Below are 144,179 nucleotides of genomic sequence, written 5' to 3' on the forward strand. Positions count from 1 at the left end.
AATGGGTACATGCCTATGTAAGTATGCTGGGTCTGTACATAGATGGATGTGTTTATTACAATATGTGCAAGTGTATGAGGAAGTGTGTGTGTTTATTCCAGTGTGTGGGTGTGTGTATGAGAAAGTGTGTGTGTGCGCGTGTGTGTGCACGTGCATGTGTGTATACCCACTTATATGTCTCTATAGAACCATCCTCATCCCCCTCGTCCTCCTCCTCTCTGAAAAGCTCTGAAAGCGAACGAGTGTGACGGGGGAGAAACACTCAGTCCATTGTTTTATTTTCTTCCTTGGACAAAAAGAGAGGGGGGACCAAACAGGTGAAAATAACTAGCTCTATTATGCCCAGGCATGACTTGGGCCACTGAACCTGACGTTCTGACGCCTGCCTGTCTGTCGTATTCAACAGAGGTGGTCTATTCAGAGCATGGGGACGCGGGGACACACTGCAGGGGGGGGGTGAGTGTGTGTGTGTAAGGGAGGAGAAGGGGGGGCACTGAGCTGAACACAGGGGCTAGGGGCTGGAGAATGCCTGGTGACGGGTCACCAAAAACAGAGCGGGACGGCACACAATAGGGCCAGGACATTCCTGACATAACCCCGGCACACCGGAGAGGAAGTGGCAGGGATTTATTGGTGTCAACGGCCCCGCTGAGAAAGGGCCCCCGCGCCCCCTTTTGTCCCCCCCTTACCCCACCTGACAGAGCTGAATCGAGACGTCCACACACACACACACACACACACACACATACACACACGTCCCTCTCTCCCTGGGAAGAAAGCACCAATTAGGAGATGGGCATATAGGGCCACAGGGGTTTGGAGTGGAAGGAAGGGGGAGGACGTGTGTGTGTGTGTTTGTGTGAATAGAATGAATGTGTCAAGGGAGACCCGAAGGGGAGTCTTTTCAATTCAATGTGCACAAGTTTGACCCCATGGGAACATTGCTATGAACCTGTGTGTCTGTGAGCATTACAACTCATCGGCTGCATTTACACAGGCAGCACAATTCTGATATTTTTTCCACTAATTGGTCTTTTGACCAATCACATCAGATCTTTTCACATCAGTTCCTTTTCAGCAGACCAGTTAACTAGGCTTAGGACCCCTAGACTTAGCGAGCACATCAATTTAGCAAGCTAGTTAATCAGTTTCAAAACACTATGTGCTATAGATGCATCTTGTTAATTGTGGTCCAAATTATCTAATATTTACAGTGCTTTCAGAAAGTATTCACACCCCTGGACTTTTAGAGCCCAACATTTTGTGTCACTGGCCTACACACAATACCCCATAATGTCAAAGTGGAATTATGTTTCTACACATTTTTACAAATTAATAAAAAATTAAAAGCTGAAATGTGTTGAATCAATAAGTATTCAACCCCTTTGTTATGGCATGCCTAAATAAGTTCAGGAGTGAAAATCTGCTTAACAAGTCACATAAGTTGCATGGACTCACTCTGTGTGCAGTAATAGTGTTTAACATGATTTTGAAATGACTACATCATCTCTGTACCCCACACATACAATTATCTGTAAGGTCCCTCAGTCGAGCAGTGAATTTCAAACACAGATTCACAGATTCTACTAAACTATATGGAATTGTTTTAAGAAGGTCATACCAAGGATCATTTGCTATTTGATTTTCAGTTTTAAGACCCCTTGAAGTATATATATATATATATATATATATATATATATATATACACAGTACCAGTCAAAAGTTTGGACACACCTAGTCATTGCAGGGTTTTTCTTTATTATTACTATTTTCTATGTTGTAGAATAATAGTGAAGACATCAAAACTATGAAATAACACATATGGAATCATGCAGTAACCAAAAAAGTGTTAAACAAATCAAAATATATTTTATATTTGAGATTCTTCAAAGTAGCCACCCTTTGCCTTGATGACAGCTTTGCACACTCCTTTGCTGGTGACACTGCCAGTGATTTATTTAGAATTCAAGGCACACTTAACCAACATGGCTACCACAGCATTCTGCAGTGATACGCCATCTCATCTGGTTTGCGCTTAGTGGGACTATCATTTATTTTTCGACAGGACAATGACACAACACACATCCAGGGTGTGTAAGCGCTATTTGACCAAGAAGGAGAGGGATGGTGTGCTGCATCAGATGACCTGGTCTCCACAATCACCTGACCTCAACCCAATTGAGATGGTTTGGGATGAGTTGGACCGCAGAGTGAAGGAAAAGCAGCCAACAAGTGCTCAGCATATGTGGGAACTCCTTCAAGACGGTTGGAAATGCATTCCAGGTGAAGCTGGTTGAGAGAATGCCAAGAGTGTGCAAAGCTGTCATCAAGGCAAAGGGTGGCTACTTTGAAGAATCTAAAATGTAAAATATATTTTGATTTGTTTTACACTTTGTGGTTACTACAGGATTCCATATGTGTTATTTCATAGTTTTGATGTCTTCACTATTATTCTACAATGTAGAAAATAGTAAAAAAATTAAGAAAAACCCTTGAATGAGTAGGTGTGTCCAAACTTTTGACTAGTACTGTATATATATATTTTTAATGATTTGATGAAATGTTTTATTTGGCCTTACTGCTATTAACCCATACAAACACATTGAATAACAGATTCACTACATGGAACAACAGATAGTCGCCGCCCAAAAAACAAAATGAAGCTTGTTCTGAAGTGTCTGTCCTATATTTGAGAGATGTAAGAAAGATCAGGAAATATATATATATATATTTTTTTAAACATGTATTTAACACCTTATTTTTGGCACAAAATGGTCTCCATATATACAGTAACTCCATTCTGTACCTCCATTTTCCAACTGATGTCGGGGGGCCTTCAGACGAGTCTTGTGAGGCCTGTGGGAACAAAACAACCGACATGTACGTGTTCGTGAGAATCTCAGGTTTCCCCAGAGGGGTCATATTAATCTTTAGACCAAACTGTTCAGACTGAAGTTGGCAGATCGGCTGTAGAGACTTCAGACGAGTGGGGGTCGTAGAGCAAAACGGAGAACATCATGTTCGTGAGAGTCTCATCTTTCCATTGTTTCCATACTGCGTCCAGTGCAGAACAAATGCATGTTAGCAGATAACCATAGACTTCCAGTCATTGTGCTAACACTAGTTACCATTGGCTTTCAAAACTACCTCTAACTCCCTTCAGACTGGACTCAGAGACATACAAATGGTATCCAGGAGTTCATCTGACTCTGGGGAAGTAGATAAAGGGCCTCATTGCCAAAATCCCGAAGTATCCCTTTAATGGCTGTGAAAGGAGAAAACTGAGGATGGATCAAAAACATTCTAGTTGCTCCACAATACAGTTGAAGTTGGAAGTTTACATACACCTTAGCCAAATACATTAAAACTCAGTTTTTCACAATTCCTGTAATTTAATCCTCGTAAAAAATTCCCTGTCTTAGGTCAGTTAGGATCACCAGTTTATTTTAAAAATGTGAAATGTCAGAATAATAGTAAGGAGAATGATTTATTTCAGCTTTTATTTCTTTCATTACATTCCCAGTGGGTCAGAAGTTTACATACACTCAATTACTATTTGGTAGCATTGCCTTTAAATTGTTTAACTTGGGTCAAATGTTTCAGGTAGCCTTCCACAAGTTTCCCACAATAAGTTGGGTGAATTTTGGCCCATTCCTCCTGACAGAGCTGGTGTAACTTAGTCAGGTTTGTAGGACACCTTGCTCGCACACACTTTTTCAGTTCTGCCCACACATTTTCTATGGGATTGAGGTCAGGGCTTTGTGATGGCCACTCCAATACCTTGACTTTGTTGTCCTTAAGCCATTTTGCCACAACTTTGGAAGTATGCTTGGGGTCATTGTCCATTTGGAAGACCCATTTGCGACCAAGCTTTAACTTCCTGACTGATGTCTTGAGATGTTGCTTGAATATATCCACATATTTTCCTCCCTCATGATGCCATCTATTTTGTGAAGTGCACCAGTCCCTCATGCAGCAAAGCACCCCCACAACATGATGCTGCCACCCCCGTGCTTCATGGTTGGGATGGTGTTCTTTGGCTTGCAAGCCTCCCCCTTTTTCCTCCAAACATAACGATGGTCATTATGGCCAAACAGTTCTATTTTTGTTTCATCAGACTAGAGGACATTTCTCCAAAAAGTATGATCTTTGTCCCCATGTGCAGTTGCAAACAGTAGTCTGGCTTTTTTATGGCGGTTTTGGAGCAGTGGCTTCTTCCTTGCTGAACTGCTTTTCAGGTTATGTCGATATAGGACTTGTTTTACTGTGGATATAGATACTTTTGTACCTGTTTCCTTCAGCATCTTCACAAAGTCCTTTGCTGTTGTTCTGGGATTGATTTGCACTTTTGGCCCCAAAGTAGGTTCATCTCTAGGAGACAAAACGCGTCTCCTTCCTGAGCAGCATGACGGCTGCGTGGTCCCATGGTGTTTATACTTGCGTACTATTGTTTGTACAGATGAACATGGTAGCTTCAGGTGTTTGGAAATTGCTTCCAATGATGAACCAGAATTGTGGAGGTCCACAATTTTTTTTCTGATGTCTTGGCTGATTTCTTTAGATTTTCCCATGATGTCAAGCAAATAGGCACTGAGTTTGAAGGTAGGCCTTGAAATACAATACATCCACAGGTACACCTCCAATTGACTCAAATTATGTCAATTAGCCTATCAGAAGCTTCTACAGCCATGACATCATTTTCTGGAATTTTCCAAGCTGTTTAAAGGCACAGTCAACTTAGTGTATGTAAACTTCTGACCCACTGGAATTGTGATACAGTGAGTTATAAGTGAAATAATCTGTCTGTAAATACATTTGGGAAAAATTACTTGTGTTATTCACAAAGTAGATGTCCTAACCGACTTTCCAAAACTATAGTTTGTTAACAAGAAATTTGCGGAGTCGTTGAAAAATGAGTTTTAATGACTCCAACTTAAGTGTATGTAAACTTCCGACTTCAACTGTATTAACCTAAATGACAGAGAAGGAAGCATGTACAGAATAAAATATTCCAGCACATGCATCCTGTTTGCAATAGGCATTAAAGTAAAACTGCAAAAAATGTGGCAAAGAAATTAACTTTAAGTCCTGAATACAATGTTTGGAGCAAATCCAACACATCACAGATTACCACTCTTCATATTTTGAAGCATGGTGGTGGCTGCATCATGTTATGGGTATGCTTGTCATTGGCAAGGACTAGGGGGTCGTTTAAAAAAATAAATAAACGGCATAGAGCTAAGCACACGCAAATTCCTATAGGAAAATCTGGCTTAATCGGCTTTTCAACAGACACTGGGAGACAAATTCACCTTTCAGCCGGACAATAACCTAAAACACAAGGCCAAAATACACTGGAGTTGCTTACCACTACGATGTTGAATGTTCCTAAGTAGATTGTTGACAAAAAATGAAAAATAAATCAATTGTAATCCCACCTTGTGACACAACAAAATGTGGAAAAAGTCAAGGGGTGTGAATACTTTCTGAAGGCACTGTACGTCATCAAAAGTAGGCAAGCAAAAGAGGAAAAATATATGAACTATATGAAGATAACTTTAGTGACCATACACTTTCGCAGAGTTCAACACATAAGGTCAGTGTTTGTGTGATTGGAAGGGTAAGCCAGATAAAAGCCACAAGGTTGACTAAGAAAACTTCTCAGATATATAAGCCTTGTAACACCCACTATCTCCTAGAAGTTTAAACCTTGAATTTAACAGAAGTAACATCCATTTGATATTTGGAGAGAGGGTATCGAATTCCACTGTAATTACACTCACCCTTAACACCCACCGCGGGCTCCACGAAGGGGCAAAAGAGGGCCTAGGCCCCTCAGTTGAAACTTGTGGCCCCTCAGTTTTAGTTTTATGTCCCTATATACAAATAGCAAAAAAGTTCTAATTGTTGAGAGACCTGTTGGTGCAAAATCTGTATCTCCGCTGCTCTGTGTCAGCACAATGGACAGAGCGTGCCGCGGTGTGCCTATGGGGGCTATGGAAAGCCACTGGGGTGGTTAGGTATGACTCCTTTGGGTTTCCATAAAAAGCCATCTTTCATAGGCTAAGTGAATAGCGTGATACCGCTCCGCCTGTAATATTTTGTTTTGATTTGTAAGGGCAGGGTGAAGTTTACGGTTGATGCTGCATCACGCAACTCTGCCTCACGCCCCACCGCTACAGAGTTTAGGTTGCTGCTTAGCTAGCTGTATAAAGCGTTAGTGTTATTAGCCTTAGCCTATTTAGCTAGATCGAGCCAGCTAATCTGCCACTGCCACGATGGATATCAGAAATGGGCTTTGCCAAAGTACACGAACAAAGCCAAAAGGAGAGCGATGAGCAGCAGCATCGAACCACAGAGGCCGCAGTCAAGCCGGGCAGCGATGATGCTGCCAAGTTCCAGCTAGCTCCCACGTGCAGAGCCTACCCACCCTTCCACATGCCCCGCCAGGATAATGGCTACACAGCCCCCTCCACCTCTGACTGTTCCTGATGATCTTGGAACAGAGGGGCTAGGTTAGCCTAGAAACCTACCCTAGCCTTGGGTTTTCTGTCCAGAAACTTTCATTTAATAGCAACTTGTTCTTTACATTAGCTACATATGTTATATGTAACATTGTATTCAGGACTTCTGTACATATGTTATATGTAGCTAATTCTTTACATTAGCTACCATCATCTTAAAAGCAATACATTTTATTATGTTTTTCTTGGTAGCCAGTTGGTTTTCGTGGTTGTAAATGCTTCTGTACGTATTGTAAACGTGTTTATGGCAGGCAGGCATTGCTTAGTTGATTACGTGGGTTGAATTGGATCCACAGGAGTGTATTGTGCCATATCACAACGTGTTGCTGTACTCATGAGAGGCATGGTTTTCTATGTTTGAAGCGGGCCTATAGGCCTATTTGTTTGGCAAGACAGCTGTGCATGGCTGCATCTCACTGTAGTAGGCTGTGCTTTGGTTATTTGGATCTTCGTTTTGCCTTTTAGTTTACTGTGTTTGTTCACTGTTAATTTATTCAGCCTAATATAGATTGTGTCATGCCTTTATTTATCTGACATTTTGTTTACTAAGCCTACTACTTGATATCGCTGTTTTATTCTGTTCACATTCACTCGCAATTATGTCAGTATTATAAGTCAAACTGATATTCATATTTTTTGTTGTTGCGTGCATGAATAACTAGGATACTACTTTCAGCATTTAGTTTGCATTATTTTGGTAAAACAGCTGTGTGTACCACTGCATTCACGTAGCTGAATAACCCCTATCTATCTTGTAGCCCATATTCATTACCAAAACGGCCTTGCTTTAGTGTGTAGGTCGCTGTCCATTGTGCTGATACAGCGCAGCGGAACTTTCGCGCCAACTTCAAAAGCACAATCAATGGTCTTGGAGTCTCTGCATTTGAACTTGATGTTTATTGTGGTATACCGTGATATAAGCAGAATTCAATGTAATTCCAATGCAAGAAACCCCCCCCAAAATGCTTCCCCCTCAACGATTTCAACTGCCCCCCTTAGTTACTTTATCCTGGCGCCGGGTCTAACCCACCACCCATTGTATAGCAAGGTTGAACTCCCCTTCTGTCAATAGAAAGCAATACTAGTTACTAGGAAACTTCCATAGGGGTCAAAACACACAGGCTTACAACTGGTTCACTGATGTGTTCAAGACTTTCATTATGACCACTTGGTTGTAGACTCCAAATTCCCACCAAATAAAGTAAACTGAACATTTTACTAAAACAGGATAAGTAATAATGTCTATTTCATGTCTTTTTCAGGTTATTCTTATTGAGATAACATCTATTTTACAAGAGATAATATATGTTTTTATTGACAGTAGAAGTTGTAGCAACAGAATGAGCAATGCTACAGGTGACAGAGATAGAAAATATACCATAAGCACAGGCCTAGGTACAGTGCTTCAATCTTTCAACCCCATAACCTTGGTTAGAATTTGGAGAGGCAACTGATCTTAGACCAGTGCTTTGAGACTCATTTTCCCACCAAGTCAGTTTGTCGTTGTACAGAAAGACCAATGAGGGGCTAAATTGCCTGGAGCAACAGTGCCCCCTGGCGTAAACGTCGACACACTTCCCCTTCCATCGTTCCCTGTGCGCCGGGTAGAAGTTTTCTGCAAGTGCAAATCCAGGATCAGTTTACCCTCCCCATATTCTAACCTTCACCAATAGGGAGGATATTGCAAAACGAACCTTAGATCAGTATCTAGATTTAAGTTTGTCCTGCTCCGTATACATGAAAGGCGAATGTTCCACTTTGATCATTCAAACGGACAGCTCAACATCCCTAAAATATCTACTAGCATTATGCATCTATGTCCAGAAATGGTTGAACTCCACTTCACTCTACTTTGAATTGACACCCATTGCAACATTAGCATAAATCCAGGGGCTTGTTCAATAAGGTGCCATCTATTGTACCCCCTCAATTCGCTACAGTTTTAGAGATGACATGATTTCCTATTCTATAGGATGTAGAATAATATATGTTCTATACAGATTATCCGAACATTCTGTAACGTTGCCCCATCCTCAACAAACTCCTGGTAATGCAGTGTGCATTTCAGGTGACAATGTGCGTGGTATTTCCAGTCATGATGAATGCTGTGGTAGCAGTATTACAAAGGACCACTCATCGTCCACTTCAAACCAGATCTTGTTCATAGTATATACACTGCCACAGACCGATTACATCCAACCGAAGCAGACACAAACATACGAGGCATTCCAACATCAGTGAGCAGCATTTCTAACTCACTGTATTCCAAAGGAATCCGTTCCGATTGTAAGCCTTGGGTGGCATTTTTCTTGCTATACATCAGACAACTAACCACATGATTGTGCCAAATTCTGAGCCAATGAATATCAAAGTGGAATTAACAGAACGTGATCATTCGTTTTTCTAGCACTCTCTCGGTGCCTTCAGAACACACATTGAGTTCAAATGGGAACTCCCAAGCACTTCCAGATGGAAACACTTTGGGATAATGATGCTGGATTCCACACAAATGAAGGGGCTAAATACCACCAGAGTGGTACCTGAGTGAGCTTGCAGGCTGCTCCCTCCACTGTGTGTGCCACACACACACACACACACAAAACCCAGTAACATTGCTGTTATTGGCACCTACTATCATACTCTGTTCAAAGGCACTTAAATATGTTGTCTTGCCCATTCAGCCTCAATGGCACACATACACAATCCATGTCTCAATTGTCTCAAGGCTTCAAAATCAATCTTTAACCTGTTTCCTCCCCTTTACACACACACACACACACAGCTAAATATTGGTCTGTGAGCTCCTGAAAAAGGCCCTAGTTTTGGCCTCACTGTAGCCTCCCCTACAAGGCCATTTGCTTTAACTTTGCAAATAGACACCGATCCAATCTTTTTACAGTGCATCCTCTCTTCTCTCCTTCCTTAGTAATCACTAATATGCCCAGATTTGATGGGTGAAGGCAACAGGGTGAAAGCCTTGCCCTCGCCGACGAGACAATTATATTTTAGATCCGTGATCTCCAGAAAGGAAGAAAGAAGACTCCTCTCTGCAAATGGCCCTCGTGGCTTAACCTCTAACCTACAAGAGCCCTTCGCTTTAGTCTTAACCTCCCTTTGGTCTACACCAGCACTAGCCACTGGGCACAGATGTCAATTCAACGTCTATTCCATGTTGGTTCAACATCATTTCCTTGAAATGACGCGGAAACGACGTTGATTCAACCAGTATGTGCCCAGTGGGTAGCAGGTAGCCTAACTCTAAACCTCTCTCACTCAGGCTTGTGAAGGCATCCGGATGAACTGTTCCGCTTGAGTGTCTGGAAACATCACTAGAGAGACAATAACACGTGTAAGAGCATGCTTGATAGTGAATGATTGTGGCACGGATTGTGTGGAAAACACAATCAGTGCCACAATCCCTCTCTCTGTCCATGGTGGCTAAAAGACACTTGTCATCACTAAGGTGTATGTTAAAGTGGTGTAGGTTGTGTGTGCGTGCGTGGGTGTACGTGCACCTTATCACCATTATCGTGATTCATAGCTTTCCCGCTCTTAACACGTCAGCAAGCCTTTGAACGGGCCCTCTTTAGCCCGTGAGTGAGTGAGTGTGTGTGAGAGGATGTATACAAAAATGCCAGTGTGATGCCTTGACATGAAATGAGTCAAGCGGAGAAAGTAAACAGGGTCGGCTCCCAGAGAGGCTTGGATATAAACAGTAGGTGTGTTGAGAAGAGAGTTTATTTTATAATGGATCTCTATCCTGTTTGAAGTGCCTTTATGTGCGCACGATTGGTTTATCTTTGTTGCCAACAGCCCCCAATTATCACCGTGTTGGAATTTATTATATCTCTTTGCTTTATAAAAGACAGACTCAGCTAAATGACGTTGTAACAAGCAGCACCGCAGATATTGAGATGAACGAGACGCAGGACTTCGCTCTCACATAGTGTCTGCCCACGTGCACTGGTTCGCTTCACACTGTTACAGCATGGTACAGTAGCCACAGGACTAAAACTGAGGAGAACTTGAGCCTCACACATCCTGTCTGTACATTATGCCCTGAATCTATCCTACCACGCCCAGAAATCTGCTCCTTTTATTCTCTGTCCCCAACGCACTAGACGACCAGTTTTGATAGCCTTTGGCCGTACCCTCATCCTACTCCTCCGCTGTTCCTCGGGTGATGTGGAGGTTAATCCAGGCCCTGCGTGTCCCCCGGCGCTCTCATTTGTTGACTTCAGTAACCGTAAAAGCATTGGTTTCAAGCATGTTAACATCAGAAGCCTCCTCCCTAAGTTTGTTTTACTCACTGCTTTAGCACACTCTGCCAACCCTGATGTCCTTGCCGTGTCTGAATCCTGGTTTAGGAAGGCCACCAAAAATTCTGAGATTTCCATCCCCAACTACAAATCAAGATAGAACTGCCAAAGGGGGAGGAGTTGCAATCTACTGCAGAGATAGCCTGCAAAGTCCTGTCATACTTTCCAGGTCTATGCCCAAACAATTCGAGCTTCTAATTTTAAAAATTAATCTCTCTAGAAATAAGTCTCTCACTGTTGCCGCCTGTTATAGACCCCCCTCAGCTCCCAGTGTCAGACGATTGCTAGGAGTGGTGGTAGGAGTCAGGCGCAGAGAGCAGAGGTACGGAACTTTGTGTTTATTTAAATTAAAAAACACAACACGAACAACGCCAACACAAACGGCGTGGAAAAAATGCCAAGTGCCCAAAACAGGTGCACAGCCAGCATACAATATCACAGTCGTAAATCGCCAGCACATCCAACGACAAAAACACAACCTGACGCTAAAATAATCCCGCACAACACTGGGCGGGCTAAACAGGCTTAAATAACCAAAATCAAAAGACAAATGAGGAACAGGTGCAAACAATAAGACAAACCAAACGAAAAGGAAAAAAGGATCAGCGGCGGCTAGTAGGTCGGTGACGACTACCGCCGAGCGCCGCCCGAGCAGGCAGGGGAGCCACCTTCGGTGGGATTCGTGACAGTACCCCCCTCCTGACGCGCGGCTCCCGCAGCGCGCCGCCACCGACCTCGAGGGCGACCCGGAGGACGAGGCGCAGGGCGATCCCCATGAAGGCGGTGGAACTCCCTCAGTAGTGGGGGGTCCAAAATGTCCCTCCTGGGTATCCAGCACCTCTCCTCCGCGCCGTACCCCTCCCAGTCGACGAGGTACTGTAGGCCCCCCCCCCCTCCCGAAGTCTGGAGTCCAGAATGGCGCGTATTTTATACGCCGGGGACCCCCCAATGTCCAGCGGGGGGGAGGAACCTCCGGCACCTCACCTTCCTGCATGGGACCAGCCACCACCGGCCTGAGGAGAGACACATGAAACGAGGGGTTAATACGGTAGTAAGATGGAAGTTGTAACCGGTAACACACCTCGTTTATCCTCCTCAGGACTTTAAACGGCCCTACACACTGCGGGCCCAGCTTCCGGCAGGGCAAGCGGAGGGGCAGGTTTCTAGCCGAGAGCCAGACTCGATCCCCTGGTGCAAACACAGGGGTCTCACTGCGGTGCTGGTCAGCGCTCTTCTTCTGCCGTCCACTCGCCTTTGTAAGTGCGTCTTGGACGGCTCTCCAGGTGTCCTTCGAGCGCTGCACCCAATCCTCCACCGCAGGAGCCTCGGTCTGGCTCTGGTGCCATGGAGCCAGGACCGGCTGGTAGCCCAACACGCACTGGAACGGTGACATGTTGGTTGATGAGTGCCGTAGAGAATTTTGGGCTATTTCTGCCCATGGCACGTATCTTGCCCATTCTCTGGGCCGGTCCTGGCAATATGTCCTTAGAAACCTACCCACCTCTTGGTTCACCCTCTCCACCTGCCCATTACTCTCGGGGTGGAAACCCGAGGTCAGGCTGACCGAGACCCCCAAACGTTCCATGAACGCCCTCCAAACTCTGGACGTGAACTGGGGACCCCGATCAGAAACGATGTCCTCGGGCACCCCATAGTGCCGGAAGACATGGGTAAACAGGGCCTCCGCAGTCTGCAGAGCCGTAGGGAGACCGGGCAACGGGATGAGACGACAGGACTTCGAGAACCGATCCACAACGACCAGGATAGTGGTGTTCCCCTGAGATATGGGAAGGTCAGTGAGGAAGTCCACTGACAAGTGTGACCACGGCCGCTGTGGAACGGGGAGGGGGTGTAATTTCCCTCTAGGCAGGTGTCGAGGAGCCTTGCTCTGAGCGCACACCGAGCAGGAGGAAACATAAAACCGCACGTCCTTACCCAAGGTGGGCCACCAGTACTTCCCCCTCAGGTTCCGCACTGTCCTCTCGATCCCAGGGTGACCCGAAGAGGGGAGATTATGGGCCCATCGAATCAATCGATCACGGAGACCAATCGGTACGTACTGAACACCTGCCGGACACTGCGATGGTGCAGGTTCCGACCGTAACGCCCGCTCGATCTCCGCGTCCAACTCCCATACCACCGGAGCTACCAAACACGACGCCGGAAGAATGGGAGCCGGATCGATGGCCCTCTCCTCGGTGTCATATAGGCGGGACAGTGCGTCGGCCTTCGTGTTCAGTGAACCTGGCCGATAAGAGATCGTGAACCGGAAACGGGTAAAGGACATGGCCCACCTGGCCTGACACGGATTCAGTCTCCTAGCTGCCCGGATGTACTCGAGATTACGGTGGTCAGTCCAGATGAGGAAAGGGTGCTTTGCCCCCTCAAGCCAATGTCTCCACACCTTCAGAGCCTTGACCACAGCTAACAACTCCCTGTCCCCCACGTCATAGTTCTGCTCCGCCGGCCCTAGCTTCCTAGAAAAGAAAGCGCACGGGCGGAGTTTGGGTGGCGTGCCCGAGCGCTGTGATAGCACGGCCCCCACCCCAGTCTCGGACGCGTCCACCTCCACTATGAATGCCAAAGAGGGATCCGGATGAGCCAGCACTGGAGCGACGGTAAACAGCTCCTTCCGGCGACTGAACGCTCTGTTCGCCTCTGCTGACCAGCGCAAGCGCGCCGGACCCCCCTTCTGCATTGAGGTAATGGGATCAGCAACTTGACCAAAGCCCCGGATAAACCTCCGGTAGTAATTGGCAAACCCTAAAAACCGCTGCACCTCCTTTACCGTGGTCGGAGTCGGCCAATTACGCACGGCTTTAACGCAGTCATCCTCCATCACCACCCCCGAGGTGGAAATGCGATACCCCAGGAAGGAAACGGCTCGTTTGAAAAACTCACATTTCTCAGTCTTGACGTACAGGTCATTCTCCAGCAGTCGCCCAAGCACCTTGCGCACCAGGGAGACATGCGCGGCGCGGGTGGCGGAATAAATCAGGATGTCGTCAATATACACCACCACCCCCTGTCCGTGCAGGTCCCTGAGAATCTCGTCAACAAAAGATTGAAAGACGGCTGGAGCATTCTTTAACCCGTACGGCATGACGAGGTACTCATAGTGGCCCGATGTGGTACTGAATGCGGTTTTCCACTCGTCTCCTCCCCGGATACGCACCAGATTGTACGCGCTCCTGAGGTCCAGTTTCGTGAAAAAAACGCGCTCCGTGAAATGATTCCACCGCCGTAGCGATGAGAGGTAGTGGGTAACTGAACCCTACTGTGATGGAATTTAGACCTCGATAATCAATGCACGGACGCAACCCTCCATCCTTTTTCTTCACGAAAAAGAAACTCAAGGAGACGGGTGACATGGAGGGCCGAATATACCCCTGTCTCAGAGATTCCGTGACATATGTCTCCATAGCCAACGTCTCCTCCTGTGACAATGGGTACACGTGACTCCTGGGAAGTGCAGCGTTTACCTGGAGATTTATCACTCAATCCCCTCGTCGATGAGGTGGTAATCGGGTCGCCCTCTTTTTACAGACGGCGATAGCCAAATCGGCATATTCTGAGGGAATGCGCACAGTGGAAACCTGGTCTGGACTCTCCACCGTCGTCGCACCGATGGAAACTCCCTTACACCTGCCTGACCACTCCTCTGACCACCCTCTGAGAGCCCCCTGTCTCCACAAAATATTGTGATTGTGATTGGCCAGCCAGGAATCCCCAGCACAACCGGAAACGCAGGAGAATCAATGAGGAAGAGACTAATCCGTTCCCCATGATCCCCCTGCGTTACCATGTCCAGTGGCACCGTGGCCTCCCTGACCAGTCCTGACCCTAATGGTCGGCTATCTAAGGAGTGCACGGGGAAAGGTTGGTCCAACGACACCAGGGGAATCCCTAGCCTTAATGCGAGCCCACGATCCATAAAGTTTCCAGCTGCGCCTGAATCGACTAGCGCCTTATGCTGGAAAGAGGGAGAAAACAAGGGGAAAGTTACTAAAACGAACATGTGACCAACAGGGAGCTCTGGGTGAGGTTGGTGCTTACTCACCTGAGATGGACGAGGAGTGCTCCGCCTGCCATCCCGATTCCCAGAGGAGCTCCCCCAGCACCGGTCGGTAGTGTGTCCTCTCCGACCACACTGGATACAAGGGGAGCCTCCTCCTCCGGTTCCCCTGGACGCGGCCCCCCCTAGCTCCATAGGTATGGGAGCTGGAGGACCTGGAGGTGGAACCAACAGGGCCCAGTCTGGACGCCCGCGCGCAGCCAGCAGATTGTCAAGACGAATGGACATGTCGATTAGTCGATTAGTTCGTCTAGTGACAGGGTAGTGTCCCGACAGGCTAGCCCGACGTCCTCCCGGAGGCTACACCAATAGTGGTCCATCAGGGCCCTGTCGTTCCACCCCGCTCCAGCAGCCAAGGTCCGGAACTCCAGAGCAAAGTCCTGTGCGCTCCTCGTCTCCTGACGCAGGTGGAACCACCGTTCACCCGCCGCCCGGCCTTCTGCTGGGTGGTCGAACACGGCCCGGAACCGGCGAGTGAACTCGGGGTAGTGATCCCTTGCCGAGTCTGGGCCATACCACACTGCGTTGGCCCACTCCAGGGCACGTCCCGTTAAGCAGGAGACGAGGACGCTTACGCTCTCCTCTCCCGAGGGAGCTGGATAAACGGTAGCCAGGTACAAATCCAACTGTAGCAGGAACCCCTGGCACCCAGCCGCCGCTCCATCGTACTCCCTGGGGAGAGCCAGGCGTAGGGCTCCGGGTCCGGACGTCGGTGGAGGGGTAGATGGTGGAGGGGGATTTGGTGCTGGGGATGCGGTAGGGAGGCCACTCCTCTCCCATCGGTCCATCCTCTCCATCATCTGCTCCATCGCTGAGCCGATTCGGTGGAGGATGGTGGTATGGTGAAGGACCCGTTCCTCCATCGATGGGAGAGGAGGAGAGGCTGCTCCTGCTGACTCCATAGTTGGTGCGGGATTCTGTCAGACGATTGCTAGGAGTGGTGGTAGGAGTCAGGCACAGAGAGCAGAGGTACGGAACTTTGTGTTTATTTAAATCAAAAAACACAACACGAACAACGCCAACACAAACGGCGTGGAAAAAATGCTCAGTGCCCAAAACAGGTGCACAGCCAGCATACAATATCACAGTTGTAAATCGCCAGCACATCCAACGACAAAAACACAACCTGACGCTAAAATAATCCCGCACAACACTGGGCGGGCTAAACAGGCTTAAATAACCAAAATCAAAAGACAAATGAGGAACAGGTGCAAACAATAAGACAAACCAAACGAAAAGGAAAAAAGGATCAGCGGCGGCTAGTAGGTCGGTGACGACGACCGCCGAGCGCCGCCCGAGCAGGCAGGGGAGCCACCTTCGGTGGGATTCGTGACACCCAGCTGTGCCCTGGACACCATATGTGAATTGATTGCCCCCCATCTATCTTCAGAGTTCGTTCTGTTAGGTGACCTAAACTGGGATATGCTTAACACCCCGGCAGTCCTACAGTCTAAGCTAGATGCCCTCAATCTTTTTAATTTTTTTATTAAACCTTTATTTAACCAGGAAGGGCTCATTCAAGAGCGTTCTGGCCAAGATAGGCAGCACCAAGTCATTACAAAATTTACAGACAAACAACATGAAAAACTACAAGTAATCTAATAAAAACCATAGAATTCACAAGAGTATAACAAAATCAAAAACAGCAAATTAAAAACATTGACAGGTCAGGGAATCAGTCTCAAGATCATTCATGAGTGATTTAAAAATACTTATCGGGACAAGTTCTTCCAGTTTAAAAGTATTTTGTAAGGCATTCCAAGACGATGGCGCAGAGTACATAAAAGCCCTTTAACCAAATTCAGTTCTGACATTTGGAACAGTTAGCAGGATAAAGTCCAGCGAACGAAGAGAGTACCCACCACATTTCTGAACAATAAAAATGCCCAAATAAAAAGGTAGTAAACCCAAAATGGCTTTGTAAATAAAAGTATACCAGTGACTGAGCCTATGAGTGACTAGTGAAGGCCAGCCAACCCTGGTATGCAAAGTGCAGTGGTGCGTAAGGGTTTTGCAGTTTAAACTAAATCTCAAAGTGCCATGGTAAAGGGTGTCAATTGATCTGAAACACTGAGCGGAAGCATTCATATATAAAATATCCCCATAGTCTAGTAAAGGCATAAATGTAGCTGATACTAGCCTCCTTCTGGCTTCAAAAGAAAAAACAAGGAACCCACCAGGTACAACCCTAAATCCGTAAACATGGGCACCCTCATAGATATTATCCTGACCACCTTGCCCTCCAAATACACCTCTGCTGTTTTCAATCAGGATCTCAGCGATCACTGCCTCATTGCCTGCATCCGCTATGGGTCCGCGGTCAAACGACCACCCCTCATCACTGTCAAACGCTCCCTAAAACACTTCTGCGAACAGGCCTTTCTAATCGACCTGGCCCGGGTATCCTGGAAGGATATTGACCTCATCCCATCAGTAGAGGATGCCTGGTCATTCTTTAAAAGTAATTTCCTCACCATCTTAAATAAGCATGCCCCTTTCAAAAAATGTAGAACTAAGAACAGATATAGCCCTTGGTTCACTCCAGACCTGACTGCCCTCGACCAACACAAAAACATCCTGTGGCGGACTGCACTAGCATCGAATAGTCCCCGCGATATGCAACTTTTCAGGGAAGTCAGGAAACAATACACGCAGTCAGTCAGGATAGCAAAGGCTAGCTTTTTCAAACAAACATTTGCATCCTGTAGCTCTAACTCCAAAAACTTTTGGGACACTGTAAAGTCCATGGAGAATAAGACCACCTCCACCCAGCTGCCCACTGCACTGAGGATAGGAAACACTGTCACCACCGATAAATCCACGATAATCGAGAATTTCAATAAGCATTTTTCTATGGCTGGCCATGCTTTCCTCCTGGCTACCACAACCCCGGCCAACAGCTCCGCACCCCCCGCAGCTACTTGCCCAAACCTCCCCAGCTTCTCCTTCACCCAAATCCTGATAGCAGATGTTCTGAAAGAGCTGCAAAACCTGGACCCGTACAAATCAGCTGGGCTAGACAATCTGGATCCTCTCTTTCTAAAAATTATCCGCCGTCATTGTTGCAACGCCTATTACCAGTCTGTTCAACCTCTCTTTCGTATCGTCCGAGATCCCTAAAGATTGGAAAGCTGTCGCGGTCATCCCCCACTTCAAGGGGGTGACACTCTAGACCCAAACTGTTACAGACCTACAATGGGGGAAAAAAGTACTTGATCCCCTGCTGATTTTGTACGTTTGCCCACTTACAAAGAAATGATCAGTCTATAATTTTAATGGTAGGTTTATTTGAACAGTGAGAGACAGAATAACAACAAAAATATCCACAAAAACGCATGTCAAAAATGTTATAAAATGATTTGCATTTCAATGAGGGAAATAAGTATTTGACCCCTCTGCAAAACATGACTTGGCAAAACCCTTGTTGGCAATCACAGAGGTCAGAAGTTTCTTGTAGTTGGCCACCAGGTTTGCACACATCTCAGGAGGGATTTTGTCCCACTCTTCTTTGCAGATCTTCTCCAAGTCATTATGGTTTCGAGGCTGACGTTTGGCAACTCAAACCTTCAGCTCCCTCCACAGATGGTCTATGGGATTAAGGTCTGGAGACTGGCTAGGCCACTCCAGGACCTTAATGTGCTTCTTCTTGAGCCACTCCTTTGTTGCCTTGGCCGTGTGTTTTGGGTCATTGTCATGCTGGAATGCCCATCCACGACCCATTTTTAATGCCCTGGCTGAGGGAAGGATGTTCTCACCCAAGATTTGATGGTACATGGCCCCGTCCATCGTCCCTTTGATGCGGTGAAGTTGTCCTGTCTCCTTAGCAGAAAAACACCCCCAAAGCATAATGTTTCCACCTCCATGTTTGACTGTGGAGATGGTGTTCTTGGGTCATAGGCAGCATTCATCCTCCTCCAAACACGGCGAGTTGAGTTGATGCCAAAGAGCTCCATTTTGGTCTCATCTGACCACAACACCAGTTGTCCTCTGAGTCATTCAGATGTTCATTGGCAAACTTCAGACGGGCATGTATATGTATTCTTGAGCAGGGGGACCTTTCGGGCGCAGCAGGATTTCAGTCCTTCACGGCGTGGTGTGTTACCAATTGTTTTCTTGGCGACTATGGTCCCAGCTGACTTGAGATCATTGACAAGATCCTCCCGTGTAGTTGATTCCTCACCGTTCTCATGATCATTGCAACTCCACGAGGGGAGATCTTGCATGGAGCCCCAGCCCGAGGGATATTGACAGTTCTTTTGTGTTTCTTCCATATGCGAATAATCGCACCAAATGTTGTCACCTTCTCACCAAGCTGCTTGGCGATGGTCTTGTAGCCCATTCCAGCCTTGTGTAGGTCTACAATCTTGTCCCTGACATCCTTGGAGAGCTCTTTGGTCTTGGCCATGGTGGAGAGTTTGGAATCTGATTGATTGATTGCTTCTGTGGACAGGTGTCTTTTATACAGGTAACAAGCTGCGGTTAGGAGCACTCCCTTTAAGAGTGTGCTCCTAATCTCAGCTCGTTACCTGTATAAAAGACACCTGGGAGCCAGAAATCTTTCTGATTGAGAGGGGGTCAAATACTTATTTCCCTCATTAAAATGCAAATCAATTTATAACATTTTTGGCATGGGTTTTTCTGGATTTTTTGTTGTTATTCTGTCTCTCACTGCTCAAATAAACCTACCATTAAAATTATAGACCGATCATTTCTTTGTCAGTGGGCAAACGTACAAAATCAGCAGGGGATCAAATATTTTTTCCCCCACTGTATATCCATCCTGCCCTGCCTATCTAAAGTCTTCGAAAGCCAAGTTAATAAACAGATCACTAACCATTTCGAATCCCACCGTACCTTCTCCGCTGTGCAATCTGGTTTCCAAGCTGGTCACGGGTGCACCTCAGCCATGCTCAAGGTACTAACGATATCGTAACCATCATCGATAAAAGACAGTACTGTGCAGCCGTCTTCATCGACCTGGCCAAGGCTTTCGACTCTGTCAATCACCGTATTCTTATCAGCAGACTCAACAGCCTTGGTTTCTCAAATGACTGCCTTGGCTGGTTCACCAACTACTTCTCAGAGTTCAGTGTGTCAAATTGGAGAGCCTGTTGTCCGGACCTCTGGCAGTCTCTATGGGGCTACCACAGTGTTCAATTCCCAGGTCGACTCTTTTCTCTGTATATATCAACGATGTCACTCTTGCTGATCCACCTCTAGGCAGACGACAGCATTCTGTATACATCTGGCCCTTCCTTGGACACTGTGTTAACAAACCTCCAAACGAGCTTCAATGCCAAACAACACTCCTTCCGTGGCCTCCAACTGCTCTTAAACGCTAGTAAAACTAAATGCATGCTTTTCAACCGATCGCTGTCCGCACCCGCCCGCCCGACTAGCATCACTACTCTGGACGGTTCTGACTTAGAATATGTGGACAACTACAAATACCTAGGTGTCTGGCTAGACTTTAAACTCTCCTTCCAGACTCATATTAAACATCTCCAATCCAAAATTAAATCTAGAATCGGCATCCTATTTCGCAACAAAGCCTCCTTCACTCACGCCACCAAACATACCCTCGTAAAACTGACTATCCTACCGATATTCGACTTTGGCGATGTCATTTACAAAATAGCCTCCAACACTCTACTCAGCAAACTGGATGCAGTCTATCACAGTGCCATCCGTTTTGTCACCAAAGCCCCATATACCACCCACCACTGCGACCTGTATGCTTTCGTCGGCTGGCCCTCACTACATATTCCTCGCCAGACCCACTGGCTCCAGGTCATCTATAAGTCTTTGCTAGGTAAAGCTCCTCCTTATCTCAGCTCACTGGTCACGATAACAACACTCACCCGTAGCACGCGCTCCAGCAGGTATATCTCACTACTCATCCCCAAAGCCAACACCTCCTTTGGCCGCCTTTCCTTCCAGTTCTCTGCTGCCAAGGACTAGAACGAATTGCAAAAATCGCTGAAGTTGGAGACATATCTCCCTCACTAACTTTAAACATCAGCTATCTGAGCAGCTAAACGATCGCTGCAGCTGTACACAGCCCATGTGTAAATAGCCCATCCAATCTACCTACCTCATCCCCATATTGTTTTTATTTACTTTTTTGCTCTTTAGTACACCAGTATTTCTACTTGCACATCATCATTCGCACATCTATCACTCCAGTGTTAATTTTCTAAAATTGTAATTACTTCGCTACTATGGCCTATTTATTGCCTTACCTCCTCACGCCATTTGCACACACTGTATATAGACTTTTTTTTCTATTGTGTTATTGACTGTACATTTGTTTATTCCATGTGTAACTCTGTGTTGTTGTTGTTGTTGTTTGTGTCGCACTGCTTTGCTTTATCTTGGCCAGGTCGCAGTTGTGAATGAGAACTTGTTCTCAACTGGCCTACCTGGTTAAATAAAGGTGAAATAAAAAACTTTAAAAAAAATTAGTTGTTGCGTAAATTGACCCACTATGCGGTTTACTTTATGCATCTACATCATACCACTGAGTCTACCTTTAATTTCACCCTCCTTTCTCCTTAGAATGCATATGTGGACAGCATATGGAAATTGCATGCTTAGCCTAAACCCATAAGCTTACATTCAAAATTGCATAACTTTTAACATTTGAAATGAAATAGCACTAGTCCAGAAATATTCGCATGGCTTTGTGAATCCTAACCAGTTACTGGTGTCACTGTTTTTTATTAACGGGACGAAGTAGGCCTACTTTGCAAAGGGCCAGCTGGCATGACGTGAGCTTGTTACAATCTTATGATCCACAGGGAGCAAAGAAGAGTAAGTAAGTGTAAGTAGGTTGACGGTATTGAAATGCAAATAACCTCATCCCCTGCTGTTCATACACACCCAGTGAGTAATGGGTACTCGCCAAGGGTACTCACCCAGCCACCCAATTCATAGACTGTTCTCTCTGCTACCGCACGGCAAATGGTACTGATGCACCATGTCTGGAACCAACAGGACCATGAACAGCTTCTACCTCCAAGCCATAAGACTGTTAAATATACACTCTTAACAAAAATATGCCTGATGCGGAGGTCCTCGGCTGGCGTGGTTACAGGTGGTCTGCGGTTGTGAAGCCGGTTGGACATACTGCCAAATGATCTAAAACGACATTGGAGGCAGCTTATGGTAGAGAAATGAATATTCAATTCTCTGGCAACAGCTCTGGTGGACATTCCTGCAGTCAGCATGCCAATTGCACACTCCCTCAAAACTTGAGACATGTGGCATTGTGTTGTGACAAAAGAGCATATTTTAAAGGGGCCTTTTACTGTCCCCACCACAAGGTGCCCCTGTGTAATAATCATGCTGTTTAAATCAGCTTCTTGATATGCCACACCCGTCAGGTGGATGGGACCAACACTTTACATGTTGCGTTTATATTTTTGTTCAGTGTAGTTACCTGATATCTGAGTTACAGTGACTAACAAAATCAATGGGGGCCCCCCTCGGGGCTTGCCCTGATTACTACAAGTTTAGATAACAGGCTAGACTAACTTACCAATCTAGCAGGTTGGGAATTGTGCTCTGTGCTGATAAACTCCAGATCTGATGATGCTCTGGCACTTTGGGCCAAACAAACATGAGCAACACGATTACAGTGGGATCACTCTCTGGGGCTGACTCTTCCTGCACAGGCCTGATGGATGACATTTATAATGCTGCATAATGATTTCCAGAGGATGGGAAAGGGCCCCTAGTTCCTTTAGAAATGGATTAGTCTCTTAGTCACACAGATTATTCACACTACACTAGGAAACGTAATCCCTTAATTTTGCACTTTAAAATATCCTTGATTTTCTCCTTAATGGTAGCATTTTAGAAGGAAGGGAAATTAAGGTGGAATGTGCATGCTTTAAGCTGTTTTTAAGGGGTGAAAACCCTTAATACCATTTCAGTACCCCTGAATGTGTGCCTTAACTTGTGATCAAATGTGCAACATCAGGTTTTTTTAACTATCGCACCTTACAATACCCCTTAAACAGAGTATTTAAGGGTTAAAATGCCACTGAAACCATAGGTGTTAATGTATGTTTTGCCCCTTAGACTCTGTAAACCCTGATTAAGCGCTGTTGTACAGGGTTTTCAGGGGTTTTACCCCTTACAAATCATGCATATTTCACCTTCATTTCCTTAATTGCAAAATTGAAACCATTAAAGAGGGAAAAAATCAAGGCTATTTTAAAATGCAATATGGGTATGTTCACATGCGTAAGTTTTCCAAGTACTGTAAGGTGTTCTGAATTCAAATACATGGAATGACCCTGGGGAAACACCAAACTCAATTCACTTTAAACATGCGTAAGTTTTCTAAGTACTGTAAGGTGTTTTGAATTCAAATACATGGAATGACCCTGGAGAAACACCAAACACAATTCACTTTAAAGAAGTTAAAAAACAGTCATACTCTTATCATTTAGATTCTAAGAAAATAAAAGACGGTCTCAAATTGAATTCATCTGAATTTATTTAGCAGGTGAAGGCCTTATTATTTATTTTTTATTTTGCGGCTTCCCTGAAATGGGCTTAAATTCTCTCTCTGACCTCACCCTCTCACTCTCTCTCAGTTTTCACCTCTATCTCTGCACTTTCTCTTCCCCACCTCTCCCTACTATCTTCCCCCCTCCCCCCTCTCTTTCCCTCTCCTCCTTCTCTCTTCCACTCCCTCTCCTCTTCTTTCAGGGCACACACAATTGCTTTTCCACCACAGATACTGGCCCTCCTGTAAAACTGACACATAACACAGATGAAGCGGTTGCATTAAAATATGTAGTCTTGTTCACATTGCTTTACAACTGTTAGATGTATAATGAAATGTAATTATTTTAATAACCCCAAAAAGTGCTGACTTGGTCTTGACATATGGCATATTGTATATTGTATAAGATAAGGGTTGGTAAAGGTCTGGGTACCAAACTTTCTTCATATTTACTCCTGAAAAATGGGGTGACATTAATTATCCTCAGCTTTGTGGTGTTGTCTTTAGCTGTGTATGAAACAAAAGGAAAATGTACTAGAAATGATTTTAACAAGTTGCTTAAAGTAAACCCAGTGTTTATTCCAAACTTATTCGGTAGCGGCGGTCTGCCAAAGCTATATATGCGCCGCCACAGCAACAAAAAAAAAATATTTTATAGGCTACATCTTGAAATGAGATTTGCTCCATTATTTTCCTATCGTTCATTTCCAAGAGAAAGGCTCATATGTATTATTAAAATGAAGAGATTGTAAGCTTTCCAAAAGTGTCTCTGTTTTCTTTCAACTTCCAACAATGAATGAAATACGACCTGTTAAAGTCACCAAGGTCTGTGCACTGGGCGCAGAGAAAAGCGTATCTCATGTTCATTGGCTGATATGCGGTTCAATGAGAGAACGCCTGCCTTTCCCTACTCTTGAATGCGTTGTTTTTCTTTCTCTCACATTTGTTTATGAAAACTGCAACAAAGAAATCCTGGAGAAAACACTGAGTAGACATGTGCAGTAGATGTTTGTTCATCTAAGCAGAAGAAACTACATCTGAAAAAGACCACTTACTTTTAATGATGATGGCCCATTCCATAATTCTCCCATATGTTTCCAAGATTTGGGCAGTTCTGTTAAGATTAACATACATTTCAGAACAATTACGAACTCGGGAGAGGCGAAGGTCAAGAGCTGTGTGTCCTCCGAAACACAACCCAACCAAGCCGCACTGCTTCTTGACACAATGCCCACTTAACCCAGCCGCACCAATATGTGTGCACCTGGCGACAGTGTCAGCGTGCACTGCGCCCGGCCCACCACAGGAGTCGCTAGTGCACGATGGGATGAGGACATCCCTGCCGGCCAAACCCTCCCCTAACCCAATTGTGCGCTGCATGGGTCTCCCGGTCACGGCTGGCTGCAACAGAGCCTGGGCTCAAAACCAGAATCTCTAGTGGCACAGCTAGTACTGCGATGCAGTGCCTTAGACCACTGAGCCACTCGGGAGGCCCTATAGCCAATGACTCTTAACCAATCAGATTGTGAGGTCGGAACTACCCCTTGTATAATCTTCCATAATTACATTAATATTATTACTCATGGTGACACTCTGTGGTGGTCCTCTCTCTCCTTGCTGTCTTCTTAGAATTGCCATAAAACAAGAGACAGGAAACAAACAAAATATATTAAAGGCAAATTGTCTTCTAAGTTAGATGTGTCTATTGAAATTACCAAATAAATACTGTTGATGATGGTATAATTTATTTTCTTTCTCCTTTCTTGGACTTCATGTAGTCCTCCGCTGATTTGTTACTCTGCAAATTGGTATACAATGCAAACAACTAAATTAAATATTTTTAAAATAAAAACTATGCAAATGCAAGCTGGGAGTCATCAAGACTGCAGACATTTTTGCTTCAATTACCTGATCAAGGAGGCGCCGCAGAGCCTTCCTGAGCCCAAAATTGTTGGGAAAAACCAGCAGGATATCACCAGTATCCATTTCCAGCAGGTCATCCCCTGTGACAGCCTGGCCTGGAAAATAATTAACAGTTATAGTAGCTCCATAGCTGGCTACCTTAGATACCAATACCAGCAACATATGTTTTACATCGTCACTTTTGCTTAATATTTGCTAGCTAGCAAACCTTTGGCCACTAGCAACTCCAGTTCTGTCTAACATTAGTCAAACTCACTGAAGAGCGTCACCAATTTGAGGATGGTTCTCTGCCAAACTCTTCCTCAATGCATCTGCTGTCAAGCCACTGCACTTCTCACAGGTCCTATAACATGGACAAGAAGACTTCAGGAAAAGCTAGCTAACTGTAGTCTAATATATTTAGTCTAGCTGGTTAAACACTCTTTTGAATCAAAGGCAGACTAGCAAGCTAACATTAGCTTGCTACTGTACAGTAGCTGTTACCTAGCTGGCTCCCTAGCTAGCTAGCTAAAATTAACAGTTAGGTTGTTAGCTACAGTAGTAGCTATTGGCACTTAAATTGGTATTTTTGGACACCGATTTGCCAATTTTTTAATTTTTTAAATAATAGATATATTATATTTATTATAATAGATATATTTTTTACACCTTTATTTAACTAGGCAAGTCAGTTAAGAACACATTCTTATTTTCAATGACGGCCTAGGAACGGTGGGTTAACTGCCTTGTTCAGGGGCAGAACGACAGATTTTTACCTTGTCAGCTCGGGGATTCAATCTTGCAACCTTATGGTTAACTAGTCCAATGCTCGAACCACCTGCTTTACATTGTTCTCCACGAGGAGCCTGCCTGTTACGTGAATGCAGTAAGAAGCCAAGGTAAGTTGCTAGCTAGCATTAAACTTATCTTATAAAAAACAATCAATCAATCAATCATAATCACTAGTTAACTACACATGGTTGATGATATTACTAGTTTATCTAGCCTGTCCAGCGTTGCATATAATCGATGCGGTGCGCATTCGCGAAAAAGGACTGTCATTGCTCCAACGTGTACCTAACCATAAACATCAATGTCTTTCTTAAAATCAATACACAAGTAAATATTTTTAAACCTGCATATTTAGCTAAAAGAAATCCAGGTTAGCAGGCAATATTAACCAGGTGAAACTGTATCACTTCTCTTGCGTTCATTGCACGCAGAGTCAGGGTATATGCAACAGTTTAGGCCGCCTGGCTCGTTGCGAACTAATTTGCCAGAATTTTACGTAATTATGACATAACATTGAAGGTTGTGCAATGTAACAGGAATATTTAGACTTAGGGATGCCACCCGTTAGATAAAATACGGAACGGTTCCGTATTTCACTGAAAGAAAAAACGTTTTGTTTTCGAGATGATAGTTTCCGGATTCAACCATATTAATGATCTAAGGCTCGTATTTCTGTGTGTTTATTATATTATAATTAAGTCTATGATTTGATAGAGCAGTCTGACTGGGCGGTGGTAGGCACCAGCAGGCTCTTAAGCATGCATTCAAACACAACTTTCGTGCGTTTTCCCAGCAGCTCTTCGCAATGCTTCAAGCATTGCGCTGTTTTTGACTTCAAGCCTATCAACCCCCGAGATTAGGCTGGTGTAACCGATGTGAAATGGCAAGCTAGTTAGCGGGTGCGCGCTAATAGCGTTTAAAACGTCACTCACTCTGAGACTTGGAGTAGTTGTTCCCCTTGCTCTGCATGAGTAACGCTGCTTCAAGGGTGGCTGTTGTCGATGTGTTCCTGGTTTGAGCCCAAGTAGGAACGAGGAGAGGGACGGAAGCTATACTGGTACACTGGCAATACTAAAGTGCCTATAAGAACATCCAATAGTCAAAGGTATATGAAATACAAATCGTATAGAGAGAAATAGTCCTATAATTCCTATAATAACTACAACCTAAAACTTCTTACCTGGGAATATTGAAGACTCATGTTAAAAGGAACTACCAGCTTTCATATGTTCTCATGTTCTGAGCAAGGCACTTAAACGGTAGCTTTCTTACATGGTGTCACGCTCTGTCCTAGGAGAGCTGTGTTTTCTCTGTTTAGTTAGGTCAGGGTGTGATAGGTGGGTGGGCATTCTATGTTTTTGTTTTCTATGTTTTGGCCAGGTATGGTTTCCAATCAGAGGCAGCTGTCTATCGTTGTCTCTGATTAGAAGCCATACTTAGGCAGCCTGTTTTTCCTGTGTTGGTGTGGGTAGTAGCTTTCTTTTTAGTTTTGTAAACCTGCCGTAAATGTTGGCTGTCATTTTGTTATTTTTGTCTAGTGTTCATTTCCATTAAAATATACTACGATAAGCACTCTACACGCTGCGCCTTGGTCTCCTCTATACGACGCCTGTGACACATGGCACATATTGCACTTTTACTTTCTTCTCCAACACTATGTTTTTGCATTATTTAAACCAAATTGAACATGTTTCAATATTTATTTGAGGCTAAATTGATTTTATTGATGTATTATATTAAGTTAAAATAAGTGTTTATTCAGTATTGTTGTGATTGTCATTATTACAAATAAATTGCAAAAAAATCGGCTGATTAATCGGTATCAGCTTTTTTTGGGCCTCCAATAATCGGTATCGGCGTTGAAAAATCATAATCGGTCGACCTCTAGTTTCAGCCTAGCTCAGTGCTTTCTGTGGTGGTGGGGCAGCCAGCAGAAAATACGTACCGTAGGGGTTGGTAATGTTCTCTAGTTGCGCCGTGATTGGCTCAGTTTTCTGTCACTCATGGGGACACTATGTCACCGACAAATCTAAGGGTAGAGCTCCTTGGGTGCTGCCATAGAGTTACATTAGATGTACCCATCCAAGAAGGCTCAAGGTCATTGGCCACAGATAAAATGACATCAAAACATGTTATATCTACACTAACTTTGATTGGACTGATCATGTAAACATCGTACTTTCAAAATATCAGCTAGTAAGCTGGCAGTCATCATCATGAATCAAGGCGACAACCTACTGGCAAATGCTTTTTTTAATCCTTGACATATGAAGAGAAATAATGAAGAGAAATTGTAGATAAAACATATCGGTGCTCATCGGCTGTTGGACATAAACATTACGTTGGAAATCGCAAATTCAACAATGAGTGGTTTGGAATGAATTAGTGGCTAACTGCAAGCATTGCAAAGCAATCACTAGCCTGCTATTCAGTAGAGTGGGTGTGTGGTTCCAAGTCTGGGTTAAAGGGTCTCTTTTCCAAGCTTAAAAGGATAAACATTCAACATTGGCCATACTGTCAATCCAGCATGACTTCTGCCGCGCTCAAAACAACTGGAAACTCAGAACTGGGAAATCTGACTTCAGTGAGTTCAAGACAACTGGGAACTCTGAAAAAACTTAGCTCTGACTGGGAAAATATGTTTTGAACGGTCATCCAACTCGGAAAATAACCAGGAAAATAACCTCACATTCAACGTCAACAAAACAAAGAGATGATTGTGGACTTCAGGAAACAGCAGAGGGAGCACCCCCCTATCCACATCGATAGGACCGCAGTGGAGAAGGTGGAAAGCTTCAAGTTCCTCGGCATACACATCACTGACAAACGGAAATGGTCCACCCACACAGACAGTGTGGTGAAGAAGGCGCAACAGCGCCTCTTCAACCTCAGGAGGCTGAAGAAGTTTGGCTTGGCACCTAAAACTCTCACAAACTTTTACAGATGCACAATTGAGAGCATCCTTTCGGGCTGTATCACCGCCTGGTACAGCATCTGCACCGCTCGCAACCGCAGAGCTTTCCAGAAGGTGGTGCCCAACACATCACTGGGGGAAAACAACTGTCCTCCAGGACACCTACAGCACCCGATGTCACAGGAAGGCCAAAAAGATCATCAAGGAAAACAACCACCTGAGCCACTGCCTGTTCACCCCATTATCATCCAGAAGGCAAGGTCTGTACAGGTGCATCAAAGCTGGGACTGAGAGACTGAAAAACAGCTTCCATCTCAAGGCCATCAGACTGTTAAATAGCCATCACTAGCACATTAGAGGCTGCTGCCTATATACATAGACTGGAAATCACTGGCCACTTTAATAAATGGAACACTAGTCACTTTAATAGTATTCACATATTTTGCAATACTCATTCATTTGTATACACTGTATTCTATTCTATTGTATCTTAGTCTATGCCGCTCTGACATTGCTCGTCCATATATTTATATATTCTTAATTCCATTCCTTTACTTAGATTTCTGTGTATTGTGTGTATTGTTGTGAAATTGTTAGATATTACTGCATTGTTGGAGCTAGAAACACAAGCATTTCGCTACACCCACACTAACATCTGATAAACATGTGTATGTGACCAATAAAATTAGATTTGGGCCTCTTTCTAGAGCTCCGACCTGAACATCACTGATGTCATCATGATTTTAACTTGTTTTTTTCAGAGTTTCCAGTTTTCTTGAAAGCCCATAAATCCAGAGAATTACAGATTTTGGTGATATTTCAAAAGTGCTGAACAAATAGTTATATTGACTACGTCTGTCCTAGTTCGCTCAATAATGTATTAATATAAATTACGGATTTCCTCTTATCATTTATAGATCTCAATTGTCAGTAGAGCAAGTCCGCCATATCAGCGATGTTTTTTTTAAGGCTGTAAATTAGACTGAATGAACTGTTTCGCTGCCAGACAAGTCTCCGCTGATGTAGGTGTAGCAGTGGTAAGGTGTTGGGACTGCTTTTGGGACTCTGCTGTTGGGAAGTCTTAATGTAGGCCCTAACAGTTTGTGGGCACCGTTTGTCACCGTTATAGTGCAATTAATGTATTGGTTAGTGTTGTGTAGTGGCTTTGCTGGCATGCATCTAAAATATGTTTTATTTTTTTGCCTCACCAAGATTAACATGCTAAAATCGCCACTGAATGTGCAGTGCCATAATTAGTCGAAAGGATGAAGTATTTTTAAGAAGCGCAATGTGTTCCTTAATCGGCACTTAATCTGAAAATGTAAGGATAAACAAAAACAATCTAAATGAATGTATAGTTAACGGCATGCTCCATATATCTCTTAAACTATCCTTAAACACCAAAAGCAAGGGAGCGATCAAACATTTTGTAGTAAGGCATTATTAAGGATACAATTCCTGATATCCTTGATATGCCCATAAATTGAAAAATAAAGGGCACTGAGGGAAATTTAAGAGGCCAATTGTTTAAGGACGACTTAATTCATTTTAAGGGGTCTTGGCATGTTTTACGGGAAAGTTAAATGATATGTAATACTAATTTAAGGCAGTCCTTTTTCCTAGTGCTACCTAAATATTTTACAGGGAGTTTGATATTTCTCTCTCACCTCCAAATGTAGACTTAAGTCTATAATAGGCCTAACGTTATCAACTGTCCAGAATATGTTTCCAGTCCTGTTTTGTGTTATTGTCAAGACAGATTGAAGAGCGGGAAAATGATCTTCCCGCTCTTTTATGAGCTCGCCCCATATCATCAGTTGTGTCCACACCTGACATCGATTCACTAATTAGACAAGATGCAGGACAGGTTTTGCAATTCTTTCAGTATTTATTGTCACCGTGAGTTAGGTGGGTATAAGGTCTCCAATTTGTCTGTGTATTTTGCCTTGTTGGTAGCCTATTTTGTTTACTTTTGAGTTTGCTTTCGAGTTTAGTTGCATTTAGAGGACTATTAGCGGTTGCGTTTTGAATGGCCTACAGTTGCATGTGCGACGCGCGGTCAGAAGAGGGCGCACTCTACCCACTTACATGTAGGTGTGGAAATTCCCTCAGAGGAAGGTACCTTCGGCTCTTGCGCTCAGCAGCGGAGATGCCAAAAATGAAGCTAGGCAAAAGCCGGAGGCTGACATTTTCTTAAATGTGTCCGCCGCAGGGAACCCAACGCTGTAGAACGGAGCTTTGGAAAAATCCCTGGAGCTTGTTTTTGAGACAAAATCAGTAATCCAAGTGCAGCAACACAAAGGACTGCAGAGCGCTCCCCGCTTGGATTCACTGTGACAGCAAGTGAGTGTGTTGCCTGCTCTTACTCTTGCTTTCATTCTTCCTTTGATGTAGCCTAATCTGTCACCACTTGTAATTAGAGTGATAATCTACCTAGATTAGTGCCTGCCTAGTTTAGTTCCTTTGTCCAGGACAAATGGGACAGTTACAGTGGGATGGAGATGTTTGACTGATGCATGTTTCATGCTGTGTGCATGCATTGGTTCATAGGCCTATTTACAGTATTAAAATGTTACTGCTTGTTAAATGGTTACTGCATGGAGACCAGGCTAAACTATATGCATGTAGGCTAAACTACATCATAGAGCACTGTTTAGTAGCCAATTTCATATTCAATGTATGACTGCTTGGTTTAAAAAAAAACATTGGCATGATCACCCATGTAATCAAATTGCTGTTCCATCATAAGGTAATGATTGAGGTTAACACATTGATGGATCAGGGTTAAATGCTTTCAAATTATTACTGCCCTCTACTGATATTATTAACAAACTAAGCAGATTTAAAATGACATCATTTTGACAATAACACCATCCAATAAGATTGTAAATCTTTCTAAGCAATCTATTCCTTCACACATACACAGCCATGAATAATATTATTATGATAGAGATGAAGTCAACTTAGTGAGTGGAAAAAGTAAATGGGCCTATTTCTTGATCAAGGTTTTGCAGATGTGTGTATTTAAAACAAAGGATGGTAATAAACTTAGAGATGAAGGGTCCTATATAACAAATATACAGCTTTAAGTTGAAAATGTATTCATAGCTGTATTAACCGTGTTCCATGTTGATGATAGGGAAAATATTCCGATTATATAACTGCCAAAAAGGTTGAAGGGAGAGATGCCATAGAAGAGAGGATAATGTGAAGGAAGGGTCGAGGGAAGCAAGGAAAGTAAAGGAGAAGAAGGGAGAGGAGGACTGAAAAGAGGAGATGAATAGCAATACTGGAGAGGAAGAGGAATGAGAAAAGGTTGAAGACAAGGGAGGAAAGGAAAATACCATTTTAAATACTTTCAGGTTATATGGCAATTGGTTATAAGACAATAGAGGGGAGTTTATTCATGTGTTCACCTATTGTTAACAACACTACATGACCAAAAGTATGTGGACACTTGCTCGTCGAACATCTCATTCCAAAATAATAGGCAATAATATGGAGTTGGTCCCCCCTTTGCTCCTATAACAGCCTCCACAATTCTGGCAAGGCTTTCCACTAGATGTTGAGGGACATGCTTCCATTCAGTCACAAGAGCATTAGTGAGGTCAGGCACTTATGTTGGGCGATTAGGCCTGTCTCGAAGTTAGCGTTCCATTTCAACCTAAAGGTATTTGATGGGGTTGAGGTCAGGGCTCTGTGCTGGCCAGTCAAGTTCTTCCACACCATCTCGACAAACCATTTCTGTATGGACCTCGCTTTGTGCACGGGAGCATTGTAATGCTGAAACAAGAAAAGGCCTCTTGGCCTCAAAGTTGGTAGCACAAAATCGTCTAGAATGTCATTGTATGCTGTAGCATTAAGATTTCCCTTCACTGGAACTAAGGGGCCTAGCCCAAACCATGAAAACAGGCCCATACCATTATTCCTCATCCATCAAACTTTACAGTTGGCACTATGCATCCGGGTAGATAGCGTTCTCCTGACACCCGCCAAACCCATATTCGTCCGTCGGACTGCCAGATGGTGAAGCGTGATTCATCACTCCAGAGAACGCATTTCCACTGCTCCAGAGTCCAATGGCAGTGAGCTTTACTCCACTCCAGCCGACGCTTGGCATTGCGCATGGTGATCTTAGGCTTGCTCAGCCATGGAAACCCATTTAATGAAGCTCCTGATGAACAGTTCTTGTGCTGACATGGCTTCCAGAGGCAGTTTGGAACTCGGTAGTGAGTGTTGCAACCATGGACAGACAATTTGTATGCAGCACTTCAGCACTTGGCGGTCCCTTTCTGTGAGCTTGTGTGGCCTACCACTTAGCGGCTGTGCTGTTGTTGCTCCTAGATGTTTCTACGTCACAATAACAGCACTTACAGTTGATTAGGGCAGCTCTAGCAGGGCAGAAATTTGACAAACTGACTTGTTGGAAAGGTGGCATTCTATGACGGTGCCATGTTGAAGGTCACAGAGGTCTTCAGTAAGGCCATTCTTCTGACAATGTTTGTCTATGGAGATTGCATGGCTGTGTGCTCGATTTTATACACCTGTCAGCAATGGGGGTGGCTGAAATAGCCGAATCCACTAATTTTAAGGGGTGTCCACATAGTTTTGTATATAGAGTATATTAGCCTCTCACACCGAGAAGAGGAGATAGGACTCAGGAAAGTAGGGGAGGAGAGGAAGATGAGACTGGGATAAACTCAGGCACAGAGCCTGGAAAAATAGGAACGAAGAGACACTTTTGCTGCCCTCTGTATTTGTTATGTACTTCTCCTCCACCAAGACAGACAGATGCGAACACACATACACACACATACACACACACACACACCGCGCGCTCTTTAAATCATGCTCAAACTTTATAATGTAAGATTTTTCAGGGCTAAGAACCATATTACAGAATATTAAAAGATCCATTGTTTTGGTTCAAAAATTCTAAAAGAACAAATGAATCAGTTGTTGTATAGCCTGGTGCTGTTACCCCCAGTGGATGGTGCAGTAAATACACTAAGAATGTTGATCAGCTTACAATGGAGTCAGGAGGCACTAAGGATTTGAAAGAACCACATGGGGTGCAGGGGCACGAAATAACGGTGTGTGTAATTATTCATTGCTACACCTGCAATAACACACCGGACCGAATATGCGTGCACTGTAAATGAAAGGTTTAGAATATAAACCAAACATGATAGTCCCGTCGAGAGTTGTTAAATTAATGGCGCAAATATTTTCCGTTTACCAACTCGGTTTTTATGCACGAACGCACAGTGACATAATGAACGTTTAGCCTACTCACGCTGACAAAGCATATGCCACATAATCTATGGCCTATTAACAAATTAACCACGAGGAATTATGAATGAGGGGGGTCTTTATTGATGCAATGCTGTTATTCTTACCCCTCGCCATAGTGGCGCATGAGGGACACTGTGGGCCTGAAGGGACCTCTCTGAAAATGAGAACGCATAGACCTGCAGAAAATGCCTCGAATCTCTAAACGTCCTCACAATAGGCCTGTTCTTGGATCCTCAACCAAAGACCGGCGCTGCAAGCAAAATATAATACCCGTTTATTTAATTAGGTGCCCCCTTGTCTGTCATAATACGCATGTCCTATATGTGGCTGTTTTGGAGCGTTGGCGTCCACTAATATGACCAAGCTGGTTCTGGCTATTATTATAATTAATACGTTATAACAATCGCATCTGCCTCTAGTTTCTGCAAGCCCTCGAGCCCCCTCAACTGAGTTTCAACAAGTTCAATGTTTTGTGTTCTCATTACGACCGCCATATGGTTGCCAGCGAAAACACCAAGCATCGGGCATTCATTTTAGCACGCTCACAGTAACACAAGCATTATAGCAACTGAGGTATAGGCCTATAATGGTTGTAAAATGATACGCGTTGGTTTGTTTAGTTATAGCTCTTCGTTTGACAACACTTACAAAGGTTGATATCGTTAGTGTATTTTTTATACTTAAGTTATTTACTCCACATTATTGTGAGGCAAAGATGCACATTGCCTTAATTCAAATATGTATCTCTCTCTCTCTCTCTGCTTTCGCGACTGTGATCCAAGACGCTCTTGCGCGCAAGGTTAAGAAAATCTGGAATTGATTTTAATGGGGAGTAGCCTATCCCTCGCTTGCTTTTCAACCTATGGATGTATGGGTCTCTTTTCACTTGGTCTGAACGGCGCGTGCGAGTGCAGCGTCTCACCTCTGTACTGTGTCCCCCTTGCCTTGCCCATGATATCTGTCGCTTTTGGAGAATACTGAACGTGCCTCTGTTTCTAAACAGCTTTGTATAATGTACCGTCCTCAAAACGCTCGAGACTGAGTAGACGGGACTTGTCCATTGCGTTTGGGAAGAAGATTTTCTTCTGACAGATGCACATTTATTTTTGATTGTTTTGGACCTGAAACGTTGGACTGTGTTGTCGTTTTAAGAATCGCCAATACACCGCTCTTGGGTAAGTTTGATGTTCATTTTACGCATTTAACACGTGAGTTTACGAAGTCAATTTCAGTCGTTTCCAGTAGCCTATGTTTGTCTGTCTTCATATGCTCCATTATTTAGCTCACATTCATGAAGTTGTATCAAATGTATTTCACTGTGGGATTTTGTATTTCTTCTGATATATTATTAGGCTGATCCACTATGCGTAAAGCACTGTTAATTACGCAGTTGTCTAATTAATATCTTCAATAACTGTTTGCTCCTTATGAATTCAATTCACATTATTTAATTATTGCAATACGGTTTATAGTTATTATTTTGTAGGAAAAAAGTTAAGGTAGCCGTTATTATGTCACGCTTGAAATGATGGGGCAATATCCAGCCTATAATTTGTTCAGATGAATACATATTAGTATTGTTTATAGTAATACAAGTATAGTGTAGTGATATTAAGGTTAGTGGTTTTTGTAGGAAACCTCTGGGCGCACTGAAATGGAGAGGCAAGGCGGACAGGTGGGCGATCAAAGAGCGCGGTGAGCGAGATCTAGCGCGCGGTGTGAACTCTCCTTAGTTTACAGCTGCCCCGTGGGTCGAAGGAAAGAACGAGAAAAACAGCCTAAACGGAGAATTTAATATAGGTTGCAAGAAGTAGGTAGAGTCCATGTGTTTTAATATCAGTCCAATCTAGGCTAAATAGAGATGCCAAACCAGGCACTCCTCGTATCCCGCATTCGAATGTAGCCTACACCGTATGCCAAGTCTCCCAATGCGTTTGTCAATTCTAATATTTTCCCTTTACTTTGACGCCACCGCATTCGTACAGAAAAACACGAGAATGGAAGATTAGGAAGTTATATTTTTCTGTCTTGAAGCGTATAGGTCCATGCTACTCGGGATCCTTGGGACGTCCATACCCCATTGTAGTTGACATTTAAAATGGTTAAGGTTAGTACGGATTATGGTTAAAGTTAGGGTAAGGGTAAATTAAGGTTAGGGTTAGGGTTTAGGGTAGGGACATCACAAGGATTCCGATTAACCAATGCTGATACCAACAAGTTTAAACCCCACCAGTAATGAAATGAATTGAAGGATAACATTGTTGCGAGATACAAGTCAGAACCAAATATTTTCTATGTGATTATATTATATGAGTCCAATTTTAAAAAAAATTCTCGACGAAAATGATTGGCAAGTTTTCTTGTCTTGGCAAGCCCGATTTGGCTGATATGGCACTGAGCATGAGTCCTATGAAACTATTCACCTCGCAATTATAATTAGGAGGCCCTTTTTCTCAACACTCACATCCTATAGCCTATAGGCTACATATTACAGACTAGCAGTAAAAAGCAGACAAGCTGCAGGGAGAAAGAGTTACACCACAACTGCAATAGATTCCTTATCTTAAATGCTTCGATTGAGCTAAGGTATGCCCCTATTAGAGATTAAAGAGTGTCAGCCACTTGACCCACTTATCCTCATTCTCCTGGCAAATTGCTGGAAGCCATCCAGAAAGATGGTGTTGTTGATACACCCTTAAGTTGTTCACTCAGATAAAGAAAATGTTGATATGGTTTTAACTGTGGAATGTGGCAACCTTATGAGCAGGATTGTCTGGTCAAATGCAACAACTGCACTGTTATTCATATAGGAATGTCTGTGCTTGTTTTTGTGAATTAATCATAGTCATTTAATTGCATCATGTTATGATCCATCAATAACACACAGTCAAAGGTTGAGCCAGGAGTCACCAGGGCTCAGGCACACGGGTGTGTAAGCTAATCCACAGGAACTCACTCCAGCAGGTTTATAAACTCCTTCTGGTGGTGTGTGTGTGTGTTGTTGTAACGTAAGCAGATCATTTTGTCTGTGCTTTTCAAGGCAGGATTCCTTGGGACTCTTGGCTCCGTCCACCTGAACGAGTAAAGTCAACACGTCCAATATATTTTTCTTCTCTGGTTTGAACAGCTTGAAGGAGGGAAAGGAATGCTGCTGGTTCTTTTCCCCCCGCTTGTTTTTTCTTCTTTCGGCGGGCCTGAGACAGCTGTTGGTTTGCAGAGATCAACATTTGTCATCCTTAACAAACGAAACAAGCTGATTGGAGTGTTAAGCTAAGTCCACACATTTGACTCAACTTTGACCCTTTATGGAAGAACAGCCAGTGAGCCCGAGTATCGCAGATTCATCTGATTTCATATCTGAAACTATTCATTATCTTTGGCTTTAGCACCAAAAGGGGAATGCCCATATAGTTCTCTTTCCCCCAAATCTACTGCATTATTTTTATGCTGTGTCTAATGGTTTGGCATAGGCCTTCAAAAGTGGCTTTTCACAAGGAATCAGAATGGGCCTACCTCTGCTCCTCCTCAGTTCTAACTGTTGGCACTCTGCACACAGAAATGTAACTCTTTACTAGGGAGATGGAGTGTGGGGATAGATAGATAGATAGATAGATAGATAGATAGATAGATAGATAGATAGATAGATAGATAGATAGATAGATAGATAGATAGATAGATAGATAGATAGATAGATAGATAGATAGATAGATAGATAGATAGATAGATGAGATAGATAGATAGATAGATAGATAGATAGATAGATAGATAGATAGATAGATAGATAGATAGATAGATAGATAGATAGATAGATAGATAGATAGATAGATAGATAGATAGATAGATAGATAGATAGATAGATAGATAGATAGATAGACAGACAGACAGACAGACTGGTGGCAGTGTGATGAGTGACCATCCTTAGCACCCAACCACACCACATCTCCCTTTCACCTTTTACATTGGAGGTGGGAGGGAAGACAAAACATTGTCTCTTCTGTATTTTATATGTGTGTGTCGGTGTCGGTGCAAGCCGGACGCCCCTGTTTAACTGCTGCTCGTCATTCGTCAGTGTGACGCCTCGCGCCCCCCTTCCCGTGGGATGATCCCGGGCCGAGATTCCGAAGCTCCATCCCACCACTCCCCGCTCCCTGCCAAGTCCGCATGTGTCAGCAGCACACATTTCCTCCAGATGCAGAAGGGTGTGTGAGGTCTGTGCGTGTGCGTTTGTGCTCAGGGTGTTTTGACCACCCTGCTATCTAAACCATTTTAAGGTTGAACTCTTGTTTTATCTCAATTATCAATAAAGAAAATGCCATTAGTGTACACATGCAGGTGTTTTAGTTCTATCTGAAGGAATCCAATACTTCCTTTGGTTTGGGGTGAGTTGTTGTCGACTCACTCGCTGTCGACAGGCACCGCATGTCTGGCCTTCCCAAAGGTACGACAACCACATGTGTTCGCCCCATAGCCCCAGCTCCAACTCATCTCAATGACAGCCAGTCAGCATGTGGGCACAGGGGGTTAGGGGGACACAGGGAAACAGGGCCAGTAAAATAGCAGGTGACTGTCATAAACAGAGCCTGGCTATCATCTCTTTTCCTCTGGCCCCCGGGGGGCTGCCATGGCAACATGAAGGAGCAGACCAGCTCGGTGGACCGGGAGGGCCTCTCTCCCTCTCTCTCTCTCTTTTCCCTCCCCTCCCGGCCATAACTCACCGCTGTGCAGTGTACCATTACCCTGCTCCAGCCTGGAAAATGGACATCACCATCGAGCTCTGTGTGGAAAGGGAGGGAGAGAATGGGAGGAGTAGATGGAGAGAGGTGGATAGCGAGGGATAAGGGGAAGGGTGGGTTGTCTGATGATTCAGCCCCTGCCTTCAAAAACCCTGGCACCCCTGATAATATATGAGTCTCCGTGTGTGTGAATGAGAGCGCATGTGTTTGTCTGAGTGTGTGTGGTGTGCATGCCCGTGCCTATGTGTGAATGAGAGCGTTTGTGTGAGTGTGTATGTATGTGGTGTGTGTGTGTGTATGTATGTGAGCGCTAAGAGCATTTTGAACACTTAATAAAATTATTTGTGGCATCCCCCGTCAGTTCAAAGTGGCCCAGCTAGCTCTGGCAGTGGGGAAGTCTCTTGTACAATGGAAAAAGCTTTTTTCCTGTTGGAGGGCTCGGGGAGAAACCACAAGCCTGCCTACCGCAGAGCCAGCCATCAAAGGGCTTTGAAGCACACACCTCAACCCCCCCTCTACAAACCACTTCCCACTCCCTCTGATCCAGGAACAGCTCACCTGGCACTTCTGACCACCACGTCCGACCGAACCATGGTTACACCCCCCCACATGGGAAATCGAAAACTCCTCGTAGCGTCAATGAAAAGCCATGTATGAAAGACATCTAAGGTGGCTCCTCAATCCTCACTTAAAGCCTGTCATCCGGACCCAGTATGTTGGAATAGGCCTGTAGGCCTTACACATGGAGTTGTCACTGATGTCTCCATATTGTGAGATCTTCATTTAGAAGATCCGGACGGGAAGTCTCCTGTCTTCTCTCTGACGTCTCACACAGCAGTGGGTGTCATCCATCCCATCTTGAGAACACATGTAGGGGGAAATATATTTCTTTTTTTAAAAGCGGATCACAGCTTGACACAGGCTATAAATGCTTTTGGCAAAGGCCAAACCGCCAGCACGTTATGAAATGAACAAGCCTCTATCTCCTCATTAGCCAAGGTATATTTCTCCCTGATTCCCGTATAAAACATGTTTCATATGAAAGGTATGTGTTCTATGAAACTCAGGGATGAGCTCAAGCCCTTATTCTTTCCCAGACTCCACAGTTAAAATCTCCATGTCCTCAAACCAAGATGGGGTGGGGGGTGGGGGATTTGTAGGCCTATTTTAGGATGGCAACAATTTATAGTTTGGAAAGGCAGTATTAAATTGTATCGCTCTTTTTCTCGGTCTCTCGGTTTCTCTCTCACTCTCTGGTTACAGATGTTCTATCATTCTCTTGTTCTCTGACCCCCCCCCCACACACACGCACTATCTCTTCTCCAATCTCAATAAGCCCAAAGTAGGAAGCCACTTTAAACCTAGTGTGTGTGAGTCTGTTAGGAGCAGGATGAAAGGTCAGGTTTGTGTCGTCTAAGTCTAACGCCCCCCCCCTTATGGTATTGGTTATGATTGGGTGGCTGCAAACTGATCCTAGATCAGTGATAATGTACTTGTACCCGGAGCAGTGAGTCATGTATGAGGTCAGGGACTCGAGGCCTAAAACTTCCTCTCGGGATCTCTCCATGGTACTGAACCACGACATCACGGAGTCAGTCAGGCCACTCTATAGGCTACCGCACATTACTTCAGAGTAAATTAGGTAGATCAGCATCCAGGGTCAACCGCATCCCCAGGTCAGGTTGATTTAAGGTCAGTGATGCCTTGTTCCCCCTAATGGTGAAAGTTAGGATTGGAAAGGGAATGCGGATCCTAGATCTTTGCATCTGGGCATCTTATGGCTTCCTCTCGTTTGGCTGGGTGTTTGTGTATGTTGTCTCTATTTACCTGATGTTTGCTAGTGTATTTGCTGGAGTTCGTTGTCCTAAGCAAGTGTTAGTACAGTACTTTGCCTGTCTGTCCGTCTTGATGTGAACAAATTCACATTTTTCTGACACTGTTTCACCCATGAGTCGACCTTGCGCCATGTTAGCAGTCTCACATCCCTCCCTTTCCAAGCCACAGACTCGTACTCACAGACCAAAAACACCAAATTCACAGAATAAACAGAAAATAACCCTAACTTGTGATATCAGCATTTTTTGCCTCCCTTTGTAGTGGAGTGTAACACAGAGAACCCCAAGCTTAGTACAGCTTCCTGTCTGGATCTGTGAGAAGTAGCCTGACCTGCCTCCTCTCCTCTACTCTTAGTAGTTCTGGATCAGGTTCTGTTTTAATAACTACTGGAGAGTAGGCTGGGCCGCAGCGGCTGCATTCCTCTCCTGGGCGTTCTCGCTGTCTTAGAATGGAGAGCGAAAGAGAGAAACTGTTCTCTGCCCCTGAAAGCCACCTTCTGTGGCACACTGTGTGTCTCTTTGTGTCAGAGATAGTCCCCCAGTGCTGGACTCTATGGGGGAGGTTCCCTCCCTTTACAGTTTTGTCATTTAGCAGATGCTCTTATCCAGAGCGACTTACAGTAGTTAGTGCATACATTTTAAAATTTGTTCGTTTTCTCTCTCTCTCTCTCTCTCTCTCTCTCTCTCTTTCTCTTCCACTTCAGAGCAGGCGTGAGACTTTTCAAAATTTGTCAGTGACCCCCTTGCTAATGACACCCTCAGCTGTGAGAGTTGACCCCCTCTTGCCCCTGTTCCTCTCCTGCTCTCTTGTTCACTTGTTCCATCATTGGATTTGGTTTGTGCCACTAATACCCTATTGCCTGTGGACTGTCAATCACGTGTATTTACCCTGTGCGTGTGTGTGTGGTGTGTGTGTGTGTGTGTGTAGGGGATTTGCACAGTCAATCAACCCCACCCATTTAAATGCATACGCTGCATCTCCCATAATTATGACTGGACTCTGATAGACAGTGTACAGTAGTGCCCTCTTGTTCACATTTAAAAAGTCCTCCACAGTTGCCACAGCTGCTAACAGGCCAATCAGGGATTACTGTACACTGGCCCAGTGACAGACAGCCATTGGGGCACCGAGCCTCCTCCCAGGGTCATCTGAGTGGAGGAGCCCCAAGGAGATCCATTCAGCCTCGTGGTGAGAGGGCCACCTCCCCAGCACACTGCCCCAGCATGGGAGTCCCTGACTGGGCTACGAGGTGGATCAGCTGTCCCTCTCCCCCTGCACCCCTCTAGTTCTCCCTCCCCCCGGTCCCCCACGCCCAAGCCAAATAAAGCCTCTCAGCACCTCCTGTTTTCCTAATCCGTGAACTCTGACAGAGGAGCCGCGCTTGAAAGAGACACAACTCAACATGGGATGATCTCCTGGTGACGGGAAAGCTGAAAAAACGCTCCCCGGAATTTCGCGGCCAGGACCACCCTATTCCTCTCTCTTCTATCCCCCCCCCCCCCTATTGTTGATTGACCCTCTTAGGCAAAACCTATTGGATCAGTTCCAATCACATAAACACCCTGATATTCCTTGTGACATTGCAGGACCTTACAGAACCAGAATCAGCAAGCGGCTGATAACTTGTCATGTATTCCATGCACATAAAGCCATATATCAACCTGGGGAAATAAATTGGTTAACCTCTCGGGACTCAGAAGCAGTAAAGCATCTTGTCGTGTGCAGTGTTAGATTGCAAGCACTGGCCATTTCAGTCCTTACTGAATGACTAGGCACTTTAGCCAAGTGGGTGGAAATACTGTAATTTTTTTAAAGCAGGTTTGTGTGAATAGGCGATTAGATTTCAATTGAACCTGTAGGCCTAGCACATGACATGCGGAGCACTCCACTTGTAAGAAGTAGCCTCTCCTTGGTAGTTAGCCGTAGTTAGAGCCAAATAGCAAAGCGTTTCTGTGTGGTATTCCCTACTCCTCACAGACATTCACACAGCTGTTGCTACTTCAACCACATTTAATGAGATACAGTGTCTGCCCCTGTCGAGAAGAACTTGTGGCTTGTGAAAAACTCTGTCAATGCTGAGAGCAGCAGATCATTTCTTGCTGAAGCTCAAACTTACCCGAGTGTTTCGGAGAAGTCAGCCTATGCCTCTCTGCTGACGTTTCGGCTGAGAAGTTTGTGGAATTGGCACACACACTTGTCAAAGTTCTACAGAGAACAAGCAAGTTGAACAATGTCGGTCAGTGACGTTTCCATACCAAGGACATAGTGTTGTTCCGAGCTAGACTAGAGTGGCTATGTAGCGGTTAGCTTGAGTTGTTAGCTGTAGTGTATGCTTTCACTGTTAGCTTATGTTTTGAAAAGCTAACACAGAGTTGCTAGGTTTTTTAAATGTATTTATTTTTATTTAACCTTTATTTAACTAGGCAAGTTAGTTAAGAACAAATTCTTATTTACAATGACGGCCTACCCCGGCCAAACCCTAACCCGGACGACGCTGGGCCAATTGTGCGCCGCCCTATGGGACTCCCAATCACGGCCGGTTGTGATAGAGCCTAACTAGCTAGTGAGTGTTCTTTTCAGGGGGAACTGTTGAGGTGGAATTAGAGTGGCAATGGCACTGTTCCTCCTCTGTTTAACCTATGCGTCTCATCTGCCAGACGTGCTTGACAGCACCAGACCGCTGGAAGAATCTCCCGGCAGGCCGAGCAGAGCTGTGTGTGGACCACACCATATTTAGTCATATTTAGTCCGCCACAGACCAACGATGTTGTCCTCCACCTTAATCTGTCTCCCCCTGTCTCTCCCTCCTTTTTTATCTCCCTCCCTCTACTCCCTCTTTCCATCTCTGTCACTTCCCCCTCTCCCTCGCTTTACTTCTCTCCATCTCTGTCCTCACTCGCTCTCCCTTTTAGATGTCTCTGCCTTATCACTGTCACTCGTTCTCTTTCCATCTCTCTCTCTCCCTTCCTCCTTCTCTCTGCCTCTTTCAGTTATTTATTTTTCTCTATCACTCTCAGACACTTTTCACCCCACTTTGTACCTCTCTGCCTTTCCAACCATGCTCCCTCTCTCTCACTGTCCGTCTCTGGAATAGTCACTGCATCCCCCCTCCCTGTCTCTCTCTCTGTCCCTCCATCTCTCACCTCTCCCTCTCTCCGACGGGCACGGCGCTGACGGAAGCTGGACCGCGATGCTAATGAGTTGCTAATTCCATCAGCGGTCTCCTCCTGTGGGCCTGCCCTGGCTGCCTGGTCTGGCTGCCAGGCTTTGATGATGGAGTGCCTCCAATGATGTACTCCCGCCTGCTCACCCACTTTAGCCTTTCCCCTCAGACATGTCCCATTGATCATAGTCTTCCACCCTGCACTCCTTGCCAAATCATTTATGAACCAGCCTCGTTCCATTCCTACTCTCCATTTTTCATTACATGGAATTTTATTTGATGTGAGGTGGACAGGTTTTTTTTAGGTGCTCGGATGGCTGTGAGAGCATTCCATTCCGTACTTCAATTTGGCCTTAAGTACAGTTTAATGTTTGGGAAGCGAAATAGTTGGTTTGTTTATTTGTGTGTCGCCTTTCTAGGTCCAAAGACTGTTCGCGAGAAAGTCAAATCAGAGTTTACTTTGTTCCCATAGAACATTGTTAGGGAAATATATGTAAACCCGTCTCCCAGAAATGCACAAGAATGCATGTTTTGCGGCCAAGTTAAAATAAATAGATAAAGAAGTTGGAATAGAAAACCATTGACATTTCTGTTCCATCTCGCTATCTCTATCTCTTTACATTTTGATGATCCTCTTTCCGTTCTTACCACACACACACACACACACACACACACACACACACACACACACACACACACACACACACACACACACACACACACACACACACACACACACACACACACACACACCTCCAGCCAGAGGAGAGGTGGAGGCTTGAGTAGAAAAGAGCACCCCTATTTACCGGACCACTGGGCTCTTTCTCCAGTGTTCTGAGAGTTGCTAGCTTTGGAACCCCTAAAAAAGAAAAGAACAGAACTTTTGTTTTTCGACTCATTTTAACTCGCTCCGTCTGCCTTCCTCCTCGACTGAAGTGCAAGGCAGATGCAGGCTTTTGTTTAGCCAAGGAGGGGAGGGATGCCGAATAAGAGGAGTGAGAGGAGGAGAAGGGGGGGGGAGAAAGGAGGGGCAACAGTTTCATTGTAGCTTAATAAATTCCTTGCAAAGACGATCGGGGCGCCTTCTCAACCTCTCGGCTGTCTGTCTCAAATGGGGTCCTTCCAGGCTTGACACCCCGGCAAATAAGGGGGGGGGATTAGGGAGGAAAAGCCCCGGGCTGTATACATCTCTTTTCTCCCTCCCTTTCTCGCTCTACCCTACATCTTTCTCTCATTCCATCTCTCTCTCGCTCCTTCTCTCCCTCTTTCCCTCTTTGGAAATGAGAGGCCCCTATCTGGTGTGGAGCCCATTTGAATGATCTCATCCAGGTACACTGACAGTCTGAGATTTATAGAGACCTTTCAGCCCAAACCAATGGCTTTGTTACAGCCAGCTCTGCCAATGGAGCTTTCCAGGAATCTGCCTCTGTAAAGAACACATTGTTGCCATCGTAGCCCACATATAGCTACAGTACCTCGGTATATGTCCAATGTTTTATGTTCAAAAGGCATATAGAGCTGCACTTGCCTAGTTGGGAAATAAATACTATATTGTGTTCAACACTGTGTACAGCTAGTTGTTCGTCTTTAGTTCCTCTTTAGGTCAGTGTTCTTTTACCGTTGAATTGGGGAGTTGGCTAAGGCACGTGCGGCTGACGGCTCTGCCCGTATATTTTGAACGGGGGATTATCTGGTGACTTCTGCCATGCGCGCCGCCGAAGCACGACCAGAATGCCTCGCCACGACCTGAATGGAGGTGCTGAAAGAGTCGTGCCATTGAAATTCAGGACTTGGTCGCGCCGGCCCCAAACATCTAACATCTCTCTTTATATGGTCACTCTCTTTCTCTCTCTTACTCACTCGTTCTCCCCCCCCATCTCTCCCACTACCTCTTTTACAGGCTTTTAGTTAATGAAAACACTCCATTACTCATTATAAGGCCCTGAGGTGTTTTGAAATGTCACAAACATGACATTTAGCTCATATGAGCAAGCTTATGGATATAGTAGGGTTGAATTGATGACAGTAAGATGACTGGAAGTGTTTTGGACGATTGGACGTGTCCACAATAGCATGAGAATATCTATATTACTGAACTGTGAATATTTTCATCAATAAGAAGAGGTAAAAAAAGTTGTTTGTTGATTTGAATCCTTTTATGGCAAGCCCTGGCACTTATCTCTCCCTCTCTCTTTTCTTTCTCTTGTTCCTCTGTTTCACAGGACAGGCTGCGGTGGTCACGGTCACCCTAAAGGAAGGGTCTCCTTCCACTCCCCCCTCACACCTACACAAACACTCCCTCGGACACACACGCACACACACGCAGGATGAGGGAAGCCTGGAGGTGCCTGCTGGGGCTTTGCCTCCTGGCATGCTCCGCCTCTCCCGCCTCCGCTAACGGTCCTGCCAATCCCTTCGCTGGGCAGCAGACACCCCCAGACCCATGCTATGACGATGCGGGCGCTGCCCGACGTTGTATCCCAGAGTTCATCAACGCCGCCTTTGGCAAGGAGGTGGCCGTGTCCAGTGTGTGCGGCCGGCCGACGCCGTCCCGCTCTTGTAGTGTGGTGGAGCGCGGTGATGAGCGGCCCTCAGTGCGCACCTGCCAGATCTGCGATGCGGCAGACCCGCGGCGTGCCCATCCGCCCTCCTACCTCACTGACCTCAACTCGGCCCACAACCTCACCTGCTGGCAATCGGAGAACCTGCACACCTCGCCGCACAACGTCACCCTCACCCTGTCGCTGGGCAAGAAGTTTGAGATCACCTACGTCAGCCTGCAGTTCTGCTCGCCCCGCCCTGAGTCACTGGCCATCTACAAGAGCATGGACTATGGCAAGAGCTGGACGCCTTACCAGTACTACTCGTCCCAGTGTCGGCGCATGTACAACCGGCCCAACAAGGCGGCCATCACCAAGCAGAACGAGCAGGAGGGCCTGTGCACCGATGGCCACACCGACCTCTACCCCCTATCCGGGGGGCTCATTGCCTTCAGCACTCTGGACGGGCGGCCCTCCGGGAAGGACTTTGACAACAGCCCTGTGCTCCAGGACTGGGTGACAGTCACTGACATCCGCGTAGTTTTCAGCCGGCCCCAGCTGCCACGTGAGCTAGGGGCAGGAGGAGGGGGGATAGGCGGGGGAGGCCGGATGGACGAAGACCCAATGGTACCGTCCACGTCTCTGCCGGCGTACTTCTACGCGGTGGGGGACTTCCAGGTGGGCGGGAGGTGTAAGTGCAACGGGCACGCCTCACGCTGCCTCAAAGACAAGGAGGGCAAGCTGGTGTGCGACTGCAAGCACAACACGGAGGGGCCCGAGTGCGACCGCTGCAAGCCCTTCCACTACGACCGGCCATGGCAAAGGGCCAGCGCCCGCGAGGCCAACGAGTGTCTACGTGAGTCACAGCTCTAATCAGCATTTTCTATCAGTTTTGATTCTGTTCTTTTCAATTTTGCGAATTTCAACCATTTTTTTACCCTCTTTGCATTTGCATTGTTGAATGTGTAGATTCATTAATTCAATCACACCTCATAACTAGAAATTGATTATTTAATATGGCAATGTTAGACAATTCATACGTACACACACACACACACACACACACACACACACACACACACACACACACACACACACACACACACACACACACACACACACACACACACACACACACACACACACACACACACAGAGATATTTGAAATGTTTGTGTCAGCATGGATTGGAATTCTTCAGTACTCATGCAGTTTTTGAACAGAGGAAGGTGCTTGATGATCTGTGTAGTGGATTTACCATGTATTTGTGTCCTGCAACTTTGTTTTTTTGAACAGTACAAATCACTCATTATAGAAATATCTGGTCCGTGAGAATACTCATCAATTCAATGGCCACCATGTTGAAAGGACCATGACATTTTTTGAACAGGGTCTACTCTGTTACTTATCTTTCTATATCCAAGCACCCCCTCTATCTCTCCAACTCTCTCTCGCTCTCTCTCTCTCACCCTCTCTCCCTCTCTCCCCGCCCTACCCTTGAGTGAAGGAGGTATTCTCTTCCAGTGACAAGCTCCTGAATGCGTCTCAGAATTCCTAATGAGGGAATGTGCGGGATAGGGATTGAGCCCTGTTGCACACCCACCCATCAGTGGGCTTGTGAGGCGAGACGGGCCCAACACAAACACGTCTGTCTGGGATTCTGTGTCTCTCTCTCTCTCTCTCTCTCGCCTCCTTCTCCACATTATCCTCCCAAAAGCCTGTGAATAATGAGCAAATTGTTGAATTACAGGTGGCAGTTCCTTTATGCGACAAGTAGCATACCATTTTCCCCCCTTTAAATATGGACAAAACATGGGTAACGTTAACTTATATTTGAAAACAGCACATGGTGGTGTTTCTGGGTGGATTCAGCTTAAAACCGAAATAGTCATTTTTGGTATTATTAATTTTAATCCCCCATTTTCTCTCTAATTTCAACAGCTCTTTCCCTGAAGCTATATTAAAGAGTTTGATTAATGCTCAATCTGTGTTCTGAGGTTGCTGTACAGGTCCCAGCATTGGAGGTAAATTTAAAATAAGAGTTTGACTATAGTAAGGCTAGATGTGTGTGCTGCCTGAATACACTGGATGACTTGCTGTTGACACAGTTGAAGATGAGGGTGGAATGTTCCGGTGGCCAATGCCAAATGCAACCCATCCCCAACCCTACATTGCCCAACAGATTTACAGTACACCGAAACGCAGCAACAGTATTTGTGATTTCTGTTTTATTAGCTCTATATACAGGACTCCTGAACACTCAACCCAACTTGATGTTTTCTGGGCTCCCCTCTGAAGTAAACACGCCCCCTCACGAACAAGTCTAAACAGCGAATGACAACAGCTCGAGTTGTTGGCACACCACGGCAACTAAGTCATCCAAGAATGTAATTTGGCAGTGATTGCCATTACTTCAAGACATGTATTCAAAAAAGAACCATCCAGACACTCTCTGAAAGCTTGGCAAGTGAAATTGCAGTAATTTTATCAGATTACCTTTTTATGGGATTACTGCGTTGTATGATAAAGTGAACACAGATTTTTTTAATATGTCAAATTCAGTTACTGCGTGTCAGTAGTGATACTTTAAAAAACGGGCGGAGGTGAAACCCAATTCAGGTCAATTCTAATTGTCATAAACATGTGTAGCCATAGGAAAATAACACAGTATTAGAAGCCACTGTCCCACTTTTAACCTTCCCCGTAACTAAATAAAATTACAGGCGAGTAAAGAAAAAAACAGGAGTAAAACATTGAAAAACAGTGTATATTTATCTAACATGTTGTAATTGCCAGCGCTGCTGGCCTGAAATCATATTTAGCATTGAGCGGTGCCAGATCTGCCAAGAGAGTGACAGGGCCAGAGGAACATAGCTGGGGCCATTGCAGTGCTGCTCCAAGGAGCGGGTCTGTTTCTATTTCCCCCCTCACTCTGTCCCCTGACAACCACCCCAGACCCTCAACCCTGTGCCCTTATAGTCACACCCGCCTCATACCCCAGCACCCTCCATTCCTACCCTTGATTATGTTCTCTAACTTCCCCCAAATCTCCACCCCTCACGCTCTCACTGTCTCGCTTTCTCTGCGCCCCGTTGTCCAGCTCCTTCTCCTACACTCTTACTCGCTTGACTTACTCTCAACCTTTACCACCGCCCCCACACCCGACTCTATCCCGTAACTCCCTCGCTCTTCCCCTCTCCCCACCCCTCTCCTGTTATGTGTCCCGTGGCTGTTTGGGAAACGTTCCACCTGCTTCCCGTAGATCCCTCCTCAGTGGGATTGATATGTCACCTCCGTCCATTACTCTTGGACTAAATGCCATGTGTGCCGCGGCCAACACTGATGACCTAATCCCAGCGCTGATACAGGGCAGTCAAAACCTAACGCATGTTGCACGCTATACCTGATCACAGATCAGAGGGGACGCCAAACCCACGGTCCCTTCCAACATGTCCCTAATTACAATGTTCCAAAAGGCCCTTTAGGGCTCATTCTAGAATGACTCCGCCACAGTGCTGGTTCCAAAATGTCCTCAAAAGTGTGCTGGACTACGTTTAAAAAAAACGTCCCCACGGCACACTGAAGCTCATTCTTAAGAGTGTCCCCTCCCTTTGTTGGTCCTCGGCTGGCTTTTTCCTTTCTGGCGCTGCAGAAAGCAGTGGGCCGCACAAACGAGCCCTGTAGGACACCACCGCGTCAGCAGCAGCAGCCGTCTGTGGCGCCGGGCCGAGGTGTGTGTATTCAGTCTGGGAGAGGGTGTGAGATTGGCACGCTGGAGAAGCCGGGGTCCCCAGGTGTCACCGGAGCCCTTCTCTGGGCCATGGGTCCCAGGGCTGACGGGGGGGGGGGGTTGACTACCATTAAATAAATATATGTTTTATTATATTCTAACAAAAAATTAAAAAATACCAAACATTAGGAACACCTTCCTGATATTGAGTTGCAGCCAACAAGTGACATCGATAAGGGATCATAGCTTTCACCTGGATTCACCTGGTCAGTCTGTCATGGAAAGAGACTGTTCTTAATGTTTTGTGTACTCAGTGTATGTTATATTGTATATTATATTCAACAACAAAAAATGTCTTCCATTGATACCATTTGAAACCAGCACAGCTGTGTTGCTGAAGAGAAAACACAACTTAGTCCACATGTTTTTGTAACACGTGCATCGTGCCCCATTAGCGTTTTGACCTTCTTGCCTTAATCGTTATCATTCATTGAGATTATTAAAAGATACTTTTAATCCCCTTCCCAGTTCTGAACTGAGTCGAGAGCTTGTATGGTGGTGTGAGCCAAGCCGAGCTGTCTCTCTAGTCCTGTTTGATTGTTCACGGGTCTCGCTAATGTTTGACATGCGCTTCGCAGAGATTACTGTCTGGGTTTTTGGCAGGCCCAGGAACCGTCTGCAGACACAAACCAGCACACACACGCTCCCCGCCCGCCCTGCCGCCCCTCCATGAATCCTGCCCACAGACACGAGTTTACAAACCCAGAGCCATAGCAGTTTGCAATCGAAGCTAAAATAGGAGAGTTTGAGATGGCCTGTTTTTCTAAAGGAGATGTCATGGAAAAATAGTCTGCTTGGTCTCATTCAGAGCCAAAAGATAAAATGCGGTCGGGAACAGGTGAATAACAAGTGTTAGATTACTTACTACGATAGGATGGTGCGTTAGTGTGATGGTGGTGATGGTGTTATGGTTATGGCATGCTGGTAGTACAGAGTTACAGAGCTATATCATTACTGAGATGATATGGTGGTATGAGAGCCTGACTGGCACGTTATAGTGTGACGCAACGGCTTATAATGAAGTTGACTGTTTAATTTGACTTTGATCACAAAGTTTTTGTCGGACAGAACAGTTAACAAGTACGGTGGTGGCTTTTGACTGTCAGACTACATAACTATATATTTTATTACTGTGTGGCCATACAGTCCTGGCTCTCTCTGCCAGTGTCAGCCCTGCTCGGCCTTACCCTGCCCAGGTTTGCTCTTTGGCCAGCCAGCCTGTTCTCTCATGCTATTCCTTCTCATTAGTGTAGACTAGAGTCTACAGACCATGCCGGGTTCTGCTAGGCTCAGCCCTCTGTAATCCAGAAGTCCACACTGGGAATCACAGTACAGGCCAGACCCCACCAGCTCTAATGGACCCGACAGGCCATGACTGGATACTTAGAGCATGAAGCACATGAACTGAGCATAAAGCACATGACTTCAGCAATGTGCCTAGCATTTGTCTGAAAGCTGCTGAGATAATGAGAGTGCATCACATACTTGAACAGTACGTACAGTATGCATCACAGGAGGTTGGTGGCACCTTAATTGGGAAGGACGGGCTTGTGGTAATGACTGGAGCGGAATCAATGGAATGGTATCCAATACATTTTAAAAATTTTTTTTAAATTTAGCCTTTATTTAACTAGGCAAGTCAGTTAAGAACAAATTCTTATTTACAATGACGGCCTACCCCGGCCAAATCCGGACGACGCTGGGCCAATTGTGCGCCGCCCTATTTGACTCCCAATCACGGCCGGATGTGATGCAGCCTGGATCAAACACGTGGTTTCTAGGTGTTTGAAGCCATTCCATTTGCTCCGTTCCGGGCCCTTATTATGAGCCATTCTCCCCTAAGCAGCCTCCACTGATACATCCATTGTTCTGGACAGACTAAATACACGTAGTCTGTCCAGAAAAATTCCTCTTTGAATTATTGAACATCTTATATCATGCTTATACAATGATCTATTCTAGATCAATATTAGATCACGTCTGCCATGCTAATGAGGCAAGCTTGATTTGGAAATAGGAGTTCTATAGAGAGAGAAGGGAGAGATGGAGGAGAGACTTTTTTGAAGTTCCATTGCCAGACTCCTTCTGCCTTTGAGGGGGCTCAGTATTTTTAGTAGACCTCTGTTTTTTTGGAAACTATTAGCAAGAATTAGGGGGGCGTTGACAGATGGGTTGCTGGAGAAAGCAGGGCGGTCCAGGAGGGTGTGTGAGTGTCTGGTTGGGCTCTACCTCTGGCAGACCCAGACCCAGCGCACACGCATCACATCGTCTGGGACAGAGCTGTAAGACCTAAGCACACAGATCTGTTTGGAACTCTGGAAACACTGAAGGACACAGGAGCCCCAAATGCCAAAAAAAATCCAACTCTCTTTTCCTTTTTTTCTCTCTCTCCCTCTCTCTATCTCTGTTTCTCATTCTCTCTCTCTGTCTGACATGGGGCAGATGGTTACGCGATGCTGATTATAATTTCAAAGCAACGCTCCATCTTTTCACAGCCATGCCCCCCCCCCCCCATCCTTCCACAGCTTCTAGCAAGGGCAGTGAGAGGTCACCTCTCCTCTCCTTCTCCACAACATATTCATCACACCACATTTAGGCACCAGATCATAAAATTACTTCATTCTCACACACGCACACATCGGTTCGGGTTGCAAGGTCATATAGAATTTGAATAACATAACGCATTAAATTGAATAACTTATGTGTGTGTGTCAGAAGCACAGACACTGTTGGCTTTCTTTGAGTGCCTCGACCTGTGTTGTTACATGTATGTTGCCATGTTCCTGCTTTCACTAATTGACTGCAAACCCCTCCTCTGCTGTCGCCCAGGGCTCGCCGGGACCCGACACTTCAATTACTTACAGCGTGACACCCAAATGAGTTGGGCTGGGGGAGGGGGGGACGGGACGAAAACGAAACCTCCTGTGCTTTCAAATAAATTACACGGGCGAGGAATGTTGTTCTAAAATCAACAGCCCTATGAAATGGTGCCTTTAAGGTGGTTAGCGTGAGCCACGATCGTGGCTAAGGCTTGTACGCATGTGCATCATGATTGGGGCATCATGTAAGGGTTTGGTTTTCCTTATCGTTAGTGATAGATTTTTTTTGCAGACGTATGTCAATATCGCAATGTCTTGGTTTGTTTAGTAGTTTTTCGTCCTGTTTCTACAGCTTTGGCTAAGCCAATAGGATTGGTTTCCATTGTTGATTGGCTGTGTCTGATTCATTTCAGTTTGCTTAGTGTTTCTTTTTCTATTTAGCCACCCATTTGGGTCTTCTGGCAGCATGAAAAGACACTAAAATACAAAAAACATTGTTTTAAGACCAAAATATCCACAACATTAGCAGAGTAATGTTGGAATCCTGGGAACCTTCTGTAAATGCCTGTGGTGTAATGCAGGGTTTCCCCTATATTCATTTAGCAGCGGTGGGCCGCCACTCCCCAAAATACATTTTTCAGGATGGTAAAATGTTTTCAGTGTGAACTTAAACAACTAAAACCAGGATTGTAGAAAAGATAATGGAGTTATATAGTTTTAAATAAGAGAACTAACAACCACCAGAATAAAAATTAGACTGTCAGGGAGAATTAGAAATTCAAAAAATGTCATGGCGTGGGCTACCGTTGATTTTGTTATAATGTTGGAGCCACTCCGATAGGATAAGAACATGGCATAAGCCATGGCAAAATGTGTAGAATTGCAGGATATTAGCTTTAGAACTGCAACATTTTGTCTCTGTGGCCAAGAGGAGGGCCTCTAACATTTACGGCAGGAGACTGGGCGTGGTAGTAGCCGTGGCCAATTGAGTCGTCTCCTGCCCCTCCACGCTAACTTTGCCACCGCTGCTGACAAAAATCCTAGGGGAAACACTGGAATGGTGTGTGTATATTTGTGCATTTGTATGTTTGTAAGTGTGATTTCGTGTGTGTGTGTGTGTGTGTGTGTGTGTGTGTGTGTGTGTGTGTGTGTGTGTGTGTGTGTGTGTGTGTGTGTGTGTGTGTGTGTGTGTGTGTGTGTGTGTGTGTGTGTGTGTGAGCCACGCATAATCTGGGTGTGTGATCTGAGATGTGGCGTTTCATCACTGTGCCAAGGCAAACTGCTGGGCTGGGGCTCCAGTTAGGTAGCGTGCCCACCCGCCCTCACTCCCATGCCCCCATCTCACTCCATCCCACATATGTTAGCAATCACAACCAGAAGTGCCCACCATTGGGGTGTTCTGAGCCATAATTGAATCTTGTCAAAGTCGGTGACCTCCCCCAGCGTAGAATTGACTCTCTGGGAGTTATGTTCTTTAAGCAAGGGGGTACTATTTTATGCTGAGGTTGGGTTTTAAAACTTTTTTTCGTCCTAATGTCATAAAATGTACCATTATTTCTAATAACAGTTTCAGTTTGGGCCATTTTTTTCTGTTTGAGGTCTCTGCGGAGTCTTCCTTTTAAAGTGTTCCTGTAAAAATATGTGGGTTTGGGCTCCTAGCCATTGTTCATCGTGGCAGGAGAATCTGTGGGTATGTGGAGAGCAGAGCATATCTGTCTATCGGTCTGAAAAACGTACATCTGTCTGCCTTTGCTGTCGAGCCTGTTTCATCCGTGTTTTGTATGGCTGTGTCTCCATAGCCTATTCCAGTTATTCCCAACCTTTTTCGGTTACTGCACCACCAACTGAATTTTGAGGGCTATACCTGAGATAGGCAGCTAACTGGCCAACATTTTCTAGAAAGACGAGCTTGAAATGGGCATAAAATCATCTAATCGACTCGACAACAACAAAAAACATATCTATCTTTAGCTGTGGGTTTTTCAAAGTTAGCTGGCTATGGCTAACTTATTGATCCCGCTTTGTAGTATACACATCTGGTCTATGTGTATGGGTGTACATACTCTGTCTATAGTAAACTCTAGAATACTTGATCTATATTTCTAACGATGTATACAGTACCTATGAGCTGTGTGTGTGTGTGTGTGTGTGTGTGTGTGTGTGTGTGTGTGTGTGTGTGTGTGTGTGTGTGTGTGTGTGTGTGTGTGTGTGTGTGTGTGTGTGTGTGTGTGTCTGTCATGTCTGACTGGACAGTTACAGATATTTGCGGAGTGGTTTTTTAAATGTGGAGCACTGGAGTTTTCAGGCTGAAGACTCATCCCTTTCCTTCTCTTTTCCCCTCCTTATGGAACAGCTCCACTGGGACACTCCAACCCAGTTCTGCTTCTTCATTCTCTCTCTCTCTCTCTCTGACTGCTGCTCAAACCTCTGCCAGACTCCTCTTTTCTCTACTACAGGGCTTTCTATGTCTCTTTCTATGTCTCTATGAAAAGGGAACGGGCAGAGACTGGTTTATTGAAGGCTCCGAATGTTACAAAGGGAGTGGGGGGGGGTACGTCTATCTTTAGCCGTTGAGGTGAGAGGAGGGATTGATGCAGACTGGCTGTGAAAAGATCAAACAAGAGTCAAGTCCAGTAGGCACAATTTTAAAACAGAAGAGATTCAACCTGAACCCATTTGAGAATTGGATTTTTTTGGTTTTCCAGTAGGGATGAGGGAAAAATGTATAGTTATTTAAATCGGGATATTATTTTGGAAGATATATAATATCGTTTTGACAATATCACAATATTATTATTTTAGTTGGCTGTGCATGCCCCAAAAAATCCAGTATTTTTCCTTCATAGCTTTTTCTCCATCTTCTTTTTAAAAAGAGAGCCAATTTCTTTTCAGCACTTTTATTTCCATGACTGATCAAAACGTGTATTCTCATGGCTCTCTCTTGTCCTGCTGCAGCGGACATATGGTGAGCAATGTGTTTGGAACGTCGAATCGCAATTAAATCCCAGTATTGAATCGCAAAACATATAGAATTGTGAGAATCGCGATACATATCGTTTCGCCACCAAAGTATCGTCATAATATCGTATCCTCTGCCATTGGGGGTTAGTATGTGTCTCTCTGTTTTGGGGGGAGATGGGGAGGCAGATGGGTAATGCTACAGAGACAGCTCTCGTGTATTTTAAATCCCTTCTCTACTTCTAGTCTTTTTTAATTGACGGGTTATATATATTTTTTGATATTTCACAATTTTTGGGGGGATTAAGCTCTTTTAAGGGCTGTATGTTAATGCAGAATATTTGACAAGTACATATCTAATGCTCTATCTGTCTCTCATTTCCCTCTGTCTCTGTTTTTCAGCCCCGTACCCCCTTTCTTCCTTGTGCCATCTGGCCAGGCGATCTGCTTGTTGGAGGTCATGGTGGTCTGGCCACCATAATGACACATGTGGCTCTCTGTGTTTGTCTCTCTCTCTCTCTCTCTCTCTCTCTCTCTCTCTCTCTCTCTCTCTCTCTCTCTTCTACTTTCTCTCTCTCTCCTCTTTCACTCTCTGTCAAATTCCATTTCAACGTACCATTCTTCTCTCTTTCTCTCTCCCCATCTCTTTCTCTCTCTCTTTCCCCTCTCGCTCTCTCTCTCAATTTCAACACACACCTCTTTTCTTTCTTCCACTTTCTCTCTCTCTCCTCATTAGAGTGAAATATCTCAGTTATTTATAGTTATTACCCACTCCACCTCCGGTTCACCTCAACACTTAACCCCAAATGTCAGTATTACCTTTTGCCTCAACTCTTTAACCATCAGTTTACCCTTCACTTCTTCACCTAACCCACAGCCTACAGTTCATCTCTCTCAATATGATCCATCTCTCCGGAACCATTTACAGCAACTGCAGTCCACCTTAAGCCTTAGAATTCAGTTTCGCCTCTCATGCCAAATACAGTGGCTTACATGCAGAGATCCTATTCCAAAACGGGTATCTTCCTCATCTCACTGTATCAGTCCTACCTGGTGCTAACATGATTGTGTAATAGGTTCCCCGCCTGGACCACTGGGTCTTTCCAGTGGAAAGAAAGAAAGCAAGAGAGAGGGGACAGAGATAACAATGTTTATACGTGGCGAGGTGAAGTGGACTAGAAAGACCAGAGCTTAGGCAGACTCCAACTGACAACAGGCCCCAATCTGGCGTCCCTCCAGCCTAATCTTGTTAAACTCTTCCCCCTGTTGATGCCATCCAGAGAGAGAGAGAGGGAGAGAGAGAGAAAAAGTGGACGAAAGGAAAGGGGTGTGTGTTGAAATAGGGAGAGAGAGAGTGGGAGAGAGAGAGGGGGAGAATTAAGGGACTCTCAGTTCAAAAGGGCTCCCGAGAGCTGGCTCTTAAGCCGACGGCGTGTGGCTAACCGCAAAATGAGGGTAGAGAGGGTCAAGGGGAAGGGAGGGAGAAACTGAGAAACGTCAGGCGTGTGTGTGTGTGTGTGTGTGTGTGTGTGTGTGTGTGTGTGTGTGTGTGTGTGTGTGTGTGTGTGTGTGTGTGTGTGTGTGTGTGTGTGTGCCCACAACCCCTCCTCGTGCTACTGGGCCAGAAGTGTCTCTCTTAGATAAATGATAGACATGGGGCTGTTGTTTCCCCAGGGCTTTAGACCCTAGTAGTGTCTGGTCTGTAGCCTTAGTCTACACTCACAGTATCTAGTCTTCCCTCATCTCTAGTCTCTGGTCATTGTGGTTCGCTGTGGTTGTCTGATATAGTCTCATGTCCCGCTGCTTTCTGGTGTTAAGTTGTGTTCGGTCCCCGGTCCCTTGTCTTCAGTGTGTGGTCATTGGTTCCTGGTCTGAGTGTGGGTGCATATGTGTGTCCCTGTGTGTGTCTGTATGTTTTGTGTTTGTTTGTGTGTGTGTGTGTGTGTGTGTGTGTGTGTGTGTGTGTGTGTGTGTGTGTGTGTGTGTGTGTGTGTGTGTGTGTGTGTGTGTGTGTGTGTGTGTGTGTGTGTGTGTGTGTGTGTGTGTGTGTGAGTATCTGTGTGTGTGGGTATGTGTGCCTGTCAGAGTGTGTACACTGGACCTGGCTCTAATGAGGAGATAATGAACCGGTGCTCCCCCGGTGCTCTGGAGCAGGTGGTTGGACCAGGCCAAGCGGCACGGAGCCCATCCACAGGCAGGCGCGTGCCTGTGGTCATACCCCAGCCAGGGAATCATGGACCTGCCTGCAGCCTGGCACACACACACACACACAGACACACACACACACACAGACGTGCGCACAAGCACACACACACATAAACATACAGGCAGACTCACTGTGGATGGCAGGGGCCCACATAGCGGGCGGTGGTAGCCAGGCCCAGGGCACCCCAGGGGGGCTCCAGGTTTGGACGGGGGCCTGGCCTGGGGAAAGGTGGTGGGGGGGGGCAAGAGGCCCTCCGATTTTCAAGGACCAATTTTAGCCATGGGATTTGGGTTCGTACAGGCATCCAAAATCAATTGGCTGGGTGCACTGGCTTGGCTTGGGCCAAAACATTAGGTTAGATCCCTAGCATATGGAGCTGGAGTTGAGACATTGCACACTCAATGCAATTTAGTTTTATTAGGATAGCACTTTTTTCGGAGCCAATTTGCCATGGGACGTTTAATAAACTTGTTCATAGGCTGAACCGGTTTGTGTGTAGACACCTTCTAGTTCGGCTTCAGCGAGCAAGCGGACCATTTGTCAATGAACGTCTGCCATTAAAAAAACAAGCCAAACTTCCTCGTCTTTTCTGATGGTTTACCTACCCTAAGACACGCAGAACTGTAGTTGATGTACTTTATGTGTACTTTGCACATAAACAAACCAAACTAACAAGGCTACTAATGAAGTGTGAGTGGAGTAAATATTGTGATATGTAGGGTTTGATATGGTAGTCAGACTGATGCCGGACTGAAATAACACGTTTGGAATGAGTGGAACCAATTAGGACCCGCTGTGAGAAAACGATGGTGGGAGCTGTTCTCCCATATCTGTCTCTCTCTCTCTCACTCTCTTTCCCGCTCCATATCTGTCTCTGTCTCTGTCTCTCAGTTCTCCATTCTCCAGCAGACGTATTATCCGATTTACTGGACACCAGAGCACTACTAGCAGGCCTGGGGAGTACAAATGCACGCTACTTTGCAGTAATTCAGAACAAGCACTGTGAGTGCGTGCGTCTGCTCATGTTCCTTTGTGTTCTATAATGGACTTGAAAGCATAATGGAGAAAGCATCTAGCACAGAATAGGCACATGAATATTTATTTTTTACAGGTTATTCAATGGCAGGTGTGTTCCAACACAACAGAGTTGTATTCATTATGACACAATGTAGGGCCCTCCCGAAAATAAGTGTTTTTTATTGGATAACTCCAGGTTGTCTCTCCTTGTTTCAGTTTGTTTTCTTCTGTTTGGTGCCTAATGACAATGACCCAGGACTTCATCATTTCATATTTCAGTAAGATTCCAATCCCAGAATGGACCTGAGTAGAAGAACTAGACACCACTAACAGTGAGAAAGTGGAGATCCACCCCAAATGTTTCAGTGTAGAGGGGCGCAATGAGACAACTCTCTCTCTCTCTCCTGCTGTGTTGTTAGTTTCCTCTCTCCCTACACCTCTCCCGTATCCTTTGTCTCAGCAGCTGTCTATTTTCTGAGGCTTTGTCTTCGTTTGTCTGTGGAATTTGACACAGCAGCAGCACCAACAGTGACTTAGTTCGGAGCGTTCGACTCTGACCTATAAAAAAACGCTCGCTCAGGCCCTTGCCTCCCAGGGTCCTCTGCTGTTTCCCCCATAAGCCTTCTTTCGAACCCCCTCCGGTTTTTCCTCCAACAGATAACAATTAGCGAGTGTTTTTGGAGAGCTCCAGTGGAGCTTTGATGTGTTAATGAATTGAAAAATGGCCCTCGCCGGTTTTCAGTTATCCCTGCTGAGCCTAATTAGAGGGAGTTTGTCTGCTGTGTGCGCGTGCGTGTATGTTTTGTGTACCTGTGTGTGTGTGTGTGTGTGTGTGTGTGTGTGTGTGTGTGTGTGTGTGTGTGTGTGTGTGTGTGTGTGTGTGAGTGTATGTTAGTGGTTGTGTGCACAGCACTTCAAAACAAACCCATAAACATTCCAAGTGCCGCAGCAAATCCTAGAGCAGGCACTGAGGTGAAGTTAACAGCCCCCCACCTCTCTCTATCTTTCTCCTCTCCTCCAACCTCTCTCTATCTTTTTCCTCTCCTCCACTCCTCTCTTGTTTTCCTCTCCTCTACTCCTCTCTCCATCTTTCTCCTCTCCTTTCTCTCATTTCTCTTTCTTCCCCACTTCCCAAGCTCTTTTTAAAGAGAGGGCGGAATAATGAGCACAAGTCCTGTTTGAAGCATCAGGTCCAGTCGGTAGTGCAAGCAACCGATTCACAACACACAAACACACTCTCTCTTTCTTAACAGGTCTAATCTGACATCTGATCTCTCCTCTTATGTTGGATAGCAACTCTAGAACGCTTGGACCGTTTTTTCTATTGTTGAATTCATTCATATACAAAATGTCAGTTTAGACCATCTGTTGATCCAGCTTTGTGTAGAAAAGTCCTAATATTGAATTGAACTTTAAATTCCTCCACTTATATCTGCTATGAAGGTGGGCCGTGTGGCAGTAAAGGATTAAGGCTGGAGAAAAGGGTGCCAGTGATCCCCCTGCTTTCATGTCCCACTACAAGGTGTTAATGGACACAAGTGCTCACAGCTGTGTGTGTGTGTGTGTGTGTGTGTGTGTGTGTGTGTGTGTGTGTGTGTGTGTGTGTGTGTGTGTGTGTGTGTGTGTGTGTGTGTGTTTGAGGCGTTTGATCACAATCTCCACCCCCTCCTCTCCTTTTTCCAACCTCTATACCACCCTCCTGCCCTTGTTCCAGCGGGTATGTTCTTTGTCACATCCTCTTAAGGAGAAATTGGACATGCTGTTTTTACACACTGACACACGCACACAGTACTCTCGCATACACATGTACGTGTGCACATACACACACACGGATTAACACACACCTTAATACCTGTATTTTAATATACTGTTTTAAAAAATATATAATTTAGTCTACTGTGGGTTTCACCCATCCCAGTTCTTCTTACAGTACCGCGATGCCATCCATCCAAGTGTCCAGACCAATAATGTCATGTCTATGGTCCAGACATTTCACCATGGTTGGAAAGTGAGGTAGCGGCAGTGCACCCTTCCCCAAACCCTTAAAATGGCTTGAGGTCAAGGGTCAAACCCAGACCCCGTGCCACCAGCCTCCTAAAACACACCAGCAGCGGCATAGCTACAGATAAAGGACAAGTCCGAGAGGGATTCAAACCTAACTAGTATTTAATTAACTGCAGAATTCCATACAAATTGTCTGCGTAATAGCCAAGAGAAGGAGTCTGTGAATGTGCTCTTTTCCTGGAGCCTGCGACTCTGTAAAACTGTAGTGAGAAAGAGCTCTGTTCCCATCTCTCTGTGCCAGAAATCCCTTTGCTGAGTAGCAGTTGAGAAACCGAATTCCAGTGCCGGCTTGTTTCAAATTCTGCCGGATTGTTTCAGCCATGTATATCCCCCCGCAAGCGGATACCAAGACGGCCATCAAGGAACGTCACTGGACACTGGAAACCATATATCCTGAGGCTGCATTTATTGTAGCTGGGGATTTCAACAAAGCTAATCTGAGAACAAGGCTACCTAAATTCTATCAGCATATCAATTGCAGTACACGAGCGAGTAACATACTCAACCACTGCTATTCTACCTTCTGCGATGCATACAAGGCCCTCCACCGCCCTCCTTTTGGGAAATCTGACCATGACTCCATCTTGTTGCTCCCCTACTATAGGCAGAAACTAAAACAGGAAGTGCCCGTGCTTAGGTCTATCCAACGCTGGTCTGGCCAATCGGATTCCACTCTTCAAGATTGCTTTGATCACGTGGACTGGGATATGTTCCAGGTAGCCTCAGAGAATAACATTGACGTATACACTGACTCGGTGAACGAGTTTATAAGGAAGTGTATAGGAGATGTTGTACCCACTGTGACTATTAAAATCTTCCCTAAACAGAAACCGTGGATTGATGGCAGCATTTGCGCAAAACTGAAAGCACGTAACATCACATTTAATCATGGCAAGGCGACTGGAAACATGGCCGAATACAAACAGTGTAGTTATTCCCTCCGTAAGGCAATCAAACAAGCAAAGCGTCAGTATAGAGACAAAGTGGAGTCGCCATTCAACGGCTCAAACACGAGACCTATGTGGCAGGGTCTACAGACAATCACGGATTACAAAAAGAAAACCAGCCCCGTCACAGACATCGACGTCTTGCTCCCAGACAAATTAAACAACTTCTTTGCGTGCTTTGAGGACAATACAGTGCCACTGACACGGCCCGCTACCAAAGACTGTGGGCTCTCCTTCTCTGTGGCCAATGTGAGTAAAACATTTAAACTTGTTAACCCCCGCAAGGCTGCCGGCCCAGACGACATCCCTAGCCACGTCCTCCAAGCATGTGCAGACCAGGTGGCTGGTGTGTTTATGGACATATTCAATCAATCCCTATCCCAGTCTGCTGTCCCCACATGCTTCAAGATGGCCACCATTGTTCCTTTTCCTAAGAAAGGTAAGGTAACTGAACTAAATGACTATTGCCCCGCCATCACACTGCACACTGCCCTATCCCATCTGGACAAGAGGAATACCTATGTAAGAATGATGTTCATTGACTACAGCTCAGCATTCAACACCATAGTACCCTCCAAACTCACCATTAAGCTTGAGACCCTGAGTCTCGACCCCGCCCTGTGCGACTGGGTCCTGGACTTCCTGACGGGCTGCCCCCAGTTGGTGAAGGTAGGAAACAACATCTCCACTCCGCTGACCCTCAACACTGGGGCCCCACAAGGGTGCATTCTCAGCCCTCTTCTGTACTCCATGTTCACCCACAACTGCGTGACCATGCACGCCTCCAACTCAATCATCAAGTTTGCAGACGACACTAGGCTTGACTACCAACAATGACGAGACAGCCTACAGGGAGGAGGTGAGGGCCCTCGGAGTGTGGTGTCAGGAAAATAACCTCTCACTCAATGTCAGCAAAACAAAAGAGATGATCGTGGACTTCAGGAAACAGCAAAGGGAGCACCCCCATCCACATCAACAGGACAGCAGTGGAGAAGGTGGAAAGTTACATATCACCGGCAAACTGAAATGGTCTACGCACACAGACAGTGTGGTGAAGAAGGCGCCGCCCACAACCGCAGGGCACGCCAGAGGGTGGTGCGGTGTGTACAACGCATCATCCGGGGGCAAACTGCCTGCCCTCCAGGACACCTACAACACCCGATGTCACAGGAAGGCATTGATGCTATGGACTGGCCCGCCCGTTCCCCAGACCTGAATCCAATTGAGCACATCTGGGACATCATGTCTCGCTCCATCCACCAACGCCACGTTGCACCACAGACTGTCCAGGAGTTGGCGGATGCTTTAGTCCAGGTCTGGGAGGAGATCCCTCAGGAGACCATCTGCCACCTCATCAGGAGCATGCCCAGGCATTGTAGGGAGGTCATACAGGCACGTGGAGGCCACACACACTACTGAGCCTCATTTTGACTTGTTTTAAGGACATTACATCAAAGTTGGATCAGCCTGTAGTGTGGTTTTCCACTTTAATTTTGAGTGTGACTCCAAATCCAGACCTCCATGGGTTGATAAATTGGATTTCCATTGATTATTTTTGTGTGATTTTGTTGTCAGCACATTCAACTATGTAAAGAAAAAAGTATTTAATAAGATAATTTCATTCATTCAGATCTAGGATGTGTTATTTTAGTGTGTTATTGATGTTTTATTTTTTGAGCAGTGTTTTTTATACTTATATATTCTCATCCCATTCCTTTACTAGATTGTGTGTATTAGGCTCTGTGGAATTTGTTAGATATTAGGTGTTGTTGTGGAATTGTTAGATATTACCTGTTAGATACTGCTGCACTGTCATATCTAGAAGCATAAGCATTTCGCTACACTCGCAATAACATCTGCCAGCCATGTGTATGTGACCAGTACAATTTGATTTGAAATTCCAGTTATTATTATTATCATTCAAGTGTCTCATGGTCCCATCAAAGGTCATTTTGTTATCAAATGAAAAGCCCTCCACCGCTTGACGCGGTGGCAATCCCTGTGCTGGATGTTGTTACAACACTGACCTTAGAGAAGTCAGTCACAGTCAGACTCTCTCTCTCACACACTGTGACTGGCAACACTTCATGGCTCCATGCTTTTATTCAGTGCAGACTGTTGTGGTCTACGCCTTACGAAACAGTCATTGATATAGAACCCTGTTTTGACTCACCGCAGTCAATACACTCACATCTGATTACATCTGATTACATTTATTTTGTTCCCCCAAGAGAAGTGTCCTCTGCTGATACTTTTTGGGATCCAAGTTCTTTGTTGTTGTTTGCTTCTCGCAAACCGTTTCCGTGGATCACTTTGAACTGGCACCAAACGCTCTGGCAATGTTCTTTGAACACTTGGCCAAGTGTTGGAGGAATCTGAGTTCATGTTTGAATTGAACCTGACTGGAGTTAAGGATTTGGACCAGGTCTCTCCCATCTCAGGGGCAGGTCTCCCACACCCTACCTGGCCTGTGAACGAAATGGCACCCTTGAAGTAGTGCACTACTGTATATAGGGAATAGGGTGGCATTTCAAACACAGCCCTCGAGATCAAAGAGTGTTCATATCCAAATGACTGGCAGAGAGCATTTTGGATCCTCTCAATGTTTCTTCCTAACGGCCCTGCTACGCTATAGCCATCGGGCGTCCGGCATTGCTGTCAGCCGTTGAGGAAATGCTTCCTTTGAAATCACTGAAAGCTGCTTCACTGCCCATGTTGCACTCTCGTTGTGTCACGTACAATGGCAGAGTCAAAGCTCAAGAATCGGAGAGGTTCAATTCCTGATGGCTGGTGTGCGGGTTCATTCTATCTTGTGACTTGAAGTAATGAGAAATAAAGTTGATTTTGGTTGCATATGGCTTCACCTATACAGCACTGGCTATTTTACTAAGATTTATGAAGTCCAAAAGCTACTATTACTAGCTAGCTAGCTACATTGACTAGCTAGGTTCACAATGTAAAAAAAGAAGCAATTTATGTAATTAGAGGATCATTTAGTACACACCTCATCTACTTGTACAACCACCAGCAATAATTCAATGAGTACTTGAGCAAAACTGGACAAAAAAACGATTGTACTTACGCACAATCGATGAATACGGTATACTACAGTAAGGGAAAATAGAATAAAGATGCTCTTCCCTGCGCTCCTCTCTACTCTCAACAACATGCTCTGTGTAGCAGGTAGAACTTCACTTTGACACGATGCTGATGGCAAAGCAACGTTTATAGTGGAGCTGAAGGGTTATTGAGTGTTTTTTCATGCCACTGCCACCTCTGCTTGCCCTTGATGTTTAGCCTTGGGTTGCTGCAAGTACTTTTTGACAAATGCATTTGTGAATAAGATTAAGATCACTTTGTTGGTCAATTGCACATGGCTTTTAACCCAACATATAGGGAGGAGGTCAGAGACCTGGCCGGGTGGTGCCAGAATAACAACCTATCCCTCAACGTAACCAAGACTAAGGAGATGATTGTGGACTACAGGAAAAGGAGGACTGAGCACGCCCCCATTCTCATCGACGGGGCTGTAGTGGAGCAGGTCGAGCGCTTCAAGTTCCTTGGTGTCCACATCACCAACAAACTAGAATGGTCCAAACACACCAAGACAGTCGTGAAGAGGGCAAAACAAAGCCTATTCCCCCTCAGGAAAGTAAAATGATTCGGCATGGGTCATCAGATCCCCAAAAGGTTCTACAGCTGCAACATCGAGAGCATCCTGACTGGTTGCATCACTGCCTGGTATGGCAACTGCTCGGCCTCCAACCACAAGGCACTACAGAGGGTAGTGCGTACGGCCCAGAACATCACTGGGGCTAAGCTGCCTAGCATCCAGGACCTCTACACCAGGCGGTGTCAGAGGAAGGCCCTAAAAGCTGTCAAAGACCCCAGCCACCCCAGTCATAGACTGTTCTCTCTACTACCGCATGGCAAGCGGTACCGGAGTGCCAAATCTAGGACAAAAAGGCTTCTCAACAGTTTTTACCCCCAAGCCATAAGACTCCTGAACAGGTAATCAAATGGCTACCCGGACTATTTGCATTGTGTGCCCCCCCCAACCCCTCTTTTACGCTGCTGCTACTCTCTGTTTATCATATATGCATAGTCACTTTAACTATACATTCATGTACATACTACCTCAATTAGCCCGACCAACCAGTGCCCCCGCACATTGGCTACCCGGGCTATCTGCATTATGTCCCGCCACCCACCACACGCCAACCCCTCTTTTACCCTACTGCTACTCTCTGTTTATCATATATACAGTGAGGGAAAAAAGTATTTGATCCCCTGCTGATTTTGTACATTTGCCCACTGACAAAGAAATGATCAGTCTATAATTTTAATGGTAGGTTTATTTGAACTGTGAGAGACAGAATAACAACAAAAAAATCCAGAAAAACGCATGTCAAAAATGTTATAAATTGATTTGCATTTTAATGAGGGAAATAAGTATTTGACCCCCTCTCAATCAGAAAGATTTCTGGCTCCCAGGTGTCTTTTATACAGGTAAAGAGCTGAGATTAGGAGCACACTCTTAAAGGGAGTGCTCCTAATCTCAGTTTGTTACCTGTATTAAAGACACCTGTCCACAGAAGCAATCAATCAATCAGATTCCAAACTCTCCACCATGGCCAAGACCAAAGAGCTCTCCAAGGATGTCAGGGACAAGATTGAAGACCTACACAAGGCTGGAATGGGCTACAAGACCATCGCCAAGCAGCTTGGTGAGAAGGTGACAACAGTTGGTGTGATTATTCGCAAATGGAAGAAACACAAAATAACTATCAATCCCCCTCATCCTGGGGCTCCATGCAAGATCTCCCCTCGTGGAGTTGCAATGATCATGAGAACGGTGAGGAATCAGCCCAGAACTACACGGGAGGATCTTGTCAATGATCTCAAAGCAGCTGGGACTATAGTCACCAAGAAAACAATTGGTAACACACTACACCGTGAAGGACTGAAATCCTGCAGCGCCCGCAAGGTCCCCCTGCTCAAGAAAGTACATATGCATGCCCGTCTGAAGTTTGCCAATGAACATCTGAATGATTCAGAGGACAACTGGGTGAAAGTGTTGTGGTCAGATGAGACCAAAATGGAGTTCTTTGGCATCAACTCAACTCGCCGTGTTTGGAGGAGTAGGAATGCTGCCTATGACCCCAAGAGCACCATCCCCACCGTCAAACATGGAGGTGGAAACATTATGCTTTAGGGGTGTTTTTCTGCATCAACTTCACCGCATCAAAGGGACGATGGACGGGGCCATGTACCGCCAAATCTTGGGTGAGAACCTCCTTCCCTCAGCCAGGGCATTGCAAATGGGTCGTGGATGGGTATTCCAGCATGACAATGACCCAAAACACACGGCCAAGACAACAAAGGAGTGGCTCAAGAAGAAGCACATTAAGGTCCTGGAGTGGCCTAGCCAGTCTCCAGACCTTAATCCCATAGAAAATCTGTGGAGGGAGCTGAAGGTTCGAGTTGCCAAACATCAGCCTCGAAACCTTAATGACTTGGAGAAGATCTGCAAAGAGGAGTGGGACAAAATCCCTCCTGAGATGTGTGCAAATCTGGTGGCCAACTACAAGAAACGTCTGACCTCTGTGATTGCCAACAAGGGTTTTGCCACCAAGTACTAAGTCATATTTTGCAGAGGGGTCAAATACTTATTTCCCTCATTAAAATGCAAATCATTTTATAACATTTTTGACATGCGTTTTTCTGGATTTTTTTGTTGTTATTCTGTCTCTCACTGTTCAAATAAAACTACCATTAAAATTATAGACTGATCATATCTTTGTCAGTGGGCAAACGTACAAAATCAGTAGGGGATCAAATACTTTTTTCCCTCACTGTACACAGTCACTTTAACCATATCTACATGTACATTCTACCTCAATCAGCCCGACTAACCAGTGCCTGTATATAGCCTCGCTACTGTTATAAACTCGCTACTGTATATATCCTCACTACTGTTATTTTTCACTGTCTTTTTCCTGTTATTTTTATTTCTTTACTTACCTATTGTTCAGCTAATACCTTTATTTATTATTACATATATTTTTTAACTTAGAAATTGCACTGTTGGTTAGAGCCTGTAAGTAAGCATTTCGCTATAAGGTCTACACCTATTGTATTCGGGGCACGTGACAAATACAATAAGATTTGATTTGAACCCCTCCGAAAGACACATATACATATACAGGTTCTGGAGAGGTGTGGGGGGCTGCCACACTGGGCGCCCATGGAGCTGTTTTTGTGGGGGATTAAGTGCCTTGCTCGAGGGCACGGCAGGGAATGGCATCTAGGATTTGATACCAGCAACCCTCTGGTTGCCAGCTCACTTCCCACCAGATGTTCTAGTCGTACCCGGGTTTTGAACAGGCAACCCTCCGGTTGCTGGCTCGCCTCTCTAACCGCTAGGCTACCTGCCGCCCGATACATGAAATACATATGACTAAATGTAAATATATATTGTGATTGATTGGCATACAGACAGTTTCCACAGTGATCAATCCTTGTGGTGCTATAAGACACATAGCTCGAGACTTTACAGTACATGGGCCCTTCCTACTCCTCTATCGGATTACAGAGGTCTTAGACTAGATGGGAGAGGTTAGTTCTGCTCATCAGTGATTCATGATATTAAAAGGGTCTGTTAATAACTAGCGTGCCAAGAGCGGGTCCAGTCATTAATTATGGAATGGGGAAAATGAGCTCTGAAAATATATGCCTCATGATTGATGACTTCTGTAACAGCCACGAAGCACACACCCTCTACTCTGATTGAATCATAAAGGTATTGACACTAAGCTACATCCTACACGGTATACTGGTAAAGTACACTGTAGGTCTTACAGTAAATGCTTCATCTACTGCTCATATGTCTGAATGAGTGTTTTCAAAATGTGCTTTGGAAATTATTTTGATGTATGAAGTATACCCACACTATACCTATAGTGTTGTGCCTTGTTTTCAAACTGTGGCTATGCCAATTTAACAAAGGTTTTTCAACTTTTCCTGTTTGAAAGTGCCTCGGACGTGTTTTGATTATGAAGAAGTGCACCTATTCTCACTGAACGCTCAAGACGTATAACCTTTCTTTCCCCTCCTCTCTTTTCCCCTTCCCTGATTCCTCCCTCGTAGCGTGCAACTGCAACCTGCACGCCCGGCGCTGCCGCTTCAACATGGAGCTGTACAAGTTGTCGGGGAGGAAGAGCGGAGGCGTGTGCATGAACTGTCGCCACAACACGGCCGGACGCCACTGCCACTACTGCAAGGAGGGCTTCTACCGGGATATGGCCAGGCCCATCACACACCGCCGTGCCTGCAAAGGTATGGAGAATAGGTTTTATTCTATAGGCGTATCTTTCACAATAGTGTTTGTAGTGTCAATAGTCCTTTTCAATTCAGTCGATTCAGTAGATTCATAAAAAAAAAAATTATAAAAAATTGCTATTTATTTTTAAAAAGTGCAATATATACTGTACTTTATATAACCCTATAGCATTGACTGAAATGGTAACGCTATTCTAAGAATTAGGCTGGCATCCTCACTTCCAAACTGATACCATGCCTCTGTAAGTAAATAATTTGTCACAGAAGCAGTTCTTGCAAAAATCCACAGAAAAAAATATTCCTCTGGACCACAAGCCACATTAAATTAGTATCTGATTGAGTTAATTCTCGTGAAAAAAGTGGTGTTTGAATTGTGGAATGTTTTGAATTTGCAGTGAATATTTTTCTGGCTCGTTCTTACGCCGAGAGCTTTTTTTTGGAGAACAACCCAATTTTCCTGCGCTTGTTGCTCGGGGAAATATGCAAATCAATAGCAGAGGGAAACTGCATTCTTTCTCTGTTCTGTAGGTTAGTGTGAGATGTTAAGGGATCGCTTATAGAGAACTGAAAACAACATGGATGATGAGAACTGCCAACACTCATAGCCGTGAAGGGCTTTTGTTGCCGATTTCATGGTGAGAATCTCCCGTATTTGACTCCTGGTCAGTTTTCCACTCCAGGGCTAACCCAAGCAGCTTTTAAACCAAAAGGAGTCAAGTACGGGACAGCACGTTACTATTGTCCATGTTAAATCATTTTTCATCACACTGTAGTACAGTACAACAGTACCCATTCTATTATTCCACTCACAGAGCAATTGACCATGGCACAACCTGCAATGTGACACAGTAATTGACTTTAGCAGAAGTCTTTTGCCCTTAACAAATTACAAGTAACACATGTATAGATAAGACTCCCACAGATGTGTTGATATTGGCAGCAGCTGTATCGAAATGTATGTCCCCGTTGCTATTGCAAGACCCATCTCACACACACACACACACACACACACACACACACACACACACACACACACACACACTCAATCCATGCCTGCGAGTGCGGCAGTGCTTGGGCCCTGGAGGCTGTGCAATCTGTTTTTATCAAAGCGGAGCAGTTCAGGGTCAGACCCGCGTGGCGGTAAAAACTTTATCGCCTTCTTCTCGGATAGCAAGATGTGACGGAAATGAATGTTCCCGTGGAAACGGCCCTCAACCTGGGCGGCTGGCACCATGATTGATCAGAGCAATCCTAGCCCCTTCTAGAACCTGTCTCTTTCCCTTTCTCTCCTCCTCTCTCACTTTCTCTCCCTCTCTGTCCGAGCATGCTCTCTTCTCATCTCTTCTCTCTAATCCTCCAATTCGTTCTACCTTTTTTTTCTGCCGCAGTGTTTTATATATTTTTCCTCTTGTGACAGGGCCAGGAGAAGGGTCAGGGATCAAAAATGGTCGGTGTCACGTCTGAAATGGAGTAACGGCAATAAAATACAGGTGTTTTTTGAATGGGACTAAGGAATGGGCGGTTAGGTCTGGAGGGTTGGGGGGGTGGGGGGTGGAATGTCTGCTTCCAATCAGACCTCCTCTGTGGACGAGTGTCCATGTCAGACCTGCTGTGTGTGTGCGCACGTGTGTGTGTGTGTGTGGGTGTGGGTGTATGTACGCGTGCATGAGTGCGTGTCCAACACACAGTCTACAAGGATTGCCAGTTTAATGGACAGGCCAGACTCTGATGGATGGGTCAAGTGGCAGCGTCACTCCCATCTGTTCCCAGTTACACCCTTGTGCTTAGGTAACACACACACACACACAAACACACCCATGTCCCAACCCCCCTCCACCCCCAGTGCCCTCGGCCTTCTGCCCCAGCCCCGAGTGCCTCTCGGGGTGTCCCAAGCTCCTGCAGGCCTGGGCAGCGGCCTCTGCCACTCTCCATCCGTGGATTTACGCTGCTACGTGCATAACAGCCGGCAAATTAAAGAAACATGCATGCCATAACCAGCGCGGGTGTAACCAGTCTTGCCTACGAGGTCTTCAATGTCAGAGCTTTATGTGTCTCCAAACATGTCCTAGTCTTGGCATCTATATCGACTAGAATTCATGTCAAAGAAAGGAATTTACATTTAGGCCGTAGAATATGTCAGCAGTCCTTGCCAACAAAAAGCCTCAAATATACTTTATACTGAATGTATTTAAGATTTGTCCTCCAAGTAGCTTCTGAAGTGGGCCATATGCGAATCATTTCTTATAGAATAACTTGGTAGAAACAAGGGAATTAGGAAATCCAAGATAAATCATTCCAAAACCGAAACGTTCATGCCAGTATCGGCCAGATGTCTACAGAGCAAACCGCCCAATTAGAAAAGGTGAAATACTTGGACCCCTTTTGAAAGGACCGTTTACTCAGTTACTCACACGCACTCACATGGTTTGTTAAAACACTCACACACACACACACACACACACACACACACACACACACACACACACACATACTGTTTGCACACACGCACACACACACACACACACACACACACACACACACACACACACACACACACACACACACACACACACACACACACACACACACACACACACTGAGCGCCATTGATCTATTCAGAGTTCAAGAGTGAGCAAACGCCTGCTGTCCAAAGACTACAAGTCCCAAGGCGGTGTCTGTCTGTCACACCTTCAGTCACACAGGCTTAAATAGTCATCAACATCTGAGGACATTTTTACAGCTTTTTAACTAGCCCAAGCCCCTGCGCGTAAAACTTCAGAAAGACGGTGTGAGGACGGAGGAGAGTGGCTGGGGGAGGGGACACCATCCTGGCACTCATCTGTTGTTTTTCTGAGCTTAACAGACTTTTAACACAATAAATAACAGTAGATGTACAGAGGACTTTCATCCCATTTTAAAGCGGTTACATGGATTGAATGAACATGTATTTGCATTATAACAACATATTTTACTTTTAATGAGGTATTATGTTCAACTCATAAACAAGCAGATAAATATGTTTTGGTTGTACCAATATAAGATGGCCATATTCTGACATCTCCTTTATTTGTTTCTGTGTTAGTAACACAACGTTTGGTATCAGTTGCCTTTGTTATTAGACAATCAGCGAAACAATGGATTGGTTCAGAAATGATTGTTTGTTGCCGTCCCACAAGTCTAGGCATGCAGGTATCATCCAGACTGGCACAGACTTTACCAGACAGATCAAATGACGGGAAGTTTACACTTCTGTCCCCCCATTTAGTACAGCAAACCAGTTTCTACATGATTTGCTATATTTCTTTTTATAAACAACCAGATTATTCTAGTCTCTCTGTTTGGAGTGAAGAGCATTGCTTTCTATATCGCTATTGTGCATAGAGTAGTGCTGTGTTATGAAATCAGAGACGTTTGTGTTGTTCTACAACCTATGTCTCTGGACTCCAACTGTGGGTTTTTAGTGGACTCATCAGCTGTGTTTTATTAACACATACTGAATAAAGGGGCGCCAATCCCAGGAATGCCAGAAATTCCAAATGGAGCCGCGGCCCCGTCCGTGCTGCACCTGGGCACAGGAACAAGAGCAGGAGAGAAGGACATTTTGGCAGGAGAGAAGTCACATGGTAGACATGGAGCGAAACAGGAACTAAGTCATACCAGAAGACCGGACACACATTTGACTTTCAACCTCCCTGTGCGCCAACCCACTCAATGCAAACGTATATTACTAATATATTACCAACACTGCCAACCAACGACCAATCAAAGCCTTCTGTGAGTTTGAAGCTGGGTCAGGTGGTGGAGATTTTACATGCAACGCGAGCCATCAGATTTACGAAGCGAGCGCAAGCTTCAAACGAGCGTGCACACTTTGACACCCCAGCCGGACACCCGGACGGAACAGCCACATGTGCATCTGAAGATCAAAGCACTAACCCCCCCCCCCCACACTCCTAATTCTCATGGTCCAGACTCCCTCCACCTCACCACACCCCTCCCAAATCAACAGGTGGTAGAGTCCTTACTCCTCAGTTGTGATGGCAAAATGATCAGCACAAATAAACATGTTCACACACACTGAGGGAACAACACAGCAAGGCCCTGAAGAAAACTCCTCATGTTAGCAGCTGCCATTCCTTGGCAAGCCCTATCAGAGACTGTTGGGTTACTGGGTTTTCCCCAAAGGCTCGTTTCGCCCTTTCTTGTTGTTTTTATAAAAGCAGGAGGACAATTACCAGCTATCACATTACACTTAAGTAATGCAGTTTGCTTTTGCAATTTTGCAACTTGGCGAGCTTGTTTTCTACCTAATTAAGCCCAAAGTAGAGGGAAGGAGGCGTCCTCCCCGTCGGCACTTTTTTTGGGGCCAGTTGTTTTTGGCCAAATGCAATTATTTATGCCAGAACTGATCGACAAGATAAAATGCTAAATGTTAGCATTGAATCGAGGGGGCAGAGTTTTTTTTGTTGTTGAATTTTTCCAAAAGCATTGTTTTTTATTCTCTGGACAGAGGAGCTGCAGTTCCAAGCCAAGACAAAGGGTTCAATCACACCCTTTAAAGTAAAATGTTACGGGGATATTAAAGTTGTGCGTTTTTATGTGTCAAGATAGTCTCAGATTGATCAGTGTAACGTGTAATAGTGATACTTGATAGCGTGCGGATGGAGAGGTTTATCTTCTACGTTTGATAAGTGTGTTTGTCTGTGTGCGGCTTCCCAAGGAAGACATGTCTGTTTTCCTTGTTGAGCCGGGTTGAGCCAAGGTGAGGTGAGGGAGATTTAGTCTTGTTTATGCTGATGAGCACACCAGAGGCAAAGTTTGGAACATGTTAGCCCTCTCTCTCTCCCTTTCACTGTTCTTCCCCTCTGCATGTCTTTCTCTCTTCTTCCTCTTCTTCTTCTCACTCCTCTCCTCTCCTCTCCTCTCCTCTCCTCTCCTCTCCTCTCCTCTCCTCTCCTCTCCTCTCCTCTCCTCTCCTCTCCTCTCCTCTCCTCTGCTCTCCTCTCCTCTCCTCTCCTCTCCTCTCCTCTCCTCTCCTCTCCTCTCCTCTCCTCTCCTCTCCTCTCTGTCACCTTGTAAAGAGCTCTTGTAAGAGAGGAGCTGACCAACAGGCCGGGTCTTGTATCCCAGCAGCTCTTTAAACAGAAGAAGACCCGTATTGCTCAAGGTGCGTTCGGACAGACGGCGCATACCATAACAGCACATAAAAGACCTGGGGAACGGGGACTCTCTCTGGGTGGCGTGTTGCCGATGGCACGCAGCGGGCGCCAGGCAGATTTTTGGGAAGTGATGAAACGGCAGAGTGGGTGTCACACACAAACAGGCACCAGCGTAGCACCTAAGAGACCGGACAAATGGAGGCTTTTCTTCCCTGTCAACACACACAAACACACACACATATGCACACACACATCTTTGCCAGGCAGTGCCAGGTCCCTAAACCTGGAGGAGACAGTAGCAGGGTAGCCCAATTGAGCAGAAGGAATCCCAGACCTGGAGTGTGAAGGATAGAGGAAATAGACTAAAGGAACACTCAGTCCTGTTGCATCTGGAATACAGTTGGATACTTCAATGGCAGATGATGATTAACAAGGATGTGTTGTGCTACAGAGCCTATTCATAAGAGGGTTCAAAATGCCATCTGATTTGAGTCGAGTCACAAATAAACCTTGAAAGTGACACTGAATATGTATGATGAACGACTTAGGCGAATTAAATGTTTCTCAAATGGCCACATCTAACCATCTCCTCGCTCTCTCTCTCTCTCTCTCTCGCTCTCTCTCTCTGTCTGTCTCGCTTTCTCTCACTCTCGCGCTCTTTCTCTGGAACTCTCTCTCTGTCTCCCGCTCCCTCTCTCTCGCTCTCTCTCTCTCTCGGTCTGTCTCGCTTTCTCTCGCTCTCTCTCTGTCTTTCTCTGAAACTCTCTCTCTCTTTCTCTCTGTCTCCCGCTCACTCTCTCTCGCGCTCTCTCTCTCTCTGTCTCTGTCTGTCTCTCTCTCTCTCTTTGTCTGTCCCTCGCTGTCACTCCCGCTCTCTCTATCGCTCTCTCTGTCTCTCTCTCTGTCTTTGTCTGTCTTTCTCTGTTTCTCTCTGTCTGTCTGTCCCTTGCTCTCGCTTTCTCTCTCGCTCTCTGTCTCGCTCTCTCTGTCTCTTTCTGTCCCTCTCTCACCTCCTCCCCCTCTCCCTCCCTCCCTCCCTCCCTCTCTCCAGCCTGTGACTGCCACCCGGTGGGTGCGGCAGGTAAGACGTGTAACCAGACGACGGGCCAGTGCCCCTGTAAGGACGGCGTGACGGGCATCACCTGCAACCGCTGTGCAAAGGGCTACCAACAGAGCCGCTCACCTGTGGCCCCCTGCATCAGTGAGTAGATCACAGATACACTCACACACACGCTCACATTCATATCTTGCTGGTCACACTTGCACACTCACACAAACAGGTCACAGACTCACAACACTCCTAGCTCACACATACAAACACACACACACCAACACACACACATGCTTGCAAACACTCACAGCCACACACCGCTCAACCGTGGACCCTTGAGAATATCACACACACACACACACACACACACACACACACACACACACACACACACACACACACACACACAACATTGACATGCATTTAACAGAAGCACATATTTACTTGTCACCAGGGGAAGGCAGTGTACTGCTTTTGCTATCAGTAGCCACATGGAGCCTGTGGGAATCGAGCCTGCACACACACACACACACACACACTGTGTGTTGCTGTGGTCCTGGCCAGTAATGTATCCACCAGCGCTGACGTGTGTGGGTGCACCAGAGCGTGACCAAGGCAAGGCCTCCCCAGTGGTGGCACACAGAGACACACACACACACACACACTCACACACACACACACACACACACACACACACACACACACACACACACACACACACACACACACACACACACACACACACACACACACACACACACACACTCAACCTCCCTGTCCATCTCAACCCCGGGCTCTGTTTGTATCTGTGTTGTCATGCCCACTCCAAGGGCAAGGGGTTGGTTTCATTTCCCCCCCATCAGGGTTTTACCAGAATGCCCACACCAGTCTCTGCCACCACATCAACTAAAGGCTTTACACTAAACCAACCATACAGGGAAACCATAACATACCCATGTAACATACTGGAATACCATTACCATGTTACGTAATGGAATACCATTACCATGTTACAAACTGGAATACCATTACCATGTTACATACTGGAATACCATTACCATGTTACGTAATGGAATACCATTACCATGTTACATACTGGAATACCATTACGATGTTACGTACTGGAATACCATTACCATGTTACGTACTGGAATACCATTACCATGTTACATACTGGAATACCATTACCATGTTACATACTGGAATACCATTACCATGTTACATACTGGAATACCATTACCATGTTACATACTGGAATACCATTACCATGTTACATAACAGAATACCATTACCATGTTACATACTGGAATACCATTGCCATGTTACATAACGGAATACCATTACCATGTTACATAATGGAATACCATTACCATGTTACATACTGGAATACCATTACCATGTTACGTAATGGAATACCATTACCATGTTACAAACTGGAATACCATTACCATGTTACATACTGGAATACCATTACCATGTTACGTACTGGAATACCATTACCATGTTACGTACTGGAATACCATTACCATGTTACGTACTGGAATACCATTACCATGTTACATACTGGAATACCATTACCATGTTACATACTGGAATACCATTACCATGTTACATACTGGAATACCATTACCATGTTACATAACAGAATACCATTACCATGTTACATACTGGAATACCATTGCCATGTTACATAATGGAATACCATTACCATGTTACATAATGGAATACCATTACCATGTTACATACTGGAATACCATTACCATGTTACATAATGGAATACCATTACCATGTTACATACTGGAATACCATTACCATGTTACATACTGGAATACCATTACCATGTTACATAATGGAATACCATTACCATGTTACATAATGGAATACCTTTACCATGTTACATACTGGAATACCATTACCATGTTACATACTGGAATACCATTACCATGTTACATACTGGAATACCATTACCATGTTACATAATGGAATACCATTACCATGTTACATACTGGAATACCATTACCATGTTACATAATGGAATACCATTACCATGTTACATAATGGAATACCATTACCATGTTACATACTGGAATACCATTACCATGTTACATACTGGAATACCATTACCATGTTACATACTGGAATACCATTACCATGTTACATAATGGAATACCATTACCATGTTACATACTGGAATACCATTACCATGTTACATACTGGAATACCATTACCATGTTACATAATGGAATACCATTACCATGTTACATAATGGAATACCTTTACCATGTTACATAATGGAATACCATTACCATGTTACATACTGGAATACCATTACCATGTTACATACTGGAATACCATTACCATGTTACATAATGGATTTATATTACCATGTTACGTAATGGAATACCATTACCATGTTACATACTGGAATACCATTACCATGTTACATACTGGAATACCATTACCATGTTACATACTGGAATACCATTACCATGTTACATAATGGAATACCTTTACCATGTTACATAATGGAATACCTTTACCATGTTACATACTGGAATACCATTACCATGTTACATAATGGAATACCATTACCATGTTACATAATGGAATACCATTACCATGTTACATAATGGAATACCATTAACATGTTACATACTGGAATACCATTACCATGTTACATACTGGAATACCATTACCATGTTACATACAGGAATAATATTACCATGTTACATACTGGAATACCATTACCATGTTACATACTGGAATACCATTACCATGTTACATCATGGAATACCATTACCATGTTACATAATGGAATACCATTACCATGTTACATAATGGAATACCATTACCATGTTACATACTGGAATACCATTACCATGTTACATACTGGAATACCATTACCATGTTACATAATGGATTTATATTACCATGTTACGTAATGGAATACCATTACCATGTTACATACTGGAATACCATTACCATGTTACGTACTGGAATACCTTTACCCTGTTACGTACTGGAATACCATTACCATGTTACATAATGGAATACCATTACCATGTTACATAATGGAATACCATTACCATGTTACATAATGGAATACCATTACCATGTTACATACTGGAATACCATTACCATGTTACATAATGGAATACCATTACCATGTTACATACTGGAATACCATTACCCTGTTACGTACTGGAATACCATTACCATGTTACATTATGGAATACCATTACCATGTTACATTATGGAATACCATTACCATGTTACATTATGGAATACCATTACCATGTTACATTATGGAATACCATTACCATGTTACATAATAGGGAAACCGTACCATACTGCAGGGGTTCCCAGACTCAGGTCTACCAGTATTTGTGAACATCCTGAGCCCAACATCTATTTCTATGGACACAAGCACTGTTCATAACACGCACTGTTCATAACACGCAGTGTTCATAACAGAAACTGTTCACACCCCTGTTGTTGGCGGAGATACAATTTTGCAATTTTAGAGCATATTTCCTGCAATTCTACACATTTAGTCATGGGGTGCAGAGAACATTTTACAGTTTTAAAGCTCCTTTCTGTGCAATTCTATACATTTTGCCATGTCTAATGTGCATTCATGTGATATTTGACTGAATCAAACATTACAACAGAATGTATGGTCTAAAAACCTAGCTGACATGGGCTAGTTGATCTGGACATTTCTGACACATTATAGCTCTCTAAGGTATGCAATGACTGGTTTGACAAGAGGAAAACTGATGATGCATTACCCAATTTCAAAATTACACCTTGTGCATTCTACTATTACAACTTTCAAGAGTAAGTTGAATGCCGGACTGAGTTCCCCTGCTGCCGACCCCTCGCCCCCACAGTTTGGGAACCACTGCATACTAGAGAAACCATGAACCATGTGCCAGCGCCAACGAGGGGTTTACAACCACACATGTAACATGGCAGGTACAGCTGCTTCATTCCCCGTCTCATTTCTATAGCCAGGTAACGGCATGGTGGAGAGTCATGTTCCCTGGGATGTCACAAGCTAGCTATCCCGTTAGTGGGTTTACATTAGTTTAAAAGCCAATTATGATAGATAACTCAGGTACACACTGCAGCACTCGGTTAGCATGAGGTAAGCTAGCCCATCCATAAATCCACCATTGCCTGTGTTCGATTAGAAAGTCAGAGTTTTCAATGTCTTCAGCTGCCATTGTTTAAAAAATAATGAATTAGACACAATAACCCCAGGAACATTTGCTCACTATTTGGGCAGGTTGTAAAAGAGAATATGTTCTCAGTTAACCTGCCCTGGTAAACCAAAGGTAGGGACAGAGAAGTTCCTAGCTGGCACCAGTCCCGCAGATGAAGGCAGGTCATGGTGGTCTGGTCTGGGGTAGATCAGTGCCACCCTGAGACCCCAGTACCTGATTACCGTTCAGGCTTTAGCACCGTCACATGCCAGTACAGTGTGTGTGTGTGTGTGTGTGTGTGTGTGTGTGTGTGTGTGTGTGTGTGTGTGTGTGTGTGTGTGTGTGTGTGTGTGTGTGTGCGTCCTCTGTGAGTGTGTGTGTGTGTATGAATTAGATCACTAGTCCACCGCCTGCGGGCAGGAGGAATAGAGGGCAGCTTGCCATCGTGCTGTGCCATGTGGTTTGGCACAATGATCCAAACTCACTCACACACACACACACACACACACACACACACACACACACACACACACACACACTAGGCTTGTGTAACCCTGAACCAACCACACCAAACTATGGTGTACCACGCCAAGCTATGCCGTACCCTACCCCGCTATGCCATGTCGTGCCACACGGTGCCATGTTGTTGGACTCACATTGGTGTTACAGAGCAGATGGCGGAGGGCAAAAAGGAGAAAACAATAGCGGTCGCGGCCGACAAAACCAATCAGACACTTTCTGAAAGACACCCAGTGAGGAGAAAGAGTGTTTCTTGGCCTCAGTGTGTGTGTGTGTCAGCGCGTGTGTGTATGCATGTGCATGCCATCTGAGGTTTCCCCTGTGAGCCAGAGAGCATCTCTTCCCAAAACGCCCTCCATTTGATTGGTACTATCATTCCTCCCCGGTCAAGCCCTTCTGCCCTCTAACACAGTACGACACAAAGACCAGGCGTGCTAACAGCCAATTAGTATGATAACACTGCCCCTCATCTGAATATCCCTTTATCATCTCAATATCCACTCTCAACCCTCCACCTTCAGAGGAGGAGCCCACAGCTTGGCGTGCCTTTCACCAGCTGCTCTCCTTTCCTCTCTGCCTTTACCAAGCAGTCCAAAGCTCAATGCCCTATTTGTTGTTCTTGGTAGGGGTGTCCATAATTTCGAAGCAAGCCAACTGTCACTTGCCTCTCAAAAACGCTCTTTCCAGGAAGCTCCTTGTCTGTTTGTTTGACTCCAACCCGGTCCTCCTCCCTCTAACTCCCCAGTCGAAAGGCAAATCCCTCTGGGTGCACGCTAATGATGCTAAGCCAGCGTCCCAATCATCCTGTTGTTGTTATCATTGAGGCAGTGGATTTGTTGTTAGCATTCGCGTTTCATCGCTTTGCATTAGCATTTGTATTGAAAAGGGGGCCTTCGTTGTGTGGGGAATTCTTTAAAGAATTGAATTATTTTGGCTTTGGTGGAGACTGGCGAGGGGTTCTGGTTGAGCTAACCAGGCGTATTGAGGGAGTTTGCATCTGTCTGAAGGTGGCTCTCCCCATGTCCCTGTTTGAATGCATAGATCTCTTGCACCATGGTGCTACTGTTTCAGAGGAAGAGAGTTCGGCTCAGACAAAGTATGCTTCTACAGTGTGTTTGTGTTTGTGTGTGTGCCAATATCAGTATCTTTATCGCTGTGTTTAGGTTGATATTTCCACCCTACACCCTCCCTCTCATTCTTCCCACGTCAAATAACTGTGATTTAATTCAGGCATACTTTATTGGCTTGACCACACATGCAAAGAGTAGGCATATGGCCAGCAATTACACCATGTCTACATAAAATGTATAAATTGTTTCCATAAAACTCTAGTTAAAACTCTGTTGTTCTCTGTGTGTGTGTGTGTGTGTGTGTGTGTGTGTGTGTGTGTGTGTGTGTGTGTGTGTGTGTGTGTGTGTGTGTGTGTGTGTGTGTGTGTTTCAGAGATCCCAGTAGTGAACCCTACAGCCATGGTCAGCAGCAGCACAGAGGAACCGGCAGGTTAGTCACTCCTCCACCCTACATCTGACACCTGGTAACATAAAAAAAACACAACCTTTTTAATATTTCTGGCCTCCATTTCTAAACTGGGTTAATAAATATTCATGGAGGGGGTGGGCCTCTCTTTTGATGTTCCGTGAAGAAACGACTGCTCTGGATCCAAGTGAGATTTTCCATTGTCTTAAAACCTGCATTCTTGGCACGACGTCTGCCTGCTAGCCTTTAGCGAGTTAGCTTTGCTCCACTGTGCTTGAAGCCCGACTCCAGCCGACCACAAAGCCAACGGAAAGGCTGCAACAGAAGTGATTAGTTGCAGTTTGCTAGCCCGGGGAAACTTCGGCGGGGAACTTTCGAGGCGTGAAAAGAGTGTTGGCGACCGTCGTTTTGGGGGAGAGCGTTTCCGCCTCTGACTCCTGGCAGTCCTCACTCCATCCAGTCTCTCTCCAGTCAATTACTCCCCTCCTGTTTTTTAACGCCTTCGCCTCCCCGGCGGAATTGTGGCCCGGTGTTGATTTGGAAACGGTGATTCATCACAGGCTTTAACTCAACGCCGTGGCGACCACAGACGTACCTCCCACAACGACAGCACCCCCTCCTCAGCTTTCACAGTTGGTTCGGCTGAGACACGACCCTCTCTGGAAGGCCCAGGCCAGAAGAGATGTTCTGTAAGGCCTGGGACTTCTCACACTGCAGGGGATGCATGCAAACTAGCCGAAGGGGGGCATATGAGTTGAGCGGGAGTGCTTGATGTAGAATTTGCTATATATCTAAAGATCTGGGATCAGATGACCCTATCCCCAATCCTAACCTTAACCATTAGGCGGATGGATTTAAAAAAAATCCTGTATCAGTACTAAGGAATAACATGTACCTACCGCAGAGGGAGAGTTTGTGGGAGGAAGGGATTTAGACTGGTGACCTTTGATATCTAGCCAAAGACCGACTGGGTCTCAACTTGAAGGAATTGCAATATGTCTAGCTCGGATGTGAACGTTGTGGTGTCACCTTATTAGTTTTGCTAGCGGCTCACACTACCATCAACTGCCAGACCACGGCTAACCTAGCCCACTGATAGGTCTAGCAGCTCCGCCTTGCCCTCTGATAGGCTAGGTGGAATTTTCCCCACATTGCTTACACCAACCCAGTCTCTGCTTGGGCTTGTAACCCTCACACACACAGTACACTCCTTTGTGTGTTTCTGCATCCCTGGGAAAGGGCTTTTCCACTGTGAGAAACAAATAAGAACAAGGTTCTTTATCGTCAATTCATCCCCACACAAGTGTACAACATACAGGGTCATTTTTTCTTCCATCTCTCCTTTAACCCACACCCCATATAACAACCAACCTCTCCTCCTCCTTAGGGGACTCAGGTACCCAAAACCTGAAAGTGTGTGTATCTGTGCGTGCGTGCGTGCGGGGGGCGGTGGACGCAATTTGTCATTGTCACGGCACTGTGAAAAGGGACGGGGGAACAAGGGTAACCGGAGCCGCCAAGTCGATTGTGTGTGTTTTCAGCCGTGGCTCTTCTGGGTCAATGGGCGATTCATGGGGTCTTTTCCAGGTGAATGCCCATCAGTAAGTGACTCTTCATGGGAAAACACACACCACTGATACCGAGGGCTGCACTGTTTGCCACTGTACCAGGATACCATGCAGGCACACACACACACACAACACACACACACACACATATGCATACACACAAATACTGTATATACACACACACATACTAATGTACAAATATATAAACATACACACACGTACACTCACACACACACACACACACACACACACACACACACACACACACACACACACACACACACACAAACACACACACACACGTATATGTACACAAAAAAAAAAAAACACTTTGGAGCCCAAGATCCTATGGGTAAAAGCTAGGGAGCAGGATTAACTGTTATTTTCTACTTGACTGGCCGGTTGAACTGCTCTAGCATATCACTCAGTCTGTTTTCTCTTCACTCCTATAGATGGACATTCAACAGATTTATTCAGCTCTCCCCATGACTGATTCAGTGTGGCCTACTTCATCAATTCATTCATTGCGCCCTCTCCCTAACCCACACACATTCACACACCCACGCACGTACACCAAATTCCCCCTCTCTCTCTCTCTCTCTCTCTCACACCACAGAGAAACATGCACAAACACACACGTTAACCCAGGTATGTTTAACTGAAGTTTATTGAAAGCTGCTGTGAGTGAGAGGTAAAGGAACTAGGCAGCTGCTCTGGCCTCTCTCTCCGCTTGTCGCTAATAAAAGCTCCATCACTCTAATATACGGGCCAAGCCTCCCTGACATTTTTACTGGTTCCTCGGCCCCCTCTCTCTCTTTCTCCTCTTCCTGCCCTCGCCTGCTCTGGCTCTCTCCAAACCCTCAGCGAAACGAGCAACACGGCTCCCTCCTCGCATGCGACCGACCCAGAAACTGTTTTTTGGGGGGCAGTATTCCTGCGAGCGATCACTTTTATTTTGTTTGTTTTGGAGGAGGAGACCGCTTCCCTGCACAACTTCTGAATGATTTTACTTAGAAGGCAACTAGAGAGGGAGACCAGGGAGACCGCATATACCAGGATTTCACTCTAGCGGCAAACGAAACCCGGTGTCTTCGGGACCTTTGCACGTGTCCCCTTCAAAATCCAGAGTAAAATTCAATCAGATACCAGGCTCTCTGGCATGTTCACTAGAAAACAAGACTGGTCAGCAACTGTCCCTCAGTGACCTTTTAAACCAGCTCTATATTGAAGTATCCAACCCAAAAAAGGTTTTATAAACCCAAATCAAGTACAGTAGAGTGGTGGTTTAATGAACATGTTTGACCCTTTGTCTCTTCCTCACAACTCCTACTGCAGTGACATTAAAGCCAATTGGCCATTTTAATAGTGAGTTCCCCGTCATAGCTTAGGGAGAGGTTCTACCACAGAAGCTTACATTGGGTTGTCCCACAACACCACTGGGTGTTACGTTGTGGTTTGGCTGGCCCACATTATTCACTCCTTTGTGTCCATTCATGTGTGTTTTCTCATGTCCTATATGGATCTGTAAGGGATCAATTCAATCAAACCTGTATTGCGGTATGTACAGTCGGTCGTTTACTGCAAATGTTTTTTTCAACCGCTCTAGTTCACACACCTATGACCCAACACCCACCAGTCAAGTCCCAGAGAAAAGCACATCGACCACAGGGCAGCTTCATCCTCCTCCATACGTACAGCGGTCAGCTGTGTGGTCTCTCTCTGGTCGTAGTCTCGCAGCTAAGAGGCTGCTGTGGGCTACTCACAGCCATCCAGCCATGACCACTTCCACCCGCGCTCTGTCTTTTCTCAGGGTCCCCCAAAAGGCAGGCAGACATGTCAAACGGAACACTTTTCCCCCTCTGTAATATTCCACCCGCCCGCGACTCCCCCAGCGGTTATTGCAGGGGCTTACGTGTGATTTGTTTAAGGTCGTATATTACTCCAGCAAACCCGACCAAACCTAACATTTCCTCTATCCAGCCGCCTGTCTCAGAGTCCAGGCACTCGTGCTGTGTGTGTGTATATATGTGTGTGTGCATGCCTGTGTGTTTGCATGTAGGTATGTGCGTGCATGCGTACATGCATGTTTGTGTCTATTTGTGTGTGTGTGTGTGCGCTATGTGCGTGTGCTACATGCGTTTTTATGTACCTCTCTGTATGTGTGTGTGTAACACAGTGTGTAAACATCTCAAGTGTGTAATTGTTCTAAGAATGTAACCATGTCATCATGTTCACTTTATCATCTCAAATGTGTAACTGCTGTGTGCGGTTATGTGTGTAATTCTCCTAAGTGTGGATCTGTCCTGTTATGTGTGTAATTGTCCCAAGTGTGTAATTCCCAGCAAGTTGGACTCCAAATGTAAGACTGGCTAGTGTGCAGGTAGCTGGTGTTTTGAAAAAGGGAAAACCCCGCACACATGTAATTGTGGTGCATAGACTAAAAATGTATCCGGTGTTTAAAATGTGTTCTTCTTTTTTCAGCAGATTGTGAATCCTATTGCAAACCAGTGAAAGGAAATCTGAAGATCAACATGAAGAAATACTGCAAGAAAGACTATGGTGAGCGATTGAACAACTGAATGCATCCGATTTATTTATCAAGCATGAAAAAAGTAGTACCCATACTAGAACAGTGAATTATAACAGTAAATTGCCAGCCCATCAATCCAAAACTTGATTGTTAGTAGCTATATGGTATTACATGTTATTATACTATATGTTACAGGCTTTTTTTGCTAAATAGTATTTTCAGTTAGTTTACAGTTGTGTTAGGACTGTACCTGCATCAGTTGTAATGGTTGGTTTGTCTGTGTGCCTCATCAGCGGTGCAAGTCAACGTGCTGGACATGGAGACGGTGGGCGACTGGGCCAAGTTCTCGGTCAACGTGGTCTCGGTCTACAAGAGCCGCGGCGAGCCGCTCAAACGGGGCGACAACGTGCTATGGATCCATATGAAGGACCTGGCCTGCAAGTGTCCCAAAATCCAGATGAGCAAGCGCTTCCTGGTGATGGGCACCAGCGAGACCGGGCCGGGGGGCCCTGGGGCCGGGGGGCCCGGGGCTGGACCAGGGGCTGCTGGGGCTGCTGCAGGAGCAGAGCGCGTAGGGCTCCTGGCCGATAAGAACAGCCTGGTCATCCAGTGGAGAGACGTTTGGACGCGGCGCCTCCGGAAGTTCCAGCGCAAAGAGAAGAAGGGCAAGTGCAGCAAAGCATGATGGGGGAGAGAGCAGCGCATCCTCAGCCAACCCCCCCATGACCCCACCCCTACTCCTACCTCCCCACGACCCCTTCCTAGCTCTCGGCTAGTTCGCAGGATAGAACATGACCCCCCTAACCCCCTAAAAACCCTGACCCCCCCCCCCCAAAACGGGGTACACTGCACATTACAGAGACTGCATGTATATTGCCTGTTTAAGGACCACTTTGTGTATATTGTATAATTATTTCCTTTTTATTTTCTGTTTTAATCATGGGACTGTGACTGTCTTTTTCTATTGGTCTGCCTTAAAAAGGGACCATTAAAAAGGGTACGAAGTGTAGACGAGTGGATATCATTCCCTTTCTCGACAACGACAGCAAAAATGTCCACACTCCCCCACACCCCTGCCCTCTCCCATTCCCCCTCCCCATTCAGACTGCTTCAGTCCCCCGTCCTGCCACCATGTTTTAGTGTTTTGAAACTATCGAAGCTCACATTTCCCATTCTATTACCAGGAGTATCCATGGAGCTCAGATAATCAGAGAGAGAAACAGATTTTTTAGTGTTGTAGCAAAGTGCCCCATGCAGGGGAGAAGACAAACTGCACAACCTCAGTTCGTCTGCCTCCTCCACCCAGTATTTCACTGTCTCTAAACCCCCATATTTCTCTACGCAACTGAGATTACTGGCCTAGAGCGGCCATTTTGTCTTGTACTCCTATTCCGTATGTAAGATATGTAGATATGAACTCTCTGCAGTAGTATCTCTGGACCAGAACCCACAACGGCTGCATCCTCGTCCTCAGAGGATCCTTCTAACCACAACAAAGGCTGTCCCCACAGGGGCCTACTCCAATGCAAAACCTCACTTCTACCACCACTGCCATTACAATATATATACAACTTCAGACTGAGGCATTTGCTACTCTAGTCTAGACTATACAGCTGTTGACAGTGACCCCACCGCTCACTCACTGGTTCTACTGCTCCAGTCATAGACAGACAGTGGCAAACACTAAACCCTAATAATGTTTCTCTTTTATTCTATATTCATGTACTTCTGCTCTCAGATTCCCATACTTCTACAGACCCCACTGTCTCACTATCTAAGTGAAGACCCCCCCCCCCCCACACACAAGCCTTCTCACCACGAGTAGGAAATGGAATCCTGCATTACTATCTGACTCATGTGAAGAAAAAGAAACTTGAGCGAGACTCCAGCAGAGTGGAAAGTAGCCAGCTTCAGAACAGAACAATGCCCTTGATACTAGGGAAACTTTTGGGGGGATATTTTGCGTCATGTCTTCCACTGTTTGTTGATAGAAAGTCCTGCGGGTGTCATTGTGTGACCGATATCGTTTGTTGGTTCAATTCTATTATTTCTCTTGTCTTTTAAATGTTTGCCACTTTCGACGAAGTGTCCAATGACGGGCTAGTGATCGCTTGCCGAAAGAAGAGCTCAAAATAAAGAGTGCCATTTCACGAAGAACAGACAAAGGTTGGATTAAGCTCTACCTTTTCAACTGTAGCTTATTGACAAACCGAAAGAGTCCGGAACGTTCTAGGCTACATACACACTGCCTGATTGTATTATGATGCGATAGTCTATTTCAATCCTCATGTCTTTGTATGTTTGCATGTTTGTGGTTTGGCTGGTCTGTCCGATGCGAAGTGAAAAATTTACAGTAAGCAGAGCATGGAATTAACAAATGTTAACATCACAAATCCAGAGGAAACCTCCTTAGTCATCTCCCCTCATTGGCCTTGCCGACATTTCCCTCTCTTCGTTGGCCAATAATGCATCAGCCTGTTTCTAAATTGAATCAAGAAAATGAGAAAATCAGGACAAAAATGAAACCACAAGGGAACGTATGTTTGCTCTCAAAAGTTGCTGTTTTGTCTTTGTCCTTAGTTCGTTTTAAAAGCGTATTACGATTGATTTCAAAAATAGAACAACGTAAACACATTGTGAAGGGGTCATGCTAGCTAGCTGTTAGCATGCTGACAGTAATTTCATGCTAGCGGTTGGTTGGCTGCAGTGCTATGTTTGGTTTGTCACATTTCCAAGCCCCTCAGAAGAGTGTGTCTCTCCCTCTCTTGTCAGGCCCCAGTTCCTTTCTGTTCTGCAACATGTGTGTTTCTGTGTCTTAGATACACTGCATGTCCAAAAGTATGTGGACTCTAATTTGAAGGGGCGTCCACATACTTTTGTATATGTAGTGTACGTGACAGTAGTGGGACAAAGGCAGCCAGCCGCAGTCCTTCAGTGGTGTAGGTCTTGTTTTCATTTGCTGAAAGAATGTATATAAATGAGAAAATGTCAAATGTAAAAACCGCTTAAAGACACATGGTATGATTGTACTTTCTTATGAGATTATGTCGTTAAAGCTGAGAATGTAGACCGAGCGTTGTCATTCTAAAAAAAAAAACGCTGAATGGATTTAGAAGTTGTTCACATGAAGGTCTGTCTGGTTAGATTGTAGGTTTTATGTGTAACAGTTGTGGGTCCTCCCTCATATGCGTCAATGTTTGCATCATACAGTATTCATTCAACATGTCGCGTAGCACAGTGCTCTGAAAACCAATCCAAAACCAATCCATGACCAAAGTTAACTAGGTTGTTTTCCATACATTTTGGTGTAATATGTAACATTATTTCTTAGAACAGCGAAGAGGTCAGACGGAACCACTAACATTTCCGAGTAAAAGTAGTGTTTCCTTAGAGGAATTCCTAGATGGAATTTCACAAAAATGCAGAACCAAATCGTCTGATTATTTATGTATTTCCGTCCATGACAAGCTGTCAAACAGGTGGTCTTACAGTAGCCACCATTTCTTGGCCTGGTATGTGGGGAAAGCATGGGCAGGTTTGATGGATGTCGAAGTTACGTGTCCAGAAACCTTTTCTCAGACTCAACCCAGAACCAACCCGCTTCCTCACAGGGTTATACTGCACTGTCTACAGTGCCTAGTAGCTCAAGTATGAACCTCGACACTTCATCATACTGTATAGCCTGGTCCCAGATCTGTTTGTGCTGTCTTGGCAACTCCTACAACTCCTATGGTAATTTTCCATAGGAGTTGGCCACAAACAGATCTGGGACCAGGCTATGAATAATATCCAGCAAGACAAAAATCACTATACTTTTTCACCCTTTACCTCAGTCTCTATTTTCTTCCTCTTTTAGCTGTGCCACCCTGAATATTGGACGACAGATAACAAGCTTTACTAAACCCTGCAGATGTTATTTAGAAATTGAAACGTACCCTCGAAAGCATTTTGTAGTCTTCCTAGGGCGAGCCACCCTGTTGTTTTACTTAACAAGCCCCACAGCTTGGCAGTGGAACCAGGGTCGTAACTTGCCCTCTTTGTTCCCCTCCCGCAGTATTTATAACGTCCACGAGAGAGAGAGAGAGAGAGAGAGAGAGAGAGAGAGAGAGAGAGAGAGAGAGAGAGAGAGAGAGAGAGAGAGAGAGAGAGAGAGAGAGAGAGAGAGAGAGAGAGAGAGAGAGAGAGAGAGAGAGAGAGAGAGAGAGAGAGAGAGATCATTAAAGTACCTTATAAAGTAAAAACATAATGAGATATACACAAATGGACGGTGAGGAATAGTGAGTTAAGGTTAAGGGAGTTGAAGGAGAGAGTCTGCCCATTGGGTATAATATGGACTGAAGTGCCAATACTTTTTCTGTCATTGTCTTTGTAAAGCCAGTAAGTAACAAGCCAGAGAGACAAGCTAAATGATTATACGTAGAACATTTAAATATATATCAAAGCCCAAAATGATTGTAACAATGACTGTAGACCTACTGCTGCCAGGTGTTATGAAATATGTGAAATCTTGCTCAAGAAAGCATTGAAAGGGCAAAATTCTATGAAATGTCTCCCCATTTGCCAGAAGCCCCCTCCTGTCCTCATGACATTCTGGTCACAGAGTTACACTATAGAGCACCACTCACACAGACGATGTCCACCTGCCTTCTGAGGGCCGATGGGGTGTTGCCTTCCGCCCCATGCACCCCCCCCCCCACCTTCCTTCATCACTCGTGTTATTATGAAGTCTTCCTTGTACATTTTCCTCTGATGCAATGACCACTGACTTTTTAATCGTAAATGACAAATAAATTATTAGTTAATGAAATATGTGTATCGTTTGTCATTTTGAGGATCATGCAGCAGATCTAGATCAACGGCTGCTATGCTGCCATCGGGGCCCAGACCCAACTGTCCGTGTGTGTGCGTTTCCATGTGTTTGGTGCATGTGCTCTTATACTGATGACTACATGGCTAGTCAAGTGGCCTGTATTGTAACCTTTCTGATTTTGGGTGCTGCACTGGGCTGGCCATGTGGGTGAGAGTCTGATCCTGCTCTGGTGTTTTTACTCAAACTGAAGACGGGCCAGACTACAGTAGGTGGGGAGACTAGGAGGGAGGTAGTGCGGGGAGGCTGGGTGGTTCCCCACCAAGGGCAGAGCAGGAGCTGAAGCTCTGAAAATAAACAGTGGGGCAGCACCCGCTCCCCGCCAACCCTCACCTCCATCTCAGTCCCCCCACCTCCACCACACCTCAGAGGAAACCCAACACCATTGCCTGGGACATGGCAGGAAACTCCTCTCTCCTCCCCCCTCCTCTCTCCTCTTCCCCCAGCCTCCTCTCCTCTCTCCACCCTCTAACCAAACAGACCACAGCCATCCTTTTAGTTAATTACAGGAAAGCAGTAATTTATCATTACTTTCTCTCACTGGACCAGAAATAGGGCCAGAGCTGAGATGAAGACAGACTGACGCTATGACGGTCCGGACGGGACAGACTATTTTTCACGCCACTTCGATACAGCTATGACTGGAAGTGATTTTTGCAGGAGGTTAGGAAACCATTTTCCTAAGCTTAACCTGAATTCTCTTAACCTGCTACGTTAATACTCCTAACCTGCTGCGTAAGTTGTAACCTGCTACGGAAAAGTGACTTCCAGTCGTAGCTGTATCGTAGCGTGGAAAGAGTGTTTCTAGGTCCGGCCACACTGCGGCACGTCTGCATCTGTGACGGATGTCCATCCCACCTTACCCTGCGGCCGCCCCATCAGTCTCCAGCTCCTGTTACTCGCAGAAGGCACGGCCCTCTGGGATAGGGCTGAGATCAGACAGTCCTCCAAGAGGTGAAGAAGGGAGTAGGGAATGCAGGAGGTATTACTTGGAGGTATATTTGGGCCGCTCTCCTCTCCTGTCCTCTTGTTTATCTTCTCCTTTCCTCCCTTGCTCTCCCCCCTCTTTTCAACTCGCTTCCCCTGTGCTTTCCCACTCCAAGAGAAGTTGGACTTGTGGTGTTCCAAAAAGGAGTTACCTGGAACTCCTTCTCTTCAAGGGTATAGGAACCCCACTCCCCTCTGTTGCTGCTTTCCCAAGGGCTGGTAGACTGGCTAGACTTGGACTCGTGCTCAGTCCTTCTCCACCTCCATAGGGGTGACAAATGACGTGCTGAAACCTCGCTTAGCCATACAGGAAGTACTTTCCTGACATGACATCTCAGACACGCGCCAGTGGGCCCTGGTTGGCCTCTCTGGCTACCGGCGGGCCAGCCGGCCAATCCCCTGACTGGAAACAGAGCCAAAGGCTGGGCTGAAGGCGTGGGCCCAGGGAGCACTGCTCTCACTCTCACAGGGAGACTGCCGGTCCATCAAAACATCCCCATAAAGTACAGTACTCCAAATATACTGAACAGAAATATAAACTCAACATGTAAAGTGTTGGTCCCATTTTTCATGAGCTGAAATAAAAGATCCCAGAAATGTTCCATAAGCACAAAAAGCTTATTTCTCTCAAATGTTTTGCACAAATTTGTTTACATCTTTGTTAGTGAGAATTTCTCCTTTGCCAAGATAATCCATCCACCTGGACAGGCGTGGCATATCAAGAAGCTGATTAAACAGCATAATCATTACACAGGTGCACCTTGTGCTGGGGACAATAAACGACCACTCTAAAATGTGCAGTTTTGTCACACAACACAATGCCACAGATGGCTCAAGTTTTGAGGGAGGGTGCAATTGGCATGCTAACTGCAGGAATGTCCACCAGAGCTTTTGCCAGATAATTTAATGTTAATTGCTCTACCATAAGCTGCCTCCAACGTCGTTTTAGAGACTCACAACCGCAGACCAAGTGTAACCATAGCAGCCCAGGACCTCCACATCCGGCTTCTTCACCTGCGGGATCGTCCAGGCCCACCCACCCCCAGTGGGTGGGTGGGCCAGTAGGTGGGCCTACTGTATGCCCTCCCAGGCCCAACTATGGCTGTGCCCCTGCCCAGTCATGTGAAATCTAAATATTAGGATCCAAGGAATTTATTTCAATTGAGTTCCTTCTATGAAGTGTAACTCAGTTAAATCTTTGAAATTGCTGCATGTTGCATTTATATTTTTGTTCAGTGTATTGATTGATTTTTTTTTTCTTCCAGAAACTGTTTTAGACATTCACCAGAAGCAACCCTTATTAATAGAAATGGTTATATATGCTTAGTCTATGGATTATTAACTGTTAAGTACTAGTGAATAAGCATTGAATAACAGGTTATCCTATATCCATCACTGATATCATTACAGACTCCAGCCATTTCAATCCTACATCATCTCTCAGGTCTGACATGGCTTCTTGAGGCCGGACCTTTGGGATACTTAATCGCAGCCCATGATTGGTCGAGGGCTAAAAACCCCAATAGCCCCCAATAGCTCCCGGAGTCCAAACCGCTGCCCTCGACAGCGATGTGTTGACAAGACCCCCATCAGGGCCGTTCACCTGGCTTACTTTGGCAAACGCTCCCGCAACATGATTAAAAATAGGGCTGTTACTCTTTTCCCCTCAATTTAATAATGTTAAGAATAGGGGAGTCATTATGATTTGGGGAGCTCAACCCTGTGTGGGGGTTGGTTAAATGGAGAGTTATGGAGGTGCTAGAAAAACATGGGATTTTTTTATTTTCCTTTCCGTTAATGATGTCATGTTGGTTGGGAGGATGTATGTGCGTTCGAACATTTCCCAGGTTTACCTTGGCTGTTTGATTCTGTTCAGAGATGTAACCCAGGGTCGTATTCAGTAGGCACGAAAAAGAAGAAAGCAGTCCAAAAGCGAGTGAAACTGGGAGGTACTATCTGAACCTGTCCAATAATAAAAGTTTGTTTTAGTTTTCCATTGCAACACATTTTGAAACAGTGAGACATTATGAACACGACCCAGGAAATGTTTGTTTTGTTTTCACTGACAACCTGACACTAACACTTGACGACTTCATTGACAGGTAGAACCTTCGCTTGATTCTTCTTAAAATGTATCTTGGGCAATCTTGGGCAGTAAAGCATTTAAAGAGACACCGAACATTGGCGTGTGTTTTTCTGTTGCTCATTAGAAAAACAAGATTTCAGTCTGGAGGTGTGTTTCCTGACCAATTCCACATTTGGTTACTGTTTGTCCCCCACAAGACACTGTAGACGCCTATTTCATTTCTTCAAAATCCCCAGAATGAATCTGAGAAATCTGTAATAAATGTTGATGTTTTGGCCGAGGATGTTTTAGTTGTGCAATTTTACATCTAACTAAGGTGTTTGGTGCAGTATTTCTCAAGTATTTTTTTTTTTTAAGTGTTGTCTTATGTTAACAGTCGGAGCTGCTGTCCACTGTCTCTGCTATTGGATAGAGAGCAATCACCGCAGTTGTTCACCCCATGTTAGTGGGCAAATGGACATTGCCAAATCAAAACCCAACCTTCATTTACCTGGTGTGACGCACAGATGTTCCAAACTCCGTTTTAGATGAGACAAAATTATTCTATTTACACTTTGCAGTCAATTTTGACACTAGAATAACTGTTTCTGACTCATATCGATGCCACATAGACCGTTTTCAAAGGGACTCATTGCTTTTTAAAGGCAGTCCCCCTTTAAGTAAGAAACAGTGAATACACTCTTACACCATGTTGGAAGACCACCTTAGTGTTCCATGTTGGAAGACCACCTTAGTGTTCCATGTTGGAAGACCACCTTAGTGTTCCATGTTGGAAGACCACCTTAGTGTTCCATGTTGGAAGACCACCTTACTGTTCGCCAGGTTAGGAGGTGGGCTGGAGGAGAGAGGGTCCCCTGGGAAAAACCCACGTTAAGTGGGTGACTGCATAGTGAGGCCAGACACTCTGGTGTGGGAGAGGGTTGCTGCTTCTTAGAGGGGGGAACGGTGCTAGGCGGATTCATGCCAAATCTCCCCCTGCTCACACACACACACACACACACACACACACACACACACACACACACACACACACACACACACACACACACACACACACACACACACACACACACACACAGACACATACACACACACACCCTCACACACTGCTTGGGGGCCATAGAGGGGGGGTTAACCGATCACGCTTTCATAACCTGCCAAACCAGCTTCATTGGGCTTAAATGGGACCTCATTACCACTCGGCTTCAAAGCCAAACAATGGTCTTTTTCAGCATGGTGCCTGTGTGTGTTTCACTTATACCTTCACTCTTTTTCATTCTATTTTTCAGTCTCCCACTTTCTCTTCCCCTTTTCCTCTACCCCCTCGCTCTCTCGACCTTTTTTCTTCTCCCTATCTTCCTTCTCTTTACTCTCCCTCTCAGTGTCCTTGGGGTGTGTGTGTGTCCAAGTGTGCGTGCGTCCTTGCACTCGTGTATTTGTGTGCGTTAGCAGCATACATACGTGCATGTATGTATTAAAGTGTATTTGTGGGTCACGTAATATTATAGACCCCTGGAAACCGCAAAAATGTGGTGAGAAGTCCGTACAGACCCAAGTCATAAATATGCAGTGTCTCCTCCCTCCCTATCACTCTCTCTTTCTCTCTCATGATCCACGTCTCTTCCTTTGTTCCCTGAGTAAAAGCAGCTGCTGTCCACTCAAGACACCCTTGTTCTCTCTGTAACTGACAAGATGCATGACGATGACCACACCTCTGTTCACACATCTGTCCTCCTTCAATTTTCCATCTTTCCATTTCAGAAACCTTGAAAAACGTTCTATGCCTTTTTTTCTCTCAGAGGCATCCCTTCAAAAACCCTGTCATTCCGCCCAGCGAACCAACGCAATCCTCACGGGCCTGCGAGCCATGCTAATAATGGCATCGCTCTTTGACAGTTTTCCCTACACAACCGAACAATGTCTGTCGCATTAAGGTGACTCTGGGTACATAACTCGAGTCTGTGTTCCTTTGTTGGGCCTCTTTTAATAGAGAAACAAATGTTATTGAGCTATTGAGTGAGTGAAAGTGAGGAGAAATGTGAGTAATTTAAAACCGGTGTGGTCCTATGAGGGTTTTGATAAGCGCATTGTATACCAGAGGCTAGCTCTGTCCTAATCCTGTCCTCAGCTTTGTGTTTGATTGGGTACTGTTGAAAATGGGGATGAGTCTGCCTCTTCAAAGCCTGTAACATTAGAGGTGTGTGTGTGTGTGTGTGTGTGTGTGTGTGTGTGTGTGTGTGTGTGTGTGTGTGTGTGTGTGTGTGTGTGTGTGTGTGTGTGTGTGTGTGTGTGTGTGTGTGTGTGTGTGTGTGTGTGTGTGTGCACTTGCATGCCTGTGGTTTTTCAGAATGGTTGACTTGTGCTGGTCATATTTCTATTACTTGACCTATTACAGCCTATTCAGAACTGTGATCCACAAATTGCTCTAGTTAGAGAATTCTCAACTTGGTTTGTTAGAAAGTCTGCAATTACTGGTCTTCCATGTTTGGTACGTGAGGGCACACTTCTACTTCTCCTGATATTAATCCCTCTAACACTTTTGGGTGTTTGCTTTGGCAGAGAGCGGTCATCCAGGGTTGAGAGCTTAAGCGGCCATCTTGTTTTGGGTAAAGATTTGGGTCCGGATCAGAGAGTGGACCTGGCTTCGTTTCTACCAGCCTCTGGATAGAGAGAGGCACAAACAAAGCCAAACAGACTGCACTCACTCACACTCTCTAAAACATAAGGTGGTTTGGACCAGAAGAGAGAAGGAGAGAGGAAAAGAGAAATAATCGATCTGTGACTTTTTCCGCTGTGAAGCTGACCGTCAGATCAGGTGCCAAGGGTTAAAAGTGACTTGGAACTTCAAAAAATGAAATACGGAGGAAACCCAAAAAGAAAGGATGGAAAAACCGTCACGTAACAGGTTTAGATAATATGTTTGCTTCAACTCCGGAAACCATGTTTTATTCAAATACTTGAAATATCATGAAAGACAAAATGGTGGACTACAAGAATAAATAATACCATTTGGAGGAGGTTCATTTTGTGTTGGATGGATTGGAAGTGTTGCTAGTTGGCCTCCACTGGGAGCCAGGACGTTTAGATACATATGTGTAATTTAACAGTGAATAACTAAACGTGGTCATCTCACAGACATTTCTAACTAAATCTGACTCACTTTAGAAGTGAAAGTAGGAGCGAACACTTTATTCTCCAGGACATCTTCTATCTGACGAACATCTTGGCAACATCTAGAGTGATGTTCAAGTGCGTGCGTGTTTCTCTGCTCTCAAGGATAGCATGGTGTTCCGTAAAGAAGAGCCAGAGATGAATTGTGTTGACAATACCTCTTTTGCATGATGACTGCACGGGAAAGGAATCCAACTCTAAAGTGGTGCCTCATCTCATCTTAGATCAGAACCATGCAGTTGAGTTAGGCTAAAAACATTTCTGTCCAATTCCCAAAATTGTGCCGAACATCTCCTTCAGTGCTCAAATGCACTATATCTCTGTCATCTAAAGTTTCTAATCAATTCGTCCTGTTTGACTTGACTCTTTGACTCTTTCAGTTCCAAGTCAAACAAAATCACTCTAAGCAACTCACTTTTCATCTCTCTCTCTCTCTCTTTCTCTCTCTCTCTCTCTCTCTGTCTCTGTCTGCCTTTCTTTCTTTCTCTCTTTCCATCTCTCTCTGTCTGTCTGGCTGTCTTTCTCTCTCTCTTTCTCTCTCTCTCTCTCGCTCTCTCTCTCTTAAACTATTCACCCCCTACTTACAATAAATACATTGACCTAAGTGCTTCCCCTTGTTTTTATCCCTCCTTGACTGTTCTATGTTATTGTAAAGAACATCAAATTGCTTGCTTAGCGAGTACCACTTTCTCCTGATTCAGTTCATATCGAGGCTCGATCCCAGGAACACTTCACGCTAAGGAGTGAGTGTCCCAGATTTCCATCTGCTACATTCACCCCACCCCAGATCTGGGTCAGGGCACCGTTGATAAGGACATCACACCACTTCCTCCTAATTCAGCTCAAACAGAGGTTCAAACCCACGACCTCTGCCTCACAAACACACATGATCGCAACTGCGGAAGCATCTTACCCAGTCGCGCCCCCGAAAAGCTAGCTATTCGGCAACGCAAGTGTAGACACTTCAGGCTGAGGAGTGAGTTTCACAGATCTCCATCTGCTACACTATGCTATGCTATGCTATGCTATGCTATGCTATGCTTTGCTATGCTTTGCTATGCTGGTCCATGCATCAGGCCCATCTGTTGGCGTTTACCGGCAGCTCTCCCGCCCCCGAACTGATCTCCGGTCCACATTAACCAGGCTAATTTGTCTGCCAAAGCCCACTCTGATTGCTACCATGTGATGTCCTGTGAAAGGTGAGGGATGCCTACATATCTGTAGAGTGAAAGAGGGCTAGAAAGAAAGGTGGAGAGAATAAGAAAAAAGACAGATGACATGAAAGAAAAAGGAGAAAGAGATAGAGAGACAGAGACAGAGACTCATAAAAGAGAGTAGAACATGACCTGTGCCGTTTCAGGTTCCTTGTTAAGGGACTGAGCTTAATCTCCCAGATATAGCTGAGACAGAGATGAGAGCAGACTGATATCTCATCTGGCGCTCCTCTGAGACCATCTCAGTCACGTGTCTGTCTGTCTGGGAGTCTAGAAGCAGGCTGGGATCATGGACGACCACACAGATGGGAACAATACGCTATCTCTGACTTCAGGCCTCTGAGATACCCAAATTCCCAGTCCCTCTATCCTTTAACGAGCCAAAGACCAGGAGACTCTCCCATACAGTGTGCACCACAGGGGAGGATCCGGATGATGAGTTTGTCCATGCGACATGCGGGCGAGACGGAGGAATGGGGGGCACTCATACGGACGGAGGCCCGCATGGATAAAGAAGCTCACGGGGGTAGTTCCTTCTTCGTGGAGGAATCCTATGGTGTGTGCTGCACTCTACTCAGTAAAGCCTCTCTTCCTGTGAAACACTGTACAGACTCGCCCCGAAAAACCAGAAAGATGCGTAAGATACCCTTAGGCACAGACCTAGGATCAGCTTACCCTCTCTAAATCCTAACCTAAACCATTAAGGTTAGAAAATGGCTAAACTGTCCTGAGATCAGTGGCTAAGGGCAACGTCCTCTCTCGTCCCTTCACCACCATAGGAAGACCACTGCATTCAGTCAGAGCTCCACGCCAAGCAGTAAGTCTCTTCTCAGCTAACCCACACCAACCCAAACCGCTTGGGGCTGAACAGCAGACATGACTTGGCTTGGGGCCTGTTGCTCCAGGCCTGTCAGTTTATCCAGCCCTATACCACTATAGTATACCCAGAGTCCCATCATTACTAATGGGAGCTGCCGCCCCATTACTCTTCCACCGAGCCAAGATCGGACATGGGACTGTGGTACACAAATATGCCGATGTAATGTTTAAAACAGCCAGTTCGCATGTCCAGGTAGTGAGAGCGTTTTTTTTTTCTTCTATGGCACGTTATGGACTTAATCGTTCAAACCCTGACTGACACTGGGAGAGTACTGTAAGTCAACCGAAAGTGAGTCAAAACAGAAGTACTAGGGAAGAGGAAGTCAAAATCGACATCAAATATATCTCGCACTGACAGTGACAACAAACACATTCAGTCCTGGATTTATAAACGCAATAATTAATCCAAATAATCAATGGTGGAGCAGATGCAGGCCTGATGAGAGTGAGAGAGGAACATTTTTAAAGGGAATGTTTCCCAGGGGGACCAGAAGCATGCCCCCTTTCAACAGAGGAAGTCCTGGACAACTGTGGGCCTTGTGTGTGCCAGGGAAAGCAGGAGTCAGGCTCTAGGTGCAACAACATGGGCACCTGTGAAAATACAGACGGCGCACCAACGTATCAAACCAAATAAACCCACCTTGGCGCGGAGCGAGGGGGCGCACTTTGATGACAGATGCCACTCGCTGGTCGCGCCCGAGGCCAATAAACCAGGATATACAGCGCTGGCAGGATGGGAGGTGGAGAGTGCTAGCGATGCTAATGCTAGTTTTTTTTTTCACACTGTAGCGTCCGAGCATTCCGTCTCTCCACACACAGATGCTACATTTAGGCTAATGCTAGCTGTAGCTTAGCTGATTCACGTGTCACACCATTAACAAAGCTCTTCTCACACCGCTAACATGACCGTTCAGTCATTCGTCATTTAACCACAACTTAGTGTGAATGATAGCATTGATTTAAGCTAACATTGACTTCATGACATAATAGCTCATTTGTTTAAGGGTTAAGGGTGGTTTGCAGACTGTTGTAACTTGTGTACAGTATGTAATTTCCAGCAGCTGGAGCATGGTGGACACACTGTCCGACACACTGCAGTGGAATAGTGGAAAGCCCGTTTCCTCCTCCTCCCCTTCCCTTTTCCTCTTTTCCTCCCTGTTTGGCTTGTGTCTCCCTCAGGCCAGGCCACATTAAGGGCCGCGGCTTTAGGTTCTACAACCCCTAGGCCCAGAGCACAGAGGAAGGAAGGCCTCAGGTTTAGCTTGGCACTCAAGCCTCCAACCGCCACACCAAGACATTGCCAGCTGTGCCAGCTGCGACCGCCAGCTGCTCGGAACCAGAGACCAAGCCAGACTGGCAGCCTGAACGTCCTTGGCGCGGCCCATGCCCTTTTCCCTCTCTCCCATTGAGTGGCCATAATGAGAAATTCCTGCAGGCTAAAAGGTTGATGAGTTTTGGACCGGTGCGCTGTGCCGGTAAATCGTTACTTTTGAGGACCTAAAGCGCAGGGAAAACAGGTACCTCATTGTGAAAACACGCGCGACTGGTCGAACGATCAATACCCAGAGACCTCGGCGCGGCCAGCACTCGTAACCAGACTTTTAAAGCTTTTCCTCTTTTTAATGCTGAGGTTTGGGCCCAGTGCTCGGGAAGTTTGATCCTACTTTATTCCACACCAGCATATTGTTTCCATAATAACTTAATGAATCTGCGAAGGTTTCTTTTGCACGTCGGAAGCGAAGCTCGACTTAGGTAAGGAATGGGGGTTGTGGGTTTTTGTTGGGAGTTTTGTTACGGCGTACTGGGGATTGATGACACTAGCTTCCCTAATCATTGCTAATTATTCTCATTACACCAAGCGATTGGCTAGTTTGGGGTGTTTTCATTCGGCTTGGGTTCTGTTGGAGTCTGCTGGGCCTGTGAACAAGAGGGCAGTACCCCCGAGTCACTTACGACCGCAATGGATTCTTCAGCCTAAACTATTTGCTTTGATGTTACTGGCCAGATGACCAGTGGACTTCACACATTGGAGGAAAAAAAGCAGAAATGATAAAAATGCAGGCACAAAAAAAAAATCCACACAATACAACACAAATAATATTCCTATCTGAGCCATGGGACTGTCAGTAAGAAGCAATCAAGTGAATCTGTGAATGGCCGCCCCAGCAGAGCACAGCACACCTGTACCGGCAATACCAGACTCAGGGATGGGGGGGGGCTTCTCTCGCCCAGGTGGCTGAGAGAGAGGGTGTGAGGAGAAGTCTTTGTATCATCAAAGAGAGAGAAAGAGAGAGAGAAGGACAGAAAGAAAGAAAGAAAGAAAGAAAGAAAGAAAGAAAGAAAGAAAGAAAGAAAGAAAGAAAGAAAGAAAGAAAGAAAGAAAGAAAGAAAGAAAGAAAGAAAGAAAGAAAGAAAGAAAGAAAGAAAGCACCATAGATTATTCTTCAGAATAAGGAGAATTTGATGGCTTGGGAGTGTTTACATGTGCTACTTCAGAATGCCAGCAGTGTTATGGGCTGGTACCTTAAGGTTCTCCGGGACACTTGCCTTGAGGTTAGAAGGATACCTACTTCATGGTAACATACTCATACCCCGTCTCAGATGTTTATGTATCCCATTGACGCAAGAAAGTCACTTGTCACAGAGATGAGGCAGTCTTATAGGTCATCAAAATCACTCCAACCTTCACCGGCATACTATACCAACATGAAGAAACACTTAACTTTGCCATTCAACCTCTATCCAGCCGCCATTTTGCCAAAAGACCTCTACAAATGATGGTTACCTTAGGAGGTCAATCTCCCAATCACCCCCAGCCCTCCTGCCTGGCTCAGGCATTAGGAATGTGTGCCATGGTGCCGTGAAGAAGTTATGTTTATTGTTTCAGGAGAGAGGTGAAGAGAGGGGAGGTGTGTGTGTGTGTGTGTGTGTGTGTGTGTGTGTGTGTGTGTGTGTGTGTGTGTGTGTGTGTGTGTGTGTGTGTGTGTGTGTGTGTGTGTGTGTGTGCGTGCGTGCGTGCGTGCGTGCGTGCGTGTGTACGTGCATGCGTGCGTGCGCGTGTGTGTGTGTGTAATAACAACCAGGTGAGAAGAGCTCCGTAAGCCCCGTGGAATGTGACCGATTCTTAAAAACAAGAGATTAGAAAGATGGAAAAGAGAGAGAAAGAGGAGAAAGAGATTGAAATGCATTATTGTTTACTCGCTTTTTTTAAAGGTCACAACTGTACTTCACCTCTTGAGAATGATCGTTGCACGCAAAAACAGATCTACTGAACCGAGGGCCGTGCTCAACTTCGCTCTTAGCCTATCAGATCTGTTAGAGTCCTCTGCCTCTGTCAACAGACTGTAGTTTCTCTGGCCAAGTAGTCTGTCTTTTCATCTAAACTAGGACCTCTTCTACCCTCCTTATCTGTCTTGCACTGGGGTCAGGTGAGTCTGCCTAACTAAAATCAGCGAAAGGATACATTTCAGACTTCCCCAAAGACCTATTAGTTTGTGGTGCGGACACAGGAGTATACTGTAGTATTACATTGAGGGTGGGGTAGAACAGGCCGATGGCAAGAGGAAGGTGTTGAGCTACAACAGAGCTAACGCCAGGGCTACAATAACCCCGGTGGTTAGCACCTTTCATCAGTTGCAAGGAAAACCTACAGCGTGTCGGATGGGAGGCGGAGGTACATGGGATTCAATTCAAGAATGATTTAGCAACAGCATTTGAATAGACTTCTGTTTCAACTGATATGATTACATAGCAGCCTTGTATTTCACATTAAAAAATTGTGTTTTTATCTCAAATTCTGCTGCTTCTTGTATAGTGAATTAGCAGTTCTCAAGGAATGAACGGAATGACAATTACATGCAAGCATTTATCATTCAGAGTAGGCCCTTTGGCTACATTATTAGTAAGCAGTCATTTATCTCTTACCTTATCTACTAGCAATGAGTGTGCATTTATTGCAAATCAAGAAAAAATCCCTTTCCTCCACCCTTATTCCTGTCTTTTAATGACCCGTTATTATTTTACTACATTACATCCCGTTGCCAATAACACAAATCAGTGTGACATCTCAGGGGCCCCAAAAAAAAACGTGGATTCCGACCATTTCCCCATCAACTGTTCCTGTTAGTGTATACTCTTGCCATTATGGATGTGTATTGCTAATGCCCCGAAAACAAGAGATTAGCCAAGTATAATCACATGCCTTTGTCGGCAGACTATTTTTACATTTCTTCTCGGCGTAATGCATGTGTTCTCTCATTTTTCTCATCGTCTTTAACTGCCGACACATGCTTTCAATTACGGGGCCATCTGGTTCTCCGCCGATGGACCCAAAAAGATGGAAAGTTACAAGAGCGTGCACACCCACAGTTTTATACCTGAGAGGTAACATCTCCCTGAGGAGGACAGACATTTGATGGAGCCTGGGACTCCAGAGAGATAGCGAGAGAGACTTGAAGGGAAGGAGAGAGAGACAGAGAGAGAGAGAGGTAGAGAGAAAGAGTGGGAGAGAAATAGAGAGAGAGAGGGATAGTGAGAGAGAGAGGGAAAGTAATTTGCTTGGAGTGATTTTGTTTGACTTGGAACGGTTAGACACCATTACAAAACTTTAGATGACAGAGACGATGAATTTCAGTACTAAAAAAGTTATATGTTCAGCACAGGAACATACTTCTCCTGTCTCATGCCAGGGAAACAGTTTCGTAAAAAAATGTTGCATCACCTCAAATGTAATATTACCATTGATTTCATTATTATTGGTCTGCGATATCTTCAATTAATTGACGTTTGAGTTGGAGACCTAACAACACCATTAGAAATCCTCAGTACCTAGCTCAACAACCTTCTCACCTCACCCTTTGTACAGTCCCTTCCCAGCTAACAACAAACATTCCCACAACTTTAGAGAACACTCCCTTAAGTCTCATTAGGTCATTGCCTAATGTCTTAATAGGAATGTACTAGTGATGTGGAAGGACTGTTTCCCAGAGACCATTCCCTTAATGTCGAACAAACTTACCCAGAACGTGGTTAACACGTTCTCAAAATATTCAATATTAATGTTCTTGACACGTTTCATTGGAACGTAGCAAGAATATTTAGGTGTCCATTTTTCTGAGGGTTAGGAATATATTCCATCGACGTCACCGACTCACACCAAACATACACAGAACATGGTTGCCATTATCTAAACATATACAGTAAGATATTAACTTTATAGACACATTTCATGGGACGTTGTAAGAACGTTCATGTGTCCAGTTTTCTGAGGGTTAGGAGAATTTCTCCATCAACGTCACGCCAAACATACACAGAACGTGGTTGCCTTGTTCTCAGAATATAAAATAGTAATGTTAACCTTTACTGCAGTGGGTTAAATCACGGTCACACAGAGTGTTTTTCAGTAGTCTTAAACAAATCTACTTTGAAACAAAAGCATCTCACACACATGGTTATGGGCTTATAAAACAGAAGACACCTATAAAAGAAGACACTATGTATTCCATTTTGAGTTTGCATCCCAATATTACACTTTATATACATCACAGAAGACTGAAAAATAACAAAGCTGTTTGACATAGAAACACAGGATTTTGTGATTTTTTTTGCATAACAAAAAGGTTTATTAATTATGAAATTAGGAAAAACATTCATAACATTCCACCAATGAGGCCACTAGGTCATGAAAAGGCTACTAGGAATAAGACTTTAAGATTGCGAAAACGTTTATCATACATGTCATTTCAATACTGGCTGATGTCAAAAGTTGTCTTCTCTCGAATGAGCCATTGATCATATTTTTGCGATATTCCTACCTCAATAATTTTTTTTATTTAACAGAGGGTCTAACACATTTCTCCTATTTGTCTGCCTCTTCAGTCCAGGGTGCATTGCATGGTGCCATTGCAAATGTCATACTCCGCTCTGCGAGGCGCATCGATCTGCAGGTTGAACATGGTGAGATTGTAGACGCCTAAATTGATTGTGTAGTTTGTTTAAGCGATTGATTAAGCTACTTCACATGCTGATATTGACTTTGGTGTTATTGTGTGTAGCTACGTTTGCTAGCTAGCTACCTAGCTACAGTTGCTAGGTAGGCAGCCAGCCCATAGAGAGAGCATTGCATTGTGGGGTTTGTAGTCAACTTGCGCTGCAAGAGACTTCCACAATTTTCACATTTTGCTACCAACCTTATTATAACGACAAAATGGAACATTTGTTCACAAAAAATATTGTTCTCACATACTAGTGTTATGTAACACTGTAAATCATAGGAATGAGTGGTTTTGGGTGGAATTTTCCTTTAACGGAATGTTCTCCTAACTCTAACAACAAAACATTCTAACATACCCTACATAACCAAAAGTATGTGGACACCTGCTCGTCGAACATCTCATTCCAAAATCACGGGAATTAATATGGAGTTGGTCCCCCTTTGCTGCTATAACAGCCTCCAATCTTCTGGGAAGGCTTTCCACTAGATGTTGGAACATTGCTGAGGGGACTTGCTTCAGTCAGCCACAAGAGCATTAGTGAGGTCGGGCAGTGATGTTGGGTGATTAGGCCTGGCTCGCAGTCGGAATTCCAATACATCCCAAAGCTGTTTGATTGGGTTGAGGTTAGGGCAGGTCATTCAAGTTCTTCACCCCTGATCTCGACAAACCATTTCTGTTTGGACCTCGCTTTGTGCACGGGGGCATTGTCATGAAAGGGCCTTCCCCAAACTGTTGCCACAAAATTGGGAGCACAGAATTGTCTAGAATGTCATTGTATACTGTAGCGTTAAGATTTTCCTTCACTGGAACTAAGGGGCCTAGCCCGAACCATGAAAAACAGCCCCAGACCATTATTCCTCCTCCACCAAACTTTACAGTTGGCACTATGCATTGGAGCAGGTAGTGTTAGCCTGGCATCCGCCAAACCCAGATTCGTCTGTTGGACTGTCAGATGGTAAAACGTGATTTATCACTCCAGAGAACGCATTTCCACTGCTCCAGAGTCCAATGGTGGCAAGCTTTACACCACTCCAGCCGACGCTTGGCAATGCGCATGGTGATCTTAGGCTTCCTATGGCTGCTTGGCCATGGAAACCTATTTCATGAAACAACTTCGCGGCTGAGCCGTTGTTGCTTCTAGATGTTTCCACTTCACAATAACAGCACCAGTTGACCGGGGCAGCTCTAGCAAGGCAGAGATTTGGCAAACTGACTTGTTGGAAATTCTACGACGGTGCCATGTTGAAAGTCACTGAGCTCTTCAGTAAGGCAATTCTACTGCACATGTTTGTCTATGGAGATTGCATGGCTGTGTGCTCAATTTTATACACCTGTCAGCAACAGGTGTGACTGCAATAGCCAAAACCACTCATTTGAATGGGTGTCCACATACTTTTGTATATATAGTGTACATACAATGTTTCCCTAACTAACAGAAAACTGGATGCTCAAACACCCGGGGAACATTATGGGTAACGTTACAAAATTGTTATCTCTCCCTATAATTGTTAGATGGGTTCCTTCTTGCCCACGTTTATTTGTCTGTAATATCATGTACCACAAGGGTTGCTGCTGTCTCTGTCTCAGAGCCTTTCTCCCACGATAGTGGGAGGGGGATATCAGCCCCACAGCCGCACACATACCTGTGGGCTACCCAGCACCGGGATCACAAATACAGAGAGAGGGAGAGATAGAGACTACATTCCTTCTTCTCCTGCTGCTGTTGCCACCACCACCTGCCTGCCTTTCCTCACCCGTCGAATGCAGGAACGCGATCGCGAACACAACACTACCACAACGTTGCACCAGCCCCCGGACAGCTGCAGCCCAGGTGGCAACTCAGAGAGGCAGTGAAAGTCACCCAGGGTCCTTCACCCACTGCTCTATACTCTATGACATTACCAGATGGTCTACACGCATGCATGAGCTCACACAACCTCCACATTCACCCCCAGACTTCCCACTAGTAACAGATGAATATGAATCAAATTGATATCTCTATTTGGACTATCTTCTCTAAGTATATATTCAGATGAAAGTCCTGGGTAAATTGGCCACAGTAACATGATAACATTATATTCATTACTTTATTAAACAGGAAGACTGAAGATTTCTCATCCATGTAGTAAGTCAATGACTTGTAGAGCTATGCTCTGTTTAGTACAGAGGCTATGACCACATCTAGTGAAGGAGACAGTTTAAGCTCTGTCATTTTCTTTCCAGTTGATCTTTAGATATTTCTGTCCCTTCTTGCAATGATACTGCTCTCTTTATCTCCCAGAACCTCTACCTCCCCACCTCCTCACCCCCAAATGGAGGGAGGGGTGTGTGGGAGGGTGGGGGGGACTCATTAAATGCATCTTCAGGCCTGTAAAGACCCTTAAGAGAGGCACACCTGAGCCGGTTCGTAAAAAAACCCGGTTGGAAAGGGCTCGTGCAGCTGCCTTTCTGTTTTCAGCCGCTTCAGTCCTTATTACAGGCTGGATTTTCTCCTTCCTCTCCTAGTTACTCTCCTGCCCCTCCACGATCACCCCCCCCCCCCCACCACCACCACCGCCTCACTCCCCCTCTTCCCAAGTCCACCTCAGTTTCTCTCACTGTCTCTCTCTCTATCTATGACCCCGTGTCTATGACCCTGTGTCTATGACCCTGTGTCTATGACCCTGTGTCTGTCATGTACATACATCCTACTATCCACCGCGCCACTCCGTTATGTGTCCCCCCTTCGTGACCTTTGACTTTGGTTGTCTGTAGGTCACCCGCCCCCTTCCCAACCCATACACACACCACTTTGTCTTTCTCTCTTCCAAACCCTTCATTATCTACTCCTTCCCCTTCCCCTGAATTTCCACTTGTTTCTGTCTAAATATTCCTCTCTGCCCACCTAAATGTATACACACACACACAGACACAGACACAGACACACACACACACACACACACACACACACACACACACACACACACACACACACACACACACACACACACACACACACACACACACACACAAACATGTTTGTTTTACTATTCTTGTGGGGACCAAACAATTTATTCCCATTCAAAATCCTATTTTACCTTACCCCTAACCCTAACCGTAACCCTAAACCACTAACCCTAACCCTAATTCTAACCCTAACCCTAAATCTAACCCTTACGCCTGTATAGTGCACTAGCCCTATGGGCCCTGGACAAATGTAGTACACTATAAAGGGACTGCCATGTGGGACATAGCCTGTGTCAGTCAGTGGTAATGAACTGTGGGTGGTTGGTGGGAGGTGAGCCTGTCCTTTGGGAACTCTCCCAGTTTTCTTTTAATTATTCCTACCTGAGACCACCAGGCCAATCTCCCACTAGCACAATTAAGCTCTCTTTTTCAGCGTATTCAGGCGGAATCGGCATTCCAGGGAATTAGAGTCGATTTCACTTGGCCTCCAGTACTTTTTGGGAATACTTGGACAGAAAATGTATTCTCCTATCTATCGGAATCTACTTTCCCCCCAACATGGAACCAGTCTAGCATTCAGTTATTTCCCCAATATTTCTAGATCCTTTTCAACTCAATTAAATACAACTTTATTGGTCCCCTCAGGGCAATTTAGATGACATGGTCAGAGCACTTAAGATTAGATACCAGGCCTGTATTCATAAAGCGTCTCAGAGGCTGTGTTTAGACAGGCAGACCAATTCAGATATTTTTTCAATAAATGGTCTTTAGACCAATCCGATCAGCTCTGAATAATGTGACTGGTCAAAAGACCAATTAGTGGAAAAAATATCAGAATTGGGCTGCCTGTCTAAACAGAGCCAGAGTAGGAGTGCTGGTCTAGAATCAGATCTCCCCTCTTATTCATCATCATTTAAAAGGCAAACATCCTAGATCACTCCTACTCTCAGACACTGTGAGTAAGGGTGTGATATAACTGTGATTTTGGGTGGCAAGAGAAATGTCCACAGATATATATAGTACCATACCCAACCACATCCCAGTACCTAAAACGTGTGTTACATTAGAATCGTGGTTTTATGAAGGATGATCCCAGTTGTTCCAACCGCAGGGACAGTCGTACACCACTGTCCTCAGTAAATCATCTAGGGTTAGGGCTGAGCCTGTAAGGTGTGAGAGCACATTCACCAGCTTGTCAACACTACACACATTCACCACACACACACTATATATATATCTCTCTTTCACACACATACACACACACATACACACAGTCTTGTATAACTAACCTTGTGGACACAAACAATTCAGTCCCATTCAAAATCCTATTTTTCCTAACCCCTAACCCTAACCCGTACACTTACCCTAATCCTAACTCTAACCTTAACCCTAAACTTAACCCAAAAACCTAACCCTATCTCCAAACCCTAACTCTAAAACTAAGCCTAAACCTAATTCTAACACTAATTCTAACCTTAACCCTAAACCCCCTAGAAATAGTATTTGACCTTGTGGGGACCAACTTTCTGTTTGTTTACTGGTCCCCACAAGAATAGTTAAACACACACACACACACACACACACACACACACACACACACACACACACACACACACACACACACACACACACACACACACACACACAAACACACAGCTGCCCTACATAAAGTCTCACAACTCATACCCCCCTGCTTGACACCTGCCACAAGTGTCACAGCCAACCCAGACCCTTACCATGTGTGACACATCCCCCTCTGCCCACACACCAACCCCCCTGTAAATGGCTTGTGCACCGGAAACCCCTCACACCAGCCTGTGTACCATAGCTACATACCTCAATACCTGTCCCCATTGTCCCAGCCCCCTCAGTCCCATACCCCTCCTCTGCACCTGTGCAAACGGTATTACAATTCACCCTCTATAGTTTCTAGAGAATGGGGGATGTGTGTGTGTGTGTGTGTGTGTGTGTGTGTGTGTGTGTGTGTGTGTGTGTGTGTGTGTGTGTGTGTGTGTGTGTGTGTGTGTGTGTGTGTCACAGGGGGCTGGTGGCACCTTAATTGAGGAGGACGGGCTCATAGCAATGGATGGAAAGGGTATAAATGGAATGGTTTCAAACACGTTTGATCCCAGTCCATTCACTCCATTCCAGCCATTATTATGAGCAGTCCTCCCCTCACCAGCCTCCTGTGGTGTGGTGTGCATGCGTTCATATGTGTGTGTGTGTGTGTGTGTGTGTGTGTGTGTGTGTGTGTGTGTGTGTGTGTGTGTGTGTGTGTGTGTGTGTGTGTGTGTGTGTGTGTGTGTGTGTGTGTGTGTGTGTGTGGAAGATGGGGGGTGTTTCCTCTCCTATTATGTTACTGTGTGGTATGGTGGGGAACTTCCCTTGCTCACCACAACTGAGAAATGCACAGTGTGTTGGTCACAAAGGAGGAGTGGGCCTGACCATATCAACATGTCTAGTCTGAAAAGTACAGGGAGAAACACTATTAATGGCAAAATGAGTGAAACCACCAACTGGAGGGACATTAGCATAAAATCAAATCATAGACTGGTGTAACATGCAGGATACAAACTCTGGTCTCCCATGGGAGCAACTAACATCTTAGGCCATTAGGAAATTCCCTATTGGGCAGATGGCTAGACACTGGTTTTGACATTTGCAGGCAGGGCTACTTCATCACGTGACCGTGACCAACTCAAATCCACTACATTCACCCCCCCCCCATTAGAGACCGCCCCACGTTGGGTGCCGTTGTAACACACGAGATACGAACCTGGGTCTCCCACGGGAGCAACCAACGTCTTAGACCATTATTCCCTATGGGGCCGATGGCAGACACTGGTTTTAAAGTTATCAGGCGGGGCTACCTCGTCACGTGACCATGACCGACTCATGTCAGCTACGCTGGGATTGAAAACATCAACCGAAAAGGCAACCTATCAACTGAAACTGCTAAATCTATCCTTTGAGGAGGTAGGCTAGATTGTAAATCAGTCAAACATGAGCATTTTAACTTTTTAACTTTAAGCTGAATGTGGGATCAGTCTCTACTTAGCTAGCGTGTTAGCTAGCTCTAGCATGCATTAGCTAGACATAATATGTGTTAGCTAGCCATAGCAAGAGTCAGCTAGCCATACCGTAGCGTGTTAGCTTATCTCTCGCCCAGCGGGGAGGGTAAATGCACGCCTTTTATGCACCTTTTTTTGGCGCAAGCACTTACCCACCTATTGCATTGAAATTAGAAGGAGCATTACTTTAATCAGCATGAATGGCTGTCAGCGTTTACCCACCTATTTTTTTACCACTACATCACTGCTCTCGCCAATTAGCATTTTACCATGCGTCCTTTGAGGAGGGGCGAGGCTGGGTTTAGGGTCCTCCCCCTCAGTCTGAGTCTCTGTACCCAGCAGCCCACCTGTAATTATCTAGGGATTACCCTTTTATATGAGCAGCCTTTATAGCATCCACAGGAACTTCCTGCTTCCCCTCAAAAACCCTCCAATAAAAAGCCAGCTCTGCAGGGTCGCAGCAGGGCACCGGCCAATCAAACCCATTCCCTTGCTCTCACGGAATCCCAAGACCAACAATGTGACCATATGGAATTGGGAGCACCATTCAATATTTATGTGGTGTCCTTTTATATCTAGAAGATGAATAGATGGATGTACTAACAGTGAGTTCCTAATGATTGTTACAGTGAAATGGTTGGTGAGGGATGAGAGGGGAATTGGCAGACTGATCCATACCCCTCTGTTCTTTAAAACATCCACACTCTCTTGCCATCTGCTGTTTACCTAAAGTTTGGGTGGCTTTCTGTTTATACGCCTTTTCGATGATATACGCTAAGTATTGGGTATGACAGGATTTCCATTAGCCCTTGTGCTAAATGTACTTCAAAGAAATGGACCGATTCTGATAGAATCACCGGTGTGCGGCATCCATATTAGGAAGTCCTGTCGGGACTGGTGCACTGCATCCACATTAGGAAGTCATGCTGGGCCAGGGTTCTTCTTGTTGTGGCTGTGCTGTCCAGATCAGTATCAGCCGATCATAACGGAGTAAGGGTGCATTCCACTTTTCAGCCCAGATCCCAAATATCCTACCACCCCTCCTTATCCAAATTCTGTTGAGGAATGCCGAGAGAAGGAAAGAACTGTAAAATCAGGCAGGAATTCTGTTTATAGGCCGTCAGGACCAAGTTGCTGCTGGAGAGGGATAGCCATATCACCAACAGCAACGTTGAAGCTGCTGGGTAAAGTGGCGCTGCCAGATGGTAAAGTGCTTTAAGCCACATTAAAGTATACACACAATCAGTCACACACACGCAAACGCACAACCACTTACATAAAATAACCCACACACACGCATGCATGCACATTCTCACACACACACACACACACACACACACACACACACTGAGCCAGCCATGTAATTGCTATTGGACTGCTTCACCATAGCCTGTAGCACCATGGTCGCACGCAATGTTTCGATCGGGAGCTCCCCAGTCACAGAGAAAGAGAGGAGGCCAACAGAGGGAGGGAGAAAGGGAATGAGGGATAGAAAGAGAGTGGTAGTGAGTGGGAAAAGCCCAACATAAAAGGTTCTGGCTCTGTCGAGCAAGGTCACACCCAACCCAATGGAGCATAGGATCAACACCTGCCATCAATGGTCCTATGATAGATTTGTTTTGAAAACAAACCAAGGAACCAACTTCAGGGCCAAGTTTAAGTCCTAATTTAACCTTTAATTATATTGCCATCATTGGTCAGTTAGAAATAATAATACGGTCATTTGGCAGATACTTCTATACTAAATAAATACATGTAATATGAACACTCATATTGATGTGGTTCGCATCATGCTCAAACTTAACGATCCATTTGGCACCACAATAATACCGTCAGCTGAATAATATACTGAACAAAGTCAGACTGGAACAAAAAGCAGCATGCACAGGTGGACAGTACCAGTACACAGTACCGAGGACCACATTTTTACAAGCCACAAAAACGCCAAGGTGTACGCTACACCCCATCCTGGCTTGTATAAAGTACCACATTCTTACACTATAAATAGGCACAGATTGAGAAATAATGACGAGGGCAGCGAGTGTTCTCAAAGAGCTCTCGACCAGGCTCTCTCCAAAAGGAGACCCCTGGAAACATGGTGGTCTCTCCTCAATGCCTCGTGAGAACCATTTTGGGCTTTCCTCTTTATTTCTGCCTTCTTTACAGAGTGGTGTGTGTGTGTGTGTGTGTGTGTGTGTGTGTGTGTGTGTGTGTGTGTGTGTGTGTGTGTGTGTGTGTGTGTGTGTGTGTGTGTGTGTCTTTGGGGGTAGTCTGAGATACATTCATCAAAAACATTTTACTATATTTTTGTCCATGAGAGTACTATGAATCAATATTACAACTGACCCATTGACAACAATATGTCAAGCAAACATTCCACTCTTCAAACACACATCAATCTTTATGAATGTTGTTATCAGTTTGAAACGTCTGGTAGTAAATCTAACACGGTTCAAGGGTTTTATGGACATTACTTGGGATTTGTCTTTGGGAGAATAAAACTTCCAGACTGTCAATAATACTCCTCGAGCTTCACAGTAAAATACCATTTATTTGCTCCATATGTTTGTTACAATGTGCAAAATCATCATGAATGGCACTGAAAGATGTTAAATGCTCTGTTTATAGTATTATATCACAACACTGGAGAATGGGAATCAAACATCTTACTCGTATGAGTAGAATATCACTATGCACACTTGAAAATGAGAGGGATGTTGATTGAAAAAGACAGTATTACTATGTACCGGGTGTGAGTTCTACGTTTTTTAAGTTTTGTTTTGTAATATATGTCCTGTCCTTTACTGTCTGTAGTGTGTTTTTGTTGTATGAACAACTCCACACAAGAAGTTACCTCTCGGGACAAAAAAAATATTTGATTTGGAAGTTAAATTTTGGGGGGATTTGAAACTTGAAATTTGAAATTTGAAGCTCGCATCCGCTACAAGACCATGGTGATTGCCTACGGAGCTGTGAAGGGAACGGCACCTCCATACCTTCAGGCTCTGATCAGGCCCTACACCCAAACAAGGGCACTGCGTTCATCCACCTCTGGCCTGCTGGCCCCCCCTACCTCTGAGGAAGCACAGTTCCCGCTCAGCCCAGTCAAAACTGTTCGCTGCTCTGGCACCCCAATGGTGGAACAAGCTCCCTCACGACGCCAGGACAGCGGAGTCAATCACCACCTTCCGGAGACACCTGAAACCCCACCTCTTTAAGGAATACCTAGGATAGGATAAAGTAATCCTTCTAACCCCCCCTTAAAAGATTTAGATGCACTATTGTAAAGTGGTTGTTCCACTGGATATCATAAGGTGAATGCACCAATTTGTAAGTCGCTCTGGATAAGAGCGTCTGCTAAATGACTTAAATGTAATGTAAATGTAATGAAACTCCATCTCTCCTTGGCCACATAACCACCATTATGACATCACCAGCATGGATCTAGTTCATCACAAGGAAATCAGCTCAGTTTGCCATGGAATCCATCTATGCCATTGTACATCCCAACATTCTACAGACATATTCAAGAGTCTCCTCATAAACAACCGGCGCCATCTGGGAAGACACATTGTTTTGAGACACTGAATAACTTTGGATTGCTAAAATGTCACGTCACTATGACTTAGGCTACGAGTCTGACTCTCAGTCTGACAAGGAAGAGTCTGACTCTATCTCTGACTTGGTCGACTATGGATATGTGTCTGAAGGTGACTCTGAGTCAGATGAGCAGTCAGAAGTTTCCGGAGAGGTGAGCTACAATGACTTTGATAAGGAGTCTGACTCCAACTATCAGTCTGAAAAGGAAGACAATGATTCTAACTTTGACTCGGACTGTGAGTGTGGCTTCGTCTCTGACTGTAACTTCGAGTAACAAGACAAGTCAGAGGAGTCCAGAGAGGTGAGCCTCATCATAGAACCCACGCCCTCCCAGACATCCTCTGCTGGTGCCTCTCGCCAAAGACCCAGGGCCGTGGAGCCCCAGTGGCCAGGAACGATGCCCTGAACTGGGCTGAGTTGGAACAGCCAGTGGACCAGACTATGGCCCATGTGGGCCTGAAGGTCATGGGGGTCATGGTGGGAAAGCACCATGTGGAGCCCCAAAACTCCAGCCTTGAGATCACCAGAGGGCCTGTGCCTGTGGTGGTACCATCATGGGTTGCCTGGATAAGAAGCAGGGAGGCATACAAAGCAGTGACTTACGGTTTCCAGCCAGAGGATAGAACCTCCAAGGAGAGATCAGCTGAAGATGCCACAATGGTGTGGAGAGTCTCCCATGAGAGGGCCAGAGAATCAACCTCTTCTAGTTGTCCAGGAGACTTTCAGCCAGAGGACCAGAGAATCAGCCTCTTCTAGTTGTCAAGGAGACTTTCAGCCAGAGGGCCAGAGAATCAGCCTCTTCTAGTTGTCAAGGAGACTTTCAGCCAGAGGACCAGAGAATCAGCCTCTTCTAGTTGTCAAGGAGACTTTCTGCCAGAGGGCCAGAGAATCAGCCTCTTCTAGTTGTCCAGGAGACTTTCAGCCAGAGGGCCAGAGAATCAGCCTCTTCTAGTTGTCAAGGAGACTTTCAGCCAGAGGACCAGAGAATCAGCCTCTTCTAGTTGTCCAGGAGACTTTCAGCCAGAGGGCCAGAGAATCAACCTCTTCTAGTTGTCCAGGAGACTTTCAGCCAGAGGGCCAGAGAATCAGCCTCTTCTAGTTGTCAAGGAGACTTTCAGCCAGAGGGCCAGAGAATCAGCCTCTTCTAGTTGTCCAGGAGACTTTCAGCCAGAGGACCAGCCCTCCAAGAGGAAGAGAGGATCAGAGGACTCAAAGAGTTTCCTTAGCCCTGTGGTGCCACCATGGGTCCCCTGCAAGAGAAATAAAGAGCGTGACCTTAGCAGCACATCCTGATTGAAAGGGAAGAGGTATTCTATCTTTTGCCGTGTTTTTTTTGTTTTGCTTTTGTGCTTTTATGTTTTCCTTGGAAGACTTGAAAATCAATGAAAATTACATGTATTCTAATTATCAGGTCAGATTCGGACAGTGACAGTGTGACAAGGGTCACCCAGAAGAGGACACAGGGATCAGCCCTTGACCCAGGAAGTTCAGACTCTGAGGGAACCAATGGGAAGAGAGGGAGGTCTGTCTGCTGAGGATAGCGACTCGACTCAACCAATCTTAAATAATGTTTCATGTACTGTAATCAGGGTGGGCGAGCACCATTTCATTGCACGTTGTTATTTATTTATATATATTTTTCTGACTGCATGAAACTCCATTTACTAAATATGTTACTATCATTTTTGTAGGCTATATTATTATATTGATTTAATAAAAATGTCTGTCTTTTTGGTCTCATTGCCATTACCCGTGATTGAGTTTGAATATAGCTCAATAAAAAAATGCATCTGACTGACATACTAAGCTAAGATTGTTTTAAATCTTCATCATCTACAAAAATAACATATACTTCAAACAGGATTTGAATCTCCGTCTCTTCCTGGCCATATAACCACCATTATGTCATCACCTGCATGGATCTAGTGCATCACAAAAAAAATAACATTTGTATTCTTCTAAATAGATGTGAATATACACTGAAAAAAATATATAAACGCAACATGCAACAATTTCAAGGATTTTACTGAGTTACAGTTCATATAAGGACATCTATCAATTGAAATACATTCATTAGGTCCTAATCTATGGATTTCACATGACTGGGAATACAGATATGCATCTGTTGGTCACAACTAATAAAAAATAACAAAAGGTAGGGGCATGGATCAGAAAACCATTCAGTATCTGGTGTGACCACCATTTGCCCCATGCACCGCGACATCTCCTTCACATAGAGTTGATCAGGCTATTTATTGTGGCCTGTGGAATGTTGTCCAACTCCTCTTCAATGGCTGTGTCGAAGTTGCTGGATATTGGCGGGAACTGGAACACGCCATCGTAAATGTCGATACAGAGCATCCCAAACATGATCAACGGGTGACATGTCTGGTGAGTGTGAAGGACATGAAAGAACTAGGACAATTGTGTACAGATCCTTGCAACATGGGGTCATGCATTATCATGCTGAAACATGAGGTGATGGCAGTGGATGAATGGCACGACAATGGGCCTCAGGATCTCGTCACAGTATCTCTGTGCATTCAAATTGCCATCGATAAAAGGCTATTGTGTTCGTTGACTGTAGCTTATGCCTGTCCATACCATAACCCCACCGCCACCATGTGGCACTCTGTTCACAACGTTGACATCAGCAAAACGCCACACTGCCTGGTACAGTTGAAATCGGGATTCATCCGTGAAGAGCACACTTCCCCAGCGCTGGCGTGGTTACACATGGTCTGCGGTTGTGAGGCCGGTTGGACGTCCTGCCAAAATCTCTAAAACGACGTTGGAGGCGGCTTATGGTAGGGAAATTAATATTCAATTCTCTGGCAACAGCTCTGGTGGACATTCCTGCAGTAAGCATGCCAAATGCACGCTCCTTCAAAACTTGAGACATCTGTGGTATTGTGTTGTGTGACAAAACTGCACATTTTAGAGTGGCCTTTTATTGTCCCCAGAATAAGGTGCACCTGTGTAATGATCATGCTGTTTAATCAGCTTCTTGATATGCCACACCTGTCAGGTGGATTTTCTTGGCTAAGGTGAAATGCTCACTAACAGGGATGTAAACAAATCTGTGCGTATGGAACATTTCTGGAATCTTTTATTTCATCTCATGAAACATGGAACCAACACTTGACATGTTGTGTTTATATTTTCATTCAGTGTACATGTGTGTATCTATTAAGCAGGGAGAAAAGGTGTGAAGAGGTACTGGTCCACTTGTTCCCATCATGGCATGGGCTTCTGTTAGCACTGAGAGAAACCATGGCGAGAGATCAGCATGCGTTTACATCTCTCTCTCCAGCCTTGGCAAGGTGCTACACGCCACAACCACATCCAGATGCAGGGAATGGTTCAGAGGGGGTCAGTCTCTTATTAAAGAGGCTTTATTAAAAAGAGTAGGGGGGTAGCAAATCATACTCCATCTTTCTTTTTGTTTCACTGGCAGCCAACGGACCCTTAGCAGGTGCTGACACCATCACAGTCTCTCTCTCTCTCTCTCTCTCTCTCTCTCTCTCTCTCTCTCTCTCTCTCTCTCTCTCTCTCTCTCTCTCTCTCTCTCTGTCGCTCTCTTTTACTCAACATTTTCATTTTCTTCTTACCTCCTTTGTTTCTTTTCTCTTTCTTTGTCTCTCGCTCTCTCTCACTCTTCCTCTTCCTTATTGTTCTGTTTTAATTGCTGATAAAAAAAGTGGCTGATTGCTGCATGAGCTTTGATGGGAGAGAGACATTCCTGGCATCTCTCAGATGTCTGAGCTTCTTTGGAGTAACCCTACGCCGGTTGAAAGCATTTTCGTGGGAAAAGAAAGGAGGCTCAGAATCACAGGGGGAACGAGGACACCTGCAGCAACGGTGATTACGGACGAACGCTGGATGTGACTCAACACCCTCAGACACACATAGACACACACACACACACACACTCTCTCTCTCTCTAACATACAATGACCTGCACACACACGCGCACAAACTCTGACATACTATGACACACACACACACATATCCCACCGTAGCATCATTTCCCCACCCTCCCCCCGTCATCCACACACACATCTCCATACTCTGACAGTGGCATCTTGTCTGATGAGGATCAAAGCGATCAAAATGAGGACAGCTGCTAATATAAACCAAGTCATCAATTTGTTCAAGTAATTAAAATGATCTGTAATTGTCCGAACTGTGGCCAATCATGCAAGCCAATGGTGCAGAAAAGTATAGGGTATCTCTTTCCAAGGAGAGTCGATGTCGGGCTTAAAGCACTCTGCGCTGCTTTCATATAATGACTGCTAAGTATGATCTAAACCTAATCCTAACCACAAATTACTTATTTGATCAAATCAGTATGAGTAATGGCCTAATGGCAGACAGGTTGAAGCAGTAAGCCAGGGGACGTACTCAGCTTTTCTCCAAGGGTCACTTTGTCTGCTGAAATATAATCTGAATCTATTTCTACAGTCTGCTACCTGTCATCCTGGTCCTCTTAATCCGTTGCTCATCACTAAACCAGGTGTGTGGACTTCTAGGCAGTTAAACTGGTAAGATTAAACTGGTAAATCAATGATCATCGAAACATCCCGCACAGACTCTTTAAGGTAGTTGAATAGCAGCGGTAGGACTTATGAGGAACAATCAAAACCAGAGGACCACAAAATAAATAACTTACAAAACCTTTTTTTGTCCTCCTCAATGATTTTAAATGCAATATATCCACTTACGTTTAATACATCTAATTACATCGAGTTGAATAGCGCTATGGCAAGACTCATACAGTATTTTAGCGCTTCAGGGAGGTACAGGCCACATCCACACTACAATTCAGTGGAACAAGATTCTTGTGGCGGGGATATTTGCTGTCATTCACAGTGCTGGGTTGATCGACTCCTCGAATGTCTAAAAAATCAAAACCCACATCTCTTATGTACACAGACCCTGGGCATCAACTGCTACAAGATTTTGACGGACAGCACTGATGGACAGCCGGGCATGCTGGGAGACTGGGTGGTGCTGTGTGGATTGGAGGGGCGGTGGTGTTGGAGGGTCGTGGGGGGAGGTATAAAGGGTCGGTGGGGCAGATGGCTGTGCTGAGAGGAATTTGTATTAAATTCGTTGTTCCAAATCGTTTCCAGCCCCCGGCCATCAAAACCACTGCTGTCAAATCCCCTACTCTCTCTCCCTTTCCCCCTTTCTCGCTCTCTCTCTTTCTCTCTCCACTTTATGTCTGAGCTTAAATAAACAGTGGGACGAAGAGGAAGAAAGAGGGGGGATCTGGGCAGTCGGGGCAGAAGGGCTCTGATGTCTCGGCGCAACTGCAGCCTCCAGGCTTGTTATTGCTCCCCCAGAAACAGGCCAGGGAGACAGCGCTCTCGCCTGCACGGCTGCAACACAAAATATATTGTGATTTCACGCACGCTTTGGAGCGCTAATCAACGGTTTTAAAGTGGCAGCGTATCTCCTTTGGAAACCAAATAAAAAAATGAATAACAAAGCCGCTGATGAAGAGCTTTGACTGAAGATTTGTTTTGTAGTTTCCCCAATGATTCCAAGTATTTTCCTCATTTAATGTAATCTTGTTTTCACAATTATTGACTGTCTGCACGTAACAAAATTGGAACACTCTGAACTCCGATGGTGTTTCACGTTGGTTTGATCACCGAAATGTACCAATATATTTTCTCATTGATGACCTTTCTTTCAAAGGGCTGAACCCTAACTTCAGATGCGAACGCTTTAAAAAATCAAAATATTATTCCGGGGCAGATGAGCCGAGTGCTGGCGTAGGTTTGTGGGGGATTTATGTGAATCATCATGTCCTCACTCCAGACACAGAGGAGTGTTCTGGCACAGACACTGGACATGAGTAAAAGCACGTCGCTGAGAGGGAGATGTCTTCTTCCACCCGTCTGCCTTAAGAAACTTATTTCAACCACCCACCTCTGCTGAAGCTAGGCATGGGTGTTCGCTGGCTATTTTCACAACTTGTCAAGGCGCCACAGCGTGTTGTATCCAGCAGAATCCCCCTTTGTTTGAAAGAATGGTTTGGATTAATGAGGAGAGAGAGGCAAATACAGTAGAGCTGAGACACGGACATTTCCATCTTCATTCCCCCGGGGGGGTGGGCGGAGGCCGAGTTTGGGTTTGACTCTGACAGAAAATCAACAATAGGACACTATATTAGGGCATAGGGTGCAGGCTGACAAAACAATCAAGGGGATGTGAGGAGTGGAACATGTTGCCCTCAATAGATCATAACAAGTATGCTGTGTACATTGAAATCCTCCGCACCCCAGTGTCCCACTGTCATAGCATCTCCACATCTCAGATCTCACATTGGTGGATACACACTAGTCCCCTGTTCTCTCCTTTGACCCCAGTAGACAGTACCTCTGGCCCAGCATCGAAGGGGAGAGGTTGTTATTGTGGACCAAACTAAGCCAACCATCAAACCCCTCACAGCTGGGACACAGAACTATGGCTGGGAACCAGAATCTGACAAGCTCCTCTTCCGTTCGCCGCTCCACTTCACAAGGAATAGGACTGGGAGTGTGGCAGCGGATGTGATATTGTACCCTGTTAGGCCCAAATCCTAATTTAAGATCCAGACGCTTAATTTGAATTTTTTTACATTTAACTATGTAATTCAACATTTATTTAGACAGTCAAAAATGTGCATGTAAGATCTAAAGGATTGGATAGACAGCTTTAAAAGTGACGGACATGGGATTTGATTCCACGCAGTTGGAATGTATGCGTGGTCCAGATTCAGCTCTGTTTATGACAAAGCGTTGAACCAACGTGGAATAGATGTTGAATTGATGTCTGTGCCCAGCGGGTGCTCATAAAGGGTTGAGGAATCATTATGTAACATTTAACTTCTGAATTAGATATGTTTTTGGCAAGGGTTTCTCAAAGTGGTGGGATGGTGGACCATGTTACTAAATACGTCCTATATTGACAGCACACACATTTATGATGGTCTTGTAAAGAGAGAGCATTTCAGAGATATTCTGGTTGCCGTCTCTGGTCAGCTATTACGTTCCACTCCTGTCATTTGCCAAAGAGACTGGCCTTTTGGCAATCTTTAAATACCAACATTGTATCTGTAACTTAAAATGCCAGGAGTCAGGAAGGAGGTGCAGAAGGTGAGTTTAATAATGAAACGATATAGATGAACAAACATGAGAAGCGTACAGAAACGTGAGAGAAAACAATACTACCTAATACTACCTAATGTCAACTAAGGGCTAAATAAAGGATGTCCGACACCGGGACCCAATAGCGCCCCTCAGGACCGTACCCCTCCCAGTCCACCAGGTACTGGAACCAACCCCCACGACGTTGGGAGTCCAGGAGGAACTTAACAGCATAGGCGGGGGTCTCTTTGATGTCCAGGGGAGGTGGAGGGGTGTCGCGGAGGACGGCATCATCCAGGGGACCAGGAACCACCAGCTTGAGGAGGGAAACATGAAAGGCGGGTGAGATCCGGTAGTTGGTGGGGAGTTTTAGATGATAGGTTACCTCATTGACCCTCCGGAGTACCTTGAAGGGCCCCACAAACCGGGGGCTCAGTTTCCGGCAGGGCAGGCGGAGCGGGAGGTTCCTGGTAGAGAGCCAGACGTGATCACCATGATGGAACACGAGAGCCTCACTGTGGTGGCGTTCCACACCTCCTCTGCTCACCGGAACCACTCATCCACTGCAGGAGCCTTGGTCTGGCTCAGAGTCCACAGAGCCAGGGCTGGCTGATATCCCAGGACACACTGGAAGGGAGTCAGCCTGGTGGAGGAGTGACAAAGTGAGGTCTGGGCGTATTCCATGAGGCCGGATGTGAGGCAGAACGTGGACCCAGCTTCTCCATAATGGCTTTCCAGACCCGCAACGTGAATTGGGAACCACGGTTGGAAACAATGTTCACTGAAAGACCTGCTGGAATAGTGCCTCAGTGAACAGGAGAGCGATAGGTAGACCAGAGAGAGGGATAAAATGGAGGGATTTAGAGAATCTGTCAACAACAACCATAATAGTGGTAAAACCATCAGAAAGGGGGAGATCAGTTACAAAGTCCATGGACCACGGCTGCTGAGGCACAGGAAGGGGAAGTAGTTTCCCTGCTGGAACTTGCTGGGGAGATTTGGATTGGGTACATACAGAACATGAGTTGACATAGTGGACGACGTCCTGTGCAAAGGTGGGCCACCAGTACTTATCGGAGAGGGATTGGATGGTGCGGATGATACCTGGGTGTCCAAAGGCGAGGGATGTGTGTGCCCAGGTCAACAGCCGATCTCTCACCCCTGTGGGGACGCAGATGCACTCTGGGGGAAAGGTAGCAGGAGCGGGTTCCCTCTCCAGAGCCTGGTGGATATCCACATCTACATCCGTAAACGTGGGGCCAATGATACGGGAGGACAGATTGATGGGCTGGAGGACACTCACAGGACTCTCCACCGACGTGGAACCACAGGGTGTGGGAAAGCAGGTCCTCCGGCATCCTGTGATTCTCATCCTCGACCAGGAGATGGTGGTGTTATGAAGTTGGAGCCACGGGAGGCTGAGGACGACTTTGTGTATGGTGATGATGAGAAAGGGAAGGCTTTCCTGGTGCATGGGTTCCACGGTGAGGGTGAGTGTTTCTGTGATGTGCGTAATTGTGCCAGATCCCAATGGTCGCGTTTCCAGGGCTTGGACAGGAAAAGGAGAGGAGCGCGGGTAGGAAGTTCTGTTCAAGGAGGAGGCGAGGGCCTGGTCAATGAAATTGCTGTAGAGACAACACCTGAGGGACAGCCGGCCAGTGAAATGGGACCCAGAAAGGGTTTGGCTGAAAACGATGATGGATACTCATACCTACCCTGGGAGAGAAGATTGCCCCTCTGCTCTAGTGGACCCGGGTTGGGATGCACTGGACACTGCTGAAGCTGGTGCCCCTCCTGGCCGCTATAGGGACAGAGCCCCAGCTGTCTCCGGCGACACCACTCTGCCGTGGAGAGGTGTGTGGCCCCTACCTCCATGGGTTCATGCTCTGCCTCAGGACAGCTAAAGAAGGGAGGCGAGTGGTGAGGTGGGAACCGGCGATCCTGAAGAAGGTTATCCGGACGGATGGCCATCGCGATGAGTGCGTCCTAGGATAGGTTGTCACCCCGACATGCCAACTCCATCTGGACCTCCTCACGCAGCCCTCTCTTAAATAGAGTGCGAAGCGCCGGCTCATTCCATCCATTGCAGGCTGCCACAGTCCGAAAGGTAAGGACGTACTCCTCAGTGGTTTGGGCACCCTTCTGGAGTTGGAAAAGTCACTCACCTCCCTCTCTGCTCTCTGGGGGGGATGGGGGGGGGTCAAAGACCGCCCTGAACAGAGCCATGAAGCTCTCATAGGAATCAAGCTCATCCACTCCTCTCTCCCAGACGGCCGTAGCCCAACCCAACGCCTGCCTGGCCAGCAGGGAAATTACCGTGGCAACCTTGGACCTCTCCGTGATGGGGGTCTTCCATCTGATAGGTGAAATAGAGGGAGCACTGAAGTAGGAAGCCACGGCATTTCGATGGAGTACCGCCATACTTCTCCGGAAGGGACAGACGGCCATCGCTGACATGGGCAGATGGCTGGGTAGGCTCGGGGACTGGCTCATTGTGATGACCTATGGAAGGAGGCCCTCTGTTAGGGGTATGGAGAACCTCGCTGGTGGTGTCGAGGCGGTGGAGAACGCGAAGGACCTCATCCATGGCCGTACTCAGTTGTGCCAGCTTGTCGTGGTGTTGGTGGAGTAGATGACCCTGTTCCTTGAACATCTGGAGATGGTGTTATCCTCTGCTGTTTCCATTTTTCTGATGTAGTATTCTGTAAGGTAATACGCCGGGAGTCAGGAAGCAGGTGCAGAAGATGAGTTTAATAATGAATCAATACAGATAAAACAATACTACCTAATGACTGATGTCAACTGAGGGCTAAATAAAGGCGGAGTAATCAAGATGATGATGAAGTCCAGGTTTGCAAAATGATGGAGAGCAGGTGTGCGTAATCATAGTTGCCAGGACCGGTTGTTAATAGACCGGCGATGTCGAGCGCTGGAGGGAGGGAGCATTGCTCGTCCATATATTGTAACGCCCTGGCCATAGAGAGGGGTTTTTTGTTCTTTATTTTGGTTAGGCCAGGGTGTTACATTGGGTGGGCGTTCTATGTTCCTTTTTCTATGTTTTTGTATTTCTTTGTTTTGGGCCGTGTGTGGCTCCCAATCAGGCACAGCTGAAGTTCGTTGTTGCTGATTGGGAGTCACACATAAGGAGCATGTTTTTCCTTTGGGTTTTGTGGGTAACTGTTTCTGTTCAGTGTGTTACCTGTCAGTACTGTTTGGCTGTCGGTTTTCCTGTTTTTTTGTATAGTGTTCTTTCGTCAATTAAACGTCTATGATGAACACTAACTCCGCTGCACCTTGGTCTTCTTCCGACGACAGCCGTTACAGAATTACCCACCAAAAACGGACCAAGCAGCGGAGGAAGGAGAGGCACCAGGAGAAGGAAAGGAATAGTATGGACTCATGGACTTTGGAGAAAATGGAGAGGAACGCTCAGGATTCCTGGAGATGGGAGGAATTACTGGACGAAGGTGGACCATGGGCTCAAGCTGGGGAGTATCGCCGCCCGCAGTGGGAGATCGAGGCGGCGATAGCTGAGAGGCGCTGGTGTGAGGAAAGGGAGCGCAACAGGCACGAGAGGCAGCCCCCACATTTTTGGGGGGGAGGGCACACGGGGAGTGTGGCGGAACCAGGAAGGAATTCTGGGCCAACTCCCCGTGCTTACGGCAGTCAGCGCAGTACTGGTCAGGCACCGTGTTATGCGGTAAAGCGCACGGTGTCTCCAGTGCGCGTGCATAGCCCGGTGCGCTATAGGCCAGCCCCCCTACAAGTGCCATGCGAGTGCAGGCATCGAGCCAGGGCGGATGGTGCCAGCTCAGCGCGTCTGGTCTCCAGTGTGCCTCCTCGGTCCAGGTTATCCTGCGCCGGCGCTGCGCACTGTGTCTCCGGAGCGCTGGGAGGGCCCAGTTCGCCCAATGCCTGCGCTCCGCCCGTGCCGGGCCAAAGTGGGCATTCAGCCTGGAGTGTGGGTAAGGAGCCTACGTACCAGAACTCCAGTGCTCCCCCACAGACCGGTTTATCCTGTGCCTCCTCCTCGGACCAGGCCTCCAGTGGGTCTCCCCATCCTGGTTAAGCCTGTGCCTCCTCCATGGACCAGGCCTCCAGTGGGTCTCCCCATCCTGGTTAAGCCTGTGCCTCCTCCTCGGACCAGTCCTCCAGTGGGTCTCCCCATCCTGGTCCGTCCTGTGCCGCCTGTCCGGAGCCGCCAGAGCCGCCCGTCTGTCAGGAGCCGCCGGAGCCGCCCGCCTGTCCGGAGCCGTCAGAGCCGCCCGCCAGCCCGGTGAGTCCTGTGCCTGCGCCTAGGGCCAGGCTTCTTACATGTCTCAGCCTGGTGAATCCTGGGTCAGTGCCGCCGGAGCCGCCAGGGACGACCACCAGCCGGGCGCAACCGGGGTTCGCCCGCCAGCCGGGCGCTGCCATCACCGCCCGCCAGCCGGGCGCAACCAGGGTCGCCCGCCAACCGGGCGCAACCATGACCGCCCGCCAGCCGGGCGCAACCAGGGTCGCCCACCAGCCGGGCGCAACCAGGGTCGCCCGCCAGCCGGGCGCAGCCATCATCGCCCGCCAGCCGGGCGCAACCAGGGTCGCCCGCCAGCCGGGCGCAACCATCACCGCCCGCCAGCCGGGCGCAACCAGGGTCGCCCGCCAGCCGGGCGCAGCCATCACCGCCCGCCAGCCGGGCGCAGCCATCATCGCCCGCCAGCCGGGCGCAACCAGGGTCGCCCGCCAGCCGGGCGCAACCATCACCGCCCGCCAGCCGCGCGCAACCAGGGTCGCCCGCCAGCCGGGTGCAGCTATCACCGCCCGCCAGCCGGGCGCAGTCAGGGTCGCCCACCAGACCTTCGGCGCGGCCAGGTGCGCCACCTAAGAGGGCGACGCCGAGGGGGGAGCAGAGGCCACGTCCCGCACCTGAGCCGCCGCCGTAAGAATGCCCACCCGGACCCTCCCCTTCAGTGTCAGGTTTTGCAGCCGGAGTCCGCACCTTGGGGGGGTACTGTAACGCCCTGGCCATAGAGAGGGGTTTTTTGTTCTTTATTTTGGTTAGGCCAGGGTGTTACATTGGGTGGGTGTTCTATGTTCCTTTTTCTATGTTTTTGTATTTCTTTGTTTTGGGCCATGTGTGGCTCCCAATCAGGCACAGCTGAAGTTTGTTGTTGCTGATTGGGAGTCACACATAAGGAGCATGTTTTTCCTTTGGGTTTTGTGGGTAATTGTTTCTGTTCAGTGTACCTGTCAGTACTGTTTGTACCTGTCAGTACTGTTTGGCTGTCGGTTTTCCTGTTTTTTTGTATAGTGTTCTTTCGTCAATTAAACGTCTATGATGAACACTAACTCCGCTACACCTTGGTCTTCTTCCGACGACAGCCGTTACATATATTTACATATTCTTAATTCCATTCCTTTACTTAGATTTGTGTGTATTGGGTATATATTGTCAAATTGTTCGATATTACATGTTAGATATTACTGCACTGTTGGAGCTAGAAACACAAGCATTTTGCTACACCCGCAATAACATCTGCTAAACACGTGTATGTGACCAATCAAATTTGATTTGATTTTGAGTAGGTGTGACAGTATCATTAGTGAGCTTGAGGAGATCAGAGGATTTGATCCTGATTCGATAACCCTCACAGCTATCATCCAATCACAATGTTTATGCAAATTAGACTGATTAGAAAACAGTCTTACTTAATTCATACATTTCATTGTAAACATAAACATTGGGCGTGAGGAGAACAGACAATTCCCCTTTATTGCATTTTTACCACCATCCAATGTTAATTTTATTATTTTTTTATTGCAGAAAAACCAGTATGCGTACAGACAAGAAGTATACAAACAGACAATGATAACATATGCTAGGGGGTACAATAAATGACAGATTATACAAAACCTTAAAAGAAACACACAGACTGATTGTTTTAACAACAACTGCTGCTCGAATTCCTTATAGAAAACACAGAAGAGTGTTTTTTTATTAGTGAATTTACATTTATGAATATGACGTTTTGCCATTAGCACAATTAGATTTCTGAGGTAAAATTGTTTTAAGGAAACCGAGCAGCACATTCTCCCATAAAAAACAAAAGTCATCAAGAAAATTAACAATTATAAAACTATGAATATCTTTCCATAGTTGTTTACATGTAGACAATGCCAAAATAAATGCAAAACTGTTTCTGGATGCTCAACACAAAAAGTACAGTTAATGTTAGTGTCTTTTTAGAGTTTCTTCGGGTAATGATTCGCAGGGTAATACTTATGGATCATTCTGAAAGAGACCTCTTTGACCTTCTTAACAAGCAGGTATTTGTGTGGTAATAACCAGACTTGTTTCCAACAGATATTATTGACAAACGTATTCCAGTAAGTTGTGACATAAGGAACGGATACAATATCCATTTGAAATACAGCACGTATGAGAAACAAATTTTTCCTATTGGTGAGTCAACTGGATTAAGCGAGGGTAGGTCAAGAAGGTGAGGTCTGGTTACACCTCTAAACAACATGAGAATTCCAGATGGAATAGCATCAAAGACTATGGCGAACTCTCTGTGTAACAGGGATATTGTACCGAGATAAAATTTCTCATAATTGTGTAACAATCCTTCTGCATTAAAAAGTTGACTCACCAGCAGGAAATGATTATTGAACCAGTTCTTAAAAATAAAGACTTGTTTCTATACAAAATATCCTTAATGTTCCAAATGAAATACCTATGCAGGGAAAAATTATGTTTATATACTCAAATCAATTTAAATCAAACTTTATTTGTCACATGCGCAGAATACAACAAGTGTAGACTTTACCGTGAAATGCTTACTTACAAGCCCTTAACCAGCAGTGCAGTTAAGAAAATATTTACCAAGTAGACTAAAATAAAAAGTAACACAATAACAATAACGAGGCCATGTACAGGGGGCAGCGGTACCGAGTCAGTGTGCGGGGGTACGGGTTAGTTGAGGTAATTTGTCCATGTAGGTGGGGGTGAAGTGACTATGCATAGATAATAAACAGTGAGTAGCAGCAGTGTACAAAAGGTGTGGGGGGGGGGGGTCAATGTAATTTGTCCGGTGGCCATTTTATTAATTGTTCAGCAGTCTTATGGCTTGGGGGTAGAAGCTGTTGAGGAGCCTTTTGGTCCTAGACTTGGCGCTCCGGTACCGCTTGCCGTGTGGTAGCAGAGAAAACAGTCTATAACTTAGTTGTGACTGGAGTCTTTGACAATTTTATGGGCTTTCCTCTGACACCGTCTATTACCTAGGTCCTGAATGGCAGGAAGCTTGGCCCCAGTGATGTTCTGGGCCGTTCGCACTACCCTCTGTAGCGCCTTAGAGTCAGATGCCGAGCAGCTGCCATACTAGGCGGTGATGCAGCCGGTCAGGATGCTCTCGATGGTACAGCTGTAGAACCTTTTGAGGATCTGGGGACCCATGCAAATCTTTTCAGTCTCCTGAGGGGGAAAGGGTTTTGTCGTGCCCTCTTCATGACAGTCTTGGTATGTTTGGACCATGATAGTTCGTTGGTGATGTGGACACCAAGGAACTTGAAACTCTCGACCCGCTCCACTACAGCCCCGTCAATGTTAATGGGGGCCTGTTTGGCCCGCCTTTTCCTGTAGTCCACGATCAGCTCCTTTGTCTTGCTCACATTGAGGGAGAGGTTGTTGTCCTGGCACCACACTGCCAGTTCTCTGACCTCCTCCCTATAGGCCGTCTCATTGTTGTCGGTGATCAGGCCTACCACTGTTGTGTCGTCAGCAAACTTAATGATGGTGTTGAAGTCGTGTTTAGTCATGCAGTCATAGGTGAACAGGGAATACAGGAGGGGACTAAGTACACACCCCTGAGGGGTCCCAGTGTTAAGAATCAGTGTGCCAGACGTGTTGTTGCCTACTCTTACCACCTGGGGGCAGCCCATCAGGAAGTCCAGGATCCAGTTGCAGAGGGAGGTGTTTAGTCCCAGAGTCCTTAGCTAAGTGATGAGCTTCGTGGGCACTGTGGTGTTGAACTCTGAGCTGTAGTCAATGAACAGCATTCTCACATAGGTGTTCCTTTTGTCCAGGTGAGAAAGGTCAGTGTTGAGTGCGATTGAGATTGCATCATCCGTGGATCTGTTGGGGTGGTATGCGAATTGGAGTGGGTCTAGGGTGTCCGGGATGCTGTTGATGTGAGCCATGACCAGCCTTTCAAAGCACTTCATGGCTACCGACGTGAGTGCCACAGGGCGGTAATCATTTAGGCAGGTTACCTTCGCTCCCTTGGGCACAGGGACTATGGTAGTCTGCTTGAAATATGTAGGTATTACAGACTCGGTCAGGGAGAGGTTGAAAATGTCAGTGAAGACACGACATTTGGTCCGCGCATGCTTTGAGTACACGTCCTGGTAGTCCGTCTGGCCCAGCGGCTTTGTGAATGTTGACGTTTTTATTTCACATCACGCTAAGAATACTTGTCTATGAAAAGCAGATACTTTTGTAGGAATCTTATCAATGTTATAGTTACAAAGTAACATAAAATTGAAGCCACCAAAACGGGAGAAGATATGAGGGATGAAATTCCAATCTGAAGTTGGATTCTTTAAGAAATGTTTAGCCCAATTTATCTTAAAAGTATTATTCAAAGATTGAGACCACCATATTCATATGTGTTCATAACAACAGATTTCCTAATATATTGTGTACGATTTTTCCAGATGAAGTTGAAAAGCATCTGGTCAACTGCTTTACCTATTTTGTTTTCAAGATGTAGGGACTGGGCTGCATAAGTAAGTCTGGAGATACCTTCAGCTTTAGAAAGCAATATTCTATCTTTCAAGGATAAATCCCTCTGCAACCAATGGTTCAACTTCTTTTAGTTTTTTTGCAATAATAGGTATGAAATTTCCTGTCGATCCTTAGATATGGTAATCCCAAGGTATGTTACTTTTTCATTGACTGGAATATTGCATATAGAGGGTATCACACAGTCATTACATTTACATTTAAGTCATTTAGCAGACGCTCTTATCCAGAGCGACTTACAAATTGGTGCATTCACCTTATGATATCCAGTGGAACAACCACTTTACAATAGTGCATCTAAATCTTTTAGGGGGGGGGGTTAGAAGGATTACTTTATCCTATCCTAGGTATTCCTTAAAGAGGTGGGGTTTCAGGTGTCTCCGGAAGGTGGTGATTGACTCCGCTGTCCTGGCGTCGTGAGGGTGCTTGTTCCACCATTGGGGTGCCAGAGCAGCGAACAGTTTTGACTGGGCTGAGCGGGAACTGTGCTTCCTCAGAGGTAGGGAGGCGAGCAGGCCAGAGGTGGATGAACGCAGTGCCCTTGTTTGGGTGTAGGGCCTGATCAGAGCCTGAAGGTACGGAGGTGCCGTTCCCCTCACAGCTCCGTAGGCAAGCACCATGGTCTTGTAGCGGATGCGAGCTTCAACTGGAAGCCAGTGGAGAGAGCGGAGGAGCGGGGTGACGTGAGAGAACTTGGGAAGGTTGAACACCAGACGGGCTGCGGCGTTCTGGATGAGTTGTAGGGGTTTAATGGCACAGGCAGGGAGCCCAGCCAACAGCGAGTTGCAGTAATCCAGATGGGAGATGACAAGTGCCTGGATTAGGACCTGCGCCGCTTCCTGTGTGAGGCAGGGTCGTACTCTGCGAATGTTGTAGAGCATGAACCTACAGGATCGGGTCACCGCCTTGATGTTAGTGGAGAACGACAGGGTGTTGTCCAGGGTCACGCCAAGGTTCTTAGCACTCTGGGAGGAGGACACAATGGAGTTGTCAACCGTGATGGCGAGATCATGGAACGGGCAGTCCTTCCCCGGGAGGAAGAGCAGCTCCGTCTTGCCGAGGTTCAGCTTGAGGTGGTGATCCGTCATCCACACTGATATGTCTGACAGACATGCAGAGATGCGATTCGCCACCTGCTTATCAGAAGGGGGAAAGGAGAAGATTAATTGTGTGTCGTCTGCATAGCAATGATAGGCAAGACCATGTGAGGATATGACAGAGCCAAGTGACTTGGTGTATAGCGAGAATAGGAGAGGGCCTAGAACAGAGCCCTGGGGGACACCAGTGGTGAAAGCACGTGGTGCGGAGACAGATTCTCGCCACGCCACCTGGTAGGAGCGACCTGTCAGGTAGGATGCAATCCAAGCGTGGGCGGCGCCGGAGATGCCCAACTCGGAGAGGGTGGAGAGGAGGATCTGATGGTTCACAGTATCAAAGGCAGCAGATAGGTCTAGAAGGATGAGAGCAGAGGAGAGAGTTAGCTTTAGCACTGTGGAGAGCCTCCGTGACACAGAGAAGAGCAGTCTCAGTTTAATGACCAGTCTTGAAACCTGACTGATTTGGATCAAGAAGGTCATTCTGAGAGAAATAGCAGGAGAGCTGGCCAAGGACGGCACGTTCAAGAGTTTTGGAGAGAAAAGAAAGAAGGGATACTGGTCTGTAGTTGTTGACATCGGAGGGATCGAGTGTAGGTTTTTTCAGAAGGGGTGCAACTCTCGCTCTCTTGAAGACGGAAGGGACGTAGCCAGCGGTCAAGGATGAGTTGATGAGCGAGGTGAGGAACGGGAGAAGGTCTCCGGAAATGGTCTGGAGAAGAGAGGAGGGGATAGGGTCAAGCGGGCAGGTTGTTGGGCGGCCGGCCGTCACAAGACGCGAGATTTCATCTGGAGAGAGAGGGGAGAAAGAGGTCAAAGCACAGGGTAGGGCAGTGTGAGCAGGACCAGCGGTGTCATTTCACTTAGCAAACGAGGATCGGATGTCGTCGACCTTCTTTTCAAAATGGTTGACGAAGTCATCCGCAGAGAGGGAGGAGGGGGGAGGGGGAGGAGGATTCAGGAGGGAGGAGAAGGTGGCAAAGAGCTTCCTAGGGTTAGAGGCAGATGCTTGGAATTTAGAGTGGTAGAAAGTGGCTTTAGCAGCAGAGACAGAAGAGGAAAATGTAGAGAGGAGGGAGTGAAAGGATGCCAGGTCCGCAGGGAGGCGAGTTTTCCCCCATTTCCGCTCGGCTGCCCGGAGCCCTGTTCTGTGAGCTCGCAATGAGTCGTCGAGCCACGGAGCAGGAGGGGAGGACCGAGCCGGCCTGGAGGATAGGGGACATAGAGAGTCAAAGGATGCAGAAAAGGAGGAGAGGAGGGTTGAGGAGGCAGAATCAGGAGATAGGTTGGAGAAGGTTTGAGCAGAGGGAAGAGATGATAGGATGGAAGAGGAGAGAGTAGCGGGAGAGAGTGAGAGCGAAGGTTGCGACGGCGCAATACCATCCGAGTAGGGGCAGAGTGAGAAGTGTTGGATGAGAGCGAGAGGGAAAAGGATACAAGGTAGTGGTCGGAGACTTGGAGGGGAGTTGCAATGAGATTAGTGGAAGAACAGCATCTAGTAAAGATGAGGTCAAGCGTATTGCCTGCCTTGTGAGTAGAGGGGGAAGGTGAGAGGGTGAGGTCCAAAGAGGAGAGGAGTGGAAAGAAGGAGGCAGAGAGGAATGAGTCAAAGGTAGACGTGGGGAGGTTAAAGTCACCCAGAACTGTGAGAGGTGAGCCATCCTCAGGAAAGGAACTTATCAAGGCGTCAAGCTCATTGATGAACTCTCCAAGGGAACCTGGAGGGCGATAAATTATAAGGATGTTAAGCTTGAAAGGGCTGGTAACTGTGACAGCATGGAATTCAAAGGAGGCGATAGACAGATGGGTCAGGGGGGAAAAGAAAGAATGTCCACTTGGGAGAGATGAGGATCCCAGTGCCACCACCCCGCTGACCAGAAGCTCTCGGGGTGTGCGAGAACACGTGGGCAGATGAGGAGAGAGCAGTAGGAGTAGCAGTGTTATCTGTGGTAATCCATGTTTCCGTCAGCGCCAAGAAGTCGAGGGACTGGAGGGTAGCATAGGCTGAGATGAACTCTGCCTTGGTGGCCGCAGACCGGCAGTTCCAGAGGCTGCCGGAGACCTGGAACTCCACGTGGGTCGTGCGCGCTGGGACCACCAGGTTAGAGTGGCAGCGGCCACGCGGTGTGAAGCGTTTGTATGGCCTGTGCAGAGGGGAGAGAACAGGGATAGACAGACACATAGTTGACAGGCTACAGAAGAGGCTACGCTAATGCAAAGGAGATTGGAATGACAAGTGGACTACACGTCTCGAATGTTCAGAAAGTTAAGCTTACGTTGCAAAAATCTTATTGACTGAGGCTAGCTAGCAGTGGCTGCTTTGTTCACTTTGTTTGAAAGAGTAACTGGCTAGGTAACCTCGATAGTTTCAGTACTACACCTTAACATGATACAAAGGCAACTATGTAGCTAGCTAACATAACACTAATCAAGACGTTCCTTTGAAATGTAGTTAGTTTCTACAATGCTGCTCGTCGGTAATAGTTGGCTAGGTTTGGAAATGGCGTCGCGGGGGACGAAAAATAGCTGGCCAGCTAACCTCGATAATTACTCTAAACTACACAATTATCAAACTATGACAAACTATGACAAAGACAACTTATTGACTAAAATGACTAAAATGATACAGTACTGCTGGCTGGTAAAGTAGGGTAGCTAGCAGTGGCTGCGTTGTTGACTTTGTTTGAAAGTGTAGCTGGCTAGGTAACCTCAATAGTTTCAGTGCTACACCATTATCATGATACAACGGCAACTATGTAGCTAGCTAACACTAGCTAACCTGGCTAGCTAACCTCAATAATTACTCTAAACTACACAATTATCTTAGATACAAAGACAGCAAAGACAACTATGTAGCTAGCTAACACTACACTAATCAAATCGTTCCGTTGTAATGTATTAGTTTCTACAGTGCTGCTAGTCGGTAGAAGTAGGCTAGCTAGCTAGCAGTGTTGACTAAGTAGGAGAACGGTGGCGCGGCGCAGCGGACGAAAATAGCTGGCTAGCTAACCTCGGTAATTACTCTAAACTACACAATTATCTTAGATACAAAGACAGCAAAGACAACTATGTAGCTAGCTAACACTACACTAATCAAATCGTTCCGTTGTAATGTATTAGTTTCTACAGTGCTGCTAGTCGGTAGAAGTTGGCTAGCTAGCTAGCAGTTGTTGACTAAGTAGCAGAGCGGTGGCGCGGCGCGGCGGACAAAAATAGCTGGCTAGCTAACCTCGATAATTACTCTAAACTACACAATTATCTTTGATACAAAGACAGCTAAGTAGCTAGCTAAAAAATTGCTCAGATCAAACAAATCAAACCGTTGTAATGTAGTGAGATGTAATATTACCTGCGGAGCGGAGTGCAGCACGACTACTCGCTCCAAGCCACTAAAAGTGCCAGATGCTTTGGAAAAAAGATTTATCACATCGACTACTCTAGGAATCTGGTCAACATCTTTCAAAAAAGAGGGTGATGTCATCTGCAAGCTGACTTATGATAATGTCTCTGTCAGCAATAGAGATCCCTTTTACATCATTGGATTTAACAAAACTTGTAAGAAGTTGGTTTGCAAGCAGGAAGAGATAAGGTGAAGTTGGGCAACCTTGCCTAATTCCTCTTTTCAAATCAAATCTAGGATAAGTGCCATGCTTTAATTTAATGGAATTGTTCCCATTCATATAAAGAGTTTCAATAGTACTACAAAATAATTCCCCAAAACCAAATTTCTCAAGGGAGAGAAATAGAAACTCATGTTCCACTGCATCGAAGGCTTTATAAAGGTCTAAGACAATAAAACTATCTTCGAAGATTAGATCAGAATAATCAATAAGGTCTAACACCAGTCAGATATTATTAGATATATGTCTATTCCTCATGAAGCCAGATTGGGTCTCTTTTATAATGAGTCCAATATTGCCTTCATTCTTTTTGCAAATATAGAGGCTAGTATTTTGTAGTCGTTGATGAGCAAACAGATTGGATGCCAATTATCGAGGAGAAGCAAGTCTTTCTTGTTCTTAGGTATTAATGTAATCAGACCTTGAGTCAAAATTGCAGGGAGAGCATTATTTGCAATGCTTTCAGAAAAGAATTCCAACAGAAATGGGGCTAACTGTTGAGAAAAAGTTTTGTAAAACTCAGCAGATATACCATCAGTCCCAGGAGACTTATTATTTTCAAGGTGTTCAGTAGAATAAATGATCTCTTCAACTATAATAGGGTCATCACACTGTTCCCTCTCAGCTTTCCCAATTGATTTCACATCCCCAGAGAGTAACAAAAAGAGTTGAGGAAACCTCACAATACTTAGAACTATATAAAATCCTAACTTCATCTGTAGCCTAATAAACTACATGCTTTCCCAAGTCGTATTGGGAGGGCCACACAACATACCATAGCGTGATGCAAGTTTACTTCAATGTGATGGTCATTATATAAATATTGCGCATAAAGGCGTTTCCACCGCCATTTCTCTCATAATTAATTTTACAGACACATAAAGATATCACCTTGTCTAGCATATTTTGTTTTGTCGACATTTGGAAAGTTTACATACAAATTTGCTGTTTCTATCAGGCCTGTCATGACATTTTTTGTCCAACGTAGTCCTACTTTACTCACTTAAAAAGGTTGCATGGAAACCTGGTTAGAAACCACATTTCCATCCAACCATTTCACGTAGATGAATTATCTGACTCATGAAAAAAGTCACGACCAGGAAACATGAAATGCCGGTACAATTTTATAAATGCCACAGACAATTTGTTCATTTGACATGGTGGGATCTTTTTGTGTTGGTAAAAGGTATTATTTAAATGTCTTTATGCACAAATGTTGATATAATAATCATCATATCGAAGTAAACTTGGAGTAAAGAGATTATATGTTCTATGGTCCTTCCACTATGACTCGGGAAAGCATTTAGTTTATTAGCCTACAGATGAAATAAATTAGGATGAACTTCATAGGGTGGTGAGTGTATACTGCTCAAAAAAATAAAGGGAACACTTAAACAACACATCCTAGATCTGAATGAAAGAAATAATCTTATTAAATACTTTTTTCTTTACATAGTTGAATGTGCTGACAACAAAATCACACAAAAATAATCAATGGAAATCCAATTTATCAACCCATGGAGGTCTGGATTTGGAGTCACACTCAAAATTAAAGTGGAAAACCACACTACAGGCTGATCCAACTTTGATGTAATGTCCTTAAAACAAGTAAAAATTAGGCTCAGTAGTGTGTGTGGCCTCCACGCGCCTGTATGACCTCCCTACAACGCCTGGGCATGCTCCTGATGAGGTGGCGGATGGTCTCCTGAGGGATCTCCTCCCAGACCTGGACTAAAGCATCCGCCAACTCCTGGACAGTCTGTGGTGCAACGTGGCATTGGTGGATGGAGCGAGACATGATGTCCCAGATGTGCTCAATTGGATTCAGGTCTGGGGAACGGGCGGGCCAGTCCATAGCATCAATGCCTTCCTCTTGCAGGAACTGCTGACACACTCCAGCCACATGAGGTCTAGCATTGTCTTGCATTAGGAGGAACCCAGGGCCAACCGCACCAGCATATGGTCTCACAAGGGGTCTGAGGATCTCATCTCGGTACCAAATGGCAGTCAGGCTACCTCTGGCGAGCACATGGAGGGCTGTGCGGCCCCCCAAAGAAATGCCACCCCACACCATGACTGACCCACCGCCAAACCGGTCATGTTGGAGGATGTTGCAGGCAGCAGAACGTTCTCCACGGCGTCTCCAGACTCTGTCACGTCTGTCACGTGCTCAGTGTGAACCTGCTTTCATCTGTGAAGAGCACAGGGCGCCAGTGGCGAATTTGCCAATCTTGGTGTTCTCTGGCAAATGCCAAACGTCCTGCACGGTGTTGGGCTGTAAGCACAACCCCCACCTGTGGACGTCGGGCCCTCATACCACCCTCATGGAGTCTGTTTCTGACCGTTTGAGCAGACACATGCACATTTGTGGCCTGCTGGAGGTCATTTTGCAGTGCTCCTCTTGCTCCTCCTTGCACAAAGGCGGAGGTAGCGGTCCTGCTGCTGGGTTGTTGCCCTCCTACGGCCTCCTCCACGTCTCCTGATGTACTGGCCTGTCTCCTGGTAGCGCCTCCATGCTCTGGACACTACGCTGACAGACACAGCAAACCTTCTTGCCACAGCTCGCATTGATGTGCCATCCTGGATGTGCTGCACTACCTGAGCCACTTGTGTGGGTTGTAGACTCCGTCTCATGCTACCACTAGAGTCAAAGCACCGCCAGCATTCAAAAGTGACCAAAACATCAGCCAGGAAGCATAGGAACTGAGAAGTGGTCTGTGGTCACCACCTGCAGAACCATTCCTTTATTGGGGTGTCTTGCTAATTGCCTATAAGTTCCACCTGTTGTCTATTCCATTTGCACAACAGCATGTGAAATTTATTGTCAATCAGTGTTGCTTCCTAAGTGGACAGTTTGATTTCACAGAAGTGTGATTGACTTGGAGTTACATTGTGTTGTTTAAGTGTTCCCTATATTATTTTTTGAGCAGTGTACAAGGTGATGAGCTTGATGCTCCTTTCCAATAAATACAGAGGGTTGTATTCTGGTGACATGATGATCGATGCTTGGCTGCCGTTTGACAAATGGAAATTATATCATTCTTATCCATAATAATCTCATAATGTAGATAACTACCCGCACTGTATCTGCAAGCTGTTGGTTAGAACCCATGTACCCAGACCAGAGTGGGCACATTTGCTATATAACTCAACAGTTTTTGTGAAAAAAACATCAGTAGAGTTGAAAATGCAATGGAAACACCATTTAACATGTATTTTTCATATAGTAAATGGGAATTTAACCGGAAAATGTATTTTTATGTGCACGACGTCATCACACACAGCCTTTAATCCGCAAAAAGTCAGTTTGATGGAAACACATCTCTGGTGGGAAAATGGCATATTGTTTTATGCAGATTTTAGAATTTTCGCATGAAAATCTGTCATAAATTGGAGTGAATGTCCATAGGAGGAGCAGCAGGGGGGGAAGTGAGAAGGGAACGAAACACTAATAAAAAATAATAATACATATTTACAGTTGTAACAATGGGGGGGTAGAATATACATAGGGGAAGCAGCAAGGGGGGGAAGTCAGGGGGGCCGAAGGGGGACAAGGGGAGCAGGTAGAGCTAGCTGACTAGTGGCTATGCAGCTGCATGATGGTCTGGGGGTCAAAGCTATTGGCCAGTTTGATAGTTTCTGCCATGATGCTCCTATACCGCCCGGGTCTGAGTGATGGAAGCAGAGAGAACAGGCTGTGGCTTGGGGAGCTCAGGTCCTTGATGATCTTCTTGGCCTTCCTGCGACACCTGGTGTTGTAGGTGTCCTGGAGGGTAGGCAGTGAGCACCCAATGGTGCGTTGGGTTGAGTGTATCGCACTCTGTAGAGCCTTGTGGTCAGCGGCGGTGGAGTTGCCGTACCAGGCCATAATGCAGCCCGACTGTAGGTTCTCGATGGTGCTTCTGTAGAACACTGTGAGGGCCCTCAGGAACAGGCCGAATTTCTTCCAGCTCCTGAAATTGAAGATTCGCTGCAGTGCCTTCTTTGCCACTGTGTCTGTGTGGTTTGACCATTTCAGCTCATCTGAGATGTGTACACCAAGGAACTTGAATGTTTTGACCGTTGGCCCCGTTGATGAGGATGGGGGCATGCCCAAACTGGTTCCTCCTGAAGTCCACAATCAGCTCCTTTGTTTTGCTGACGTTGAGGGAGAGGTTGGAGTGCCTACCTCATCTCTGCAGGCCGTCTCGTTGTTGTTGGTAATCAGGCCTATGACTGTCGTATTGTCAGCTAACCTGATGATGGAGTTGAAACTGTGTGAGGCCACGCAGTCGTGGGTATACAGGGAGTACAGGAGGGGTCTGATGACACATCCTTATGGGCCCCCGTGTTGAGGATCAGTGTGGAGAAGGTAATGTTGCCTACCTTCACCACATGGACACGGCCCGTCAGAAAGTCCAGGGCTAAGTTGCATAGATAGACGTTCAGTCCCAGGGTCGTGAGCTTTGTGATGAGCTTAGAGGGCGCTATGGTATTTAACGCCGAACTGTAGTCAATGAACAGCATCCTCACATATGCATTCCTTTTGTACAGGTGGGTGAGGGCAGAGTGCAGTGGAATGGCGATTGCATCGTCCGTGGATCTGTCAGGGTGGTAGGCGAATTGGAGAGGGTTGGGTGTGTCGGGAGGGAGGAGGTGATGTGGTCTTTGACTAGCCACTCAAACCACTTCATGATGACAGAAGTGAGAGCTACTGGTCAGTAGTCATTAAGTTCAGTTACTGTCCCTTTCTGGTGCACAGGGATGATAGTGGACATCTTGAAGTAGGTTGGGATCACAGCCTGAGCTGTCAGAAAACAGAACAGCTAGCTAGTCTATACATGCTCTGAGGGCGCGGCTAGGGATACCGTCTGGGCCGGCAGCCTTGCGAGGGTTAACACGCTTGAACAACTTACATATGTCCTCCGTGGAGACTGTAAGCACGTAGCCCTCGTTGACCTCTGGGGCTCTCCTCTGCAGCTTTGAGTCGTTATGCTCAAAGCAGGAGAAAAAGGTGTTTTGCTGGTGACTGGGTTTCGTTTTGTAATCCGTGAATCTCGTTAGAAGCCCATGCCACATAAGCCTCGTGTCTGACCCGGTGAATTGCTCTTCCACTTTGTCCCTATACTTGTGTCTCGCTGTCTTGATCTCCTTGTCAGCATCTCTCTCCTTCAGTTTCCCGGCAAGGCTGCCATCAATCCCGGTTTGTGATTTGGGTACGTTTTGAAAGACCATCTGTGTCACGTCATCTATGCATTGTTTTATGAATCCCCTCACTGAGTCGGCTTATTCATTGATGTTAACCCCAGAGGCACCTCGGAACATATTCCAGTTCACGTGATCAAAACAGTCTTGGAGCATGGATTCTGATTGGTCAGACCAGCATTGTACAGACCTGACCACCGGAACTTCCCTCTTGAGTCTTTGTTTGTAGGCGGGGATGAGCAAAAAAAAAATATGAGCCATGAGAAAAGGCGAAGAGAGAGTGAGGGAGAGAGAAAGAGAGAGAGAGAGAAAGAGAGAGGGAGAAAGAGTGTTAGAGGGAGAAGAGATGACGAGGTGATGGGCCAATGACAGAGAGTGTTGGGAAAGAGACAGAAGAGGTGTAGGAGAAGAAAAAAGAGGATTGATTGGATGAGAGTAAGGGGGTGGTATTACTATAATGGGGGATAATGAGAAGGGGAGAGAAATCGAGGGAAGAAAGAAAGAGTGCGCGAAAGCGAGAGAAGGGGTCTGGCAAACGGGCAATTAAAACCACGTGTCCGCCCGAGGCGAGGACACGGCGGAATAAGCTCACACACGCAAGGAACGAATTCCATCACTTACACACACCAGGGGCCCCCACGTATTTATTTTCGTTACTTATTTCTTTGCACCGACTTACCATAGGTAGCAAAACTTTGTGCGATCTCTGCTGTGTTCACCCTCTCTCCCGGAGCTATGACCAACCCCTTTCTTCCTTTTCAACTCTTTTTTTCCAGGTCATCTTCCCTCACCTGTCTCACAGCCTAATGGTTAGAGCGTTGGACTAGTGACTGAAAGGTTGCAAGTTTGAATCCCTGAGCTGACGAGGTAAAAAAACTGAACGAAGCAGTTAACCCACTGTTCCTAGGCTGTCATTGAAAATAAGAATTTGTTCTTAACTGACTTGCCTAGTTAAATAAAGGTAAAATAAATAAAAATTAAAACAGAAGGATGATTTGGAAGACTGGAAGGTGTTGCCATGACAAGGGGCTCCCTATGTGTTCAGTGAAGTCATGGGAAGAGGTTGGAGGGGAACCTGATCCTCTGGACACACCAGGACACACCAGAGGATCAGATACGCAGGTGTGCCCAGTCAGTGTCATGGAGTTATGATCATATCTGCATAAAAATAAAAGGGTGCTTGAGTTTCAGTTTACTATGACACTAAACGGACACGGATACTTTGTGACAGTTCTGTCCAAATAAAAATAGGAATTTGAGTTTAGGGTCTCTATTCAATCTGTATCGCTGAAGTGTTACAGGTTGCACAATAACATTTTTAAGGTCATTTCCAATTGAGCCGACATATGCAACTTTTACCGTGAATGCAGTCTCCACCAACATGGCTTATTTTTGTTTAACCTTTATTTAACCAGGGGACCTATTGAGACCAGGGTCTCATTTCCAATGGTGCCCTGAGAACAATAGTTCAAGCAACGTGAGCAACTATTCAATAATGATCACTACAAAATTACAGTTATAACATTTCAAATAAATTACGTTACATTCAAAAGGGCAACAGAAACAAGTACAGTGAGCTCCAAAAGTATTGGGACAGTGACAAATGTGTTGTTGTTTTGGATCTGTACTCCAGCACATTGGATAAGTTTAAAGTGTAGATGGTCAGCTTTAATTTGTGGGTATTATCATCTATATCGGGTGAATCGTTTAGAAATTACAGCACTTTTGTACATAGTCCACCCCATTTTAGAGGACCAAAAGTAATCTGTGGATCTGTTTGGGTGGTATGCGAATTGGACTGGGTCCAGTGTGTCTGGGATGATGGTGTTGATGTGAGACATGACCAGCCTTTCAAAACATTTCATGGCTACAGATGTGAGTGCTACAGGGCAATAGTCATTTAGACAGGTTACCTTGGCATTCTTGGGCAAAGGGACTATGGTGGTCTGCTTGAAACATGTAGGTATTACAGACTGGGTCAAGGAGAGGTTGAATATGTCAGTGAATACACTTGCGAGCTGGTCAGCACATGCTCTGAGTATGTGTCCTGGTAATTAATCTGGCCCTGCGGCATTGTGAATGTTAACCTGTTTAACCTGTTTGGGCTAGGGGGCAGTATTGAGAATTTTGGAAAAAATATGTGCCCATTTTTAACTGCCTCCTACACCAACTCAGAAGCTAGAATATGCATATTATTGTTCAGGTTTGGATAGAAAACACCCTAAAGTTTCTAAAACTGTTTGAATGGTGTCTGTGAGTATAACAGAACTCCTATGGCAGGCAAAAACCTGACAAGGTTTCATGCAGGAAGTGGCCTGTCTGACAAGGAGTCGTGCGTCTTGCATCTGTTTATTGAAGAGTAAGGATCTTAGCTGTAACGTGACAATTCCCAGGGCTCCAATAGGCTCTCAGAACCCGGGAAAAACCTGAACGATGACGAGGCAGCCTCTGGCTGAAACAGATTATCGCCTTATCCAAGTGGCCGATCAGAGGACCATTGAATGAGGCGCGTGCACGATTCGCCCCCGTGGAGAAATTTCATTCGGCTGTTTAGCTTATTGCAGATTCCCGGTCGGAATATTATCGCTTTTCTACGAGATAAATGGCATAAAAATTGGTTTTAAACAGCGGTTGACATGCTTCGAAGTACGGTAATGGAATATTTAGACATTTTTTGTCACGCCATGCGCCATGCGCACGACCGTTATTTACCATTTGTATAGTGTCTAGAACGCACGAACAAAACAGAGGATATTTGGATATAAAGATGGATTATTTGGGACCAAACCTACATTTGTTATTGAAGTAGAAGTCCTGGGAGTGCATTCTGACAAAGAACAGGAAAGGTAAGAACATTTTTCTTATAGGAAATAGGATTTTGGTGAAGGCTAATCTTGCCGGGTGTCTAAATAGCTAGCCGTGATGGCTGGGCTATGTACTTAGAATATTGCAAAATGTGCTTCATCCGAAAAGCTATTTTAAAATCGGACATATCGAGTGCATAGAGGAGTAATGTATCTATAATTCTTAAAATAATTGTTATGCTTTTTGTGAACGTTTATCGTGAGTAATTTAGCAAACTGTTAGTAAATTCCCCGGAAGTTTGCTTTTTCTGAACGTCACATGCTAATGTAAAAAGCTGTTTTTTGATATAAATATGAACTTGATTGAACAGACATGCATGTATTGTATAACATAATGTCCTAGGTGTGTCATCTGATGAAGATCATAAAAGGTTAGTGCTGCATTTAGCTGTAGTTTGGGTTTTTGTGACATTATATGC

General features: G+C 45.6%; 1 protein-coding gene across 3 annotated transcripts; it reads left to right on the forward strand.

Annotated features, from left to right (window-relative positions):
• The first annotated feature begins 31,180 nt into the window (after positions 1–31,180).
• Positions 31,181–91,070, forward strand: ntn2 (netrin 2). 3 transcript variants are annotated; one of them, XM_014158868.2, is made up of 7 exons: positions 31,181–31,387; positions 46,294–47,467; positions 69,561–69,749; positions 75,963–76,112; positions 82,133–82,189; positions 86,215–86,292; positions 86,557–91,070. In XM_014158868.2, exons 2-7 carry the CDS (start codon positions 46,399–46,401, stop codon positions 86,946–86,948), a joined length of 1,935 nt encoding a protein of 644 aa, XP_014014343.1. In that variant the 5' UTR covers positions 31,181–31,387; positions 46,294–46,398; the 3' UTR covers positions 86,949–91,070. The 3 variants fall into 3 exon arrangements, with proteins under 3 accessions (XP_014014343.1, XP_014014344.1, XP_014014342.1); XM_014158869.2 differs by lacking the exon at positions 31,181–31,387 and adding an exon at positions 34,885–35,514 and having other exon boundaries at positions 86,218–86,292; XM_014158867.2 differs by lacking the exon at positions 31,181–31,387 and adding an exon at positions 34,886–35,514.
• The last annotated feature ends 53,109 nt before the right edge of the window (positions 91,071–144,179 follow it).

This window comes from Salmo salar, chromosome ssa19 (assembly GCF_905237065.1).
Source record: "Salmo salar chromosome ssa19, Ssal_v3.1, whole genome shotgun sequence".
NCBI lineage: Eukaryota > Metazoa > Chordata > Actinopteri > Salmoniformes > Salmonidae > Salmo > Salmo salar.

Coding starts and splice junctions, on each gene's coding strand:
- ntn2 (XM_014158868.2), top strand. CDS start 46,399: ATGAGGGAAGCCTGGAGGTGCCTGCTGGGGCTTTGCCTCCTGGCATGC. Junction 47,468..69,560: donor CGAGGCCAACGAGTGTCTAC/GTGAGTCACAGC, acceptor CCTCCCTCGTAG/CGTGCAACTGCAACCTGCAC. Junction 86,293..86,556: donor ATACTGCAAGAAAGACTATG/GTGAGCGATTGA, acceptor GTGCCTCATCAG/CGGTGCAAGTCAACGTGCTG.